This window comes from Cajanus cajan, chromosome 9, assembly GCF_000230855.2.
Source record: "Cajanus cajan strain Asha chromosome 9, NIPB_CcT2T_4, whole genome shotgun sequence".
Taxonomy (NCBI): Eukaryota; Viridiplantae; Streptophyta; class Magnoliopsida; order Fabales; family Fabaceae; genus Cajanus; species Cajanus cajan.
Genome location: NC_138525.1, coordinates 39,125,749 through 39,269,927, shown reverse-complemented (window position 1 = coordinate 39,269,927; position 144,179 = coordinate 39,125,749). Strand labels below are relative to the sequence as shown.

At 36.9% G+C, this 144,179-nt stretch overlaps 6 protein-coding genes across 6 annotated transcripts; 3 read left to right on the top strand and 3 right to left on the bottom strand.

Annotated features, from left to right (window-relative positions):
- The first annotated feature begins 8,964 nt into the window (after positions 1–8,964).
- On the top strand, positions 8,965–9,921 carry LOC145952103 (uncharacterized). The gene has a single exon (XM_083064328.1). It carries the CDS (start codon positions 8,965–8,967, stop codon positions 9,919–9,921), a length of 957 nt encoding a protein of 318 aa, XP_082920454.1.
- Positions 9,922–16,687: 6,766 nt separating this feature from the next.
- Positions 16,688–19,285, top strand: LOC145952102 (uncharacterized). Its single transcript, XM_083064327.1, has 5 exons — positions 16,688–17,034; positions 17,664–17,757; positions 17,870–18,710; positions 18,794–18,935; positions 19,057–19,285. The coding sequence occupies exons 1-5, from the start codon at positions 16,688–16,690 to the stop codon at positions 19,283–19,285; spliced, it is 1,653 nt and encodes a 550-aa protein (XP_082920453.1).
- An 18,648-nt stretch (positions 19,286–37,933) lies between these two features.
- On the bottom strand, positions 37,934–42,618 carry LOC145951734 (uncharacterized). The gene is made up of 2 exons (XM_083063658.1): positions 38,248–42,618; positions 37,934–38,168 (listed from the first exon to the last, which is right to left on the bottom strand). Exon 1 carries the CDS (start codon positions 42,195–42,197, stop codon positions 40,872–40,874), a length of 1,326 nt encoding a protein of 441 aa, XP_082919784.1. The 5' UTR covers positions 42,198–42,618; the 3' UTR covers positions 37,934–38,168; positions 38,248–40,871.
- A 26,776-nt stretch (positions 42,619–69,394) lies between these two features.
- LOC145952101 (uncharacterized) lies at positions 69,395–113,754 on the bottom strand. Its single transcript, XM_083064326.1, has 3 exons — positions 113,629–113,754; positions 69,744–70,171; positions 69,395–69,584 (listed from the first exon to the last, which is right to left on the bottom strand). The coding sequence occupies exons 1-3, from the start codon at positions 113,752–113,754 to the stop codon at positions 69,395–69,397; spliced, it is 744 nt and encodes a 247-aa protein (XP_082920452.1).
- Positions 113,755–119,627: 5,873 nt separating this feature from the next.
- LOC109813058 (protein IQ-DOMAIN 21) lies at positions 119,628–126,539 on the top strand. The gene is made up of 5 exons (XM_083063623.1): positions 119,628–119,880; positions 120,441–120,544; positions 122,546–122,839; positions 124,593–124,967; positions 125,754–126,539. Exons 2-5 carry the CDS (start codon positions 120,458–120,460, stop codon positions 126,351–126,353), a joined length of 1,356 nt encoding a protein of 451 aa, XP_082919749.1. The 5' UTR covers positions 119,628–119,880; positions 120,441–120,457; the 3' UTR covers positions 126,354–126,539.
- Positions 126,540–126,672: 133 nt separating this feature from the next.
- Positions 126,673–129,547, bottom strand: LOC109813042 (DNA topoisomerase 6 subunit B-like). The gene is made up of 4 exons (XM_083063624.1): positions 129,194–129,547; positions 128,968–129,019; positions 128,801–128,863; positions 126,673–128,652 (listed from the first exon to the last, which is right to left on the bottom strand). The coding sequence occupies exons 1-4, from the start codon at positions 129,296–129,298 to the stop codon at positions 128,636–128,638; spliced, it is 237 nt and encodes a 78-aa protein (XP_082919750.1). The 5' UTR covers positions 129,299–129,547; the 3' UTR covers positions 126,673–128,635.
- Between the last annotated feature and the right edge of the window lie 14,632 nt (positions 129,548–144,179).

Below are 144,179 nucleotides of genomic sequence, written 5' to 3'. Positions count from 1 at the left end.
ACTAAGTCAGGGACAACTCATGCATATTTATGTACACTTATGCATAGATTGTAATGAAATCTGTAATCTTATTAAAAAAAACAAATTATAAATATTTACTAACACATTTAAGTATTCTTAATAATCAACCATGTAGATGAAGGAAAATGATAGACAAGAATGCGACTACCACATTTGAAGCATTGTAAATAACTAACCATGAAGATAAAGAAAAAAAACAAGTGAAGATGTAGTTACTATAGTTATTATTTTCGAGATATTAATTTCGTACAAACTAGAAATGTAAAACGTTAGTGTAGTAAAAATGTAAAAAATATTGATAATTTGATTTTTTTTTGTATTTCAGTATTTATTAAATTATATTGTTAATAGTGTATTGAATGTCTATATTTTTTTTCAATATATTTATAACATATATAGAAAGGGATTGACCCATTTGATGTATATTTTTTTTAGACAATTTTAACCTTAAATTTTTAAATAATAAAAAATAATATTAAAATTAATCATTCTTATAAAAATAAAACTCAAACTTAAGACTCTTAGGTTTGAAGATCAAATACAACAATAATTAATTTACCAAATATTAATAATTTTTAAATATTTTTATTAAATCAAATATAAAGACATAAAGTGTCTTGACTTCATTAATCATAAATAAATAGACTAACTATTAGTCTAACTGATTTTCTTTTTTTATAATTTAAGCCTAAGTTTAGACTTTTTAAATAAATCATTTTGAAAATTTTTTTTTGATCATTTTATACAAATTTTAAATAAGTTGAACTATACATTATTATTTAATGTAAAAACAGTCTTTGGAAAACCCAAAAGCACAAAACGAGTATATTCATGGATTCAAATGCTTACAGCAATCTCATGATGAGGATGCACAACTAGTGTAGTATAGGTAAATTATGATATACTTATGACATTTAGAAGCAGTATAGGTAAACCATGATATACGAAAGACATTTAGAAGCTACCTTATAAGAAATAATCAAACATTCTGAGTCACATTCACATCAGGCTTTCCTCATGTTTTCCTTTCTTAAGAATAAGGTTCAAGGCAGATTATATTTTGAATATATAGGAGAAGTGTATTTTACAAAATTAAAGTTAAAATTTAGTCTACTATTTATTTTAATTTTTTTTTATAAATTTCATTTTTCCTTTTAAAAAATTGGATCTGACCTGTTAAATTATATATAAAAAAACATATTTTATAATTTGTCTATTTAAAATTTTATTTTGCATTAAAAATATTAAATAAATTAATAAATTTAATTGTAAATAAGTCAATTATATTTTTAAATATATGTACGTGTTTATATTTAATTTGTATGATAAGTCTTTTTAATTTGTATGATAAACAAATAGTTTACTTTGTTATTATTAATATTTAGAATTTAAAATAAAAAAACTAGTTCAAGAAATACGTTTAATATAATAGAAATGTAAAAATATTAATAATTTGATGATCTTCTTTTTAATGCAAAATTATCTAATTATTTATACTATTAATTATGTTATATATATATATATATATATATATATATATATAAATTGAGTTATCCAGGCTAATAATATTAAGTCTAAACTTTTTATAGTAAAAACTAATTGAGAGACAACTTATGTACACAGTTACACTAAAGTAAACCCAGATATAGGTTGTAATGAAGAAGATAATTTTATTAAAAAATTTTAAATATCTATTATATCACATTTAAAGCATTTTAAATAATCAACCATTAAGATGAAAACAAAAAACAAAAAAAAAACAAAACAAGTGACGATGTGGCTACTATAACTCTTTATTTTTTGACATCTTGATTTTGTAAGATTGTAAAACGTTGATATAGTGAAAATATACAAAATATTAATAATTTTATTTTTTATTACAAATTTATTTATTTAATTATTAATAATGTTATATATATATATATATATATATATATATATTATTTTCGTTATATCATAGATAAATAGACTAACTTACTAAACCTAACTAATTCTTTTATAAGCTTAAAATTGACCTTTTTATTGTAAAAACTAAGTCAGGAACAACTCATGCATATTTATGTACACTTATGCATAGATTGTAATAAAATCCGTAATTAAAAAAAACAAATTATAAATATTTACTATCACATTTAAGTATTCTTAATAATCAACCATGCAAATTGTAACACCCCAATTTTCAAAAAGGTTATTATTATTATTATTAGATAGTATTTGGTCATAATTATTTTAATAATTATAGAGGAATATTATTTTGTACGTTTTAAATAATTATTATTTTGGACAATTATTTTGTACGTATTAAATAAGTATTTTTATTAGCATTTTTAAATAAATATTTATATGTTTTAAGAGAAGGTTGATTTTATATGATATTTTGTTATTGAAATTATATTATTATATTTAGGGTCAGAAATATATTATTATTATAGAGAAAAAAATATTTTATAATATACATGTATTTATTTTATTTAATTATTTTGAGGAAAATTAGAAGTGGGTTAGAAGAGAAGGAAAATGGGTTGGGTTGACCCAGTCCAATGGATTAATTTTAAGAAAGGAGTCAGGTGGTGTTAACCCTATCTGCCTCATTTGCGTTATGAAGGGTTAGAGAAAAAAGAGGAGAAACAAAGAGCTCTAAGGAAGAGTACTCAGGAACGATCTTAGATCACACCAAGACCATTCATCTTCTGCTCATCCAGGTACGGGGGAGATGAGTTTCTTCATATGTGAATATAGGGGCGTTCGGGTAGTGAGGGCAATCCCTAAGTCCCTCTAGGAACTCTATTTAAAATTCTGAACGATTATCTGTGCAATCGATGTTCTAAATTCTTAATTCATTTGGAAGAACTTATTTCTTGAATTGTCTTTGAATTCCATTGGGGCTTTCTTGTTAATTCTTTATCCTTAAATTTGATGACTTGAATTTTATGTGTTAAGAAGAGTTTAGATTTTTTTTTGTAAAACCAATGGAAACCAATTTTTGAGGCTTGAGATGTGTATGAATTGATTTGGAACGTATGAAGAATATAAATTGAGTTAAACTGAACCAACGGGGTGTAGAAGTAGTGAAAATTGGTAAAAACCTTGTTGAAACTCGTAAAACGCAGGTTTAATTTCACAGAGGGGAGTCTGGGCAGAGATTTGGGCGCTCAGCGCCAGTTTTGGGCGTCGGGCGTCGGGACCCCGACATACGTTTGTAATTTTGCGATATCTTTCTGTGTAGTTATCCAAATCGAGTGCCGTTTGTTTTGTTAGAAACTAGACATATGGGGCTACCATTTAGACACAATAATCGTGTAAAAATATTAATATTTGATCAAGTTATGTGAGTTGCAATTTGAGCCTTCCAATCTGTGTGCGAACCACAACATCAATTTTTGTGAGCCCTGAATGGTAACCTAAACGACTTTATTAGGATTTGTATTCTTCATGAAAGTTGTAGATATTGATGTTAGGATTCTAATGGAGTTGGGATCACTTAGAAAGGATATGTATATCTCGAGTTATGGTTAAATTATTAACTGAATGTCATAGATATTGTGATGTGTGTGAAGAATTATGTGAAATTTGTGGTCTATGATGTTGATAACTTAATGATAGGTATCTAGCATGTGAGGATGATATTGCATGGATTGTTATTGACATGTGATGATGTTATATAATGGAGATGCATTAATTATGAGTTACGTGGGATGCATGAGTTGCATGAGACTTATGAGTTGCATGTGGTGCTTGAGAAGCCAGACGTGACTATATTGCATTGGACCCTGGGCCCAGAGAGGGGTTGAGAGAGGGGGGACCATGACGGGAGGCATTCCATGCGTGGGCCGTTGGGTGTTTAACTGCGCAGCTCACTGGCCACAGAGGGTTTAACGGTGGGTGGATTGCCTTTGCACGGGCCGCTGGGTGTTTAACCGTGCAACATACCGGCCCTAGGAGGGTGTGAGAACGGTATGCCCGCATTGGCAACAACTAAGGGAATTGACGAGGTATGCCTATTGTGCGGAGTGCCAAGTTGAGACTCTTAGGAGAGGAGATGTGTATGAGCATATAGTGAGCATGTGTATGAAAGCTTGTATGATTAAAAAAAAATGATGTTTGGTAATTATATGAGATGTATTTGTTGTTTATAGTTAATGATGATATTTTGGTGCACGGTGTGGGGTGGGAATTGGGTAGCTCTATGTTCATATATGATGTTATCTATCTCTCACCGTCCTGTTTTTATGTGGTTTTCTTTTAGGTGAAGATGAAGGCACTCATAGTGTTGAGTTCTAAAGGGAAAGGGTTCTGCTCTGATAGGATGTGACATTGGGGCATGAATTTAGGATGCTTTAGTTATGAATTGTTATTTGTCGTTTGAGGAGACTTATTTTTAGGAGTTTTATATTCACCTTATATTTGTAAATTCTGGATCCCTTTCATTTTTCTTTAGAGACCTTGATAATTTTCTTTTAAGAGTAAAACTTTATTATTATTATTATTATTATTTCTATTTATTTCAAGACTTGTGAACCTATGAGTTTTTATTAAAATATGTGGACACTTCTTGATGTTATATTTATTGAATTATTCTTATTGTTGTTACTTATCTATTATGGGGTAGAAGGGTGTCACACAAATGAAGGAAAATGATAGACGAGAATGCGACTACCACATTTGAAGCATTGTAAATAACTAACCATGAAGATAAATATAAAAAAAACAAGTGAAGATGTAGTTACTATAGTTATTATTTTTGAGATATTAATTTCGTACAAACAAGAATTGTAAAACGTTAGTGTAGTAAAAATGTAAAAAATATTGATAATTTGATTTTTTTTTGTATTTCAGTATTTATTAAATTATATTGTTAATAGTGTATTGAATGTGTATAATTTTTTTTCAATATATTTATAACATATATACAAAGGGATTGGCCCATTTGATGTATTTTTTTTTAGACAATTTTACCCTTAAAGTTTTAAATAATAAAAAATAATATTAAAATTAATCATTCTTATAAAAATAAAACTCAAACTTAAGACTCTTAAGTTTGAAGATCAAATACAACAATAATTGATTTACCAAATATTAGTAATTTTTAAATATTTTTATTAAATCAAATATAAAGACATAAAGTGTCTTGACTTCATTAATCATAAATAAATAGACTATTAGTCTAACTGATTTTTTTTTAATAATTTAAGCCTAAGTTTAGACTTTTTAAATAAATCATTTTGAAAAAAAAAATTTTAATTTGATCATTTTTTACAAATTTTAAATAAGTTGAACTATACATTCTTATTTAATGTCAAAACAGTCTTTGGAAAACCCAAAAGCACAAAACGTGTATATTCATGGATTCAAATGCTTACAGCAATCTCATGATGAGGATGCACAACTAGTATAGTATAGGTAAATTATGATATACTTATGACATTTAGAAGCAGTATAGGTAAACCATGATATACGAAAGACATTTAGAAGTTAAAGTTAAAATTTAGCCTATTATCTATTATAAATTTTTTTATAAATTTCATTTGTCTTTTTAAAAAATTGGATCTGACCTAATAAATTATATAAAAAAAAACATATTTTATAATTTCTCTATTTAAAATTTTATTTTGCATTAAAAATATTAAATAAGTTAATAAATTTAATTGTAAATAAGTCAATTATATTTTTAAATATATGTACGTGTCTATATTTAATTTGTATGATAAGTCTTTTTAATTTGTATGATAAACAAATAGTTTACTTTGTTATTATTAAGATTTAGAGTTTAAAATAAAAAACTAGTTAAAGAAATATAAAACGTTTTATATAATAGAAAAGTAAAATTATTAATAATTTGATGATCTTCTTTTTAATGCAAAATTATCTAATTATTTATATTATTAATTATGTTTTATATATATATATATATATATATATATATATATATATATATATATGATATAAAAATAAATTGACTTATCCAAGCTAATAATTTTAAGTCCAAACTTTTTATAGTAAAAACTAATTGAGAGACAACTTATGTACACAGTTACACTAAAGTACACCCAGATAAAGGTTGTAATGAAGAAGATAATTTTATTAAGAAAATTTAAATATAACATTTTAAATAATCAACCATTAAGATGGAAAAAAAAAAAAAAACAAGTGACGATGTGGCGACTATAACTTTTTATTCTTTGACATCTTGATTTTGCACAAATAAGGATTGTAAAACGTTGATGTAGTGAAAATATACAAAATATTAATAATTTTATTTTTTATTACAAATTTATTTATTTAATTATTAATAATGTTATATACATATATATATATATATATATATATATATATATTATTTTCATTATATCATAGATAAATAGACTAACTTATCAAACCTAACTAATTTTTTTATAAGCTTAAAATTGACCTTTTTATAGTAAAAACTAAGTCAGGGACAACTCATGCATATTTATGTACACTTATGCATAGATCGTAATGAAATCCGTAATCTTATTAAAAGAAAACAAATTATAAATATTTACTATCACATTTAAGTATTCTTAATAATCAACCATGCAGATGAAGGAAAATGATAGACGAGAATGCGATTACCACATTTGAAGCATTGTAAATAACTAACCATGAAGAGAAAGAAAAAAAACAAGTGAAGTTGTAATTACTATAGTTATTATTTTCTAGATATTAATTTCGTACAAACAAGAAATATAAAACGTTAGTGTAATAAAAATGTAAAAAATATTGATAATGTGATTTTTTTTTGTATTTCAGTATTTATTAAATTATATTGTTAATAGTGTATTGAATGTCTATAATTTTTTTAATATATTTATAACATATATACAAAGGGATTGGCCCATTTGATGTATATTTTTTTTTAGATAATTTTACCCTTAGACTTTTAAATAATAAAAAATAATATTAAAATTAATCATTCTTATAAAAATAAAACTCAAACTTAAGACTCTTAGATTTGAAGATCAAATACAACAATAATTGATTTACCAAATATTAATAATTTTTAAATATTTTTATTAAATCAAATATAAAGACATAAAGTGTCTTGACTTCATTAATCATAAAATTAATCATAAATAAATAGACTAACTATTACTCTAACTGATTCTTTTTATTTATAATTTAAGCCTAAGTTTAGACTTTTTAAATAAATCATTTTGAAAAAAGAATTAAATTTGATCATTTTATACAAATTTTAAATAACTTGAACTATACATTCTTATTTAATGTCAAAACAGTCTTTGGAAAACCCAAAAGCACAAAATTATATTCATGGATTCAAATGCTTACAGTTATCTCATGATGAGGATGCACAACTAGTGTAGTATAGGTAAATTATGATATACTTATGACATTTAGAAGCAGTATAGGTAAACCATGATATACGAAAGACATTTAGAAGCTACCTTATAAGAAATAATCAAACATTCTGAGTCACATTCACATCAGGCTTTCCTCATGATTTCCTTTCTTTAAGAATAAGGTTCAAGGCAGATTATATTTTGAATATATAGGAGAAGCGTATTTTACAAATTTAAAGTTAAAATTTAGCCTATTATCTATTATAATTTTTTTTTATAAATTTCATTTGTCCTTTTAAAAAATTGGATCTGACCTAATAAATTATATAAAAAAACGTATTTTATAATTTTTCTATTTAAAATTTTATTTTGCATTAAAAATATTAAATAAAGTACTATCCGTACTGCCTAGCCAAGCTCAAACTCGGCATCTCGAGCGTAAAGCAACCTCGGACACGCGCTAGATGACGTCAGCTCGACACTTAAGCAGATCACAACTGATCTCGGGCCCAAGGCCCAAAGTAACCCTAATTCACACCAAGGTACGTGCATTACTTATACGAGACTCATACTCCCACAAATCCTAACTTTAGCATCGAAGTCTCTTTTGCAGGTACCACCCCCATCTTGAAACATCAAGCGTACCAGTGAAGGAGGCTTACCGACCTTACCCAGCGGATCAACTCCACCTCAGATCCCTGGTAAGAACATTTGGCGCCCACCGTGGGCCGATCAAGACAGCTCTTATCGGCCATTCGTATGGTTTTCACCAGAAGCCATAGCAGACGCGCAACAGACAACCTAGATCACGCAACTAGCATGGACAATGAAGCAGCATTGAGAAGACTGATCGAGCAAGTTGAGTAGATGCGGCAGCAACACACCGCCGATCTGCAAAGTATGCGTGCCAAGCACGAAACTAACCTAGCTGCGATGCGTACCGCTAACGAGGCTGACCTAGCGGCACTGTGCGCCGAGAATGAGCGTATCCGCGCTCAACTCCCTCGGCGTCCCTCTGATCAACCCCCTCAACCGAGTAACCTGCATGAGGAGGAAGGCCATTGGTTTCTCAATCGCCAGCCGCGACTAGGGTACCAACTCCCAGACCTGCCACACATCAGTCTCACGTACCGACGAATAGGTCGGCACATGACGTCAGCAACGCTCCTGCCCATGGCACGGGAAATCAGGTGACCTTCCGCCGTCATCCTTTTGTGGACGACATCATGGAGACACCTCTCCCTTTCGGGTGGAAGCCTCTCCACATCGATCGTTACGACGGCACGACCGACCCAGATGAGCACATTGATCTGTATACCACACAGGTAAATCTTTACACTGATGAGGATGTTATCCTGTGTAAGTTTTTTTGACCTCGCTCAAAGGGGACGCACTCAACTGGTACACCCAGCTACCTGCCGAGTCAATCGATAGCTTCAACACCCTGGTCAGACGGTTCACAACACAGTATGCAATGAGCCGACCTCATCACATAACATCAACTGCCCTGGCCAACCTTCGATAGAGTGACGACAAACCACTCCAGACGTTCATGGAATGATTCGCCGCCATCTCGGTAAAAATCCAGAATCTGAATCCTGAGGTCGCTCTACACGTCATGCTCATGGCACTCAAGCCCGGACCGTTCGTCGACAGTCTATGTCGTGAAGCTCCTCGCGATATGGACAAGCTCCGTGCCCGTGCTGCTGGGTACATCCAAATGGAGGAACATTCTGCCTTCCGTGACCAGGTTCGCAAAAAATCACAAGCGAAACCTGACAGTGGCCACAAAGACAAGATGAAGGTCACCAACGAAAGCCAGTTCAAGAAAACTGCTCGGACAAACAAGAGGGGGAGATACGACTTCTACACTCCCCTGAATACGCCCCGACTTCACATCCTGGAGGAGGCAAGTAATAGTAATCTGCTCACCTTGCCACCACCAGCTCACACTCCCAAGCACTGCTGCTACCACCGCAACCACGATCATACCACTGAAGAGTGTCGCACGCTCCGAGACCGTATCGAAGAGCTCATCCAAGCAGGCCACCTCGGCCAATATGTCCAACGACAGCAGGGTTACAAAGGAGGCTACGACGGCCGAGGACGAGGCAGAGGTCGCGGCTCGGGAGCTCGCATGGACCAACCCTCTGGCTCTCAGCAAAACACCGGCGGTGCAGTACGGGCCGAGGTAAGCCAGGAAACAGGGTCGGCCCCCTTGCGGGACGTCATTAACACAATTGCAGGTGGCTTCGCAAGGCGAGGCTCTAGTAGCTCAGCGCAGAAACGACATTTGCACAACATCAACAACGTTCACTCTGCTACCTCGGCCTCGCATCAAAGCTCACCGCCGATCACCTTCACCAACGACGACTACGCTGGTGTCTGCCCCAACCAAGACGATTTAATGGTCATCACCGTGGACGTCGCCAATTGGGAGGTCCACAAAACAGTGATCGACCAAGGGAGCTCGGCTGACGTCTTCTATTGGCCGACATTCCTTAGGTTAGATACCCCTCACTCCCTTATCCAGCCTCACACAGAGCTGCTAGTTGGATTTGCAAGGAGGATTATGGTCTGATACCTCCTCTTCAAATACAAGGAGGATTATGGTCCGATACCTCCTCTTGGAAGCCAACACCTCCTATAATATAATCATTGGGAGGCCGACGTTGAATCAACTCAGAGTAGTGGTGTCCACCCCGCACCTCACCATGAAGTTCCCTGGGACTGATAGCAAGATTATCTTCGTCAAGGCAAATCAGAAGACAGCCTGACAATGCTACGCCGAAAGCCTCAAGGTCTCCTCTTCCGACGAGCGTTGCCAGAGTGCTCCCCCCACCGTGGCTCACATCACCCACGTGGATATCACTGACCTCGACCCAAGGTCCGACTCCCATGATGAACGACCAAGTCCTATCGATGAGCTCGATGACCTCCAGATCGGGAGTCTCCCTGGGCAGTGCACAAAAATCAACAGGCAGTTGATGGAAATACTTGGAGGAGAATGATGTTCCTTCAAGTTCTCCATGCAAGGACCTTGAACTCTTGAGGTAGAACTCCTTTGAAGTTGCGGAAGCATCTTGGAGGACTCTCCAATGGTGGAGAAGCACCTAAGAGAGGTTCGGTCACCTCTTGAAGAAGTGAAGAAGCTTGAGGAACCAAGCTTCTAGGAGAAGGAACCTTAAGAGAAAACTAGGAACTAGTTCTCACGAAATTGACTCTTGAAAAATGAGAGAGAATTATGAATTCTTATTCTCATAAATGTCCAAAAGTGATTACAAGAGAGGGTTTTACAAATATATAGGGGACGTAGCTTCTAGGAGAAGCTAACCTTAACCATGGTTCACTAGGAACCATGGTAAGGTGTAGCTAACCATCCATGGTTTCTAAAACTTGTAGGAGAAGCTATCCTTGACCATGGTTCACTTAAGAACCATGGTAAGGTCAGCCTAACCTATAATGGTTTAGAAACTTGGAGGAGAAGCTTCAAAAACTAGAAGGAAAACTAGTAATTTTCGGCCATGAACAAGAGAGAATGTTAGGCGGCCTTGGCTCCAAATTGCTCCAAGATTTATTTCAAAAATATTTGATTTGGTTTAGTTAGGTTCATCATATGATGATGAGACCTAGCTAAATCAAATCTATGAAAAATTAGGAGAAAAATGAGTCCAATATGCAAAATTTTGCCTAGGCCCAGTTCTGGCCCAATTACTAGTCACACCTTCAAGTATTGCTAAATGTCACCCCCTTTTCTCTACTGAAAAAATAAAAAATGAATGTATCAACTAGGGAGGTTAAATGGAGTTAAACTCTCCAAGTAGCCTACCTTAAAATCAATATACAAACACTAGAAAAAGCAAGTAAAGTGCCTCACAAATACAAAGGAAAAAATAAGCCTATACAAAAGAGCTACTTTATGTACAAACATATGAAAAAGGTCTTTAAGATCATCCCATTCCTCTTGGTTCTTTTAAGGTATCACCTCTTGGATTCCTTGGCCTGGGCCATAGTCTATCATCCCATCCCTCTTGAAAAGGATTTGACCTCAAATCTCGAGGGTCTTCATGATTATTGGTCACACCTACAAATATATAATAAAATTCATAAGAGGTGATATTTTCAACAAATAAATGTGAAAGGTATATCCTAGTAGGAATCCTTTCACGGAACCTAAAGAAATCTATGATACTAGACCTACTAATATAATGAATAGGATCCTCTCCTAAACATAGACTAGGTATATATCTAAATCCTAAAAATGTGCTAAAACTAAAACTATAGCACACTAAATACTTAATCCTAAAAACTAAAATATCTTGCTTAAAGTACCCTATGTGGTAACCTAGGCATTTCCTAGAAATTAATGAAAATACTACTAAGAAATTTCCTAAACAATTTTGGATTATATTATTTGTTGGATAGTTACGAAAAGAATTTGTCACAAGGAACCTTGAAGGTTCATATGTTATATCCAACAAATAATATATTTCATAAATTGGGTGCATTATTGACACAACTAAGGCAGGAAAAGTCCTACACAAAGGAAGGCTATTTACCTTGGGCACCACCAAGGAAGTAGCATGAGAAGTGGAACTAAGTGAAGTCCACTTCTCCTTCACCAAATCTTGAAGTTGAGACTCTTTTTCTTTAAAAATAATGGATTTATGAATCTCCTCTTCAAGACTAGTGGCAGAATGAGGGCAAGAGTTAAGATCTTTATGAATAAAGAGAATTTTTTTCATAGGAGTTTTAGTACTAAAACAATTCTCTTTAGTCACATATCCTTTAGAGGATATTTCTTCCTCTTTACTCTTCCCTGCACAAAGTTCTTTATTTTTTTCTATTTCTTCTTTTCTTTTGATTTTCATTTTTCTTCTTGTTTTGTGTTTTCTCATGTCTTCTTTCAATTTTTCTTCTTCTTGTTTAAGAATTCTCAACTTCTCATCTAGGATAGCAAGTTTGGCCTCTCTTTCAATTTTCTCCTTCTCTTTTTGAAAGGCCTCTTGCTTCTTCCATAGTTTAAGTGATTTTAGCTCTTTTGTTAAGTAAGAAATGTTTTTAGGAGAGCTATCACTTCCACTATAGTTGGATTGTTGAGACATTTTAAACAACAAGATTTTTCTCTTCACACAAAAATAGATTTTAAGAAAATAATATTTTTGGAAGTGCTAGACTTGGCACTTGGAGGTCTAAGAGTACAAATTTAACTTTGGAGGGAGGTGAGCTATTATCGAGCCACTCAATAACCAAGCCTCTTCAAGTAAAAATCTCTAAACCCCTTTGTACTTTGTCTTGCACAAAATGTTTTCACAAAGTTCTTTTCAAATGAAAAATAACAAGCAAGTGCCTAATGTGTACAATTAAGCAATGCAATCAAAACTTGAAAACATAAATTGCTCAAAACATAAATTGCATGAAAACTTAAAGACAAGAAAACATAAACTAGGCGTGGAAAGCAATTAGACCTATGTGAGAGCTTGAAAGGCACCAAAGACCTTCAAGGACCCTCTCACAAGTACTACACGGTTTTACTATTTAGAACACTTAAGGAGAGATGGAGTTACACCAAAGGCACTCTAAGACACTCCTTAATAAAGACCTTGTACAAAAAATTGAAAAATTAAAAGATTACAAGAAAAATTGAAATGCAAATTTACTTGAAATGAAATGCAAAGTCACACTCCAAATGAAATGTAAATTCACACCAAATGAAATGTAAATTCACAATCAAATGAAATTAGTAGCTGCACTTAATTTCAAAGAAAACAAATTAGCCACTAAGGAAAATAGGTTTAGTAACAAAAATTTCTGTCACTAAAATTGGTCTCTAAGGTTCACAAAAAGTTTCAAAATTTTGTTGCTCCTTATATTCCAATTCAGCCACCTAGCTTGCAGCCTCTCAATGTGTTTCACTCCTCTTTAGAAGCAACCTTGATGATGGTTACTCCTAGGTGTTTGAATTTCCAAGGAACCAATCCAATGAGAAACAAGCTCCTAGGTCACCGTCCTTCAATATTGGCTAACCTTGAGCTTGGCCTTCAACACCTTCCAAGAGGCACTCAACACACCTTAAGATGCTGGAATATTAGTTCAAAAACTGAAAAGGAACAATTAGGAACAGCTACACCAATTGGTGGAAGAAAATGAGACAAGAGTAGAAGGAATTTCACAAAAAATGACAAGCAACAATTAAGGCTAATTTGGAAAGCTAGCACACAAAAGATATCCTATCAAAGGAAATAGAATGGATTACAAAACAAAAGCTAAGATTAGAAACAAAATTAAGACTCAAAAGATTGTATATGTGGCTGGACAGAAAATTGAAGATAAGGCACACAAAATGTTACCAAACCGAGAGCACTATTTTGCTAAAATTTTCACTCCTTGGCTTTTTCTTGTGTTCTTTTCTTTTATTTTCTTTTGTGATTTATTTTTTTTTCTTTGTTAACACAGGAGTTTAATGCCTTTTAATCAAGTATTAATCTCGGATTTAAGCATAAAATTCTGCTGCAGAAATTTTCACACAAAACAAGAGGTGTTCACATGCAATGTTCAACTAGTGCTTCACAATTTTGTACTATTTTTTTGTCAAATTTTTTAAGCACTCTTTCTCTTGTTTTTCTAATGTTTTTAGAACACAAACACCTCTGTTTTGTCTCTGTTTTAAGTTCCTAAAAAGTGTTAAAAGTTTCAGCCACAACACAAGACTCAAAGAAACCTAATAGGAATCAGTGTTTAACAAATTTTCTTGACAAACTTTTAACAAGACATAAAGGAAACCTAACTCTAAGAAATTTGCTAGAACTAATAGCAAATCATGAACTCAAATATGTAAATCAAAAGCACATATAGGTAAGGTTCATATTTAATAAGAAAATACACAAAAAATTTCGGACACAAACAACACACAAAAAATTAGGTCAACAAGCTAGTCTAGGAATTTTCAACATGAAAAGGACTACACATGACTTCTATGACAAAACAAGTGATTCAAAAATAAAACTAATACAATATGAATGTTGTCCAATCACGGACACATGTTAAGGAATGGAGAGACTCAAACAAAAGCAAAATGCACAAGTATAGGAACCTAAAGCACAAGACAATTGATTCACGGATTAATAGGAACAAGCAAAAACATGAATCAATTTCTTCTTATGTGACATATAGGATCTATCAAAATTTTTTTAGAAAATTTATATCCATGCAGCAAACACATATTTAGACACAGGAGAAGGAAGAAACAACACAGATTCAACAAAAAAAAAAAATTAGAACACCAAACCTCAAGAGCACTAGGCTCTAGATACCAAAACTAATGGAAATACTTGGAGGAGAATGATGTTCCTTCAAGTTCTCCATGCAAGGACCTTGAAATCTTGAGGTAGAACTCCTTTGAAGTTGCGGAAGCACCTTGGAGGACTCTCCAATGGTGGAGAAGCACCTAAGAGAGGTTCGGTCACCTCTTGAAGAAGTGAAGAAGCTTGAGGAACCAAGCTTCTAGGAGAAGGAACCTTGAGAGAAAACTAGGAACTAGTTCTCACGAAATTGACTCTTGAAAAATGAGAGAGAGTTCTGAATTCTTATTCTCATAAATGTCCAAAAGTGATTACAAGAGAGAGTTTTACAAATATATAGGGGAGGTAGCTTCTAGGAGAAGCTAACCTTAACCATGGTTCACTAGGAACCATGGTAAGGTGTAGCTAACCATCCATGGTTTCTAAAACTTGTAGGAGAAGCTATCCTTGACGATGGTTCTCTTAAGAACCATGGTAAGGTCAGCCTAACCTACAATTGATGGCATCCTCACTTGCATGGACATGAGATGATAGACAAGGAAGATGATGCCTCACTCCAAGGATCAAGTTCTTCAAAGGTGGCACAAGGTTTTAGGGTGGATGATGATAGAATGGATGAAAATGGAGGTTGGGTAGAAGGTGTTTGAGGAAATGCTTGAGAAGGGTACTCTAGGGTTGGCTCGTACTCTAGGGTTGGCTCACTTCATGATGATGAAGGCCACTTCTAGGGTTGTTTCTCTCAAGGTGGAGATGGGAGGGAGGTGGCCGAATTAGCCAAGGGTGACTAAGGAAAGATATAAAGGCACAAAAGGCTCTCTTTATATTCAATATCCAAAGTATTTACAAGGTGTGGTGCATTGGGTATTTATAGGAGGGGAGGCATCTAGGATTGCATTTGGAGTAGGCAAATGCATTCCAAATGAAATGCAAATGAACCCTAGATGCAACTTGGTGGGCAAGGATGGAATCTTTGGGTTTAGATTGGCTATATCTAGGTGCATGATAAGACCATGCAACCTTTGCCCTCCACTTGGGCCTAAGCCTTTCTAACACCAAAAATAGACCCAATAGGCACCAAAAATATGTGTCACCCTCTAATTAACACCCTAGCCCAAAATTAAAAACCCTAATCATCAAGAGCACCCCATAATACAAGGGTAAAATGGGAAATACAAGTAAAATAAATTCTATGACTAAAATACCCCAAAGTACAAGGGTAATTTTGGAATCAAAGATAAGGGAAAAAATAGGAATAAAAATAAATGCTATGCTAATAAGAACTTAGGAGCTAAGGTCCAAAAGTGGCCTCACTCCTCCTATGGTTTTTTTTCAACACTAACCCATTCCTTTTGCTTCCTTCAATACATCACCTCTTGGACTTCTTGGCCTTAGTGTTATTCCATCAACAATGGTTTAGAAACTTGGAGGAGAAGCTTCAAAAACTAGAAGGAAAACTAGTAATTTTCGGCCATGAACAAGAGAGAATGCTAGGCGGCCTTGGCTCCAAATTGCTCCAAGATTTATTTCAAAAATATTTGATTTGGTTTAGTTAGGTTCATCATATGATGATGAGACCTAGCTAAATCAAATCTATGAAAAATTAGGAGGAAAATCAGTCCAATATGCAAATTTTGCCTAGGCCCAGTTCTGGCCCAATTACTAGTCACACCTTCAAGTATTGCTAAATGTCACCCCATTTCTCTACTAAAAAAATACAAAATGAATGTATCAACTAGGGAGGTTAAATGGAGTTAAACTCTCAAAGTAGCCTACCTTAAAATCAATATACAAACACTAGAAAAAGCAAGTAAAGTGCCTCACAAATACAAAGGCAAAAATAAGCCTATACAAAAGAGCTACTTTATGTACAAACATATGAAAAAGGTCTTTAAGATCATCCCATTCCTCTTGGTTCTTTTAAGGTATCACCTCTTGGATTCCTTGGCCTAGGCCATAGTCTATCAGCAGTTGAGCCCGAAGTTGCGGCAACAACTCGAAGCTGAAATCCTCAAGAACGCCGACCTCTTTGCATGGTCCAGTGCCAACATGCCAGGTATAGACGCTGACTTCATTTGTCACAGGTTGGCAATTCACAAGGAGGCGAAACCAGTGGCCCAGAGGAAGAGGAAAGTCGGCGGCGAGAGGCGGGAAGCCATCATCGCCGAGACACAAAAGCTACTAAATGCAGGCTTCATCCGCGAGGTCAGATACACCACGTGGCTGGCTAACGTGGTTCTGGTGAAGAAGAGTTCAGGGAAGTGGCGCATGTGCGTCGACTACACCGACCTAAACAAAGCATGTCCCAAGGACTCGTACCCTTTGCCGAGCATCGACAGGCTGGTTGATGGAGCATCCGGGCACCCCCTTCTCAGCTTTCTCGATGCCTATTCCGGGTATAACTAGATCATTATGTACCTGCCAGACCAGGTGCACACATCGTTCATCACCGACCACGCCAATTTTTGCTACCGGGTGATGCCATTCGGTCTCAAAAACGCAGGGGCTACTTACCAGCGGCTGATGGACAAGGTTTTCCACCAGTAGATCGGGAGAAACATGGAAGTCTACGTTGACGACATGGTGGTCAAAACCACCTCGGCCGAGGGTCATGCTGCCGACCTCGCCAAGGTCTTCAGCCAGATCAGGAGACACAACATGCCTCTCAACCTAGAAAAATGAGTCTTCGGTGTCCAGGGAGGTAAGTTCCTAGGTTTCATGATCACTAGCAAGGGGATCGAGGCCAACCCGGAAAAGTGCAAAGCCATCATTCAGATGCAGAGTCCCCAGACCGTGAAATATGTCCAGCGTCTGGCAGGCAGGTTGGTCTCCCTTTCCCGTTTTATCCCCAGGTTGGCGGACAAGGCAGGGCCCATCTTCACCTTGCTATGCAAGCCAAAGAACTTCGAGTGGACGAACCAATGCGAGGAGGCTTTCAAAAGCTTCAAAAATTTCCTCACTACTCCGCCAATCCTTTAGAGGCCGGATCACAAATCTAACCTTCTCCTCTACCTGGCGGTGGCAGAAAGTGCAATCAGCACGGTGATAGTGCAGGAGCACCAGAAAACACAGACGCCGATCTACTTTATCAGCCGAGTCCTCCAAGACACGGAGAAAAGGTATCAGACCATCGAAAAACTCGCATTGGCACTTGTCACGGCAGCCAGGCGTCTCCGACCTTACTTCTAGAGTCACTAAGTGGTCGTCAAAACCGACTACCCAATCAAGCAGATCTTGAGGAAGCCGGAGCTCGCCGAACGGATGATAGCCTGGTCGGTAGAATTATCCGAGTTCGGCATCCAGTACGAAAGTCACGGTGCCTTGAAATCTCAAAGCCTGGCCGATTTCGTAGCCGAACTCACACCTACCTCGCCCGAAGAACCACAGGTATGGACTTTACACGTTGACGGGTCCTCCAACTCTAAAGGTGGTGGTGTAGGTATCATCTTGGAAGGACCGAAACAAGTCACTTTGGAGAAATCCCTCAAGTTCAGCTTCAAGGTGACCAACAACCAGGCAAAGTACGAGGCGCTTCTCGCGGGGCTAAGGCTGGCTCATGACCTCGGGGCTCGGAGAGTGAGTTGCAACAGCGACTCAAAACTCATGGTGGAGCAGCTCAGCGGAACATACCAGGCCAAGGACGTTCTCCTACAACGATATTTCCATATAGCATCACAGCAGATCTCGTCCTTCGACGAGTTCACTATACAACATGTACCACGAGAACAAAATACTAGAGCCGACCTCCTATCAAAGCTCGCCAGCACCAAACGCCCTGGACAATATCAAACCATCATCCAGGAGACCTTGCACTCACCCAGCCTTGACAACAAGGTCGTCAATACCAGCAACAGCGAAGATCAGGGATGGATGACAGGCATCTGGGGCTACTTGAAGGAAGGAGTTTTGCCCGAAGATAGGGACGAAGCTCGGAAGATGAGGATGAGGTCGGCCAAGTTCGTAATTATCGGCGATGAATTGTTCAAGCGTGGCATCTCAACCCCACTGCTCAAGTGCTTAACTACGCCTCAGGCAGCCTATGTTATCGAGGAGATCCACATAGGCATATGTGGCATGCATTCCGGGGCACGCTCAATGGCGACCAGAGTACTCCGAGCAGGATACTACTGGCCCACTTTGAAGTCGGATTTCCAGGACTACGTACAAAGGTGCAAAGAATGCCAACAGTTCGGCAACTCACATCAGCAGCCACCCGAAACTCTTCACCAGATGATGTCGTCATGGCCTTTTTCCCAGTGGGGAATGGACATCCTCGGGCCATTCCCCCCCGCAAAAGGTCAACTCAAGTTCCTCCTAGTGGCGATCGACTACTTCACCAAGTGGATCGAGGCATGCCCACTCGCCAAAATCACCACCAAAAATGTACAGAGATTCACCTAGAGGAATATCGTTTGTAGATTCGGAATCTCTCACACCCTTGTCACCGACAACGGTAGGCAGTTCATCGCACAAGGCTTCGAGGACTTCTTCCGTGAGCTCGACATCAAGCATCTCCCAACCTCGGTGGAACACCCCCAGACCAATGGCCAGGCCAAAGCCGCCAACAAGGTCATCCTCCAAGAACTTAAGAAGCGACCGGGGAACGCTAAAGGACAATGGGCCGACGAGCTTCCCAGCATCCTCTAGGCGTATCATTGCACCCCCTAGTCAACAACGCGAGAAACGCCTTACAGGCTGTCTTACGGAGCTGACGCAATGATCCTAGTGGAGATCGGAGAAACATCTCACCGACGCCAAGTCTTCAACAGCGAGCAGAATGCTCAAGAGTTAGCAGCTGACCTCGACCTAGTCGACGAGATCAAAGACGAAGCTCAAATCCACGAAGAAGCCTGCAAGCTCCGAGATTCCAGAAGATACAACACGCGAGTGCGACCTCGCTCTTTCCAAGTTGGCGACCTGGTGTGGCGATTATTAGGCGAAGCACGGAAAGACACATCGGATGGAAAACTCGCACCCACATGGTGATGAGGTTCCACTTGGAAATCCTCAAGAATTCCCTCAATGCTCCTCAGTTCCTTGGAAGATTGACAAGGAATGGAGGCTCCAAGAAGCTCCAATGTGACTCTAGCTTGCGTCTAGCTAAGTCCGGAAGAAGGAATGCTTTCCTAACTCTACAAGGAGAGGATCTCAAGTAGGGTAGAGTTTAGGAGAGTGACTTTCGGATAGGCAATTTCTATGGTAAGAAATCTCATCAATATATCATCCAAAAGTATCCTACAATCCGGTCATACAAGTATTTATAATAGAAATTAGGTTAAGGGTTTAAGTTGGGTTCACCTAGAGTTAAGTAAAACCATGGTATGGTTAACTTAACTCTAGGCGCCAAAATTTGAATTCTAAAATTCAAATTTTGGTGCCAACCGGCCACCCCCCCATGTGCACTCATTTGGCATGTAATTAGGAAGCTATTTGAGTTGCATTTCGGATCACACCTTGTGCATGTGTAGCACATGGCCGAAATGCACTCCAAATGTGCTTCTAATTACATGCTAATGGAGATTCACATGTAACCTAATTAACCCTAAATTCACATGACCTCTAAATGACATTCCTACACTACTAGGCCGAAAATACAAGGCCCAAAAGAAATACATGGCACTAAGGCCCACTCCTATGCTAACCCTAATCTAATGGGCTTGAAACAAAGCCCAACAAAATAAAGTAGTGGGCTTTCCTTGGGCTTGGGCCCACTCTTCATGCATCTTCCTTGCCATGGCTCTAGTAGTTGGGCCCTTAGTCCATGGGCCTCCTCCATCATCCCCTCCCTCTTGAAGAGGATTTGTCCTCAAATCCAAAGCATCTTCCTCTTGTGTGGGTAGTCCTGTAAAAAGAGACAAATCAGCAACATTGAAACTAGAACTAACACCATACTCAGAAGGGAGATCTAGGACATAGGCATTATTATTGATTTTCTTAAGGATTTGGAAAGGACCATCCCCTCGAGGACTAAGTTTGGACTTTCGTTTGGAAGGAAACCGATCCTTCCTAAGGTGGAGCCAAACCCAGTCACCTTCCTTGAAGATAACCTCTTTCCTACCCTTATTATTATATTTTTGGTATTTTTCAGTTTGGGATTGAATATGAGTTCGAACCCTCTCATGTAATTTCTTGACAAACTCAGCCCTAGAGGTGCCTTCTTTATGAATAAAGGAAGCAACATCGGGTAGAGGTAATAAATCTAATGGAGTGAGAGGATTAAAATCATAAACAATCTCAAAAGGAGACATGTTAGTGGTCTTATGAACCACTCTATTATAGGCAAACTCCACATGAGGGAGATAATCATCCCATGACTTTTTATTGCCTTTGAGGATTGCCCTCAACATAGTCCCTAGAGACCTATTGACTACCTCAGTTTGCCCATCAGTTTGGGGATGACATGTGGTAGAAAATAGAAGTTTAGTTCCTAACCTAGCCCAAATAGTTTTCCAAAAGTGGCTTAGGAACTTAACATCTCTATCTGAAACTATAGTTTTAGGTAACCCATGAAGTCTCACAATTTCTTGAAAGAATAATTTAGCAATGTGACTTGCATCATCCACTTTGTGGCATGGAATAAAGTGTGCCATTTTGCTAAAACGGTCCACTACCACAAAGATGGAATCTTTCCCTCTTTGAGTTCTAGGCAATCCAAGGATAAATTCCATGGAAATGTCTACCTAAGGAGAAGAAGAGATGGGCAAGGGGGTGTATAATCCATGAGGTTTTGTGGTAGACTTTGCTTGTAAACAAGCAATGCAACTACTACAAAACCGTTGGACAGCACGTTTCATGTGAGGCCAAAAGAATTTCTTTTTCAAAAGTGAAAGAGTTTTCTCCATTCCAAAATGCCCCATGAGCCCACCCTCATGGCTCTCCTTAACCAAAAGTTTCCTAATAGATCCTTGGGGTATACAAAGTTTGTTTTCTTTAAAAAGAAACCCCTCAGAAATATAGTAACCTTGGTAAGGTTTTTGAATACATAAAGAATAAAAGTTAGCAAAATCAAGGTCTTTCTCATACAAATCCTTAATATCATCAAATCCTAGAATTTGAGAACCTAGGATATTTAATAACACATGGCGTCTAGACAAAGCATCAGCCATTACATTTGTAGAGCCTTTTTTATATTTGATGACATAAGGAAATTGTTCAAGGTACTCAACCCATTTTGCATGCCTTTTATTTAATTTATGCTGACCCTTCAAATATTTAAGTGATTCATGATCACTATGAATGACAAATTCCTTGGTCACAAGATAATGTTCCCAAGTGTGAAGGGCACGAACTAAAGCATATAACTCCTTGTCATAGGTAGGGTAGTTCAAGGTAGCCCCATGAAGTTTTTCACTGAAATAAGCTATGGGATGACCACCTTGTAACAACACAGCGCCTATGCCAAGTCCAGAAGCATCACATTCTAGCTCAAAAGTTTTAGAAAAATCAGGCAGAGCTAGAACAGGTGCTTGAGTAAGTTTATGCTTTAGATCTTGAAAAGCTAAGTTATGTTTTTCCGTCCATTCAAAGACCACATCCTTCTTCACCAACTCATTGAGAGGGGAAGCTAATGTAGAGAAGTTAGGAACAAATCTCCTATAAAAGCTTGCCAATCCATGGAAGCTCCTAACTTCACTTACATTAGTAGGAATAGGCCATTCTTGGATGGCTTTGATTTTCTCGGGGTCCACATGAACCCCATTTTTACTCACCACAAAACCTAGAAAAATAACATTATCTACACAAAAAGTGCACTTGTCGACATTGGCAAACAAGTGATTGTCTCTAAGGACAAGAAAAACTTGCCTTAGGTGATCTACATGATCACTTAGACTTTTGCTATAGATTAAAATATCATCAAAATAAACAACTACAAACTTCCCAATGCAATCCCTAAGGGCATGATTCATCAACCTCATGAATGTGCTAGGTGCATTAGTAAGCCCAAAAGGCATTACTAACCATTCATATAGTCCAAATTTAGTCTTAAAAGCGGTTTTCCACTCATCACCTTCTTTGATTCTAATTTGGTGATAGCCACTCTTAAGATCTACTTTGGAAAATATGGATGACCCATGCAATTCATCAAGCATGTCATCAAGCCTAGGAATTGGGTGCCTATATTTGATGGTGATGTTGTTGATAGCTCGACAGTCACAACACATCCTCCATTTTCCATCTTTTTTTGGCACCAAGATGACTGGTACAGCACAAGGGCTTAGACTCTTTTGAATCCAACCCTTCTCCAACAACTCTTGTACTTGCTTCTCTATCTCTTTGGTCTCTTGTGGATTTGTCCTATAAGCTGGTCTATTTGGAAGACTAGTCCCAGGCACAAGATCTATTTGATGCTCTATTCCCCTAAAAGGTGGAAGTCCCATTGGACCTTCCTTGGGAAATATATCATCAAATTGATTTAAAAGATTTTTCACCTCAAGAGGTAGAGAAGTGTTCAAAGAAGATGTGGCAGTGCAAGTTAATGTTCCTCTACACATGAGGATATGAGAAGATGGTTCAATAAAGAGAGAAGTTTTATTTAAAGGTTTTGATTGAAAACTCTCTTTTTGAACTATCTCTAGAGAGGGAACATTAATCTCTCTAGAATCCTCCTTTTCATCAATTTTTAGAAGTTTTTTTTTTTTCAACTTTTTTTGGTTTTCCTTTTTCTTGCTCACGTTTGGCTTTCATTTGTACTTGATCTTCTATCACTTGTGAAGGTGACAAAGGATGAAGTACAAACTTTTTACCCTTATGAGTGAAAGTTATTTTATTAGTTAGGCCATCATGATGAGTTTGTTTATCAAATTGCCATGGCCTACCCAATAAAATATGACAAGCCTCCATAGGAACTACATCACATTTAACTTTATCTTGATAGTTCCCTATAGAAAACTCTACTTCCACTTGTTGGTTGACCACCATATCCCCATCATCATTAAGCCAATGAAGTTGATAAGGTTTTGGGTGGGGTGTGGTAGTCAATCCCAACTTCTCAACCATCCTAGTGCTACAACAATTGCACCAAGATCCACTATCCACTATGAGAGAACAAGCCTTGTTTGAAATGTTACATCTTGTATGAAAGATGTTCTCTCTTTGGGATTGTGTATCACTAGGTTGGTTATTGAGGACCCTTCTCATCATAAGAAGTTCCCCATTATAAGGATAAGTAACCTCACATGACTCTTCTTCACTTGCTTCTTCTTCATCCTCACTTGAAGATGAAGAAGTAGTAGCTTCATCATGGCTACTATAAATGTCTTGGCCCCTTAGAATCATCACTTTTTTGTTAGGGCATTGAGAAGCAATGTGGCCTCTCCCAAGACACTTAAAGCATTTTATGTCACTAGACTTGGTGTTAGTGTATGAGGTGTTTGTTTTTTTATCTTTTTCTTTACCTTTATCTAGATTTTTGGAGGAAGAAGTATTTTTCTTGTCAAAATCATTTTTCTTACTTTCCCTCTTGTAGTTATCCTTAGAAAAAGAAGATGAATATGAGCTTACTTTAAAACCTTTTCGTAAATTTTGTTGTTCAACCTTTATGCAAAGTTGAACCAAATCATCCAAATCCCTATAAGGGAGAAGCTCAACCTTATCTCTTATTTCATAGGATAATCCACTCAAAAATCTAGCAATGGTAATATTTTCCTCTTCTCTAATGCCAGCCCTCATGATGTACAACTCCATTGTTTGTCTATATTCTTCCACAGTCATATTCTTTTGATGGAGTCTTTGGAGCTTGTTGATAAGCTCCCTAGTGTAATAAGAGGGTATATGCCTTCTCCTCAAGGCACTCCTTAATTCATTCCAATATTGAATTGGAGGTTCATTATGGAGACGCCTATCTCTCACAAGAGAGGTCCACCAATACATGGCATGACCTTGAAAACTCAAAGTGGCTAGGGAAACTTTTCTTTCTTCACTTACTTGGTGGCAAGTAAAGATTTGTTCCACTTTCATTTCCCAGTCTAGGTATCCCTCCACATCATCTTTTCCATGAAAATAAGGGAGATCTACCCTAGATTCCCTTGTTGTGGGGTTCCTATGGATTCTCCTAGGAGGTGGTTGATAATGATCTCCTAAGGCTAGGCTATTATACATTGACTCTCCTAGTGTGGAACTATGAGCATAGGAACTATGTTGACCATGGTGATGTTTTCTTTTATCTTTCTCCTTTAATAAACGAATTTCCTCCTCCATTAGAGCAAATTGAGCTTCTTTTTCAAGTTTTTGTTGTAATTCTTGCTCTTTCCATAGTTTTAGTGATCTTAATTCACGTGACAATTTAGTAAAACTTTTGTTGTCACTTGAATTAGTATCACTATGAGGAGTAGAAAATTCTTCCATTATAGGTGAAAGATTATTTTTTATGAATGAACTTTGAAAAGCAATTGTTTTTATGCAAGGTTAAGACTAAGTACTTAGAGGATTATGTATACAAATTGAACTTTGGAGGGAGGTGAGCTACTAAGAGCCACTTAAAAACCAAGCCTCTTCAAGTAAAAATTACTAATCCCCTTTGTAGTTAATCTTTACCAAATTCTTTTCAATGAAAATTATTTTGGATGTTTTTTTTATGAACTATGATAAGCTAGCCGTATAAAAGCAAGTAAAACAAGGATTAAGCAACAAAAATTAAACTACCTAAACGTGTCCTAAGGTGAGAGCTTGAGAGATACCAAAGATCAATCAAGGACCACTCCCACCAAGTACTAACGAAAATTCTATTCCTAAGGAGAGATGGTTGTGTACCAAAGACACTTCCAAGACACTCCTTGAAATGGCCAAATACAAAGTATAAACAACTAAGAACAAGTGGCTAAAATAAAGTATTAAAAACAGCCATAAAGAATTAGTGATGGATTAGTGACCAAATTTTGCAACAAAATTCAAATTAGTAAGGTAAAATCGGTCACTAAAATCCGTCACTAATGTTTATACAATTTTTTTTTTTAAAATTTAAGTACAATCTTCAATTGAATCTCCAAGAAGTCTTCATGGAATTGCTAGGCCAGCCACTTCAAATTTCCAGCCACAAGTGTTTGGTGTTTGATAGCCAAATCCGAAAGCCTCCTTTTCCCTTTCCTCCTCCTTTTCTTAGTCCTCTTTTGATGACCCTTGTAGAACTAGCTTCTAAGGAGATAAACTAGGTCAAGCAAAAGTCACATTTGAGTTCCATGATGAATTCAAACAAAGACAAGTATGGAAGAGTTATAGGAAAGAAGATTAGAATAGAAGAAGTGAATATAGATGACACAAGACAAGATTAAACTAGGTCAAGGAAGAACAAACCTAAGAAATGTTCTAGAGTAGATGCACAAAACCAAACACTCAAAAATAGGTGAGCTGAAAATTCCTTTTAATGACTCCAAAACAAGTAGAAACCGAGAAGAACAAATTGAGAAATTAAACTCCTTAATTTGGCTTTTACTTTTCAAATTAGGTTTAGCATATATTTTTTTTTTAAATTCACTTTTGATTTTGAACTTTTCTTTTTTTTCTTTTTTTTTTAAATCTTAGGAGTTTCCTTTTTCTTTAAAAGAACCTCACAAACTCTCGGTCACACCTTAAGTGAAACACCAAAACCGAATTCAAATTGAAATTCAAATGCCACACAAATTAGTTCAAAATGTAATGAACATGTGACATGCTTTTGTTGCTTGGTTGGTTTATGTAGCACATTCACGGTTTTGGCTCCAATTTTCAAATTCAAATTACAATCCTAACACAATTTTTCAGCACACACCAATGAGACAAGATCAAACACTCACGGATTGAAGAATTTTTGTGTAAGACATTTTTTTCAAAATTTTGGAAGCCTAAAATTCTAAGAAAACTACTAATGATCTAATAGTAGTTTATGAACTCAAAAATGAAACAAAAATTCATGAGCTTATACCAAAGAAAAGAAATGGATCTCGGCCAAATCCAGAAAATGGTTTCAAGGTGCAAATCAAAAATCAAGGATCAACAAGCATAGCTAAGATAGATGAACATAAAAGAACTACACAAACCTACTAGACATGGATTTAAAAAATAAAAGACTCAAGCATTTAAATGACCGAATAAGATGCAAAGATGACTCAAACAAATTCAAAGGCTATTAGGCAGAAAATTCCTAATTAAGCACAAGAGAATGGAGCATGATTCATGGAAGCAATTCAAAGTAAAATGCATATATGAATCACTCAAGCAAATCCAAAACTAGATCCATCAATTTTAAGACAAGAAAATAGATCTAGGAAAGAATCAACTCTAAAATGACATGAACTCAAACATTGAACAATAAGAACACAAGATGACAAGTTGAACCACGGATCAAAATTCAAGAAGATGACTTATCTCTTGAAGACCGAAGCTTTGATACCACTTGATGAGGTTCCACTTGGAAATCCTCAAGAATTCCCTCAATGCTCCTCGGTTCCTTGGAAGATTGACAAGGAATGGAGGCTCCAAGAAGCTCCAATGTGACTCTAGCTTGCGTCTAGCTAAGTCCGGAAGAAGGAATGCTTTCCTAACTCTACAAGGAGAGGATCTCAAGTAGGGTAGAGTTTAGGAGAGTGACTTTCGGATAGGCAATTTCTATGGTAAGAAATCTCATCAATATATCATCCAAAAGTATCCTACAATCCGGTCATACAAGTATTTATAATAGAAATTAGGTTAAGGGTTTAAGTTGGGTTCACCTAGAGTTAAGTAAAACCATGGTATGGTTAACTTAACTCTAGGCGCCAAAATTTGAATTCTAAAATTCAAATTTTGGTGCCAACCGGCCACCCCCCCATGTGCACTCATTTGGCATGTAATTAGGAAGCTATTTGAGTTGCATTTCGGATCACACCTTGTGCATGTGTAGCACATGGCCGAAATGCACTCCAAATGTGCTTCTAATTACATGCTAATGGGGATTCACATGTAACCTAATTAACCCTAAATTCACATGACCTCTAAATGACATTCCTACACTACTAGGCCGAAAATACAAGGCCCAAAAGAAATACATGGCACTAAGGCCCACTCCTATGCTAACCCTAATCTAATGGGCTTGAAACAAAGCCCAACAAAATAAAGTAGTGGGCTTTCCTTGGGCTTGGGCCCACTCTTCATGCATCTTCCTTGCCATGGCTCTAGTAGTTGGGCCCTTAGTCCATGGGCCTCCTCCATCACATGGGGTGGCCCATTCCGAGTTGTAGAAAAATTGGAGAACGGAGCATACTGGTTAGAAGAACTCAGCGAAAAGCCCATACCAGGAACTTAGAATGCCACGCATCTCAAGTTTTACTTCAGTTAATTTTGTACGAATGAGCTATGCACTCTTTTCCTGCCTCAGCCTTTTTCATATGATTTTACATATAGTAGTTTCTTTGCATAGGTTATTTTTGTCTTTGTATTTGTGAGGCACTTTACTTGCTTTTTCTAGTGTTTGTATATTGATTTTAAGGTAGGCTACTTGGAGAGTTTAACTCCATTTAACCTCCCTAGTTTATACATTCATTTTTTTTTTATTTTTTCAGTAGGAAAAAGGGGTGGCATTTAGCAATGCTTGAGGTGTGACTAGTAATTGGGCCAGGACTGCGCCTAGGCAAAATTAATTTTTCATAGATTTGATTTAGCTAGGTCTCATCATCATTTGATGGACCTAAGTAAACTAAATCAAATATTTTTGAATTAAATCAAGGAGCAAATTGAGTAATTGGCCGCCTAGCTTCATAAGTCTCTCTTTGGCCGAATTTCAAGTCTTGTTCTTCAAGCATAGTACTTCTCCTCCAAGTTTCTAAACCTTGGTAGGTTTGGCTGACCTTACCATGGTTCTTAAGTGAACCATGGTCAATGTTAGCTTCTCCTACAACTTTTAGAAACCATGGATGGTTAGCTACACCTTACCATGGTTCCTAGTGAACCATGGTTAAGGTTAGCTTCTCCTAGAAGCTACCTCTCCCTATATATTTGTAAATCCCTCTCTTGTAATCACTTTTGGACATTTATGAGAATTAGAAATCAGATTTCTTTCTCATTTTCAAGAGTCAAATTCGTGAGAAACCTTCTCCTAGGTTCTTTCTCAAAGTTCCTTCTCCTAGAAGCTTGGTTTCTCAAGCTTCTTCACTTCTTCAAGAGGTGGCCGAACCTCCCTAAGTGCTTCTCCTCCATTGGAGTTTGCTTCAAGGAGCTTCAAGTGTTGATTTGAAGGTTTACCTCAAGAGTAATCACGGTCCTTGCATGGAGTGCTTGAAGAACATCAATCTTCTCCAAGTGACTTCCATCATTTTTGGTATCTAGAGCCTAGTGCTCTTGAGGTTTTGGTGTTCTAATTTTTTTTGTATGAATCCGTGTTGTCTCTTCCTTCTCCTATGTCTAAATATGTGTTTTCTGCATGGATCTAAATTTTCTAAATTTTTTTGATAGATCCTATATGTCACATAAGAAGTAAGTTGATTCATGTTCTTGTTTGTTTCCTAATCCGTGAATCAATTGTGTTGTGCTTTAGGTTCTCTTGTTCTTGTGCATTTTTGTGTTTTGATTGAGTCTATCCATTCTATAACATGTATCCGTGATTGGAAAACATTCATTGAGCATTAGATTTTTTTTTGAATCAATTGTTTTGTCCTAGAAGTCATGTGTATTCCTTTTACATGTTGAAACTTCCTAGACTAGCTTGTTTGACCTAATTTTCAGTGTGTTGTTTGTGTCTGAAATTCTTTGTGTCTTTTGCTTATTAAATCTAAACCTTACTACATGTGCTTTTGCTTTACATGTTTGAGTTCTTAATTTGCTATTAGTCCTAGCAAATTTCCTAGAGTTAGGTTTCCTTTATGTCTTGTTAAAAAGTTTTGTCAAGAAAATGCTTCAAACACTCTCCTATTAGGTTCTCTTCAATTCTTTGGTGTGGCTGAAACTTTTAAAATTTTTGTACTCATTAAAACAGAGGCAAAATAGAGGTGTATGTGTTCTAAATGCATGAGAAAAACAAAAGAATGAGTGCTTAATTTGACCTAAAAACACTATAAATTTGTGAAGCACTAATAGAAACATGCTTGTGAACACCTCTTGTTTTGTGTGAAATTTTTTCTACAGTTTTTCTAGTCTAAGGCCGAGACCTATAAGTGTTCAAAAGGCATTTAAACTCCTGACTAATCAAAGAAAAAGAAGTGAAAAATATTTTGCAAAAAGAAAAGAAAGAAAATAGAAAAAGAAAAAGCCAAAAAGGAGTAAAAATTTTGTATCTCTAGCTATCGGTTTTGGTGTGTTCTTGCCTATAATATTTTCAGTCCAGCCACATAATTTGTGTCTTATTTTTTTTTTTCGAATCTTAGCTTTTATTTTGTAATCCATTCTAGTGCCTTTGATAGGATATCTTTTGTGTGCTAGCTTTCTAAATTTTCCTTAATTGTTGCTTGTCATTTTTGTGGAATTCCTTCTAGTTTGTCTCATCTTACTCTACCATTTGGTGTAGCCATTATAAATTGTTCCTTTTCAGTTTTTGTATTAATATTCCAGCATCTTAAGGTGTGTTGAATGCCTCTTGGAAGGTGTTGAAGGCCAAGCTCAAGAATAGCCAACATTGAAGGATTTTTGGTGGTGACCTTAGAGGTTGTTTCTCATTGGATTGGATTCTTGGAAATTCAAACACCTAGGAGTAACCATCATCAAGGTTGCTTCTAAAATAGGAGTGAAACACATTGTGAGGCTGCAATCTTGGTGGCTGAATTGGAGAAAGAAGGAGCAAGATTTTTTGAAAATTTTGTGAAAATTTAGAGACTAATTTTAGTGACGGAAATTTTTGTTTCTAAAACCTATTTTTCCTTACAAAATCCGTCTCTAAAATTTATCTCTAATTAGTGGCTAATTTGTTTTCTATGAAATTAAGTGCAGCCACTAATTTCATTTGATTGTGAATTTGCATTTCATTTGGAGTGTGAATTTGTATTTCATTTGAAGAAAATTTGCATTTCATTTTTTCTTGTAATCTTTTAATTTCCAATTTTTTTGTACAAGGCCTTTATTAAGGAGTGTCTTGGAGTGCCTTTGGTGTATCTCCATCTCTCCTTAAGTGTTCTCATAGTAATTTCTTTTAGTACTTGTGAGAGGGTCCTTGAAGGTCTTTGGTGCCTTTCAAGCTCTCACCTAGCTTTAATTGCTTTCCACGTCTAGTTTATGTTTTCTTCTCTTTAAGTTTTCAAGCAATTTATGTTTTAAGCAATTTATGTTTTCAGCAATTTAAGTTTTCAAGCAATCTATGTTTTCTTGCCATTTATGTTTTCAAGTATTTGATTAATTGTACACTTTAGGCACTTGCTTGTTATTTTTCTTTGAAAAATACCTTGTGAAAATTGTTTTGTGCAAGGCAAACATACAAGGGGGTTTAGAGATTTTTACTTGAAGAGGCTTGGTTATTAAGTGGCTCTTTAGTAGCTCACCTCCCTCCAAAGTTCAATTTGTACTCTTAGACCTCCAAGTGCCAAGTCTAAGCACTCTCCAAAAATACTATTTTCTTAAAAACTATTTTTGTGTGAAAAATATTTTTGTCTTAAAATGTCTCAAGATTCCTCCCCTAGTGAAAGTGATGGCTCTCCAAAAAGTCTTTCATACATCACAAAAGAGCTCAAATCACTTAAACTATGGAAAAAGCAAGAGTCTCTTCAAAGAGAAAGAGATAAAATTGAAAGGGAAGGACAACTTGCTTACATTGAGGAAGAATTGAGAATTCTAAGAATAGAAGAAGAAAAATTAAAAGAAGATATGAAAAAACAGAAAAAAAAAAAAAAAAAAAAGTAGGAGCTCACACTCCCAATACACATCTCCTAATGAAAGCCTTAATGTGGGTAACCATTATCAACCTTCCCCTAGAAGAACTATTAAACCTAGGGAATCCAAGGTGGATCTCCCTCAATTTTTTGGGAAGAATGATGTGGAGGCCTACCTTGATTGGGAGATGAAGGTAGAACAACTCTTTCCTTGCCATAGGGTAAGTGAAGAAAGGAAAGTTCTACTTGCAACCCTTAGCTTTCAAGGGCATGCAATGTATTGGTGGACCTCTTTGGAAAGAGAAAGGCGTCTCCACAATGATCCTCCTATCCAATATTGGAATGATCTTAGGAGTGCATTGATGAGGAGACACATTCCCTCTTACTATGCCAGGGAGCTTATGAATAAGCTCCAAAGGCTCCAACAAAAAGATATGACTGTTGAACAATATAGGCAACAAATGAAGCTATACATGATGAGGGCATGCATTAGAGAAGAGGAAGCCACTACAGTAACCAGATTCATGAGTGGTCTTAACTTAGAGATTAGAGACCAAGTGGAGCTACTACCCTACAGGGACCTAAATGACTTGGTCCAACTTTGTGTAAAGGTAGAACAACAAATGTTGAGAAAATCTTCTAAAAGAGAAAGCTCCCACTCTAGATCTCTTAAGAAAGACTACATGGAGGAGGAAAAACCTTTTGAAAAGAAAATTATTTCAGAACCCTCCAAAGAATTGGCTAAGAGGAAAGAGAAAAATAAAGATAAGGATAAAGATCTCATCACTCCACACACTAGCACAAAGTCTAGTGTTATTAAATGTTTCAAGTGTCTAAGGAGAGGTGATGGAGGTGAGTAGAAGAAGTGAAACACAAACTCCTTCTAAGCTCCTCCTAGGCTCGGATCTTCTTCAATGGAGATTAAGACACACTTGATGAACACGTAGAGATGAAGAACTCTTGCGGAAATGGAAGAAGGAAGCATCCAAGCTCAAATTCTCAAGGGATTGCACACTTCAAAGTGTAGGAATCTAGGTTTTCCTAATGGTTTTGAAGGCACTCTCTTAAGGTTTTCTCTCTTGGAAACTTCGGTGACTCTTGAGGGAATTAGCTGAAGATTGAATTCAAAAATTCTCATATATTCAAAAGTGCATTACAAGGTGAGTAATGATACATTTATAGGAGGGAAAATTAGGTTAACTTGGGCGGCACCTAGGTAAACCTAGTTGGCGCCAAGTTTGAATTTCAAATTTGAATTTGAAATTCAAACTTTGGCCAACTCATATGCTCACACGGATGCTACCCTCATCTAAGTGACATTTAGGAGTGATTTGAAGTGAATTTGGAGCTCACATGGCCGGAACCACTCCATGCCATCCATGTGACTCAAATTCAAATCAAATTACTTCTAAATGATGCATAAATGAAACCTATTTCTCCTATTAATGTATTCTATCGATAAACCTAATCTATTGACCGAAATACATTGGTCTAATGAATACAATGAATAGGAAAAATTACAAGAAGAAGAATGAGCCTAATATTAGGTATCAAAAGCCCAAAGCCCAAGAAGCCCAAAATTAAGCCCAAGACACCTAAACCCTAATCTATGGTCAAAATACAAGACCAACATCAAAGTAAATTCCTATACTAAGAAAATACAATTAAACATGGTGTTCAATCAATCAAAGCCCAAGTGAGAAGCACCCTAGGCCCACCAAGCCCATTGGGCCCACTAAGCTCTGAAGCAGTCAAATCTTCAAGTAACCTCCTGGCCATAGCTCTAGTGGTTGGGCCTTTAGCCCATGCTCTTCCATCAAGAGGCCACATTGCTTCCCAATGCCCTACAAAAAAAATCATGATCTTAAGGGGGCATGACACTTATAGTAGTCAAGAAGAGACTACTACCTCCTCTTCTAGTGAGAGTGAGGTTGAAACAAAGCTTCAAAGGTCCAAAGTGGAGCCAGTTTATCCTTATGAAGGAGAGCTCCTAATGCTTAGGAGAATCCTTCATAATCAACCTAGTGGTAGCAACTGTTGTAGCACTAGGTTGGTTAAAAAGTTGAGTTTAATTACTATGCCACATCCTCAACCTTATCATTTGCAATGGCTTAATAAGGATGGCGACATAGTAGTTGACCAACAAGTGAAGGTTAAGTTTTCCATTGGGAAGTATAAGGACCAAGCTTTATGTGATATAGTACCAATGGAAGCTTGTCATATTTTGTTAGGAAGACCATGGCAATTTGAAAAGAAAACTATACATAATGGTCTTACTAATGAAATTACCTTCACTCATAAGGAAAAGAAATTTGTGCTTTATCCTCTCTCACCTCAACAAGTGGCTGAGGATCAAGCGCAATTGAAAAAAAAAATGAGAAAATAGGGAAGAGTAAAGAGGAAGGAAAATCCTTTAAGGAAGTTATGACTAAAGAGAATTGCCTTATTACTAGAAAACCTGTGAAAAATATTCTCTTTATTCATAAAAACCTTAACTCTTACCCTCATGCTGCCACTAGTCTTGAAGAAGAGATTCATAAATCCATTATTTTTAAAGAAAAAGAATCTCAACTTCAAGATTTTGTGAAGGAGAAATGGACTTCATTTAGTTCTACTTCTCATGCTACTTCCTTGGTGGTGCCCAAGGTAGATAGCCTTCCTTTGTGTAGGACTTTTCCTACTTTAGTTGTGTCAGTAATGACACAATTTAAGGAATATATTATTTGTTGGATATAAAATATGAACCTTCAAGGTTCCTTGTGACAAATTCTTTTCATAACTATCCAACAAATAATATATTCCAAAATTGTTTAGGAAATTTCTTAGTAGTATTTTCCTTATTTTCTAGGAAATGCCTAGGTTACCACATAGGGTACTTTAGGCAAGATGTTTTAGTTTTTAGGATTAAGTCTTTAGTGTGCTATAGTTTTAGTTTTAGCACATTTTTTAGGATTTAGTAATATACCTAGTCTATGTTTAGGAGAGGATCCTATTCATTATATTAGAAGGTCTAGTATCATAGATTTCTTTAGGTTCCATGAAAGGATTCCCTCTAGGATATACCTTTCACCTTTATTTGTTGAGAATATCACCTCTCATGAATTTTATTATATATTTGTAGGTTTGGCCAAAAATCATGAAGACCCTCGAGATTTGAGGTCAAATCCTTTTCAAGAGGGAGGGGATGATAGACTATGGCCAAGGCCAAGGATTCCAAGAGGTGATATCTTAAAAGAACCAAGAGGAATGAGATGATCTTAAAGACCTTTTTCATATGTTTGTACATATAGTAGTTTCTTTGTATAGGTTATTTTTGCCTTTGTATTTGTGAGACACTTTACTTGCTTTTTCTAGTGTTTGTATATTGATTTTAAGGTAGGCTACTTGGAGAGTTTAACTCCATTTAACCTCCCTAGTTGATACATTCATTTTTTATTTTTTCATTAGGGAAAAAGGGGTGGCATTTAGCAATGCTTGAGGGTGTGACTAGTAATTGGGCCAGGACTGGGCCTAGGCAAAATTTTACATATTGGACTCATTTTGCTCCTATTTTTTCATAGATTTGATTTAGCTAGGTCTCATCATCATTTGATGGACCTAACTAAACCAAATCAAATATTTTTGAATTCAATCAAGGAGCAAATTGAGTACTTGGCCGCCTAGCTTCATAAGTCTCTCTTTGGCCGAATTTCAAGTCTTCTTCTTCAAGCTTAGTACTTCTCCTCCTAGTTTCTAAACCTTGGTAGGTTTGGCTGACCTTACCATGGTTCTTAAGTGAACCATGGTCAATGTTAGCTTCTCCTACAGGTTTTAGAAACCATGGATGGTTAGCTACACCTTACCATGGTTCCTAGTGAACCATGGTTAAGGTTAGCTTCTCCTAGAAGCTACCTCTCCCTATATATTTGTAAATCCCTCTCTTGTAATCACTTTTGGACATTTATGATAATTAGAAATCAGATTTCTCTCTCATTTTCAAGAGTCAAATTCGTGAGAAACCTTCTCCTAGGTTCTTTCTCAAAGTTCCTTCTCCTAGAAGCTTGGTTTCTCAAGCTTCTTCACTTCTTCAAGAGGTGGCCGAACCTCCCTAAGTGCTTCTCCTCCATTGGAGTTTGCTTCAACAAGCTTCAAGTGTTGATTTGAAGGTTTACCTCAAGAGTAATCACGGTCCTTGCATGGAGTGCTTGAAGAACATCAATGTTCTCCAAGTGACTTCCATCACTTAATATAATCCACTCAAGGTCGAATTCGAACCTTGGCATAATCCACTCAAGGTCGAGTTCGAACCTAGGCATAATCCACTCAAGGTCGAGATCGAACCTTGGCGTAATCCACTCAAGGTCGAGTTCAAACCTTGGCATAATCAATTCAAGGTCGAATTCGAACCTTGGTATAATCCATTCGAGGCCAAGTTTGAACCTCACGACAAAACATCTCAATTTCGCCCAAGGTCGGATTTGAACCTTGGAACAAATCACTTCGCTCTAAATCCGGTCTAAGTGCCACAAATTCCAGAAATACACAGCAAATGCTGAATGTGCTTTTAAATCGCGCAAACAAGAAAAAATCAAACCTAGACGCGAGGTCAAAGAAAAGCGCAACAGTAAATAAGCAAAAAATATATATACACAACAATGTTTGTAGAGTTCAGCACATGAATTCAAAGGAGAAAATCAAACAAATAAAAATAAGCTAGGCTATTACTAGGCCGAGGCGTTTTCTCTGGAGCTATCCTCGAGGTCGTCCTTCTTCACTAGCTTCCCAAAACGGACCTCCTTCTCCACGTGCATGGCGGAGAAGTCGAACCCCGGTGCGAGAAGCCTAGCTTGACAAGCTGCCTTGAGGAACCCCCTCTTGTGCTCGAACACGACGACCCTCTCAGTCTCCTCGAGTTTCCTTTCCAGCCCCGCCTTTGCCTCCTCCAGCCTCGTAAGGTCCACCTTCAGGGCAACATTCTCCTTTGCTTGGCCGCCGAGAAGCACTTCGTCACAAAGACGTTTCTCGGCCGCCGCAAAAATCAGCCTTCATTGACGTCACCTCATCTTCCAGGGAGCGCACCCGACTCCGGGAAGAGGCAACGAGCTCCTGTAGCGCGCCCACTTGGGAGGCATAGGCCTCATTAGACCGTAAGGCGATCTCCAGAGACTTCTGAACCCTGGCAAGATCTCCTCTTGTAGCTCGAAGCCCGGCCTCATTCTGCCTTTTGGCCTCGCCAAGGGCGGCCACCAAAGCCATGTTCTCCTCCTCCAGCAGCTGAACCCGGCCCCTCATCTTCTCAAGATCCTTCTGCTGCTTGGCCCACTTAAATTTCCAATGGTCCACAATGGCCATCGCCCTCTGTAGAAAGACCTCAGCAGAATCAAGGCCTTCCACTGGCCCGATCGTCTCCACCATAGCCCGATCAGCCGAGCTCAGCGAACTGTTGGCGAATAACTTCTCCGCAGTCACTCCCATGCTCCACAACGATTCGATGTCCTCTGACGCGCTCACGTGGTCCAGCCGCGTTAGAGTTCGATCTTTCCCGAAGCGGCTAGCGAGGTACTGACTCTTGGAGGCTCCCTTTGACGAGCCAGATGGCGGCGTTGACGCCGCAGGAGTGGACGTCGAAACCTCGGAGCTCGGCCCCTTACCGCGATCCTCAGCAGTAGCAGTGGTGGCAGGCGTCCCCTGCTCAACAATGGGAGCGCCTACCCCCGGCGCCCCCGAGCTTGGAGCCACTTGGTCCTCGACAGCGTTCACCGCCTGTAGAGAATGACAACACGTCAGAAAACCAAGACAGGGACAACATAGAAGAAAAACCACAAGTGATGAAGGCACCAACCTCGACAACCTGAGCAGTAGGCTCGGCAGCCTCAGTTGCCACCCCGGCAGCCGTAGCAGACTCCTCAGTAGCTCGGGTAGCTCCCTCAGGTGGCGAACTCCCCGTAAGGTCGACTGCCTCGGCATCGGCAGCCTTGGAGGTCACCTCCTCGGCATCCACTAGTACACAAAGGGTCTTTTACATCGCGTATTTTGAGCCTTTTACGTTGGAAAAGGTTCCGACATTAATACGGGAGATGTAAATTTACGTCGCCTCTGAAAGATGACGTAAATTTACGTCGGGGATTCTCTCAGACCGACATAAAAAGGGACAAAAAACATACCACAATTTTACGTCGGACATGGCGTTGTCCGACGTAAATTTACGTCGGCCATTGCAAGGCCCAACGTAAATTTACGTCGGACAACGCCATGTCCAACGTAAATTGTGGGAGTTTTTTTTAAAACGTTTATAAATTTTTTATATACCCAACACCTGCATATAAATATAGTCTAGAATACCAAATCTAAACCAGGCAGTCCAGAATAGAAATTCAAATTATATTTCAAAATTGAATGACAAAAATAAAATAATATATAAATCTTAAAAAACATAAATTATGACAATGTAAATCCTATTATCCTAAAAAAGCTATAAAACATATGTTTGTCAATGCTAACTAACTAAACTAACTAACTATCAAACTATAAACATAATATCTAACTAACTAAACTTAGAAAAAAAGTTGCTCATTGTTCTCTTATCTTGAGCAACTCATCTTCGGGCAATGGAGATGGATCTTGAAAGACCTGAAACATTAATTTAAGTGTCATTAATATGCAATGTTAATTATCCTAAAGGTAAATATAGTTAAATAAATTTTGATATGAATTACCTGCGCCCAAGAATCAATAATACCCGCAGAAACTATGGCTCTCATCCAATACATGATGTAATAGCCACATTCAAACGAGTCTTGTTGCTTATTACACTAAAATGAGAAACAAATAACTATTATTTCCAAAGTCAATAATTTAAATATTATTGACTGTATGAATTAATTTGCTAACCTTAGGGTATATGAAATGCAATGACTTTGATGATCTGGCTCTTCCACTTAAAATATTAGCTCCAGACACGATTCTAATTAATTGAAATAAAAACAAATGTTAGCCAATATATATAATTATAGTTTTAAAACATAATGAAAAAATTTAGTTACCCTTGTAATTGGCATTTAATTTCGTGGCTTGGTTTTCGATGTAGTGAACAAAACCACACCACGGTGTATTCTTTAGGAATGATTACCATTAACTGCCAATGGGACCTACATTGTATGACAAACAAATTAGTTATAAAATTACCATGATTAAAAAACCAATTAAAAAACTAACCCGTCAATGTATGGAGCCATGTATATATCTCTTCTTGAGTCACTCATCCATGTTTGCATATATTGTTGGATCTGGACCTGAGTGTTTCCTGATTTTTGGATTGATTGAGGCTCAATAAATCCATATACTTCTGCTTGTGCTTGCTCCACACTCAATTTGTCCATGTACCTATCACAAATAATTATTATAAGTTAAATGTAATTATTGTAAATTTAGACTCATAAAAGAAAATATGACTTACATGGCCCACAGCTGTATGATAGATATATTTAACATGGAGTTTCCCCCAACAATCTCTAATGCATCAGGCAGAGATATGTATAGTGGAACATCAGAGCTATCAACTCCAAAAACTCTAATGTCCCACTGCAATTGAATTGGCTTCTTCTTTAATCGTGGTAATATGATTAGAAGCTTAGATATGGGATCACCCTCAGCTTCTGCGATATTAGCATCATCAACATGAGGTTCTCTCATGACCTCCTTACCACGATTGATAAAATCCTAAAGAAATAATCAAAATTAGATAAAACAATAATAGAATTATAAGAATATAAAAGAGCAATAATATAATTACCTTTGCCCGTGCTGAAAGCGGCATGACCAAACATTTTGGCCAAGCTAAGAATGTCCCGGTTGCCTGCCCCACTAGTTGAACCTCTGTATTGGGCAAAGGCACTGGAGCAGCAGCATCTTGAACTTGGTCAACCACAACCCGTGTCCAGTCTGGCTGTAGAGGGACACCATGGATGGTTGAGCCACCCTCAAATACTCGGCCAATAGCCACTAACCGTGGGGGGTCATCCTCAACATATAACTCACACTAGTTTGGTACATCAGTGTGAGTCTGATCCGGTGAGGGATTTGGAGCAGCACAACTCCCTTTAGTGCTGACTCGAACACCATCATGAGCAACTGCAGTCTGTTGCTGAGAACGAGCCAAAATTTCAAACTTCTGTTCAAACTCTTTTTGAATATTCTTCAATCTCTCTTCAAACTGACTCTCCAATCTCTGCTCCATTCTCTGCATAACCTCTTGACTGCAAGAGTCAACAGTGCTCCTCGATGATCGGGCACCAAAGAAATCTCGGCAGCTCCAAGAACCACTAACACCATGCACACGGCCTCCGTGCTCTGGCCTTCCTATGGCCAAAGTAAGGATATCATTCTGACCATCGGAAACAAATGAGCCCTGGGTGCTCTGCTCAACTAAACCCTCCTACAACATATTAACAATAAGTATACCCTAAACTACACTTATGAATTAAATGAGTTGAAATGAAGAGTCTTAGTTTGTATATTTTTACTTACTATTTTATCTGCAACGACCCTTGCAAACTCAGAAGTAATTTGCCCATCTGATTTTGTCTGGGCTGCTATCCACATCTCATGGCGGGGAGGTGACTCCACACGGTCATTAGACTCAACCCCTGCTGCCTCTGCCCTAGCCTTCTTCATTTCCTTTTTTTTTTCTTTCATATCCCCCTCTTGACAATAGATGGGGTGCATCATTCTTGGCTTGTCGTTCTTGGGCAGCTATTCTTTTAGCCTGCAATAATACAAAAAAGAAAATGAGATTAATTAAAATATACCTTAAGTATTTGTGTCAATGTAAGAGTTAGCAATAACTAACCTGCCACGAAGGGTCCAATCGAGTGGCACGAAATTGCATCCACTCATCATTAGTGATATGGTACTTTAGACAGGGAGTCTCATTTTTTCGCTCTCCAAATACATACTCCCATGTCAAGAAAGTCTTGAAGTCTCTCCACCTGGTGGCCAGGGAAGATAACATCTTCCTCCTCATGACCTCAGTGTTGGGAATGACAAAATTTTGCTATGAAAATAACAACAATTAATAAATAATGTATTTAAGTTATATAATATTCAAGGGATGTGAAAGTATATACCTGAATATCCTGCCACATGAGGTTCTTGTCAACCTCCTGAACGTCATCCATGATGGAATGATAATAGAAACATGTCGTCGAGCTAGGACTCCCAAATAGCTCTTAAACTTGGCAGCATTTGGGCCTGATGCCTTGCCAGAACGAGGATCCACCTCAACCAGTGTCCTCTCCTTGGCAATGCGCCCAGCTGTCAACCCAGACAATCGGGTGACAGATCTACCTTCCCTCCTTCCACTGCCAGACCCAGAATCCTCCATAATCCTGAAAAAATTAAACTCTCATTATTAAAACAATGAATTAACTGAATAGACAAATAAAGTAAAAAACATAATAACAATATAGCAACATAATAACTAATAAAAAAATAAATATTACACAAACAGAAACCTATTAGGTTGGAATGTTTTCCCATATTCCTTCATCATGATCACTTCGAATAGCATGTATTTCGTCCACTTCATGGTCCGCAATAGGACCAAATGATCTGCTTGAGAAAGACGGTGTCTCATGCATATCTAGAGACTCATCTTCGTGAGTTCCATGCATGGTTCTAACTTCGAGGACCTCTGACCATTTCTCATTACATGGATCCCTGACATAAAAAACTTGTCTTGCTTGATATGCCATAATAAAAGGTTCATCCTTATAGCCGACCTTATTCAAATCAACCAAAGTAAATCCTAAATCATCTGTCTGCACACCGGTATTGCCATCAACCCATTTACACTTGAACATAGGCACTCTAAACGTAACATAATCAATTTCCCATATGTCTTCTATGACTTCGAAATAACTCATGGATGTTGTAATGGGATTTTTATCTTTTGAACTAGCAAAGTGCACAGCCTCAGCCTGAATTGTAACCCCACTATTTTGTACTCTACTTTTGTCATCTTCTGTCTTTGTATAGAAACAATATTTGTTAATGTCATACCCACCAAATGTAATGACATCGTTGTTAGGCCCACGCGCGAGTCTCAAAAGTGTATCAGAAGCATTAACCTCACCATAAACCTTTTTCTTAAACCAAGCTAAGAAACTCTTGTTATGTTCACTCAATACCCATTTCTCATTCATCCGGGGGTGTGCTATCTTGATTTCATCTATGTGTTCAGATATGTAAGGATTTACTTCATCAGTGTTGTTCAATATGTACAAATGTGCTTGGTCAACTTCTGTTCGACTCACAGTTCTAATCTTTAAACTTCGAGTACCCTTACCAAATTGTTTCCCATCATGTCGAGTCTTGGGAATTCCTATTGGTTCTGATTTCGACATGTACCTTGAACAAAACTCAATGGCTTCTTCTGCAATGTACCTCTCCACAATAGAGGCTTCTGGGCGGTATTGATTCTTGACATATCCTTTTAAGATCTTCATGTATCTCTCAACAAGGTACATCCATCTAAGATAAACCGGGCCACACAATCGAATCTCTCTAACCAAATGAACTATCAAATGCACCATGATATCAAAAAATGAAGATGGAAAATACATTTCCAATTGACACAAGATTGTGATTGCTTCATTTTCTAACTCATCTAACTTTACAGGGTTAATTACTTTGTTGCAAATGGCATTGAAGAATAAACAAAATCGAGTAATAGCAACTCTAACAGAAGATGGTAAAATGTTACGAATAGCCACATGAAAAAGTTGTTGCATTAACACATGACAATCGTGAGACTTTAAACCAATCAACTTCAATTCTTGCATAGACACCAGACTCTTAACATTTGAGGAGTACCCTTGTGGAACTTTCACACTGCTTAAGCACTCACAAAAGCTTTTTTTTTTCTTTCTTTGATAGAGTATGACAAGCTGGAGGCAAGTAAGTGCGTCTTCCAATAGACAGAGGATGTAACTCAGAACGTATACCCATGTCCACCAAATCTTGTCGTGCTTTCAATCCATCTTTAGTCTTTCCTTTGATGTTTAGCAATGTCCCAATTACACTATCACAAACATTTTTCTCCACATGCATCACATTTATGCAATGTCTAACATCTAGCTTGCACCAATAAGGAAGATTAAAGAATATTGATCGTTTCTTCCAGATATTTCTCTCAGTTGACTTCTTTTGTGTCTTTCCGAACACAATGTTAATGTTCTTCACCCGTTGATATACTTCTTCACCATTGCGCGGTGTCGAGGAAATTTCATCCTCCTGACATCCATTGAATGCTTTCTTCAATCTACGGTATGGATGACTATGAACAAGAAACTTACGATGCCTAGTGTACGCAATCTTTTGCCCATGTTTCAATTGGGTATAACTTGTGTTTTCTTCACATATAAGACATGCTAATGACCCTTCACACTATACCCACTCAAGTTACCATATGCTGGAAAATCATTTATTGTGCAAAATAACATTGCACGCATGTTAAATTTTTCTTCACGATATGCATCAAAGACCTCCACTCCTGTGTCCCACAACATTTTCAAGTCATCAATCAATGGACTAAGATACACATCTATGTCATTTCCTGGTTGTCGGGGACCTGATATCATCATAGACAACATAATATATTTTCTCTTCATGCATAGCCAAGGAGGCAAATTGTAAATGACCAACAAAACTGGCCATGAACTGTGTTTACTACTTAAGTTCCCATAAGGATTCATGTCATCTGTAGCTAGACCAATTCTCAAGTTTCTTGACTCTGCACCAAATTCTGGAAATGTTTCATCAATCCTCTTCCATTGCGGAGAATCAGCTGGATGTCGAAGAAAATTGTCACATTTTCTACCATTTTCATGCCATGTAAGGTTTTTTTGCATCCTCTTTAATGGCAAATAAACTTTTAAACCTAGGTATTATTGGCAAATACCATAAGACCTTAGCAGGGGGACCCTCTATTTCTTCCTCACCACTACTTCCATCAGTTTTCTTTTTGAACCGCGACAATCCACATGTGGGACACACTTTTAGTGTAGCAAAATCATTTGTATACAATATGCAATCATTAGGGCACGCGTGTATCTTCTTATACTCCAAACCCATTGGACATAGTATCTTCTTTGCCTCATAGTTGCGATTAGGTAACGTGTTATCTTCTGGAAGCATCTCCTTCAATAACTCCAACAATTCTGTGAAACTTTTATCAGTCCAGCCATTTCTTGCTTTTAAACTAAACAATCTTAAAGTTACTGATAATCTTGTAAACATACTGCATCTTGTGTACAATGGTTGCTCAAAATCATACTTTAAGGTATCATACACATGTGCTCTTTCAAAATTTTCTTCACCAACATCACGTATCATCTCTTCTAAGTTATCTTCCATCCCTTCAAAATTTTCAGTTGTTGACACTATTGGAATGTCTAATATTTCTTTGTGCCATGTCCATACTGTATAACTCTTCACAATACCATATATAAACAGGTGATCACGTATTTCTCCAACTTCTTGACGTATCTGATTCAAACATCGAACACATGGACAATAATATGCCCCTTTGATGGGTTTCCCATTTTCTCTTGCAAATTGTAAGAACTCTTCAACTCCATTTCTGTACTCTTGACTAATGCGACTTGCATTCATCCATCTTCGATTCATTATCTATATATTAACACAAATTAACTATTGACTCAGTTATTCATAATTTTTCTAACCTAAGCTACAAACCTAAAAGATTGATAGTAATTTCGGATAAAATCCATAAATATTTCTACTAATACGATGGTAAACTAAAGGTCAATGCCTAAAAAAGTCAATATTTAATGCATCTAGAACAGCCCGTACTGAAATCAGAACAGGCCGTTCCAGATCAACAATTTACAAACCCAACAATTTAAGCAGAACGGCCTGTTCTGCAAGGAGAACGACCCGTACTGCAAGGAGAACGGCCCGTTTTGCAAGGAGAACGGCCCGTTCTGCAAGGAGAACGGTCCGTTCTGCAAGCAGAACGGCCCGTTCCAGATGAAAAAATAGCAAAAAAAACATAGAAAAATTGCGTGGACAAGAAACTAACCTCAAACGAGCAACGTGCAGACACTTAGAGACTTGGAAACGTTCAATGCACAAATAAACGCAGTGGGAGACTTAGAAAATCAGAGAAAAGCTAATAGATTTCGTATACACTGTGAGCGCGGGAATGGAAAATGAGAGGTTGGCCAATATAGTCGAACATTTACGTCGGATGGGGTATCTCAGACGTAAATTTACGTCGGACTAGGGGGGTCTGACGTAAATTTACGTCGGTCTATGGGGTTCCGACGTAAACTTACGTCGGTCAGTATCACTTCCGATGTTAATTCCCTAATTTACGTCGGACCCTTTGTTGTCCGACGTAAATTAGTCTCCACATATTTACGAAATTGCCACCGCATTTTTACAATGTCGGGGTTTCTCATTTCCGACGTAAATTGGGTGACGTAATAGCCCTTTTTTGCACTAGTGATCGTGAGGGGCAGAGGTCCCCCCGACCTCTCTTTCTCCCCTCTTTCTTTTTCTTCGGGTCTCCAGGGGAGCCACCTCCTCCTCCTGAGGCTCGGGGACCTTGATTTCGGCAACATTGTAGCAGTGCTTTAGCTCACGCCACTTGTTTCTGCCCATGATGCCTACAAACACAAGAAATCAATTACATCAGCAAAAGAAGCTTTTACAAATCCTAACAATCTAAGAAAGACGGGATACTCACTCTCTAAGCCCCTCTCCTTGTACGCCGAGTTCGCAAGCGATAGGACGAGCTTGCAATCCAGCAGGCGAGGAAGGGCTTCAAGGTTCTTAATGGCGGCCGACTCTGAAGCCGTCAATTTCAACTCCCCCACTCCGTGGAACCTAGCCGGGACTGGCCGCCAGTAAAAGGGGAACTTCGGCAACCCACCGAAGTAGAAGGCCCCATCCTCTAACGGGTCAATGTCTACAAGCGCCAGCCGAAAAAACTTTTGTTTAAAATTTTTATATGACTGGGAGTATAGGGAAAATAGACCCCCATCCTGATAGATCATGGGCCAAGGGCCTAGTCCCTAGAGCTATGGCTAGAAGAATTCAAGAAGAGTTGGACCTCTTAAAGATTAGTGGGCTTTTCAAGCCCAAGGTATTCTTCACTTGGACCACTCAATCATAAAGAGAAGGCCTAGTTCTACTTGTGTATATTGTATAGTTTATACATAGTCTCTTGTATAGGTTATTTTTGCCTTTGTATTTGTGAGGCACTTTTCTTGCTTTTTCTAGTGTTTGTATATTGATTTTAGGGTAGGCTACTTGGAGAGTTTAACTCCATTTAACATCCCTAGTTGATACATTCATTTTGTATTTTTTCAGTAGGGAAAAAGGGGTGGCATTTAGCAATGCTTGAGGGTGTGACTAGTAATTGGGTCAGGACTGGGCCTAGGCAAAATTTTACATATTGGACTCATTTTGCTCCTAATTTTTCATAGATTTGATTTAGCTAGGTCTCATCATCATATGATGAACCTAACTAAACCAAATCAAACATTTTTGAATTAAATCATGGAGCAATTTGAGCACTTGGCCGCCTAGCTCTCCAAGTTCCTCTTTGGCCGAAAATTTCAAGTCATTCCTTCAAGCTTAGTAGCTTCTCTTCCAAGTTTCTAAACTTAGGTAGGTTGAGCTGACTGATGGAGGACCATCCTTGGTACTTCACTTCATGTGAGACCCATCACATGGTTCATGGCTATGGCCAATTTGAGTAGTATAGAATTTATTGCTTTATTCCAATTTTACCCTTGTATTTTGGGGTATTTTAGTCATAGGATTTATTTTCTTTGTATTTTCCATTTTACCCTTGTATTATGGGGTGCTTTAGATGATTAGGTTTTTAATTTGGGCTAGGGTATTTCATTAGAGGGTGACGCATATTTTTTTGGTGTCATTGGATCTATTTTTGGTGTTAGAAAGGCTTAGGCCCAAGTGGAGGGAAAAGGTTGCATGGTCTTATCATGCACCTAGAGATAGCCAATCTAAACCCATAGATTCCATCCTTAGGCACCAAGTTGCATCTAGGGTTTATTTGCATTTCATTTGGAGTGCATTAGCCATATGAATTTCGGCCAAGCACATCCGAAATGAAACCCTAGATGCCTCCCCTCCTATAAATACTCAACACCCCACCACTTATAAATACTTTGGATTATATGATATTGAGTGAGCCTTTTGTGCCTCAAAATCCATCCTTAGTCACTAGTTAGTTTCGGCTAACCTCCTCCTATCTCCACCCTTGGAGAATAGGAAACCTAGAGTGGCCTCCACCTACACTTGGAGTGAGCCAACTTGAGCAACCATACACCAACCATTCTAAAACCCTTCCGCCACCCTAAAACACCTTCACGCCTATCTCCCCTTTTTCCACCCTAAATCTTCCTTTGTGTCTTCCCTTTTGGTGAACAAGATCAAGGGCAAGGTCTTCCCCTTCATACTCTACGTCATCCATGGAAGGAGGAAGCCATCAAGTGGTATCAAGAGCCATGTTCATCAAGGGTAAAATCTAGTCCTTCTTGTCTTCTTGTTGTCTTTTTCTATTCGGTCATTTCTTGCCTCCTTGTTTCTTTTGTGTGGCCGAATAGTTTTGGGTTCACACCTTGTTCCTTGTGAGCCTTCCTTGCCATTTTTTTTAGGTTCCATTGTTAGGGTTACCATGCTTTTCTATTTTTAGGTTGAGTATCATATGAAAATGCCATGAACATGCTTTTTGATTTTTGAATCCACCTAAGTTTTGTCATCTTATGTTTCCTATATTTTGTCTACATAATTTCCATGTATGTGCCAAACACCTTGCATGAAACACATGATCAAATACCATGATGCATCATTCTAAGTGGGCGTGACATATAGGAGCCATCTAGGAGTCATTCATGCATGCTACCTAGTCCTTAGCATGTTCTATGTGATTTTGTGATTTCCATGTGTAAACAATTTCTTGCACATGCATAACCGCCCACTCTCCCTTGCATTCTCACTTGATTTGGTCAATTTTCTATGCCTAAAGAAACCCTAAAAGAATCTAAGTGGTGTGCTGAAATTTTTGTGCAAAACAACTTGTACTAGTTAGTACAAAACATTTTCCACTCAAAAGATACCCTAATCACCTCTAAAATTACGCCACTTGTCCTCCTCTCTTTCTCCTAAAATTTGACCTAATTTTCACCACCCACAAGTGTAAAACCTAAGCAACAATGGGCTGAATATTAAAGAAAAGAACTTGGACCCAAGGAACATCAAAATTTGGACGTGAAAATAGAACAAAAAAAAAATAGTATAAAAAAAAAATTGACCAAAAAGGACTTGTTGCTAGACTTGTGGACTTGGACCATTACCTTTGCTATTGGAGTTGGACTTGTGACATTTTTGAACCAATTGTGAGACCATAGAAGTGGCTGGACCGAATCACTAAAAGACTTAATCAAGTGAGCTTAAACAATAATCTATTCTAGTGTCTTTCTAGGTTTAATCTTTTGTGTGCTTCCTTCTTTTGATTGAGTCTTAATTTTAGTTTGTCTTTCTTTGGCCTCTTTTGTTTGTCTCCATCAATTCTCTGAGTTTAGCCTTCCTAATTGTACCTTTTCAGTTTTATCTTTTTGGACTCTTGCTCTTGGGTTGGTTTCATTTTACTTGTAGGTGAAGAACTTCTCCTAGCAAACTAGCACACCTTTGGTGGATTTGAGTGGAGGAGTGAACCGAATCCAAACCTAGCCTTTGGAGGGATTTCACTACACTAAAAGGAGTGATCAAACACTTGGAGAGGACTAACAAGTTTTCTCTTTGTGAAGGAACCCAAGTGGAGGAGTTTGAAGACCTAAATTTTTTTGTTCTTCATAAATTTCACTTATTTTTCTTTGTTTTCGGCCTAGTGTGTTTTTGGGCCTTGGTTTCATTCTTTTGGTTTGTAATTTGGCCATTTCTAAACCTTTTCAAGTTGATTTTAATTTCGTGTAGTTTGAAGGTGATTTGAAAGCCTTCACCTAGGACCTCGACTAGAATATGTTTTAAGTGCTTTTCTTTTGCATGCTTTATAGCTTTTGGTAGTATAATTGTTTAGGCTTTTATCTTTGTCTCCAAATCCGTTTAGAAGGCTTGCTTTTGCCTACTAGGGGTAACGTGCACACACACACTTTATTGTTGTGCCAAATTGTTTTGTAAGAAAAGTAGAAAAGGCTTAGTGATTTTTACTTGATAGGGCTTGGTTATTAAGTGATTCTTTGTAGTCCACCTCCCCTTGAAAGTTCACTTTGTACACTTAGGCCTTTTCCTACCTATCTTGCACTTTGAAAACCTTTTGTGAAAACCATTTTTATCACTCACTCTTTGTGAAAACTTTTCCAACCCCTTTGAAAACAATTTGTGAAAACCTTTTCTTGATCAAAGATGAGTGATCATTCTAGTGTCCATGGTCATAATTCTCGTAGTACTAGGTCTAGTGTTAGGGATGAACTTAGGGAATTGAAAGAGTACCTAAGAAAAAAAGAAGAAGAAAATATAAAAAGAGAGGAAGAATTGAGAAGAAAAGAAAAAGAGTTTGAAAGAAATAATGAAGAAATAAAAAGATTGCTTGAAAGACTAGTTGTGGGAGGAGAGGCTAGTGGTTCAAAACCAAGAGTCACTTCTCCTCAACCCTCAAGAGGAAAGGGGCATATGTATGCAAGTGTTCATGAGGAGGAAGGGCATCACACCCAACCTCTAAGTGATACCTTCATTAGTAGCCATCACAATGATGGTTACTATCAAAGACCCCCAAGGCATCATAGACATAGGGAGTCTTCCAATAGGGAACCTAACATCACTCTTCCCCCATTTCATGGCAAAGATAATGTTGAAAGTTATTTAGATTGGGAAATGAAAGTTGAACAACTTTTCTCTTGCCATGGAATAAGTGAAGATAGGAAGGTTTCTTTAGCAACCCTTAGCTTCCAAGGGCATGCTATGTATTGGTGGACCTCCTTAGAAAAAGAAAGGAGAATAAATCATGAGCCCCCAATCCAATATTGGAATGAGCTCCGTAGTGCCTTAAGAAGGAGGCATATTCCTCCATACTATGACCGAGAGCTTATGGACAAGCTACAAAGATTGAAACAAGGGTCCTCTAGTGTGGAAGAATATAGGCAATCTATGGAGTTGCTAATGATGAGGGCTGGGATTAGGGAGGAAGAGAGGACCACAATCTCTAGATTTCAAAGTGGTCTTAATCTTGAGATAAGAGACAAAGTTGAACTTCTACCTTATAAGGATTTGAATGAACTTGTTCAACTTTGCTCAAGAGTGAAGCATCAACTTACAAGAAAACCTTTTCGAAAAGACTCCATTCCCTCTTATTCCAAGAGTTTTAAGAAGGAGGGCCACTCTTCCCTACCTTATCCCAAAGAAGAAAAAGAAAAAGAAAAAGAAAAAGAAAATTCATCTTTTAAAGCACCTTCCAAAGAGTCTAAGTCAAGTGAAATCAAGTGCTTTAAGTGTCTTGGAAGAGGACATATTGCTTCAATGTCCTACAAAGAAAACCATGGTTTTAAAAGCCCAAGATCACTATAGTAGCCTTGATGTAGCTACTTCATCTTCCTCTAGTAGTGAAGAAGAAGCCATAGACTCCGAGGAAGAAATTTTACCTTGTGAAGGAGACTTACTATTGGTTAGAAGGCTTCTTAACAATCAACCTAGTGACATTGAACAATCTCAAAGAGAGAACTTGTTTCAAACAAAATGCAAAATTCTAGAAAATACTTGTTCTCTCATTGTAGATAGTGGGTCAACTTCAAATTGTTGTAGTACTAGATTGGTTGATAAGTTAGCCTTGACTACAAAACCTCATCCTAAACCTTATAGAATGCAATGGATCAATGAAGAGAGAGGTGTTGTAGTTAACCAACAAGTAAGCATACCAATCTCTATTGGCAACTATAAAGAAGATGTTTTGTGTGACATAGTGCCATTAGAGGTTAGTCATGTCTTGCTTGGGAGGCCATGGCAATTTGACAAGCACATAATCCATGATGGCCTCACCAATAAAATAACTTTCCAACACTTAGGTAAGAAGTTTGTGTGGTGTCCTCTATCACCCTCTCAAGTGAATGAGGACCAACTCAAACTAAAGGCTAAGAAAAATGATGAAGAGAAAAGCAAAAACAAAAACAAAAAGAAAAGAAAAGAAAAAAAGAATTTTTCCTTTGAAGACAAAGGGCTAGGTTCAAAAGAACCTTAACCCTTGTGCCATCCTCCTTCTTTCGGTGCCAAAGAAAGATGGCAATGGAGGATGAGCACCTTTTTAAAAGCCATCATTGCATAAAAGGCACCAAATCCCTAAGATAGATGATTTGGTGAATGAATTGCATGGGGCCAATAATTTAAATGGTGATGCCTCTTTGGCTCTCTCCTTTCCCTAGCACTTTCATTCAACAAATTGTGTACTTAAGGATTGCATCGCTAAAGTTTTAGTAATTTTTTTTTTTTACTTCCCTAATTGTGGTTTCACATTTTTTTGAAGGATCAATGGAATGGAAGAGCTTAAAGATTTGAGGTCAAATCCTTCTCAAGAAGGAGGGTATGATGGAGGACCATCCTTGGTACTTCACTTCATGTGAGACCCATCACATGGTTCATGGCTATGGCCAATTTGAGTAGTATAGAATTTATTGCTTTATTCCAATTTTACCCTTGTATTTTGGGGTATTTTAGTCATAGGATTTATTTTCTTTGTATTTCCCATTTTACCCTTGTATTATGGGGTGCTTTAGATGATTAGGTTTTTAATTTGGGCTAGGGTATTTCATTAGAGGGTGACGCATATTTTTTTGGTGTCATTGGATCTATTTTTGGTGTTAGAAAGGCTTAGGCCCAAGTGGAGGGCAAAGGTTGCATGGTCTTATCATGCACCTAGAGATAGCCAATCTAAACCCATAGATTCCATACTTGGGCACCAAGTTGCATCCAGGGTTTATTTGCATTTCATTTGAAGTGCATTAGCCATATGAATTTCGGCCAAGCACATCCCAAATGAAACCCTAGATGCCTCCCCTCCTATAAATACTCAACACCCCACCACTTGTAAATACTTTGGATTATATGATATTGAGTGAGCCTTTTGTACCTCAAAATCCATCCTTAGTCACTAGTTAGTTTCGGCTAACCTCCTCCTATCTCCACCCTTGGAGAATAGGAAACCTAGAGTGGCCTCCACCTACACTTGGAGTGAGCCAACTTGAGCAACCATACACCAACCATTCTAAAACCCTTCCGCCACTGTAGACCCCTAAAATTGTCCGGGTCGGAAATAAAGCTTGAAGACTCTCGAAGACTGAAGGAAGATCAGCCAGAAGGACTCCTGGAAGGCCCTAGGAGGGTTCTCTGTAGGTCTAGAGGTCTTAGAATAGCTTAAAATAAGGAAGTGGAGGGAATGAAGCCCAATACGGCCGTACTAAACTTAATACGGCCGTATTGAAGCTTCAATATGGCCGCAGTGAACTCAATACGGCGTATTGGAGTTTCTGAAACTTCAATACGGCCGTACTGAAATCAATACGGCCGTATTGAAGCTTCAATACAGCCGCAGTGAACTCAATACGGGCGCATTGAAATTTCTGAATTTCAATACGGCCGTATTGAACTTCAATACGACCGTATTGAAGTTCAAAAATTTCAATACGGCCGTATTGATTCTGTAGCCCGTATTGCGCCTCATCCCTATAAATATGACGTCAATTGGACGTCATTCCACACTTTTTGAGATAGTTTCAACCCTCTCCTTGAGTATTCTGGGGTTTTTGAGCAGTGTTCTGCCCTAGAAATCACTCGGAGAGTTGATCCGACAAAGTTCTTGAGCCCCGAGCCATTTTGCTTGAGGATCGAACCTAGTCGAAGGGAAATCCTCCGGATTTCCATAGTTAAAAGTTTTTAGGAAGGAGCGAGCGAGCTTGTAGAGCGAGGGAACGCCAAAAAGCTTCCCAGTTTTACTCAATATATAAAAGCACGCTTCAAGAGGTTTCTTCTTAAATCCTTCCTTTTACTGCTTTCTGTGTGCATATTTAAACTGTCATCATGTAGATAGTTAATTTATAATTGCTTAGAATAAATAGGGGTAATTTAGTAATTTTTGCGCTATTATTTTAGAAATAATCTGTCATAGGGAACCCAAAAGGGGCGCTGTGGGGTGCTAACACCTTCCCCACGCGTAACCGACTCCCTTACCCAACTCTGGTTGTAATGGCCGAAGTTGATTTATAAAATCAATTGCCTTATCCCTTTTTCCAATGTTTTGAGTAAAACATTGGTGGCGACTCCATGAACCCCTCCTTTTGCGAAAACCACTAATCCATGGAGGGTCCCGCTTGGGATTAATATGGATTGGTGAATCATTTTAATAAAATTGCTCGTTTGACGAGGTCTCAGTTTGAGAATAAGTCATTCTAGCAATCCATATTTTTAAAACAAATAAAAGAGTCTAACCATCCTTCGCGAATGCCGAAAGCCCGTTTCGGGCCGGTGGCGACAGATGGCGACTCCACTGGGGAAGCTTCGAGAGTCAGTCCCATTTAGTGACAGATTATTTTAACAAATAATAGTTAAAATTACTTCATTACCCCTTGCTTGTATTATAATATGTTTTATTATATGGCTTTAAATAACTGTTGTATGTTTAAAATTCCGCAATTGTTTGAAATAAAAACTGCACACAAACCTTTGCACACAACAGTTCCCTCTATACCCGGGGGCATGAGTGATTAACCATAGGGAGTGGATGTTAGTACGGCCGGTTGTCGAATGGGTCTATAGGTGCCCGTAGACCGTTGTCGGAAAACATCACTCAAGGTGATAACCATGAACTCGAGTCCGACGGTGCGTTGGAGCTTTCCATCGACCTACGATGAGAGGAATTGGGTCCCTATAATGGGGGCACCTTGGGGGCCTTGGACTGGTGAGAACAGTTAGAACCACTTTGAATATGCACCATTTCTGCAGGATACCCCTACCTCGTGATTCGCTCGTGACTGTTCGTGGATGAGTGAATTGTTTGTGTAAATGCTTATGTGCAATTGTTTGTGCATTAATAAAAAACCTCGTGATAAGGTCTAAGAATAATACCCATGCATGAAAATACCATGACATGAGAGGAAAAACCATGTGTGAAAATATAATAAAAGTAAGGAGCATAGGCATCATTATCAATAATACCTCATGCATCCTCATCATTATTTATAGGTTCACTAATACCCTCTCGATGTGAGTGAAAGAGACCCGTGACTATTGAGATTCTCCGTTGTGGAGAAATCATAGGCTAGGGAGGGTGATAAACTTTCATCTTAAAAAGGCAGCGCCTTAAAGATGAAAGATTATCAAGCTCACATCGAGAGTGTATTCATATCATAAATAAATTAATTAGATTAAAAAATTCATTTTAGAAAGTGGCTGGTCATCTCTCTGTCCTCACACGCGCAAAGAAGATCAAGAAAATGGAAGCATTGGAGGAGCAAAACAAAAAGCTCACAACCGAGCTTTCACAACTTAAAGATCAAATGGCGCAAATGATGGAACTCATGCGTCATCACAACATCCATGGATCTCATCACAGTGATCATGGGTCCCATCATGAGGGAGAGGAGGAAGAGCATGAAAAAGATCCTCCACACGCTGTACCCCTTGGGGCTGGAATTATGATTAAAGAGCCCGAAGTATCAAAGGAACAATTCCACGCCCTCGAGGATCGGCTAAGGGCTATGGAGGGGCATGATTTTGACATCAAGGATGCCGCCGACATGTGTTTAGTGAGGGACATCCAATTCCCTCCTAAATTTAAAGTGCCGGATTTCCCAAAGTACGTGGGATCGACTTGCCCCAAAAGTCATCTCACCATGTACTGTCGCAAGATGGCCGCATATGCCACAAATGAAAAGCTCTTGATCCACTGCTTTCAAGAGAGCTTAGCTGAAACTGCACTCAACTGGTATATGCAGCTAGATGGAAATCTAGTACATACATGGAGGCAGTTGGCCGACGCCTTTCTCAAGCGCTATAAATACAACATCGACCTAACACCCGATAGGTCTGATCTTCAAGCCTTGAGTAAAAAGAACGATGAATCCTTCAAGGCGTACGCCCAACGTTGGAGGGAGTTGGCGGCACAGATAGAGCCCCCGCTGTCGGATAAGGAGACGGTGTCCTTATTCATCAACTCGTTGACTGGTCCCTATTACGATAAAATGATAGGGAACACAACGACACTCTTCTCGGACATCATCACCATTGGAGAAAGGGTGGAACAAGGACTTAAAAGTGGGAAGCTGGCTAAGCCTCCCCAACCATATGAAGCTAAGAAGGCCTTCGGGAAGAAGAAAGAAGGAGGAGTCAACGCTGTAACCATTTCTCCATCTTCTTCCGCTTCGAAGTCAGGCAAATCGCAATACAACTCTGTGAAGAAGTTTGACAAACTTCCGACCACTTATAGCGATTTCCTGCCGAAGCTAGTAGAAGCCCAACTTCTAGCCTATATTCCACCAAGAAAGATCGACCCACCTTACCCCGATTGGTACAAGCCTCAAGACAAATGTCTATACCATTCGGGAGCACCAGGGCATTCAACAGAGAACTGTCTAGCTCTCAAACACAAGGTCCAAGGCCTTATTGATGCTGGGTGGGTCACTTTCGATTCGACAGCGCCCGACGTGAGCAAGAACCCTCTGCCGAAGCAGGAGTAGAGAGAAGGGCAAGCCACAATAGGGCCTCTCCTTAATTTTCTTAATTTTCTTTTAGGGACTCATGATCAGTACCCGAGATCATGAGGACCTTTCATGTAAATAAGGGTTTTGTACATATATCAATAAAGAGGCATTTTTCATACATTATTCTCTCATTTTGTTCTATTCTCTCTCTCATTAATATTAATAAACTCTAAACCTAAACAGAACCAATAAATAATTATGTCTGTGACTGCTCGCTCTGACCGGAATCCGAAAGCCGAGGATGAATGGGTTGAGTTGGACAGTGATGAGGAGACCATCTCTCCGGATCTGCAAAGGCTGCTAGATCAAGAAACTTGTCTACTCCAACCGTATCAAGAAGAATTGGAGACCGTGAATTTGGGGCAGGGTCAAGAATTGAAAGAGGTCAACATTGGGACCCATATCAGTGATGGAATAAGAACACAGTTGATCCAATTATTAAGGGAATACAAGGACGTATTTGCATGGTCGTACCGTGATATGCCCGGATTGGACTCTAACATCGTCGAGCATAAGTTGCCATTAAAAGAAGGGTTTCGACCCGTTAAGCAAAAGCTTCGACGAATCAAGCCCGAATGGTCTTTAAAGATCAAGGAGGAGGTAGAAAAACAATTAGATGCGGGATTCTTGGTCGTATCCCAATATCCTGAATGGCTGGCTAACATTGTGTCAGTCATCAAAAAGAATGGGAAGGTTAGAGTGTGTGTTGATTATAGGGATTTGAATCGTGCCAGTCCAGAGGACGATTTTCCTTTGCCACACATCGATACACTTGTGGATCATACTGCCACAAACACACTCTATTCCTTTATGGATGGATACTCGGGGTATAATCAAATCAAGATGAATATAGAAGATCGTGAGAAAACTTCTTTCATCACACCCTGGGGCACTTTCTGCTACAGGGTGATGCCTTTTGGACTTAAAAATGCGGGTGCCACCTACCAACGAGCGATGGTGACGCTATTCCACGATATGATCCACAAAGAAATTGAAGTATACGTGGATGACATGATCGCAAAGTCAAAAGACGAGATGGACCACATCCAATATTTGAGAAAATTATTCAATCGGCTTCGTAAGTATCAGCTTAAGCTAAACCCGGCTAAGTGTACTTTCGGAGTTCGGTCGGGTAAGCTTCTCGGGTTCATCGTCAGTGAAAAAGGCATAGAGGTGGACCCCGATAAAGTAAAGGCAATAATGGAAATGCCTCCTCCTAAAACTGAGAAAGAAATTAGAGGATTCCTCGGCAGGGTGAACTACGTCGCAAGGTTCATCGCACAGTTGACTGACACGTGCAAACCAATATTCAAGCTGTTGCGCAAGAATCATTCCGAAGTTTGGGATGAGAATTGTCAACAAGCTTTCGATAAGATCAAACAGTGCTTGGCCAATCCACCAGTGTTGGTGCCACCTGTCGAGGGAAGACCATTAATCCTCTATCTAACGGTGCTTGATGAGTCCATGGGAGCTGTGCTAGGACAACAAGATGAAACAAAGAAGAAAGAACAAGCCATCTACTACCTGAGCAAAAAGTTCCTTGATTATGAAACCCGCTACACGCCACTAGAAAAGACGTGCTGTGCGTTAGCATGGGCAACACAACGGCTCAGGCAGTATATGATTAGGCATACTACTTGGTTGGTTTCCAAAATGGACCCAATTAAGTACGTGTTCGACAAACCGATAATCACTGGGAAGATTGCCCGATGGCAAGTGCAATTATCAGAATTTGACATCATACATGTCACACAAAAGGCCATCAAGGGTAGTACCCTAGCTGATTACCTAGCACACGGGCCGACCAATGACTATCAATCCCTTCAGGATGATTTCCCCGATGAGGATATAATGCATTTACAACATGAAGATCCTAAGGATGATACGTGGACCATGTATTTCGATGGAGCCTCCAACATGCTTGGACAGGGGATTGGAACAGTATTAATCTCCCCACAAGGAAAGCATATCCCCTTAACGGCAAGACTCAATTTCGACTGTACAAATAACATGGCCGAATACGAGGCTTGCGCGTTAGGAATCCAAGCAGCAATCAACAATGGTATCCTAAAGCTCAAAGTATTTGGAGATTCGGCTTTAGTCATCCACCAATTGCGAGGTGAATGGGAAGTCCGAAATCCTAAGCTGATACCATATGTTGAGCATATCAAAGACCTGATACAATTCTTTCAAAATGTCGTCTTTGAATATATCCCAAGGGAGGAAAATCAGTTCGCTGACGCCCTTGCCACACTATCATCGATGTTCGCCTTGGATAAGGAGCATGAAATGCCCATCATCAATATCCGGCGGCACGATAAGCAAGCGTTCTGCCTACTGATAGATGAAGCTGTTGACGATCATCCATGGTTCCATGACATCAAACAATATCTGTCAAAAGGGGAATATCCTAATATGGCTAGCGATAATGATAAAAAGCATATCCGAAGAAGGGCCATGGGATTTCTGTTGATTGGAGAAACCCTCTACAAAAAGAATTATGACTCGGTCTTGTTGAGGTGCATAGACCAAGTCGAAGCTCAAAATGTAATCAAAGAAATACATGAGGGGGTTTTCGGTACCCATATCCCCGGGCCTGCAATGGCTAAGAAAATCCTCAGAGCAGGATATTATTGGTCGACCATTGAAAGGGATTGTTACCAATACGTCCGGAAATGCCACAAGTGTCAAGCATACGCCGACAACATTCATGTCCCACCAACGCCACTCAATGTGTTGGCTTCACCATGGCCATTCGCAATGTGGGGCATGGATGTTATTGGACCCATCGAGCCAAAGGCATCCAATGGACATAGGTTCATCCTTGTGGCCATTGACTATTTCACCAAATGGGTAGAAGCGGCATCGTATGCTCATGTGACCCGAAAGGTGGTAACATCCTTCATCAGAAAGAATATCATATGCAGATACGGTATCCCCGACAAAATCATCACTGATAATGGATCCAATTTGAACAATAAGATGGTGGAAGAACTGTGCAAAGAGTTCAAAATTCAGCACCACAATTCTTCCCCATATCGACCAAAGATGAATGGGGCAGTCGAGGCAGCCAATAAGAATATCAAGAAGATAGTACAAAAGATGGTTGTCTCATTCAAAGACTGGCATGAGATGCTACCCTTCGCTCTCCATGGTTATAGGACTTCAGTACGTACATCCACAGGAGCTACTCCATTCTCCCTTGTTTATGGAATGGAGGCAGTTCTGCCGGTTGAAGTCGAGATACCTTCTCTGAGAGTAATCATGGAAGCAAAACTCTCCGAGGCAGAATGGGTTCAAAGTCGATACGACCAATTGAACCTTATCGAAGAAAAACGACTGAACGCCATATGCCATGGTCAAGCCTACCAAAGGAAGATCAAAAAGGCTTTTGACAAGAAAGTCCATCCTCGAATCTACCATGAGGGAGAGCTGGTGATGAAGAAATTGCTACCAGCTCAAAAGGACAAAATCGGAAAGTGGGCCCCAAATTACGAAGGACCATACGTAGTGAAGCGAGCCTTCTCCGGAGGAGCATTGATTCTCACAAACATGGACGGAGAAGAACTTCGATACCCAGTCAACGCTGACGTGGTAAAGAAGTATTATGCTTGAAGACGTTGCTTGCAGCAGCCCGCTAGGATGAAAACCCAAAAAGGGCATCCTAGGCAAAAGTTAGGGCAAAACGAAAAGCCCGCCAGTACAAGGGTACTAGGCAAAACAAAGGCAAAATTATCCCCGCTAGGACATGTCCTAGGCAAAAATTAGGGGCAAAAGAATAAGATGCAAAAAGTAAAGCAAGCAACGATCACTTGAATCGAAAACCTAAGGGCGGTTCAAGTGATAATCTTCTAGAAGCAAGCGTCTTGCAGCATCTACACTCCTGGCTCAGGCATCTCACCCGAAGCAACTAGGGAACGGGAAGGGCAGCAATCACAGATGTAATTGTTTAAGCCAAAAATGTACAGCCTACCCTGGCCAGCCATTCTTCAGAAAATCCCTTTGTAAATCTTTCTGTATAAACATTTGAATATCAATAAAATATCCATTTGTTTCTTTTCTTTCTTGACCATGTGATTATGCCTCTGAATTGGTTTTTCATAAAAATTGTACGAAATTCCATTAATAATCGGTCAATAAAAGAAAATTGGAGGGGTTCCTGTAAAATCCATAATCTCCTGCATAAAGGCTCACAAAATACTCCCTCGCGTCAATGACAGAAAGTCCTCCAAGAAGAAGAGGATAGGGAGAGCCACTCACTTTTCCAAATAAATGAACAAAAATAAAAAATTTGTATTGCATTCGTGCATCACACACACATTAGTTGCACATTCAAAGACCTTATCATGAGGCAACCGCATAAAATAGAAAAATAGAAAATTGCTTGTGTATGACAGCAGCAAGCAAAATGCAAAGATTCAGAAAATCAACAGCATCATACAGAATAACTGAGCCTGGAGAGGCTTGCCGAAAGAATACTCTCAGAATAACTGAGCCTGGAGAGGCTTGCCGAAACAATACTCCCACAGAATAACTGAGCCTGGAGAGGCTTGTCGAAATAATACTCTCTCAAAATAACTGAGCCTGGAGAGGCTTGCCGAAATAATACTCTTTCAGAATAACTGAGCCTGGAGAGGCTCGCCGAAATAATACTCTCAGAATAACTGAGCCTGGAGAGGCTCGCCGAAATAATACTCTCAGAATAACTGAGCCTGGAGAGGCTCGCCGAAATAATACTCTCTCATAATAACTGAGACATTTCTGTACAGAAAAAGCCGAAAAACAACAGAAAAGGCAAAAATACAGAAAAAGTCAAAAGTCGACAAAAAAAAGACAAAGATTTCACATCTTTCAGAATAACTGAGCCTGGAGAGGCTCGCCGAAATAATACTCTCAGAATAATTGAGCCTGGAGAGGCTTGCTGAAATAATACTCTTTCAGAATAATTGAGCCTGGAGAGGCTTGCAGAAATAATACTTCCTCAGAATAATTGAGCCTAGAGAGGCTCGCAGAAATAATACTCCCCAGAGGGAACCTCAGCTCAAGCTCACGGAAAAATCCCCAGCGAGAGCTATCAAAGCAAAATCGACGCAATCCCCAATGGAAGTGCGATCATCCAAACAGTATATACAAGTCAAAGGACTTAACACTTCCTCAGTGGAAGATAGCTCTCCGACTCAAAGTGCTGAGCGAGGCTAAGCCTGTAGAGGCTTCCTAAATAATACTCTGGGATACATAAGATCCCTCATTCCCCAGTCGCCTACTCAGAGGCATCCCTACAAAAGGAGAAAGATCAAAAATATCAATAAGTCTTCCCCAAGCGGAATCTGGCACTCAGCCGAACACTGAACTAATCCCCAGTCGCCTACTCAAGAGGCATCCCTACAAAAGGAGAAAAAATAAAAAAAAAAAATCTCAATAAATATTCCCCAAGCGGAATGCGGCATCCAGCCAAGCATCAAACATCAAGATTATTTGCCTAACAGAAGAGGCCAGTCAAGAAATGAATGACAAAATCCCTAGTGGATAAACAGCCTACACAGAGGCTACAAAATCAGAAAATTGAAAAGAGTCACCCAAATAAGGACAACCGGGATACTCCACCAACGTCAAAGGACGTCAGCCAAACAAAAGGCATCGCTCAACTCAAAGAGAGAGCATCTGTGTCCACACCCCAAGGATTCAAAAATTCCCCATGGGTACCAACAATGCAATGCAAGTTGGGGCACAGAAACCTATGAATGACTGCACATCCCCTAGACGGATCCCTGCGTTATCCAGCCCTCAGCGGCACAAAATCAGAAAAAACTGTCAAAGCAGCATAGTGGACTGTGGAGACAAAAATTATCTCAAATCCCTGGAGAGGGTAAACTCGCATTGCCGAAGTGATCAGAAGACACGGACGCAGTCCCTGGAGAGGGTAAACTCAGCTGCCGATGTTAAGACGCAGTCCCTGGAGAGGGTAAACTCAGCTGCCGATGTTAAGACGCAGTCCCTGGAGAGGGTAAACTCAGCTGCCGATGTTAAGACGCAGTCCCTGGAGAGGGTAAACTCAGCTGCCGATGTTAAGATGCAGTCCCTGGAGAGGGTAAACTCAGCTGCCGATGTTAAGACTCAGTCCCTGGAGAGGGTAAACTCGCATTGCCGAAGTGATCAGAAGACACGGACGCAGTCCCTGGAGAGGGCAAACTCAGCTGCCGATGTTAAGACGCAGTCCCTGGAGAGGGCAAACTCAGCTGCCGATGTTAAGACGCAGTCCCTGGAGAGGGTAAACTCAGCTGCCGATGTTAAGACGCAGTCCCTGGAGAGGGTAAACTCAGCTGCCGATGTTAAGACGCAGTCCCTGGAGAGGGTAAACTCAGCTGCCGATGTTAAGACGCAGTCCCTGGAGAGGGTAAACTCACCTGCCGATGTTAAGACGCAGACCCTGGAGAGGGCAAACTCAACTGCCAAATGTTAAGCGGCAGAGCCTGGAGAGGCGGTACTCAATCATCAGGGTGATGTTAACACACTGGTGTCTAGCTTCCGGCTCGGGCGTCGAGTGAGGCTAGGTCTGGAGAGACGGTACTCAACCATCAGCGTCATCAGAGGTGCGTTGATGTCCAACTTCCGGCTCGGGCGTCGAGTGAAGTTGACCCTGGAGAGGGTAAACTCAGCTACCGAGGATGTCAGAAGCGCCGAGGTATGCACCCACCTGGAGAGGCTACTCAACAATTTTCCACCGGAAGACATTACAAGTCAGAAGGTCGGCACATCACCCGGACAATTGGGTCAACTCCTTTACTTGTCAGCCGGTACACCAAAAGGCCGTCCGACTAAGTAAAGGGGGGGCAGCTGTAGACCCCTAAAATTGTCCGGGTCGGAAATAAAGCTTGAAGACTCTCGAAGACTGAAGGAAGATCAGCCAGAAGGACTCCTGGAAGGCCCTAGGAGGGTTCTCTGTAGGTCTAGAGGTCTTAGAATAGCTTAAAATAAGGAAGTGGAGGGAATGAAGCCCAATACGGCCGTACTAAACTTAATACGGCCGTATTGAAGCTTCAATATGGCCGCAGTGAACTCAATACGGCGTATTGGAGTTTCTGAAACTTCAATACGGCCGTACTGAAATCAATACGGCCGTATTGAAGCTTCAATACAGCCGCAGTGAACTCAATACGGGCGCATTGAAATTTCTGAATTTCAATACGGCCGTATTGAACTTCAATACGACCGTATTGAAGTTCAAAAATTTCAATACGGCCGTATTGATTCTGTAGCCCGTATTGCGCCTCATCCCTATAAATATGACGTCAATTGGACGTCATTCCACACTTTTTGAGATAGTTTCAACCCTCTCCTTGAGTATTCTGGGGTTTTTGAGCAGTGTTCTGCCCTAGAAATCACTCGGAGAGTTGATCCGACAAAGTTCTTGAGCCCCGAGCCATTTTGCTTGAGGATCGAACCTAGTCGAAGGGAAATCCTCCGGATTTCCATAGTTAAAAGTTTTTAGGAAGGAGCGAGCGAGCTTGTAGAGCGAGGGAACGCCAAAAAGCTTCCCAGTTTTACTCAATATATAAAAGCACGCTTCAAGAGGTTTCTTCTTAAATCCTTCCTTTTACTGCTTTCTGTGTGCATATTTAAACTGTCATCATGTAGATAGTTAATTTATAATTGCTTAGAATAAATAGGGGTAATTTAGTAATTTTTGCGCTATTATTTTAGAAATAATCTGTCATAGGGAACCCGAAAGGGGCGCTGTGGGGTGCTAACACCTTCCCCACGCGTAACCGACTCCCTTACCCAACTCTGGTTGTAATGGCCGAAGTTGATTTATAAAATCAATTGCCTTATCCCTTTTTCCAATGTTTTGAGTAAAACATTGGTGGCGACTCCATGAACCCCTCCTTTTGCGAAAACCACTAATCCATGGAGGGTCCCGCTTGGGATTAATATGGATTGGTGAATCATTTTAATAAAATTGCTCGTTTGACGAGGTCTCAGTTTGAGAATAAGTCATTCTAGCAATCCATATTTTTAAAACAAATAAAAGAGTCTAACCATCCTTCGCGAATGCCGAAAGCCCGTTTCGGGCCGGTGGCGACAGCCACCCTAAAACACCTTCACGCCTATCTCCCCTTTTTCCACCCTAAATCTTCCTTTGTGTCTTCCCTTTTGGTGAACAAGATCAAGGGCAAGGTCTTCCCCTTCATACTCTACGTCATCCATGGAAGGAGGAAGCCATCACTGACCTTACCATGGTTCTTAAGTGAACCATGGTCAAGGTAGTTTCTCCTACAAGTTTTCTAAACCATGGAAGGTTAGCTACACCTTACCATGGTTCCTAGTGAACCATGGTTAAGGTTAGCTTCTCCTAGAAGCTACCTCTCCCTATATATTTGTAAATACCTCTCATGTAATCACTTTTGAGTATTTTGAGGAATAAACTTCAGATTTCTCTCCAAAAGTCTATCCTCAAAACCGTAGAGAACTATCTCTCTTAGGTTTCTCACCAAAGGTTTTCAACCTTTGCTTGGTTCCTCAAGCTTCCTACATAAGCTAAGGAGAACCGAATCTCTTCAAGACTTCTACTCCATAAAGAACACTTCATGGAGCTTCAAGTGTCATTGAAGGTGACCTCAAGAGAACTCACGGTCCTTGCATGGAATACTTGAAGAATATCAACCTTCTCCAAGTAGTTCCATCACATCCTTACTCCCATTCAGAGACAGTAAGCCATAAGGAGGAACCCCTATTTTCAATTGGTAAAAATGGAGAAAAATAGGAAGAGACACCTCTATCCCTAGGACTGAACATAGGACCTGAAAAGCCCGCAAAAAACCCCAACTATTTGGGTGCAACTGGCAAGGAGCCGAGTTGATAAAGTTTAGAAAATCGCACTGAAATTGAGTGAAGGGGAGGCAGACACCTAAACCCCTAAAAAGACACTGATATACATAGAAATGGGGAGGGTCAAAATAACTCCCCATATACACACGTTCATCGGGCCGACACGGCTCGAGAGGGATAAACTTGAGGATAGAAGACTCACAGATCCTATGCGTTCTTCGAACCGCATTGACCTCCAGGAACGACTTAAACACGCTCTGGAACTACCCCACGTCGCGGCTAACCCAGTCATAGCCAGGAATGTCAGGGATGAGATCCTTGGGCGGGTTCTCCGCCCTCTTCTTTTTGGCGGCGGCCGTTTCGGCGGCCACCGCCTTGCCGCGCGCCTTGCCCTTGGCCTTGGCAGGCGCGAAAGATCCGGCACCACTCTCTCTAGTCATCAAAAATGAAAGAAGATTTGAGAAGAAGGAGAAAGAAGACAGCAGAAAGGAAGTACCTGGTACTCTTCCTCAGAAAATGACCCTAATAACAATTGGGTTACCGGAAACGACGATGGAGACAGAGAAAATGAAGATGGAGAATGAACGGAGGCGCAGGAAGCAGCGTGTAGGAGAAGTCAAGAAGGAAGACAAAGCGAAAGAGAGTAAAGTGAATGGGAAGAGGCGCGAGGAAAAGAAAAGGTTTTTCCCCAAAATTCAAACGGCCACAACACGTGTCGCCCAAGGGTCACACCTGACGACACATTAAATGAAGCCCATTATGAGGGGCGCGGCCATCATTACAAAAACCGTCAAGGCTCATTAGCACGCCGCCCACACGTTTCCAAGAACGAGGCGACAGTTATGACACGTGGCATCTTGACAGACAGGCATACGTGAAAGGCCACTACCCCTTGGCAAGCTCGGACTTAACTCCTCGACCTACGGTCTTCGGAGCTCGGGGGGCTAGTGTACTATCCCTATTGCCTAGCCGAGCTCAAACTTGGCATCTCGAGCATAAAGCAAGGACACGCACTAGATGACGTCAGTTTGACACTTAAGCAGATCACAACTGATCTCGGGCCCAAGGCCCAACGTAACCCTAATTCACACCAAGGTACGTGCATTACTTATACGAGACTCATACTCCCACAAACCCTAACTTTAGCATCGGAGTCTCTTTTGCAGGTACCACCCCCATCTTGGAACATCAAGCGTACTAGTGAAGGAGGCTCACCGACCTTACCCAGCGGATCAACTCCACCTCAGATCCCCGGTAAGAACAAATAAATTAATAAATTTAATTGTAAATATGTCAATTATATTTTTAAATATATGTACGTGTCTATATTTAATTTGTATGATAAGTCTTTTTAATTTGTATGATAAACTAATAGTTTACTTTGTTATTATTAAGATTTAGAGTTTAAAATAAAAAAACTAGTTAAAGAAATATAAAATGTTTAATATAATAAAAATGTAAAATTATTAATAATTTGATGATCTTCTTTTTAATGCAAAATTATCTAATTATTTATATTATTAATTATGTTTTATATATATATATATATGATATAAAAATAAATTGACTTATCCAGGCTAATGTGATCCTGAGCTAACTCCACACAGAGATTCAAATCTCTGAACTTCTCCACCAGTTCCAGCTCCCTCACCATCATACCAGACATGTGGATGGATTTTCTACTCAGCGTATCTGTCACAACATTGGCCTTGCCAGGATGATACATCAACTGGAAATCATAATCCTTCAGAAACTCCATCCACCGCCTCTACCTCATGTTCAGCTCCTTCTGATCAAACAAGTACTTCAGACTCTTGTGATCACTGAAGACACTGAACCGAGCACCATACAAGTAATGCCTCCAAATCTTCAAGGCAAACACCACAGCTGCCAACTCCAAGTCATGAGTGGGATAATTCCTCTCATGGTTCTTCAGTTGCCTTGAAGCATAGGCCACTACTTTCCTGTTTTGCATCAGCACGGACCCCAAACCCTGGTGAGAAGCATCACAATACACATCAAAGGGTTCACCAGAATCTGGTAACACCAGCATAGGAGAAGTAGTCAACCTCCTCTTCAACTCATCAAAGCTCCGCTCACAGGCATCTGTCCAAATGAACGGCTGCTCCTTCCTCGTCAGCTGGGTCAGAGGCGCTACTATCTTAGAGAATCTTTCAATGAACCTTCAATAACCCGCTAAACCCACAAAGCTCCGAATATCAGTGACAGTCCTTGGACGTTCCCACTGCAACACTGACTCCACCTTAGCCGGATCAACAACAATCCCCTCAGTTGAAATCACATGGCCCAAGAACTTCACTTCATCCAACCAGAACTCACATTTTGAAAGCTTAGCGTACAGTTGCTTCGCCTTCTAAATCTCCAGCACCAACCTCAAGTGCTCACCATGCTCTTCCGGGGTCCTTGAATAGATCAAGATGTCATCAATAAACACCACAACAAACTTATCCAAGAATGGCCGAAAGATCCTGTTCATGTAATCCATGAACACTGCAGGGGTGTTAGTCACACCAAATGACATCACAACATATTCATAGTGACCATACCTAGTGATGGCATCCTTACTTGCATGAACTTGAGATGATGAGCAAGGAGGAGGACGCCTTCTCCAAGGATCAAGTTCTTCAAAGGTGGACCAAGGTTTTAGGGTGGATGATGATGGAATGGACGAAAATGAAGGTTGGGTAGAAGGTGTTTGAGGAAATGCTTGAGAATGGTACTCTAGGGTTGGCTCACTTCATGATGATGAAGGCCACTTCTAGGGTTGTTTCTCTCAAGGTGGAGATGGTAGCGTTTGGCCGAAAATAGCCAAGGGTGACTAAGGAAAGATATAAAGGCACTAAAGGCTCTCTTTATATTCAATATCCAAAGTATTTACAACGTGTGGGGTGTTGGGTATTTATAGGACGGGAGGCATCTAGGGTTACATTTGGAGTAGGCAAATGCATTCCAAATGAAATGCAAATGAACCCTAGATGCAACTTGGTGGCCAAGAATGGAATCTTTGGGTTTAGATTGGCTATATCTAGGTGCATGATAAGACCATGCAACCTTTGCCCTCCACTTGGGCCTAAGCCTTTCTAACACCAAAAATAGATCCAATGAACACCAAAAAAATGTGTCACCCTTCTAGTTAACACCCTAGCCCAAAATTAAAAACCCTAATCATCTAGAGCACCCCATAATACAAGGGTAAAAAGGGAAATACAAGGGAAAATAAATTCTAAGTCCTAAACACCCCAAAATACAAGGGTAAAATTGGAAATACAAGTAAAATAAATTCTATGATTAAAAAGAACTTAGGAGCTAAGGTCCAAAAGTGGCCTCACTAACCCATTCCTCTTGCCTCCTTTAATATATCACCTCTTGGTCTTCTCGGCCTTAGTGTTATTCCATCATTCCCTCCCTCTTGAAAAGGATTTGACCTCAAATCAAGAGGTTCCTCATGGTGGGCATCATGACCAACAAAAACATAAAAATAAGCATTAGAGGTAATAGTATATGATAGAAATGGAAAGTGTATCCTAAGAGGAGTTCTACTAAAAATGCTAAAGAGATTGTCTAAATTAAAAGGACTAGACTTTCTAATGTTAAGGATAGGATCCTCCCCACGGTGAAGTCTAGGTGTATAACTAAAACCTAAAAAGGTAAAAAGACTAAAACTATTGCACACTAATGTATTAGTCCTAAAAACTAAAATATCTTGTTGGAAGTGCCCAATGTAATGACCTAGGTATGTATTGGAAAATAAAGAAAACTTAACTAAAAAATTACCTAAACAACTTTGTATTGCATAATTTGTTAGATACATATGAGAAAAAGGTGTTAAGAGGAGTCTAGGAAACTCATATAATCTAAGTTTGTCTTGTAGGAAAGTATTCAAGTTAAGTTCAAATAAGTTTGAACTTCCTTCAAGATCAAAAATAGAAGATACAACACCATGAGATGTATCCAACAAACCATACAAACCAAAAGTTGGGTGCTTTATGAAGAAAACTAAAGTAGAAAGAGTCTTAAAGAAAGAAGGTTTATCTTCCTTGGACACCACCAAGGAAGTAGCACAAGAAGTGGGACTAAGTGAAGTCCACTTCTTCTTCACTAAATCTTGAAGTTGAGATTCTTTTTCTTTAAAAAGGACTTGTTTTTGAATCTCCACTTCATGACTAGTGGCAATGTGAGAGAAAGAGTTAAGGTCTTGATGAATGAAGAAAGTCTTTTTAAAATCATTTTCAATGGGAAAGTGACTCTCTTCAAGCATAAGCCCTTTGAAAGAAACATTATCCTCCTTACTCTTCTCTAAGAGTGTTGGTTGTTGTTTTTCATTTTCTAGCCACTCTTTAACTTTCTCTATACTTTTCTTTATTTTTTCTTCTACTTATTTCTTTCTTGTTAATCTTTATTCTCCTGAAAGCAGTCTTCGGTATGTCACCCTCCTTCACCCTAATCTAGTGATAGCCTGTCCTCAAGTCAATCTTGGAAAACACATATGTTCCCCTCAGTTGATCCATCAAGTCATCTATCCGGGGAAGTGGATATTTGTTCTTAATGGTCAACTTGTTCAACTACCGGTAATCAACACACAGTCAACTACCTCCGTCCTTCTTCTTTACCAACAACACCGGAGCACCCCACGGTGAAACACTCAGCCGCACCAACTACTTTTCCAACAGATCCTCCAACTGACCCTTCAGCTCAACAAATTCAGTAGGAGCCATCCTATAGAGAGCCACCGACACTGGCCCCGCACCTGGGACCAGGTCAATACTGAACTCTATCTCCCTAACAGGAGGCAACCCAAGCACCTCATCAGGGAACACCTCAGCAAAGTCTCTCACCACATCAATATCAGCTAAGACCCTCTCGGTCTCCACACTCATAGAAGCAAGCAGAAGATAGCACTCTACTCCGTCTCTCAACAATGACTCAGCTTGGCCAGCTGAAATCAACAGCTCATCCTCCACCTGAGGAAAAACCAACCTCCTATCGGCACAATCTATAAGGATACGATTGGCAGACAACCAATCCATCCCTAAGATTATGTCAATATCCACCAAAGGTAAACAAATCAAGTTCACCTTGTATTTCTTCCCATTCACCACAATTAGACAACCAGCACACAGCTCAGAAGCAACTACCGAAGTAGAAGCGGGCGTCGACACTAGCAGTCTCAACCCTAAATCACACACAGACACACCCAGCATAGCAGCACATGCATATGATATAAATGAATGAGAAGCACTAGAGTCGAAAAGAATCATCACATCCTTACCAGAAGCTTTGCCCTTCCCCTTCACAAGATCAGAAGAAGTCAAAGCCTCAGCACCCGTCAAGGCGAACACCCTACCAGCTGTAGTGGGTCTGTCACCCCTCTGAGTATCGCCTCTCTGGGCACCACCCATCTAAGCATTACTCATCTTTGGTCTGTTCCTAGCAGGACAATTGGCTGACTCGTGACCCATCTGATGGCATCTGAAACAACGGATCTCCGTGTGTGGACAATCCCTGACAAAATGGGGCCCAGCACACCTGTAACATCTCAGAGTGGCACCTCCACCCTGTCTACCTCCACCAGCAGCACCAGAAGGTTGCCTAATGATAGGACCCCCTTATTGTGGTTGGGGCCTATCATATGGCTTCCTCTGATTCCCACCTCTCCTGGACCCAGCTAGTCCCTCAGCAGTCTTCACAACACGGTTACCACCTTCCAACCGCTAAATGACCTTTGCCTTCTCCACTAAGGTCGAAAACTCAGTGATGGTCATAGGCACCACCACCATCCTCAGCTCATATTTCAGACCCTCAGCAAACTTCCTACATTTCCAGGCCTCAGCTATACCTTGCGAATAGAAACGAGCCAGGTGCTCGAATCTCATCGCATACTCAGAAACTGTCATCCCTCCTTGGTGCAACCGCATGAATTCAGCCTCCTTGGCGTGCCTCACGCTCTCAGGGAAATACTTCTCCAAGAACATCTTCCTGAAGCACTCCCAATCCACAACCACTCCTCTAGTGGTCAGCATATGATGGGTACCCCTCCACCAATGCTCAGCCTCCCCTACCAGCATGTACACAGCATATGCCAGCCTCCTCTCTTGAGAGCATCCCAGCACCGTAAAGATTTTCTCTAGCTCACAAATCCAGTGGTCATCTACCTCTGGATCTGCATCACCCTTGAACTACGGAGGATGGCATTTCTGGAACTTAGCTAGATCCCGGCTCTCCTATGACCCCACGGGTCTTGCTGCACCAGCTGCAGCTCTATCAACCTCCATCCTAGCAAAATAAGCATTTTGCTGTTGCATAGCCATAGCCATCATCTCCATGGCACGGGCTATCTGCTCATTGGTTCTAGTCATTGTCTACAAAAGTAACAACATCTTCAATACACAATAACTAAACCAAAAGACAAACAACAACACAGCAAAACATCACAGCAAACAACACAACAAGACAGCACAACACAGAGTTCAGCATAATAAAAGCCTAAAGGAACCACCCCCAAAGAGTGTCCACTAGACTCGAACTGCTCTGATACCACTAAAGTGTAACGACCCAGCTGGTCACTACACACTGCACACTGCACAGTACACTAGAAACACCACACAGAAAGGAACAGGTGTATACATATAGGGTCTAGAATATATACATATACATGGTCCAAGTCTGGATAGAGTTAAAGTGTACAAAAAAATACATCAAATGCTACTACGCCAAGTAGCTAAAACAACAAAAGATCCTAAGAGATCAGCTCTGCCTGCCAGCTGAAGACTCATCACCAGCCACCAACCTATCCCTACTCTGCTCCCATACATAGTATGATCATCACAGTCCAACATCATGGAGACAACAAAGGGTAAGCTAGTGAAAGAAATCAACATACATATGTAACAATATGATATTAAACAACTATAGCTATCAGCACACCATCATAGCTTATACTACACCACAACATTCAACAATATCAGCACCGCAAAGCGGTAATATCAGCACTGCGTAGTAGCAATAGCAGCATCACTCAAGTGGTTATAACAGCACCGCATAGCGGCAATAACAGCACCGACTTAGGGGCTAGAACAACACCACAATAGTGGCTAATAACAGCACTGACATAGCGACTAGAATAGCACCACAATAGTGGCTAATGATCACATACAGCTTAGCTAACATAGCTCACAACACAGCACAGCAAACCAGCATACAACACAGCCAAGTAGTATTCAACACAGCTTACTACTCACAACTCAACTCAACATCCTATAGTACAACAATACTACAATTTAGCATTTAAAATCATCAATTACAGCTCAGCTCAGCACAGCAAAACACATCTATTACAGCTTAACAGCATGTTTCAGCACTATCATCTAGTCAGCACAGCATATTCATCAATTTTAGCAAAATTTAACAGCTATCAGCATATAAGTCAACATCATCATGCGCGCCCGGCGCACTCATGGTCGCGCCTAGCGTGGCTCAACCAGAGAGCACCAGGGGCCAGCGCGCCCGGCGTAAGAGTACTCGCACCCAGCGTGACCCAGCCAGAGAGCCCAAGGCTCTCACGCACCTGGCGCAATTTTGTATTGCGCCCAGCGCATGCCCAGGCAGAGACTCTAAGGAGTCTCGCACGCCTGGCATGCCTAAGCCTACGCCCAGCGTAGGGAAGGCAGAGACCTCCCAAGGTCTCGCGCCCAAGCGCAATTCGAATTGCACCCAGCACCCCCGTGGAAAACACTCCCAAGGAGCCTTCGCGCCCAGCGCGGCAATGGTTGCGCTCAGCGCAGAACCAAAACCCCAAAACATGCCATAGCTAGTATCGCGCCCGGCGTAGTCCAAGCCACGCTCGGCGCGGGCTATCCAGAGGCTCTCATCTTCAAACACGCCCGATGCACACATCTTTGCGCCCGGCGGGCTTGCCTAAATGAAGCCTCCAGGTGGCCACGCGCCCGGCGCGAAGAACAGCGCCCAACGCGAAGCTCAGCTGCAACATTCCATTTTAAAAAAACTTCATCAAATCCTGCAAAAACAGCTAGAAAACCAACATGCAAACGGTTCAAAGTACCAAATTTTCATCCAATAGCTCAAAAATACCATCTTTTTGTACATGCAACAACAAATCAAGAATTCTTCAAAATTTCTCAAAAACCCTGAAAAACCCCAAACGCAAATCTTAGAAATTCACAGCCAAAAATAATCAATCCTCAGCATGCAAATGAGTTTCTAGACTCATCTTCAGCCAAACCACAGCAAAATGTAACTTCCCTTACCTCGGTTCAAGAACTCCGAGCTCCGGGAAGAAGAAAAACGAAAGAGAAGAAGAGGAAGAGAACTCCGCACATGGTTAGCTCCGAACAGATTCAAGCTTGCAAGGAAGGGTCTCCAAGGTCACTCATGACTTCAGCTAGAGAGAAAAGAATTTGAACAAGGTTAAGGCTTGAGAGGAAGAAGGATCAGCAACCAAAGTGCAAAAGAGAGTGCAAGTGAAAGTGAGTGAGAGTGAAGGAAGAGAAAAGAGGGAGAGGGTCTCACAACTATCACATTTAAGTATTCTTAATAATCAACCATGCTGATGAAGGAAAATGATAGACGAGAATGCGACTACCACATTTGAAGCATTGTAAATAACTAACCATGAAGATAAAGAAAAAAAACAAGTGAAGATGTAGTTACTATAGTTATTATTTTCGAGATATTAATTTCGTACAAACAAGAAATGTAAAACGTTAGTGTAGTAAAAATGTAAAAAATATTGATAATTTGATTTTTTTTTTGTATTATTTCAGTATTTATTAAATTATATTGTTAATAGTGTATTGAATGTCTATGTTTTTTTTCAATATATTTATAACATAAATAGAAAGGGATTGGCCTATTTGATGTATATTTTTTTTAGACAATTTTACCCTTAAATTTTTAAATAATAAAAAATAATATTAAAATTAATAATTTTTATAAAAATAAAACTCAAACTTAAGACTCTTAGGTTTGAAGATCAAATACAACAATAATTTATTTATCAAATATTAGTAATTTTTAAATATTTTTATTAAATCAAATATAAAGACATAAAGTGTCTCTTGACTTCATTAATCATAAATAAATAGACTAACTATTAGTCTAACTGATTTTTTTTTTATAATTTAAGCCTAAGTTTAGACTTTTTAAATAAATCATTTTGAATAAAAAATTAAATTTGATCATTTTATACAAATTTTAAATAAGTTGAACTATACATTCTTATTTAATGTCAAAACAGTCTTTGGAAAACCCAAAAGCACAAAACGAGTATATTCATGGATTCAAATGCTTACAGCAATCTCATGATGAGGATGCACAACTAGTGTAGTATAGGTAAATTATGATATACTTATGACATTTAGAAGCAGTATAGGTAAACCATGATATACGAAAGACATTTAGAAGCTACCTTATAAGAAATAATCAAACATTCTGAGTCACATTCACATCAGGCTTTCCTCATGTTTTCCTTTCTTAAGAATAAGGTTCAAGGCAGATTATATTTTGAATATATAGGAGAAGCGTATTTTACAAAATTAAAGTTAAAATTTAGCCTATTATCTATTATAATTTTTTTTTTATAAATTTCATTTGTCTTTTAAAAAATTGGATCTAACCTATTAAATTATATATAAAAAAACATATTTTATAATTTGTCTATTTAAAATTTTATTTTGCATTAAAAATATTAAATAAGTTAATAAATTTAATTGTAAATAAGTCAATTAAATTTTTAAATATATGTACGTGTCTATATTTAATTTGTATGATAAGTCTTTTCAATTTGTATGATAAACAAATAGTTTACTTTGTTATTATTAAGATTTAGAGTTTATTAAAATAAAAAACTAGTTAAAGAAATATAAAACGTTTAATATAATAGAAATGTAAAAATATTAATAATTTGATGATCTTCTTTTTAATGCAAAATTATCTAATTATTTATATTAATATGTTGTATATATATATATATATATATATATATATATATGATATAAAAATAAATTGACTTATCCAAGCTAATAATATTAAGTCCAAACTTTTTATAGTAAAAACTAATTGAGAGACAACTTATGTATATGGTTACACTAAAATACACCGATATAGGTTGTAATGAATAAAGATAATTTTATTAAAAAAATTTAAATATCTATTATATCACATCGAAGCATTTTAAATAATCAACCATTAAGACGGAAGAAAAAAAAAAACAAGTGACGATGTAACTACTATAACTTTTTATTCTTTGACATCTTGATTTTGTACGAATAAGGATCGTAAAACATTGATGTAGTGAAAATATACAAAATATTAATAATTTTATTTTTTATTACAAATTTATTTATTTAATTATTATAATGTTATATATATATATATGTATTATTTTCATTATATCATAGATAAATAGACTAACTTATCAAACCTAACTAATTTTTTTATAAGCTTAAAATTGACCTTTTTAAAGTAAAAACTAAGTCAAAGACAACTCATGCATATTTATGTACACTTACGCACATATTAAAATGAAGACGGTAATCTTATTAAAAAAAGAAATTATAAATATTTAGTATTCTTAATAATCAATTATGAAGATGAAAGAAAATTATAGACGAGGATGAGACTACCACATTTGAAGTATTGTAAATAACTAACCATGATAAAGCTAGAAAACAAAAAGTAATTGAAGAAATATTTACTATAGTTATTATTTTCGATATCTCAATTTCGTACAAACAAGAAATAGAAAATGTTAGCGTAGTAAAAATGTAAAAAATATTGATAATTTAATATTTTTTTTGTATTTCAATATTTATTAAATTATATTGTTAATAATTTATTATATGTTGTCGCAACCCGAAAATTTTCGATATCGCGACAAATGGTTTAGACATCCTTTTAAAAGTCTTATCAATTAAGGAATGCCCGGACACCAGACTATTCCTTAATTAATGGTTTTGAAAAATGAGTTCATGGAGTCGCCACCAATGTTTTACTCAAAACATTGGAAAAAGAAAAGGTTTTTTAAAAAAATCCAATAATGGCCTTGATAACCAGAATTGGGTTCGGGGGTCGGTTACGTGTAGGGAAGGTATTAAGCACCCCTACAACGCCCTTAATTGGTACCTTATGGTGAAGATAGCATTATAAATGATAATAATATAAATATTAAATCCCCTTTTATTAATAATTATTTACATGCTTGAAATTTAAATTATACAATTCATCCTAAAATGTCTACATGATTATTTTTATTATAACAATATTTATTATAGAGAAGAAATAAATAAAAAAGGAGAAAGAGATTAACTGAAATACCTCTTGAATGAGCTCTATTAAATCTTCAAAACAGGAAGATTTTAGGTGCTTTGTGGCAACCTTTCACACTACAATGCCTCACAAAATCTCAAGAAATACAAAGGAGAGAAGGAGAGAGAAAAAGAGAGAAATTTCGAGCTCTAAGGATTCTGGACGAAATTTTGGAGTTTTGAGAAATGAGCCCAAGCAGTCTATTTATAGACTTTAGAAAGGGTCTAAAACGGTCCGTTCCAAAATCGGAACGACCCCTTCTGGATATGGCCGTTACGTGTAAATTTTGTAACTGAAATGGCCCGTTCTGAAATTGGAACGGCCCGTTCTAGAGATAAGATTAACACGTCATTTGGTATACTGGAACGGGCGTTCCAAACAAGGATCTTTAGGCTCTTTTTATAACTTGGAACAGCCCGTTCCAGTTTAGGAAGGGCCTGTTCCAGTTAAAGCTTTAGCCCTCTTTTGAAGAGTTTGGAATGGCCCGTTCCAATCTTGGAACGACCCGTTCCAATTTAGGAACGGCCCATTCCAAATTGGGGTTATTGGCTCTTTTAGGAACTTGGAACGACCCGTTCCAAATTGGGAACGGCCCGTTCCAAATTGGGAACGGCCCGTTCCATTTTTGGAACAGCCCGTTCCAGTCTTCTAAAATCAGCTTATTTGGGCTTTTGGGCCTTCTAAAGTCCTATCTTGTTGTTTGCATGCTTCGGGAGCTCCTTCCCTTCATAACAGAGGTCCATTCCCTTGTTTGAATTCCCCTGGACGAAATTGGGTGTCTACAGCTGCCCCTCTTTACTTGTCCTTTGGAATAGTAATGTGTTGCTTTTCCAAAGGCAAGAAAAGACATAGACATTTCGTCCGGGTCTTCTCTTCGTCTCTTTGGTGCTTCTGCGTAGTTTCCCTTGTGATAATGTGTTCCTTTATTTGTAGCTTCTTTCACTCTGAGGTTAGGTAACCTTCTTCAATCTTGTACTAGTTTTGGGGATCTAGCAACCCTTTCACTAAGGTCAGGTAAGCCACTTTGTACTAGTTTTGGGGATCTAGCAACCCTTTCACTAAGGTCAGGTAACCCACTTTGTACTAGTTTTGGGGATCTAGCAACCCTTTCACTGAGGTCAAGTAACCCACTTTTTCGTTGAGGTAGTTTCGTAGCTCAGCCTCTCCAGGCTGGACTGATATTTTAAGGCTTCAGTCGGCCTCCTCTAAGGTCATGTAACCCACTTTGTCATTGAAGTAGTTTTGTAGCTCAGCCTCTCCAAGTTGGACTGATATTTTAAGGCTTCAGCCGACCTCCTCTAAGGTCAGGTAACCCACTTTGTTGTTGAAGTAGTTTCGTAGCTCAGTCTCTCCAAGCTGGACTGATATTTTATGGCTTCAGCCGGCCTACTCTAAGGTCAGGTAACCCACTTTGTTGTTGAAGTAGTTTCGTAGCTCAGCCTCTCCAAGCTGGACTGATATTTTAAGGCTTCAGCCAGCCTCCTCTAAGGTCAGGTAACCCACTTTTTTGTTGAAGTAGTTTCGTAGCTCAGCCTCTCTAAGCTAGACTGATATTTCCTCTAAGGTCAGGTAATCCACTTTGTTGTTGAAGTAGTTTCATAGCTCAGCCTCTCCAAGCTGGACTGATATTTTAAGGCTTTAGCCGGCCTCCTCTATGGTCAGGTAACCCACTTTGTTCTTGTACTATTTTTAGGGATCTAGCAACCCTTTCTGTGCTTGTACTTGATGTCTTCTTGTTGGTGTTGTGGGATGAAAGACTTCCCCCAGGTGGATGCGCAGGAGATGTTTGATGTGCCCCTGTGTTGGTGGGCAGAGAACTGGATGACTGGCAGGAATTCCAATGTTTGCCCTGTCGCTTGAGTATTGTGATGCCTCTCCAGGCGCCTTCATTATGGGATGGTTGGTAAGAGTTTGGTGTTGTTCTTGTCAAGGTGAGTATTGTGATGCCTCTCCAGGCGCTTGGTTGTGATAGATTTTTTTTTTTAATTTTATTTTAGCTTCGGCTCTTGTGTTGTCATCATTGGTGGAGGGATCCCATCCCATGATGATGTTATTTGCTGAATCTTTATTAATGAGTATTATTTCTGAAGCCACTCCTGGCTTTGGTGAGGAAACCATTCCTAGTTTGGCATTCTCTTGGATCATCTTTCATTTGGTGAAGAAGTAAGGCATGGTGGCCTCTTCATGCTTATAGACTTGCTTATTTGGTCGATTCTATTCTATTCCACTGTTGATATGTCTTTGCTTAGTGGGCACATAGAATTACTCGGGGTTGTCATTTGACACCGCTTTGGCTCGTGCTCGGCTATTTTGCTTTTACGAGTGCTTTGTCCTGATGACTCCCTTTGACCCATAACAAGTAGAATGCATGGATGCATGGATGCAATGAAAATGCAAGACAAGAATGATTCTTTTATTTATTCCATTTTTTTGTGTAACGCCCTTCCATATGCCCCTACCTCATATGCATGCGATGTAGTTTATACTCATGTGTTTAGTCCTAAACATGCAATTTTATTTTATTTTTTTTAATGTCAGGAAATTAACCTGTGCGCATTAAGGTTAATGATGACGATTCCTTTTTATCCATGTCATTTTTTATTATTGTCGAGATGTGTTTCTTTGAACCCAAGCTTTTAGTGGCTCATTGATTATCCAGTCGATGTGTAATCAAGCGTCTCCCAGCTCTGTTCGGGGACATCTCGATCTTTCCTCTATGAGTATTCACTGTGCATTTTCCGTGTATCTTTTCAGTACCATTTTAATGCAATAAGGGTCAAGAGAAAAGAAGGAAGGAATTTTATTATTATTATTTTGTTTTTTTTTTCAAAAGGGTTGTTAGAAGGGATTTTTCAAAAAGGGTTTTTTAGAAGAAGGGCTGGCCAAGGTAGTGTCGCAATTTGAAAATTTCCGATCTCGCGACCTATGGTTTAGACATCCTTTTAAAGATCTCATTAATCAAGGAATGCTTGAACACCAGACTAATCCTTAATTAATGGTTTTGAAAATAGGTTCATGGAGTCGCCACCAATATTTAACTCAAAACATTGGAAAAAGAAAAGGTTTTTAAAAGTCCAATAATGGCCTTGATAATCAAAATTGGGTTCGGGGGTCGGTTACGTGTAGGGAAGGTATTAAGCACCCTTACAACGCCCTTAATCGGTACCCTATGACGAAGTTAACATTATAAATAATAATAATATAAATATTAAATCCCCTTTTATTGATGACTATTTACATGCTTGAAATTTAAATTAAATAATTGACTCTAAAATATCTTCATAATTGTTTATTATAAAAATAAATATCAAAAGTAAGAAATAAAAGAGAGAGAAAGAGAGAGAAAAAGGTTAATTGAAATACCTCGTAGCAAGCTTTGTTAAATCTTCCGATATGGAAATTCTAGGTGCTTTGTGGCAACCCTTCACACTACAATACCTCACAAAATCTCAAGAAATACAAATTATAGAGGGCGAGAGAAAAAGAGAGAAATTTCGTGCTCTAAGGAGTATGGACAAAATTTTGGAGTCTTGAGAAATGAGCCCAAGCAGTCTATTTATAGACTTCAGACAGGGTCCAAAACGGCCCGTTCCAAAATCGAAACGGCCCGTTCTGGATATGGTCGTTACGTGCAAATTTTGTAACTGGAACGACCTATTCCGAAATTGGAACGGCCCGTTCCAGAGACAAGATTAACACTTCTATAGGTACACTGGAACAGCCCGTTCCACATTAAGAATTCAAGCCCTTTTTGTTATTTGGAACGGCCCGTTCCAATTTGGGAACGGCCCGTTCCAAATGTAGGTTTTAGCCTTATTTAAAGAGCCTGGAACGGCCCGTTCCAATTTAGGGTTTTAGGCCCTTTTTGTAAATTGGAATGGCCCGTTCCGGGCTCCTAAAACCAGCTTATGTGGGCTTTTAACCTTCTGATGTCATGTCCTGTTATTTACATGATTGGGAGCTCATTTCCTTGATAATAGACGTCTATTTCTTCGTTTGTATGCCCCCCGGACGAAATTGGGTGTCTACAGCTGCCCCTCTTTACTTTTCCTTTGGAATAGCTATGTGTTGTTTTTCCAAAGGCAAGTAAAGATATAGAAATTTCGTCCGGGTCTTCTCTTTATCTCTTTGTGTGACGCTTCTACATTGCTTCCCTTGGATAGGTGTATTTGCTCGTATCCTTACCTTTTAGAGCAGCTGAGTGTTGAGTTGCATACTCTATGGGGTAATAAGGGTGACAAACTATACACCTGATCTTTAGTCTTCGAGTAGAAGCTCCATTGTTTCTCTTGTGATAGTGAGGTGAAAACTCAGATCTTCACTCTTGCTTTGACAATAGATACCTTCACGTTGTTTCCTTCGGGTAGACGGTGTTCCCTATATCCTTGCCCCTTGGAGCAACTGAGTGTTAGGTTGTATGCTCTGTTGGATGTCAAGGATGGTAAACCGAAACATCTAGGCTTCAAGATCCATGTGAATGCCCCATGTCGCTTTCTGTGTCTGAATCTTCTCTTTTACTTCAGCAGTGTAGATGCTCCCACACCATTTCTTTAGGGTAGATGGTGTTTACCTGTATCCTTGTCCCTAAGAGCAATTGAGTGTTGGTTTATATGCTCCATCGGGTGATAAGGATGGTAAACTGAAACATGTATGCTTCTGGTCTTGATATAGATGCTTCCTACTGCTTTTGCTTGTCTCATGGTAGTGTGTTTCTTTATTTATAGCTTGTTAAAGAAGGAGTATATTCTGAGCTAAGCCTCTCCAAGCTGGACTGATATTTAGGGCTTCAGCCGGCCCCTGGTAGGAGCTTGACGACGATCCTGGTTGTGACTTCGAGGAACTCAACGGTGCTCTCGCTGTAATTCTTGATCTGAGAGGCTCGACGGCAGCTCTTCAATCAAGATGGACTGATTTCAAGGCTTTAGTCTGCCTATGGTGGGAGCTCGACGGTAGTCCCAACTTTAACTTCGAGGAACTCGACGGTACCCTCACTGTCATTCTTCATCTGAGAGGCTCGACGGCGGCTCTTCAATCAAGATGGACTGATTTTAAGGCTTTAGCCAGCCTATGGTGGGAGCTCGACAGCGGTCCCAATTTTGACTTTGATGAACTCGGCAGTACCCTCACTGTCTTTCATTGATTTGAGAGGCTCGATGGCGGCTCTTAATCAAGCTTGGTTGATTTTAAGGCTTCAACCGACCTACGGTGGGAGCTCGGCGGCATCCCAGTTTTGACTTCGAGGAACTCGACGGTACCCTCGTTGTCGTTTACTAATTTGAGAGGCTCGACGGCGGCTCTCGATCAAGCTTGGCTGATTTTAAGGCTTCAACCGACCTACGATGGGAGCTCGACGGCATCCCGGTTTCAACTTTGAGGAACTCAGCGGTACCCTCGTTGTCATTCATTGATTTGAGCGGCTCGATGGCGGCTCTTAATCAAGCTTGGTTGATTTTAAGGCTTCAACCGACCTACGGTGGGAGCTCAGCGGCATCCCGATTTCGTCTTCGAGGAACTTGGCGATACCCTCGTTGTCATTCATTGATTTGAGCGGCTCGATGGCGGCTCTTGATCAAGCTTGGCTGATTTTAAGGCTTCAACCGACCTATGGTGGGAGCTCGGCGACAATCCCGATTTTGATTTCAAGGAACTTGGCGGTACCCTCGTTGTCATTCATTGATTTGGGCAGCTCGATGGTGGCTCTCGACTTGGATGGTTGTTGATATCCTTTGAAGAAGGACCTTTGAAATCTTGGGTGGATACTTGATGGTGATTCCTTTTCGATTTGAGGTACTCGACGATACCCTCGTTGTTGACTTGTGATGGAAAATGCCCCAAGGAAGATGGGCAAGATGTACTTGATGTGCCCCTGTGTTGATGGGCGATAGATGGGTGATAGGGATTATGGTGTTTCCCCTGCCATGTGAGTATTGTGATGCCTCTCCAAGCGTTTGCTTGTGGTACGTTTTTTTTTTGAATTTTATATTTGTTTAGCTTCGAATTTTTCATGTTTGAAGCTTGCCTTTTTTCTGCTATTTTTCTAAATGCTTCGGCTTTTTCAACATGTATGAAGCTTGCCTTTTTCTGTTTTATCTTTTGTTATCATCATTGGTGGAGGGATCCCATCCCATGATGATGTTATTTGCTTAATATTTATTGATGAGTATTATTTTGGAAGCCACTTCTGGCTTTGGTAAGGAAACCATTCCTAGTCATGACATTCTCTTGAATCATCCTTCATTCAATTGAGGAGTAAGGCGTGATGGCCTCTTCATGCTTGTGGACTTGATTATTCTTCCTCGTCCGGTTCTATCCCGTCTTGCTGTTGACATGTCTTTTGTTTCTTGGTGGCTATATGAAACCACTTGTATGGAATGCCCTTGTTGGGGCTATGCTTTTTGACATGATCTTGGCTTTAAGGCATTGTCTATTTGTTGATCTTTTTTACGAGTGCTTCGGCCTCTTGATTCCTTCGACAAGGGATGGATAGACACACACAAAGAATGCAAGAATGCAAAAGAAAATGCAAAGCAGGAATGGATTGAATTTTTTCAAATTTTTTTGAACTTATACCCTTTTGTGCACACTTGTGCCCTATGCATACTTTGCAATGATGCCTCTATGGTAATGCTTAAATACAGATTGATTTTACTTTCAAGAAATTAATCTATGCACATTAATCAATGACATGGATTGTTAGCCTTTAGCTGTGTCGAATTCATTCCAAGTGTTGCTTCCTGAACCTGAGGCTCAGTGCTGCTTCTTGAGATATATATATTTGTAAAAGTTTTGGTAGAAAGGATTTTTTTCAAAAATAGTTTATAGAAGAATGGCTGGCCGAGGTAGGCTAGTGGTTTAGGCTGATGAACAAGCACATTCAAAGTGAGGAAATCATTTTTTGCTTATTATTTCCTTCAGAGTTAAGCGATGATTTGGAATTTCATATTGATTAAATGATCTTCTCGAGCCGCCTTTCGGTTTTCAGCTCGAGATGTTGCTTTGTCCTAACTTTTGCCTAGGTTACTTGAGATGTGTTCCCTAGCGGACATTTTCTTTTGATCCTTACTTTTGCTTAGGTTACCCTTTTTAATTGTGAGTTGCCTAGCAAATCTTGCCCTAACTTTTGCGCAGCCCCCTTAGTGGGTTTCCTGCCGGGCCTTTGTCTTTGCAGCATTTGTGATCATTTTTCATTCCTTCATTAAAAGGGGATGCCCCTTGAACTGATTTGGTTTGGGCTTTTATCCACAAGTCATGCCAAGTTTGATTGATCTTTATGTGTTTTTTTTATGGTGTATAAAGCCATTGTTTCTAATGACATCCTTATTTCAAATGTACTTGTTCATTTAAGGTTTGTTGACGAGGCTTAGAGTAGATAAAAGGGAGAAGAGAAATGAAGTAGAAAAGTGTATGGCATTAAAATAGAATTTTCAATTTACACGTGCCCATTTAATGTAGCTCGAGGGCCCGGGCATGCCCCGAGTTCGTGATTCGTACACAAAGAAAAAGAAGGAGGTTGCCCCTTAGAGAGGCCTAGGTCATCTAACTGTAGAGCTAGTCCTCCACTTGCTTGGAAGTGGCGCTTTAGAAGATCTCGTGTAGAGGGAGGGCCTTTGGCTTCTTTTCTCACGAAGGTGTTCTCAACCCATATCTTTCTTGAGATGTAGGAATGGGTAGAAGCCATGATAGAGTTTTCTATGGAGTATTGCTTCTCAAAAGGAACATTCAAGTTGTCTCTCAATTTTCAGCTCAAACAAACATTGCTTTTTTTTTTTTTTGCCTAGTATGCTCTTTGCGGGTTTTCATTCTAGGAGCTTCTTAACAAGCAATGCTTCTCTCTTGTTGAAATCATCTTTCAAGAAAACTTTATTCACTTTGCCTTAGCGTTTGAAGGATTCATCCTCCTCCAGTTCTCTTTATAAGCTTGCAACTCGTTAAGAGTGTGGATCCATCCATTCCCATTCCCTTTGGATTTCACGGTTTCACGACACGACTTTATCCTCTCAGGGTAAGAGTTGGCGACTTAATGATTGTGGAGTTCTTTACCCTCAACTCTTTTTATGCATGGCTTGTTTCCATTACTTCCGATTAACGCACATAGGTTAATTTCCCTTTTTATTCTTATTTATTCTTTTACTAGGAGAGATATGTTTCTAAATGAATGCAATGCAGAATGTAGAGAAAGTTGAGAAAAATAAATATCAGTCTCATTGATTTGTTTATTTGTGAATGCTCAAATAGATTTCAATAGTATTAAGTGAGAATCTATATTAGATTCTAAGAAGACTTACTTCAACAAACATATCAAAGCAAGAGCCCAACCATAGTATTTTTTTTTAAATTGATTTGGGCTTTTTCTTTATAGCGCAGATACTGTTATATATTAGAGCATTCACTTTTCTTAACTTTCTACACATACGACAACCTAATCCTCCTTAGCTAATAAAATAAAATGAATGAAATTAATGAGCTAATCTAGAATGCATGTCATTTTTTTTGCCTAATCTTTATCATGTTTCCATTATCTAAAGAGGAATGATGCATGGTAAAGATGAGACTACCTATATTGATTTTTATTGATTTTTTTTTTACAAAGAGGAAACTACCTATATGATGTTAATGGAATGCTGACCTAAGAATGTACAAAGGGGTATATAATTTTATTATTATTTTTTTATTATTATCATCTTTATTGTTTGCTTATTATAAAATTCCAATCCATCTTATTAGAATAAAATAATACAAACAAATGCACACACATATGCTCAATCAACGTACACCCACTGATGGAATCATGCTAAGGAAGGCAAGAAGTGACAACTTAAAAGATCCAAGAGGAGTGGGTTAGACATGGAGGTTTGGGCCAGTCAAATCCCAATGGGCCCGATGGGCCTGGGAAGGCCCAAGTTAAACTTTTCATGGGTCATATTTTGTTATAGCTATTTTCATATGTTTTGTATACATCATGTTAGTATAGGTATCATATATTTTGGTCTTGTATTTTGGACCACATAGAGTAGCATTTTAGGTTTTAGGCTTGTTGGGCCTAGTTTTGGGCTTCATGGGCCTTTGGGCTTTTGGTACCCAATATTGGGCTCATTTTCATTCTTGTAATTTTTCCTTTCCATTGTAATTGTTGTACCAATTTATTTAGGTCATTAGAATAGGAAAATACAAGGAATACTAAAGTAGGCTAATTAGGTTAAACTAGGTTTAATTTGGAAGCCATTTAAGTTACATTTGAGTCACATGTTTTGCACCATTGGTGGCTGAACATGTGACACTCAAATTAACCCTAAATGACTCTCAAATCATACCTAGATGCACATTAGGTACCTAAAATTTCGGATTAGCACATGGGAGCCAAAATTTGAATTCAAATTTCAAATTTGAATTCAAATTTTGGGCGCCACTTGTGAGCTTTGACTTAGGCGCCCAAATGTTTGCAAAACCGGATGCTACTTAAGTGTTTCTTCTACTCTTTGTATTCACTTTTGAGAATAATGAAATTTGAGAGCTTATTCAGCCAAATTTCGTTCAAGAGTCACCATTAGAGAGAGCTACACTTTTAGGAACCCTATTAGGTTTCCTCCTCTTTGAAGTGAGCTTTCCCTTACACCTTAAGCTTGGATGCTTCCATCCAAGGATTAAGCCTCTTCCATCCGTGATACTTCCTCCTTCCTTGGTTCATCATTTCGTGATTAATCTCCTTTGAAGAAGATCCGAGTTTAAGGAGTAGCTAAGGAGAAGTCAACTATCACTCCTCCTCACCTTCTCCATCATTTTTGGTATCAAGAGCAAGGTCTTCAAGGAGATAAGTTGTCTCAACTTTTGTGTCCGTTTCTTCTTGTGTTCTTGTGTGTTTTTGTGTCTTAATTGAGTTTAATTTTCGGATCTATATTGTTTTGATGTTCTTGTGTTCGTAGATCCATTATTGATTGTTTTTTATTTTTTTCCACAATCAATGTTTAGGACTTATTTGCTTGTGCTTATTTTTGCTTTTATTTGAGTCTCTCCATTCCTTGTATGTGTCCGTGATTGGACTCCATGCATTGCATTAGATTTTGGTTTTTAATCCATGTTTTGTATTAGGATGTTTGTTTAGTCCTTAAATGTTCAAAAATTCCTTGAATAGCATGTTTAACCTAGTTTTATGTTGAATTTTGTCTCATATTTTGGTCTCGGATTGTATTCATTGTTGCCTACCTATATGTGCTTTTTCTTTTACCTTATTGTGTTCATAATTTGCTATTAGTTCTAGCAAATTTCTTTAGAGTTAGGTTTCTTTTATGTACGTAAGTTTTCAAATCACTTTCCATTGAAAAATCTTAAAGAAAAATTTGTGTTACTTAAATTTTCAAGTGCTTAACCTACTTCTAGTGCACTATTTCTTGTGGATTCAAATTTAAAAAAAAAAAAAAGAGTATTAAGGCTGGAAAACAGAGTGAGATACAGAGCCTAAAGTGTTTCAAAAGATCAAAGAAAAGTGTACAAAAGAATCCAAAACAAAACCTAAAAACTAGTGCACTAGTTTCCTTGTTTTCACTTGAATTTTGACCTAAATTTGTAGTCACGGTTTCTATAGCTTGGAATCATAAAAAAATTTGAAACAAAAGGCAAATACCTTCTCTGGAATCTCAATTTGAATATAGAAAAAGAAAGAATTAAAAAAAATAGAGAAAGCATTTTAAAGTGAAAAAGCCGAGAGGTGTTCATTGATAAAAATTCACTTGATTCCTTGTTATTGTTTTGACTACTATTTGTTCTATACTTATCCAATTTCTTTCAAAATTTTTTTGTTTTGTTCATCTACTCTAGTACCTATCTAGGAACCTTCCTAACTGTGTGCTAGCTTTATATGGAGTCCTAATTTTTAGTTTTACTTGTTGTACTTCTTTGAGTCTTGTCATATACACCTATTACTTTTCATTTTTGGTATAAGCTTTTCAAATTGTGCTTTGTTGCTTGTCTTGTTTTCTTTCCTTAAATTCCCTGTGCTGGAAGTGGCCTCAAATCCTTGCTTAAGGATCAAGCATTGACTCAACAAAGAGTAGGAAAGTTTTGGACACTAATACCACAAAATTTGACCTAATTTAGTGACCAAACTTTTCCTAAACTTCCTTCACTTGAGTGATCCTTCCTTTCACCTTGTGAGCAGCCTTCTTTAACTATTTTGTTGTGTTCATTGTGCAGGTCCAGGAGCAACCTAAATCAAGGGTTAGTGGCGGATTAAAACACTTGAACAAGTGTTAGAAAAGTTGGACAACAAATCCGTCACTAATTGGTCACCAAAGCCGCCATTTAATTGCTTTCTAGGCTAGTTTAAATTTTGCAATTTCTTTGTATTTTTAAACCAATTTGTAAATCTTGGAGGGAGTATTAAGAAGCTGGTCAGGTATATCTAACTCCTTAATAGCCTACTCACGTGTAGTACTAGTGGAAGTGGCTTGGAAATTTCATATGTTTCAAGCTTCCACTTAGGGTTATCCGACTAGCTACTTATCCTTGCTTCCTTTAAGTTTCTTGTCTTTAAATTTGTGTTTACTTTGCTGCTTTGAAACGTCTAGTATTGTGTAGTTTTAAATTGTTCACGTTTAGATAAGTTTCAAAAACAAATTGTGAAAAGCATTCAACATAAAAATCTTTGTGAAAATTTTTGTGGAATTGAAATATCACAAAGGAGTTTAGTGATTTCCACTTGAAAAGGCTTGGTTATTAAGTGGCTCTTAGTAGCTCACCTCCCTTGACAGTGCAACTTGTACACTTAGACTTCCAAGTGCTATTTTTTGTTCCTAGAAAAACCCAAAAATATTTTCTCTTTGCATTGCATTTTAAAAATTCTTGAAACTTAACTAGTTTGCTTAACATTTTCTCTTGTTTTTAAGCTTTTAAATTCAATGTGTTTAATTGTCAAGTTTGCTATATGCTTGCTTGTGGACGTTTAAGGGAAACAATCTCTAAGTTTCAAAGCCCAATGGGCCCGATGGGCCTGGGAAGGCCCAAGTTAAACTTTTCATGGGCCATATTTTGTTATAGCTATTTTCATATGTTTTGTATACATCATGTTAGTATAGGTATCATATATTTTGGTCTTGTATTTTGGACCACATAGAGTAGCATTTTAGGTTTTAGGCTTGTTGGGCCTAGTTTTGGGCTTCATAGGCCTTTGGGCTTTTGGTATCCAATATTGGGCTCATTTTCATTCTTGTAATTTTTCCTTTCCATTGTAATTGTTGGACCAATGTATTTAGGTCATTAGAATAGGAAAATACAAGGAATACTAAAGTAGGCTAGTTAGGTTAAACTAGGTTTAATTTGGAAGCCATTTAAGTTACATTTGAGTCACATGTTTTGCACCATTGGTGGATGAACATGTGACACTCAAGTTAACCCTAAATGACTCTCAAATCAGACCTAGATGCACATTAGGTACCTAAAATTTCGAAGTAACACATGGGAGCCAAAATTTGAATTCAAATTTCAAATTTGAATTCAAATTTTGGGCGCCACATGTCATCTTTGAGTTAGGCGCCCAAAAATGTGCAAAATGGGTTGCTACTTAAGCTATTCCTTCACCTATTGTATTCACTTTTGAGAATAATGAAATTTGAGAGCTTATTCAGCCAAATCTCGTTCAAGAGTCACCATTAGAGAGAGCTACACTTTTAGGAACCCTATTAGGTTTCCTCCTCTTTGAAGTGAGCTTTCCCTTGCACCTTAAGCTTGGATGCTTCCATCCAAGGCTTAAGCCTCTTCCATCCGTGATACTTCCTCCTTCTTTGGTTCATCATTTCGTGATTAATCTCCTTTGAAGAAGATCCGAGTTTAAGGAGTAGCTAAGGAGAAGTCAACTATCACTCCTCCTCACCTTCTCCATCACCCACGAACGATCAATTATCAAATCCTTGGTCTGTGGTCCCTGTCAAGAAAAGTGTGTTGTATGGGACGGTTCTAATCTCACTGGTCTTTAAGGCTCCCAAGGTGCCCCCATTATAGTGACCCAGTATCTCTGTCGCCGTCACCTGGCAAACTCTAAGGTCTGTCGCAGTATTTTGGGCTAGAGTAACCGGTTATCACCTTGAGTGTGATTTCCGACAAGGCTCGCAGGCTCCATGGCCAAACTTGGGCCGGTCGTACGTCAATCACTCCCTATGTTAAATACCCTCATGCCCCTGGGTGTAGGGGGAACAGTTGTGTGCAAAGGTTTGTGTACAATTTTATTTCAAACAAGTGCGCAATTTAAATAAGCAAACAAACAGATATTAAAGCCAAAAAAATAAAATAAACAAAGTACATGGGAAAAATATTTAACTTATTATTTTTAATTTATTAACTTCGTCAATTAAATGGGCCTGACCCTCTTTAAATTTCCCCAGTGGAGTCGCCATCTATCGCAACCCGAAAATTTCCGATCTTGCGACCTATGGTTTAGACATCCTTTTAAAGATCTCATTAATCAAGGAATGCCCGGACACCAGACTAATCCTTAATTAATGGTTTTGAAAATAGGTTCATGGAGTCGCCACCAATATTTTACTCAAAACATTGGAAAAAGAAAAGGTTTTTAAAAGTCCAAGAATAGCCTTGATAATCATAATTGGGTTCGGGGTCGGTTACGTGTAGGGAAGGTATTAAGCACCCCTACAACGTCCTTAATCAGTACCCTATGAAGAAGTTAACATTATAAATAATAATAATATAAATATTAAATCCCCTTTTATTGATGACTATTTACATGCTTGAAATTTAAATTAAACAATTAACTCTAAAATATCTACATAATTGTTTTTATTATAAAAATAAATATCAAAAGTAAGAAATAAAAGAGAGAGAAAGAGAGAGAAAAAGGTTAATTAAAATACCTCATAGCAAGCTTTGTTAAATCTTCCGATATGGAAATTCTAGGTGCTTTGTGGCAACCCTTCACACTACAATGCCTCACAAAATCTCAAGAAATACAAATTATAGAGGGAGAGAGAAAAAAAGAGAAATTTCGTGCTCTAAGGAGTATGGACGAAATTTTGGAGTCTTGAGAAATGAGCCCAAGCAGTCTATTGATAGACTTCAGACAGGGTCCAGAACGGCCCGTTCCAAAATCGAAACGGCCCGTTCTGGATATGGCCGTTACGTGCAAATTTTGTAACTGGAACGGCCTGTTCCAAAATTGGAACGGCCCGTTCCAGAGACAAGATTAACACTTCTATAGGTACACTAGAACGGCCTGTTCCACATAAAGAATTCAAGCCCTTTTTGTTATTTGGAACGGCCTGTTCCAATTTGGGAACGGCCCGTTCCAAATGTAGGTTTTAGCCTTATTTAAAGAGCCTAGAACGGCTCATTCCAATTTAGGGTTTTAGGCCCTTTTTGTAAATTGGAACGGCCCGTTCCAGTTTTGGAACAGCCCGATCCAGGCTCCTAAAACCATCTTATGTGGGCTTTTAACCTTCTGATGTCATGTCCTGTTATTTCCATGATTGGGAGCTCATTTCCTTGATAATAAACGTCTATTTCTTCGTTTGTATGCCCCTCGGACGAAATTGGGTGTCTACAGGTAGGCTTTGGTTTTTAGGGTTATTAAACAAAACGTATTTGCTGCAAGGAAGCTATCATTGTGTTTTAGCCTTTTTGGAAAGTGGAGTGATGACTTGGGGTTGTGCTTTGTTTAGATGATCCCCTGAGCCGCCTTTCGGTTTTCAACTCAGGTCGCTACTTTGACGTCCTAACTTTTGCCTTGGTTACTTGAGATGTGTTCCCTAGCAGACATTTTCTTTTGATCCTTACTTTTGCCTAGGTTACCCTTTTTGATTGTGGGTTGCCTAGCAGATCTTGCCCTAACTTTTGCGTAGCCCCCTTGGCGAGTTTCCTGCCGGGCTTTCATTTTTGCAGCGTTTGTGTGGGACGCTCTATTTTTATTAAACCCTAGTCATGTTTGAATTCCTGATTGTTCCTTTATTATCCCTTCCATGCTATTATTGAGTAACATCTTTGTCGCAAATACATTTTGTTTGCTAAGGGTTGATGGATGAGGCCTAGAATGAATATTTAAAGGGAGAAGAGAAACGAAAGAGTGTTATGGCATTTAAAACAGTACTTTCAATTTACACGTGCTCCTTTAGCAAAGCTCGAAGGCCCGAGCATGCCCCGAATTCGTGATTCATACACAGAGAGATAGACAGAGGTTGCCCCCTAGAGAGTCATGGATGATTTGATCATTTCAAAAAATCCGTTCCACTTACTTAAATGTCGGTGTTTTGAATTTGGAGTGAAAACTTTATGAATTCTTACTTTCGAAGGGAATACTCGAGCCACCTTTCAATTCCAACTGAGATAGACATTTCTTATTTTTATATGTCCCTAACTTTTGCATAGGACGTATCCTATCGGGATTTTGATTCATTTTTTCTTCACCCTAATTTTTGCCTAGGATGCCCTTTACAGATTTTCATCCTAGCGGGTTTTTGTCATGCAATGTCTTTATTCTTCAATTGAATTTTGTTGTAATTCCCTAGAAGCAAGGACTCATTCATTCTTGATCATTCCTCCTATCCCAACAGTTGTCATTTCCGCATGGGGAACTCTCGGTGTTTGAATCATCAATTTGGGCATGTTATGCCTCCCAGTCTTCTTGCGCAATTATTGGTTTTTAAGTGCTTCCAATTTGATGTATCGAGTTTGCACTTGATTACTAGTGATCTCATTATTTGATTAACACGCACAAGTTAGGTTTCCCTTTTTATTCTTACTTATTATTTACAAAGAAGACATATTATCTATATGAAGTGCAAAATGGGATGCAAAGGTGATTGAGAAATTCAACAAATATCATTCTCATTGATTTGTTTGTTTAGAGAACATTCTTTGTACAAATCTTTCGGTGCACTTTGACGATGTTGTAACAGACTACATAAGCTAATGCTTGCCCCTATAGACATGCTTGCTCGTTCGTTGATTTGCAATTAGTTCTTGTTTCTTCTTAGATTCTCTTCTTGCTATTCCCATTAGAAGTAACCGTCAATAGGATCTTCGGGTTCACCACTATTTCGGTGATTGCCAAAATTTTCATCTTTATTGACGAGGTTGATGAGTCAAAGAAGAAAGAGGCAGTTTGGAGTGATTTGATAACGAATTGGAGGTGTAAGGGAACTTATCATCAATTTTTTTTTAAACTCCCTAGGTTCAGGATTTCTCGTTCACCAGGGGAGTTTTCTTTAGCTTCCCAAACTATGTTCTTTTGAAGCAAATTCTTTTTCTCTTTTATTTTGCTTCAATTTCCTTTTTTGTGTGCCTCCTTTTCGAAATTCCAAATAATCTCCTATTTGAATTGAGGAATGACATCTTTCTAGATTGGAAGAAGTTTGAGAAGATGTAGACTTTGCCTTCTGTTGAAAGGATGACGAGAGTCCAAAGTCTAGTAGGCCTCCTTAGTATAAGGGCACATGATTCTTGTACTTTAGAATGTTCTCCTTTCTAAAAAATCTTTGCATACTATGTGCCTTCCATTTTCTAATGAATGCTAAATTAAAATATGCATGATATTTTTTTTGCCTAAATTTTATCATTTTTTTCTAAAGGGGAATGATGCATGATCTTTGCTATATATTTATTTGTTTTAGTTTTAATTTTTGTTTTTTTTTAAATAAACTACCCTATATGATTCTTTGAGATTTGGGTATATAGAAGGGAGTTAAATTTTTTATCAATTTTTTTTTATTAATATCTATTTGTTTATAATTCTTATCTATTTGAAATAAATAAACACAAACAAATGCAACACTCATATGCTCAAACAAATGTACACCCACGAACAGTCACGTTTAAATCCTTGGTCTGTGGTCCCTGCAAGAAAAGTGCATTGTATAGGGCGGTTCTAATTATCCTTACTTTGGTCTAAAGGCCCCCAAGGTACCTCCATTATAGGGACCTAGTATCTCTGTCGTCGTCACCTGGCAAACTCTAAGGTTTGTCGTAGTATTTCAGGCTAGAGTAACTGGTTATCACCTTGAGTGTGATTTACGACAAGGCTCGCAGGCTCCAAGGCCAAACTTGGGCCGGTCGTACGTCAACCACTCCCTATGTTTAATACCCTCATGCCCCCGGGTGTAGGGGGAACTGTTGTGTGCAAAGGTTCGTTTGCAATTTATTTCAAATATATGCAGAATCTAAACAAGCAAACAAATATTAAAGCCAAACAAATAAAGAAAACAAAGTAAAGGGGAAAAATATTTAAATTAATATTTTTTTTATTAGCTTCATCAATTAAATGGGCCTCACCCTCTTTAAACTTCCCCAGTGGAGTCGCCATCTGTCGCAACCCGAAAATTTCTGATCTCGCGACTAATGGTTTAAACATCCTTTTAAAAGTCTCATCAATTAAGGAATGCACGGACACCAGACTAATCCTTAATTAATGGTTTTGATAAATGAGTTCATGGAGTCGCCACCAATGCTTTACTCAAAACATTGGAAAAAGAAAAGGTTTTTTTAAAAAAAATCCAATAACTTGATAACCATAATTGGGTTCAGGGGTCGGTTACGTGTAAGGAAGGTATTAAGCACCCCTACAACGTCCTTAATTGGTACCCTATGGTGAAGTTAGCATTATAAATGATAATAATATAAATATTAAATCCCCTTTTATTAATAACTATTTAGATGCTTGAAATTTAAATTATACAATTAATCCTAAAATGTCTACATGATTATTTTTATTATAACAATATTTATTATAGAGGAAATAAATAAAAAAGGAGAAAGAGATTAACTGAAATACCTCTTGAATGAGCTCTATTAAATCTTCAAAACAGGAAGATTTTAGGTGCTTTGTGGCAACCTTTCACACTACAATGCCTCACAAAATCTCAAGAAATACAAAAGAGAGAGGGAGAGAGAAAAAGAGAGAAATTTTGAGCTCTAAGGAGTCTTAACGAAATTTTGGAGTCCTGAGAAATCAGTCCAAGCTGTCTATTTATAGACTTTAGAAAGGGTCCAGAATGGCCCGTTCCAAAATCGGAACGACCCGTTCTGGATATGGTCGTTACGTGTAAATTTTGTAACTGAAACGGCCTGTTCTGAAATTGGAACGGCCCGTTCCAGAGATAAGATTAACACGTCTTTTGGTATACTGGAACAGGCGTTCCAAACAAGGATCTTTAGGCTCTTTTTATAACTTGGAACGGCCCGTTCCAGTTTAGGAACGGCCCGTTCCAGTTAAAGCTTTAGCCCTCTTTTGAAGAGTTTAGAACGGCCTGTTCCAATCTTGGAACGGCCCGTTCCAAATTAGGGTTATTGGCTCTTTTAGGAACTTGGAACAGCCCGTTCCAAATTTGGAACGACCCGTTCCGTTTTTGGAACAGCCCGTTCCAATCTTCTAAAATTAGCTTATTTGGGCTTTTGGGCCTTTTAAAGTCCTATCTTGTTGTTTGCATGCTTCGGGAGCTCCTTCCCTTCATAACAAATGTCCATTCCCTTGTTTGTATGCCCCTGGACGAAATTGAGTGTTTACATATGTCTATATTATTTTTTTCATTATTTATAGCATATATTAAAAGGAATTGGCCCATTTGATGTAAATACAATTTTACTCTTAAATTTTTAAATAATAAAAAATAATATTAAAATTAATCATTCTTATGAAAATAAAACTTAAACTAAAAACTTTTACGTTTGAAGATCAAATACAATAGTAATTAATTTACCAAATATTAGTAATTTTTAAATATTTTTATTAATAAAATATAAAAATACAAAGTGCCTTGACCTTATAAGTCATAAATAAATAGATTAATTTATTAGGTCTAACTGATTTTTTTAAATATAAGCCTAAATTTAGACTTTTAAAATAAATATTTTTTAATAAAATTTAAATTTGATCTTTTTATACAAATTTTAATAAGTTAGACTATACATTCTTATTTAATGTCAAAACAATCTTTAAACAACCCAAAGGCACAAAATCAGTATATTCATGGATTTAAATGCTTACAAGAATCTCATGATGAGGATGCACAACTAGTGCAGTATAGGTAACCCATGATATACGAATGACATTTAGAAGCAATATAGGTAAACCATGATATACGTATGACATTTAGAAGCTACCTTATAAGAAGTAATTAGACATTCTGAGTCACATTAGATTTTCTTTATGTTTTTCTCTCTTAAGAGGAAGTATATTTTACAAAATTAAAATTAAAATTTAGCTTATTATTTATTATAATTTTTTTTATATAAATTAATTTGTTCTTTTTTAAAAATTGGCTATAATCTATTAACTTATTTAAAAGCATATTTTATATTTAGTATATTTAAAATTTTATTTTACATTAATAATGTTAAATAAGTTAATAAAATTAACCCTTCAAAAAAATAGTTAATAAATTTAATTTTAAATAAGTCGATTATATTTTTAAATATATATACGTGTCTTTATTTAATTTGTATGATAAGTCTTTTCAATTTATATGATAAACAAATAGTTTACTCTGTTATTATTAAGATTTAGAGTTTAAAATAAAAAATTATTTAAGAAAATATAAAACCTTTAAGTATAGTTAAAATGTGAAAATATTAATAATTTAATTTTTTTATTACAAGATTATTTATTTAATTATATTATTAATTATGCTATATGTATATCATATAAAAAAAATTGGCTTATCAAGCTTAATAATGTTAAGTCCAAACTTTTTATTGTAAAAACTAATTGAGAGACAACTTATGTATACAAAAGTACACCCACATATAGTTTATAACAAAGAAGATAATTTTATTAAAAAAATTCTGAATATATATATATATATATATATATATATATATTATTTTTTTTTGTTATATCATAGATAAATAAGTTAGTCTATAAGTCCTATCAAACTTTTTATAAATCTAAGTTCAACCTTTTTTTAAATAAATAGGTTTTCTTAAAAGTCTAAGTTTTTTTTTATAAAATAAATCAAGTTAGACCAAACTTTAAACACACTAGATCATAGACTCTCATTTATAGTTTTACTTATTCTCATCCTTACCTATGAGCAAGTTTAAACTAATAAATGTGTGGTCAGCGAAGTCACTTCCTGTAAGTATAGATTAGTCCTTACACTACAAAAAAATTATAATTTATTGATGATTTATTTATGGCGGTTTTCAATAAGCTGCCATAAATCATTATAATTGTAACAAATATTTTAACGGAAACAAAAAGTTACAATGTTTGTTGATTTAAACCGCTAGAATTTACATATACATGTGTCACTAACTTTATCAATTAACAAATTTATTTATTTTATTTAATGAAAAAATCAATATCCTAAAAAAATAAAATAATATATATATGTATTAAAATTAAAAGATAAATACATCCATAAAAAAACGGACACTCATTTCATTGTGCAAAACCAAAATTGAGAATGAGCAATCCATTATGTGTTTGATTCACACTTAAAGAATTTGCAAAGGGTAATGTGGGCTAAACGACCATTGTAAGGCACTTTTGGAAACTATATACGAAATTGGGGTTGTTTTGAAACATTTTACGCCTTTAGGGCTGTATTCATGTGTGTCGCTATGGGCCATAGCGACACACATGACATGTGGCAATCCTGGGCCTGAAGATAAGCCATGAAAGCCATATCAGAAGTGTCGCTGTAGCTGGTGGAGAACTTGAACAAGTCGCTATAGGCTATAGCGCCTCTATTGGACTAAAAATGAAGTCGCTATAGCCTAAAACAGAACATTGATATAAATAAAAAGTATATATATTATTATAAATTTAAAAATATTAAAAAAAATGTGAAGAAAAAACGAATAAATATAACAGTAATGTAAGAAAAATAAAAAATAAATTTTGATAACAAATAGTAATTAAAGTAATAATAAATAAAATTAAAAGTAATAATTAAACGTGATTAAAAAATTATAAAAAATATAAATTTTAAAAAAGAAATAATATAATGCAATAAAAAATTAAAAACGAAAAAAAAAATAAAAAAGGTGGGGCGCTATGGTCCAGAGCGCCTGTTAGGCGCCATGGCCCATAGCGCCTGTAATAAATCATTTTAAAATTTGTTTTTAAATATTATACATGATTAAAAAATTATAAAAAAATTAGTTGGTAAAAGGGAAAAATAGAACTATAATTTATAAAAATATAAATTTAAAAAAATATATAATATAATGCAATAAAAAATTAAAAACGAAAAAAAAAAAAAAGTGGGGCGCTATGGCCCAGAGCGCCTGTTAGGCGTCATGGCCCATAGCGCCTGTAGCGCTTCTAATTTTCACCTTTTGCTGGGACATTAATAATGATTTGAAGTGTTGAACAAAAGTGGTGGGACAGTTGGATGCTCATAATTTGTTGAGATATATTTATAATTTTATGAAAATTGTAATAGAGAACATTAAAAATCATATTTTACTCTTCGTCAATTTTGATACCACTTTTTTTTTTTACCTTTTACACGTCTTGTAACTTTGAAGTTTTTAACTAGTGTATATATATGTATATTCCATGTATAATTTATTCTAAATTTTTTATTAAAAATTACGGCAACAATCAATTAACAGTATTAAATATTGGAGTTGATAAACAAAATTTTGTAATTATAGTATTTAAAAAATGTAAAAATTGGAGCGCTGTGGCTGCTAGCGCATACTGAGCGCTATGACAGACAGCGCCTTTCGTAAATTATTTTTAATTTTTTAAATATAAAAACTGATAAATGAATTAAAAAAAAAAATTTCCAAAAAAAGCGGAAAAAAGAATTGAAATAAGAAAATATGTAAATTTTTAAAAATAAGTAATATAATGTAAAAAAATATTTTAAAAACGAAAAAAAAATATAAATACTGGGGCGCTATGGCCCATAGTTCCACTCAGGCGCTATGGCCCATAGCGCCAGTTATAAAAATATATCTAATATTTTTAAAATATAAATTTTTTTACAAATTTATAAAAAAATAACGGGTAAAAGGGAAAAAAAGATTGAAATAAGAAAAAATGTTAATTTTAAAAAATAAGTAATAAAATGTAAAAAATAATTTAAAAACGAAAAAAAAAATTTAAATTGGGGCGCTATGGCCCATAGCTCCACTCAGGCGCTATGGGCCACAGTGACTGTGTTAAAAAAATACATTTTATTTATTTTAAAATTATGTTTTTTTAAAACTTAATTTTCTTTTTATAATTATATAATAAATAGTTCACTTTATTATATTCATTTTACATTATTATTATTTTCCTTTTTTTATTTTTTTCTTTACCCAGTGTCGCTATGGGCTACATAATTTTTTTAAGCCCATCAGCTGTGGTGGGCCAGCTGATAGCGACACTGGTCCAGCCCAACCAAGCAAAAAAAAAACAAAAAAGCCACGTGTCATGGGAGTCGCTATGGGTCATAGCGACACCCAATAAAATAGCCCCAAAGGTGTAATATGTTTCAAAACAACCCCATTTTGGTATATTGTTTGTAAAACTGCACCACAATGGTCGTTTAGCCGGTAATGTGAGACTCTCGTGAATTATTACTCGTTAATCGCTATCCCAAACCCAATCGTGAACGTGAAACCCTAATCTCAATTTTGCTTCTTCAAATCAAATCTCTAGTTGTGTTTAGGGATGACAAATATACCCATACGCGTAGGTAATACCAGAACCCGTCCCGACTTTGACGGAGAATACCCAGTTTGACCGAGTACGGGTACGGGTACGAGTAAAACCTGATATATTAAATTGGGTACGGGTACAGGTACAGGTATGTACTTACCCGCCTCGTACTCGTACCCGTCCCTGTTTCCATTTTTAATTTAATACCCACTTCCAATTTTTTTTTGGTAAAGATAGGAAACATTACAAAGATGGTTGCAATGAGAATTGAACCTAAGTCCTCATGTTTCTAACTGTTAGAAAAATTAAATAGAACACAAGAAAATAAATATTTAGATTTATCAATAAAACCAATATCAACAACGCACACTACTAGAAAAATTAAAATTAGAGAGGGAAAAAATCCGTCACTAAACTTCATAAAATCTGTCACAAATAAGTTAGTGACGGAATTTGTGACGGAAATGATTTCGTCACAAAATTTGGCGTCACAAAATATTTAGTGACGGATTATTTTCTCCGTCACAATTAGTGACGGAATTAAGGCGTCACAAACAATATAATTTCCGTCACTAATTTGTAACAATAAATGTTTAGAAATTAATAAAAATCCGTCGCAATTTGTGAGGGGATTAAATCCCTCGCAATTTGTGAGGGATTAAATCCCTCGCAATTTGAGAGGGATTGAGAGGTATGTGAGTTCGTCACAAATTGTGATGACACAAAATCCCTCACAAATTGTGATGAAAGAATCCCTCGCTATTTGAGAGGGATTAAATCCCTCGCTATTTGAGAGGGACTGAGAGGTATGTGAGTCCGTCACAAATTGTGATGACACAAAATCCCTCACAAATTGTGATGACACAAAATCCGTCACAAACTGTGATGCCTATAATTGACTAGAATCTGTCACAATTTGCGACGGATTTTATCCGTCACTAACTGAGATGAATCCCTCGCTAACTGTTTGATGACTAAATTTGAGGAAACTATTGTTTATAATATTATTCATAAATTAATATCAACAATATTATTAGTATATTTATACATAAACTAATAATTTGATAAATATAACTTATTATATATTAATATACTTTTACAAAAATACAAATATACATATCTTATCTACTATATTTATATTTTTGTAAAAGTATATTAATATATACTAAGTTATATTTATCAAATTATCAATTTATCTATAAATATACTAAAAATATTATTGATATTAATTTATTAGCAATATTAAATTATTAATAATATATAAATTTTATTTATTTAGTAATAATAAATATATATCATTTGTTACATTAATAAAAATTATAGTATATGTTAACTTAAATAAGCAAATAATGTATAATTTTAAATTATTATTATTATATATATATATTAAAATTTTAAAATTATTAAATTTTTAATTGGAGAGATTCAAATTGCACAATTATGATTTTTGAGGGACTATAATTGTTCAATTAAAAATTAAACGACTAATTGCACAATTACAATCATTTAGGGACTAAAATTATCCAATTAAAATCTTAGGGATCAAAATTGCACAATTACAATACTTGAGGGATCAAAAATGTAATTAAGCCAAAATTAAATTAATTTTTTTTTTAATTTCACAAGTTTTTTTTTAAATATTTTTAATGAATGTCTTAGTTTCTTATGTTCAAAATTGACAATTTTTTATTTAATTAAATGAATTTCATAATTTTTTCAGTCCTTAATGAAATAAAATATTTTTAATTTTATTATTTTTAAAAAAAAAATTTAACATATTTTCTTTAATTATGCATAATTCTTAAATATAAAATTTTCATAAATAAAATTTAATATTATGAGAGGGAACAATTTGTCACAAAATATTTTAACCTATTTGTGACGGAATTTTGAGAGGGAACAATCCATCACTAAATTTTTTCATTTTAGTGACGAAATTTGTGACGGATTTTTTAGAGACGAAGTTCATTCCGTCACAAAATCCGTCACAAACATTTTTTTTTATTTAGCAATGAAATTTGTGACAGATTTTTAGAGACGAAAATATTTCCATCACAAAATCCGTCACAAATTTTTTTTTTTTGATTCAGTGACGAAATTTGTGACGGATTTTTAGAGACGGAATATATTCCGTCACAAAATCCGTCACAAAAGTCAATAAATTCTAGTCCGTCACAAAACTTAAAATTCCCTCACAAAATGCGTCACTATTAGCGATGCTATTTTTTCCGTCACAAATATTAATTTTTCTAGTAGTGGCAATGAATATTATAAAATTAAAACAGAGCAATTAGTAACAACTAATTAAACACAATGAGCAAATTAAAATATTGAATAATAGGTTTAGGGTAGCTTGGGTTGAAGCACGCAGAGCGCTATCCTTAGAGAGAAAAACGCCCCCAATGCACTGGTAATTTTGAGTCTTATAATGCGCTCCTCTCCCAAGATACGTCAACCCGTTAGACCGTTCGAATGCAGTGAAAGATCCCCGAATTAAAGAACACCGCTCCAAATATATATTTTAGTAGTAGAAATAATTTTGAGGGAGAAAATAGATGAACTTTTGTGTTTTTTCCTATCGCTTTTTCTCACCTACTGATGTATATATATATAGGCACTATTGGATTCCCTTTTTCAGCTTCAACAGTACGTGCAACAGTTTTGAAAATTTGTTTTGCAAACATTTCGGAAACAAGTGCATGTACTGTGCTAACTAATAGGAAAAACCGTGAGGCTTGGTCAAAGGTGCACAGTCCGAAAACTATTTTTGGTTTTGGAACGTTATAAAAAAAAGGATTAATTATATTAAATATTTAATTTAAATTTTAAATTATAATATAATTTTTCAACACTAACTACCCACTTTGAATTTAATTATATTAAAGAATTTTAATATTTTTTTATGTGTGATTATTTATTATAATATGAGATAGAGAAATAACCTAATTATAATTATAATATAATAAATAAATTATTTAAAAATATCATATTTTTTTTATAAAAAATAAAAAATAAAAAAATTCACAGATACGGGTACGGGTACGGGTATACCTAATACTCGACGGAGACGAGGATGAGGATGAAAATCATATACTCAACGGGTACGGGTACGAGGACGAGGACGAGGATGGGTTTAAGTCACAAGGACAGGGATGGGTATCATAAAATCCGTACCCGATCCGTCCCGTTACCATCCCTAATTGTGTTTCATGATTTTTCTAATGCATTTTTAATTTAAGAATTGTCCAAGATTGTCATGCATACCACAATTTGTTTTGTTTCATGGGATTCATGTTTTTTTTTTTTTTTGTGAAGCTCATTATAAATTGGTTTTAATGAATAAGGTTTTGTTGGCGTGAAAGACGCAGAGCATCAACTAAGCGATTATTTAACTTTCACACTAGATAAATTACTTGTTGACCGTATTAAACTGAAAATTAAACTCAGTCGCAAGTATGAGAATCTAGCTCAACAAAAGATAACATATCAATAAGAAGTTGATGCAATTTTTAAAATGAATTCCATAATCAAAGAGTATGTTTATCCCTCGATAAATGTTAGTTTTTGAGACTCCAAATTTCTTTAACATGTTTTGTTCCAAAGGAGACAAGTTGAAGGAACTGCATGGAAAGAAAACTCTATCAGAATCTCAACTTCAAAGTTGTGATACTAGGAAACAAGAATTAAAAATTTGAATGAAATCAAAATCAACTTAAATAGAAATATTGAGGACAACTTAAATTATAGGAAAACAAAGGCTGAAGTAGATGAGCTAATACATGAAATTGAAAAACTGGAAGAAAATATATCAAAGGCTGGTGGGGTTTCCCCAATTGAAACTGAACACTATAAACTAAAATAGGAGACAAAGAGACTTCTTTAAGAGGTATTTTCAAATCCCTTAATCATACATTTATGCTGGCAAGCTTGAGTAATTCAGCCAAGTACCAATTCTATATTCACATCTTCATCCATTATACATTATTTCTTCCAGTGTAGAATTAAAACACCTTATTTCTCTCTTTTTGGATATATATCCATACCTAGGTGATAGTTGAACAGGTTCCATGGAACAATGTCTATTTACCAAAGCAATATTTCCAAAATTAAGGTTGATCTTAAGAAGGCTTAATACAAGGACATAGATAAGCAATACTTTGACTTGTTTATCCAGCTTAAGGTGTAATCATGTGTGATACCATAGTTGAATGCTTTCTTCTTTGATTTTTTGTTTTATATTATTCACAAGTGAACTTTTCTTTTCAAACAACTGAAATGGCCAACAAGGATCTAGACAGATACTACAATGCACATGATGAGTGAGCTTCTTAAAATTGAGTGATGTTCATTACTTGTTAAGATTGTATTCTTTGGTTTCATGTCACTCATGTATAACCTATTCATCTTTCAGAGTATTGATGCACTTTCACACAATGAAAATGGAAGAAATCAACAAAATTATAAGGGAGTTGTGGCAGCAAAGTTAAACGACAAGATATAGACTACATTAGTATTCATTCACACTCCAAAAGAAATCAACTAAATATTTTTCATGTAGTTTATTTATTTCAAGATTATCCCAAGATCATAATGATTATTTTAGGTTGCGGATGGTTCCCTCTGCCAAGACTAAGTATCTATAATGTAATTATGTAAACTTTTGATATATATTCATTTCCAAACTTGTAAAGATATATACTACATATAAGCCACCATGCCATTAATTAATTACATTTTATTTATGTTAGATTATTTATTTTTGTCATTATTTCCTACCGGAGAAATCAACATGTTCTTACCGGAGATCGGTCGTGGGGGACGATCTACTGGGTAAGATCGGCGAGCCTCCTTCACTGGTCCGCTTGTTGCTCCAAGATGGGGGTGGTACCTGCAAAAGAGACTCCGATGCTAAAGTTAGTGTTTGTGGGAGTATGAGTCTCGTATAAGTGATGCACGTACCTTTGTGTGGATTAGGTTTTTGTTGGGCCTTGGGCCTGAGATCAGTTATGACCTATTTAGGTAGCGGACCTCGTCTTGGCTGAGGTCGCCCAGCGCGTGTCCGAGGTCATCCTGCGCTGTGATGCCGAGCTGGTCCTAGTTTCGCGGTATGGATAGTAAACTAGTCCCCCGAGCTCTTAAGACCGTGGGTCAAAGAGTTAATGCCAAGCTCAGAGAGGAGCCGTGACTCTTCGTGTACGCTTGTCTGTCAAGATGCCATGTGTCATATCCATTGCCTCGTTCTTGAAAACGTGCAGGCGGCGTGTTAATAGGGGTGACGGTTATGCAATGATGGTTTTGCCTCATCATAATGAGCTTCATTAAATGTGTCGTCAGGTGCGCTCTCTCTCCGACACGTGTCGTGGCCGTTTGAATTTCGGGAAGCCCTTTTCTCTCTCTCGCGCCTCTTCCCCTTTTCACTTTACTCTTTTTCACTCTGTGGCTTCTTGCGCACACTGCTTTCTTCGCTTCTATTCATTTGTTGAACTTATAAACATTGTTGTGTATATACACATTTATTTGTTGAGAATATTACCTCTAATGAATTTTATTATATATTTGTAGGTATGGTCAATAATCATGAAGACCCTCGAGATTTGAGGTCAAATCCTTTTCAAGAGAGGGGATGATAGACTATGGCCAAGGCCAAGGAATCCAAGAGGTGATATCTTAAAAGAACCAAGAGGAATGGGATGACCTTAAAGACCTTTTTCATATGTTTGTACATATAGTAGTTTCTTTGTATAGGCTTATTTTTGCCTTTGTATTTGTGAGGCACTTTACTTGCTTTTATTAGTGTTTGTATATTGATTTTAAGGTAGGTTACTTGGAGAGTCTAACTCCATTTAACCTCCCTAGTTGATACATTCATTTTATATTTTTTCAGTAGGGAAAAAGGGGTGGCATTTAGCAATGCTTGAGGGTGTGACTAGTAATTGGGCCAGAACTGGGCCTAGGCAAAATTTTACATATTAAACTTATTTTGCTCCTAATTTTCATAGATTTGATTTAGCTAGGTCTCATCATCATATGATGAACCTATCTAAACCAAATCAAATAATTTCAAAATAAATCATGGAGCATTTTGGAGCCTTGGCCGCCTAACCTTCACTTTTGTTCTTGGCCAAAATTTGCTAGCTTCTCCTTCAAGCTTTGAAGCTTGCCTTCCAAGTCTCTAAACCTTGGTAGGGTAGGCTGACCTTACCATGGTTCTTAAGTGAACCATGGTCAAGGTTAGCTTCTCCTACAAGTTTTAGAAACCATGGATGGTTAGCTACACCTTAGCATGGTTCCTAGTGAACCATGGTTAAGGTTAGCTTACACTACAAGCTACCTCTCCCTATATATTTGTATTTTCTACTCTTTTATTCACTTTTGAACATTTTGAGAAATAGAAATCATATTTATTTCTCATTCAAGAGTCTTATAAACCGTAGAGAACTCTCTCTCTCTAAGGTTTCTATCAAAGTTTCTTCAAACTTTGCCTTGGTTCCTCAAGCTTTCTTCACAAGCTAGGAAGTAACCGAACCTACTCCATTGCTTCTCCACCATTGGAGAATCCTCCAAGGTGATTCCGCCACCTCAAGGAGTTCAACCTCAAGAACATTTTGGTCCTTGCATGGAGAACTTGGAAGAACAATAATCTTCTCCAAGTAGTTCCATCAATGGGCCAAGGGTCCAATCACTAAAGCTATGGCTAGAAGAATCCAAAAAGAGTTGGACCTATTGAAGACTAGTGGGCTTTCCAAGCCCAAGGTATTCTTCACTTGGACTACTCAATCATAAAGAGAAGGCCTAGTTCTACTTGTGTATATTGTATAGTTTTTACATAGTCTCTTGTATAGGTCATTTTTTCCTTTGTATTTGTGAAGCACTTTACTTGCTTTTTCTAGTGTTTGTATATTGATTTTAAGGTGGGATAATTGGAGTGTTTAACTCCATTTAACCTCTCTAGTTGGTACATTCATGTTGTATTTTTTCAGTAGAGAAAAGGGGGTGACATTTAGCAATACTTGAGGGTGTGACTAGTAATTGGGCCAGAACTGGGCCTAGGCAAAATTTTGCATATTGGACTCATTTTGCTTCTAATTTTTCATAGATTTGATTTAGCTAGGTCTCATTATCATATGATGAACCTAACTAAATCAAATCAAATATTTTTGAATTAATTCATGGAGTAATTTTGAGCCAAGGCCGCCTAGCCTTTCTTCCTTGTTCATGGCCGAAATGCACTTAGTCTTCCTTCTAGTTTTGAAGCTTCTCCTCCAAGTTTCTAAACCTTGGTAGGTTAGGTTGACCTTATCATGGTTCTTAAGTGAATCATGGTCAAGGTTAGCTTCTCCTACAAGTTTTAGAAACCATGGATGGTTAGCTACACCTTACCATGGTTCCTAGTGAACCATGGTTAAGGTTAGCTTCTCCTAGAAGCTACCTCTCCCTATATATTTGTTTTCTCTACACTTGTTCTCACTTTTGAAAAATTTGAGAAATAAACTTCAGATTTCTCTCTCACTCAAGAGTCTCCAAAACCGAAGAGAAATCTCTCTCTAAGGTTTCTCTCAAAGGTTCTTCTACCTTTGACTTGGTTCCTTAAGCTTCATATGCAAGCTAAGGAAAACCGAACCACTTCAAGGCCTCTTCTCCATTGAAGAACACTTCGTGGAACTTCAAAGAGTCTTTGGAAGACTTACCTCAAGAGTAATCACGATCCTAAGCATGGAACACTTGAAGAACATCAACCTTCTCCAAGTGACTTCCATCATTTTTGGTATCTAGAGCCTAGTGCTCTTGAGGTTTTTGTTTCTAACTTTTACAACTTGAATCCGTGTTGTCTAATCTTCCTTTTCTTTGTCTTAAACTTGTGTTTGCTGCATGGATCTAGTTCTAATACAATGTTTGATGGATCCTATATGTCAAGTATGAATTAATTGATTCATTTTTGCTTGTTCCTATTCTTGTGAATCAATTTCGGTTTTGTGCTTCTAGGACTCTTGAACTTGTGCGTTTTTTTTTTGCTTGAGTCTTCTCCATTCATTCACATGTGTCCGTGGTTGGACAACATTCATTGAGCATAGATTTTGTTTTTGAATCACTTGTTTTGTCTTAGAAAGTCATGTGTAGTCCTTTTACATGTTGAAACTTCCTAGACTAGCTTGTTTGACCTAATTTTTTACTTTGTGTTGTTGTGTCCAAAATTTTTGTGTCTTTTGCTTATTGAATCTGTACCTTACTATATGTGCTTTTTCTTTACATGTTTGAGTTCTTAATTTGCTATTAGTTCTAGCAAATTTCCTAGAGTTAGGTTTCTATTATGTCTTGATAAAAGTTTTGTCAAAAAAATTCATAAACACTAATTCCTATTAGGTTTTTCCTTGAGTCTTTTTGTGGATGAAACCTATTACAATTTTATAAACATTAAAATAGAGAAAAAACAGAGGTGTAAGTGTTCTAAATGCATGAGAAAAACAAAAGAATGAGTGCTTAAAAATTTGACCTAAAAACACTACAAAATTGTGAAGCACTAGTTACAAAATGCATGTGAACACCTCTTGTTTGTGTGAAATTTTTGCTGCAATTTTTCTAACCTAAAACCGAGACTTATAAGTGATCAAAAGGCATTTAAACTCCTGATTACTCCAAGAAAAAAGAAGTGAAAAATATTTTGCAAAAAGAAAAAAATAGCAAAACAAAAAGCCAAAAGGAGTGAAAAATCTAGTGAAACTAGCTCTCAGTTTTGGTGTGTGTTTGCTTACATATTTTCAGTCCAGCCACATAAATTGTGTCTTATTTTTGTTTCTAATCTTAGCTTTTGTTTTGTAATCCATTCTAGTGCCTTTGATAGGATATCTCTTGTGTGCTAGCCTTCCAAATTAGCCTTAATTGTTGCTTGTCATTTTTTTTGTGAAACTCCTTCTAGTTTGTCTCAATTCATTCTACCATTTGGTGTAGCCATTCTAAATTATACATTTTCAGTTTTTACACTAATATTCCAGTCTTGAAGGTGGTTGAGTGCTTCTTAAAAGGTGTAGGAGGCCAAGTCAAAGGAAATCAACTTGAAGGCTTTGGTGGTTGCTTAGGGAGCTTGTTCTCTCTTGGTGGCAAGACTCTTGAAAACACCTAGAAGTGACCAAAGTCAAGGTTGCTTCTACAAGAGGAGTGAAACACCTTGTGAGGCTGCAGTTTGGTGGCTGGATTAGAAACTAATTTTAGTGACAGAATTTTTTAGTTTCTAAAACTTGTTTTCCTTACAAAATCCGTCTCTAAAATTTGTCTCTAATTAGTGGCTAATTTTTTTTTCTTTGAAATTAAGTGCAGCCACTCATTTCATTTGAATGTGAATTTACATTTCATGTGGAGTGTGAATTTTCATTTCATTTGAAGAAAATTTGAATTTCAATTTTTCTTGTAATTTTTTATTTCCAAATTTTTGTACAAGGCCTTTATTAAGGAGTGTCTTGGAGTAACCTTGGTGTATCTCCATCTCTCCTTAAGAGTTCTCATAGTAATTTCGTTAGTACTTGTGAGAGGGTCCTTGAAGGTCTTTGGTGCCTTTCAAGCTCTCACCTAGGTTTAATTGCTTTCAACGCCTAGTTTATGTTTTCTTGTCTTTAAGTTTTCAAGCCATTTATGTTTTAAGCAATTTATGTTTTCAGCAATTTATGTTTTCTTGCCTTTATGTTTTCAAGCATCATATAATTGTACACTTAGGCACTTGTTTGTTATTTTTCTTTGAGAAAAGATCTTTGTGAAATTGCTATGTGCAAGACAAAAGTACAAGGGGGTTTAGAGATTTTTACTTGAAGAGGCTTGGTTATTAAGTGGCTCTTTAGTAGCTCACCTCCCTCCAAAGTTCAATTTGTACTCTTAGACCTCCAAGTGCCAAGTCTAAAGCACTTCCCAAAAATCTTATTTTCATAAAAAATATTTTTTTGTGGAAAAAGCTTCTTGAATTAAAATGTCTCAAAATTCCTCCAATAGTGAAAGTGATGGCTCTCCAAAAAGTCTTTCATATATCACTAAAGAGCTCAAATCACTTAAGCTATGGAAAAAGCAAGAGTCCATTCAAAGAGAAAAAGAAAAGTTTGAAAGAGAAGGACAATTTGCTTACCTTGAGGAAGAATTGATAATTTTAAGACAAGAGGAAGAAAAGTTGAAAGAAGACATGAGAAAACATAGAAAAAAGAGTAGGAGCTCACATTCCCAATATACATCCCCTAATGAAAGCATGAATCAAGGGGATCACTACCAACACACTCCTAGAAGGTCCATAAGACCTAGGGAAGTCAAAGTTGACCTCCCACATTTCTTTGGTAAAGACGATGTGGAAGTATACTTAGATTGGGAGATGAAAGTTGAGCAACTCTTTGCCTGCCACAAGGTAAGTGAAGAGAGAAAAGTCCCTCTGGCTACCCTTAGCTTCCAAGGGCATGCCATGTATTGGTGGACAGCTTTAGAGAGAGACGCCTCCACAATGATCCTCCAATTCAATATTGGAATGATCTTAAAAGTGCTATGAGAAGGAGGCACATTCCCACCTACTATGGGAGGGAGCTTATGAATAAGCTCCAAAGGCTCCAACAAAGGGATATGTCTGTAGAACACTACAGGCAGCAAATGGAGCTTTTAATGATGAGGGCATGCATAAGGGAAGAGGAAGCTACAACTGTAGCTAGATTCTTAAGTGGTCTTAATTTAGAAATAAGAGACCAAGTGGAGCTACTACCCTACAGGGACCTAAATGACTTGGTCCAACTTTGTGTAAGGGTAGAACAACAAAAAATGAGAAAATATTATAAAAAAAGATAGCTCCCACTCTTCATTTCTAAAGAAAGATTCCAAGAAGGAGGGAAAAACTTTTGAGAAAAAGAAAACTTTTGAACCCTCCAAGAATCTAGCAACAGAAAAAGATAAGGGAAAGGGGAAGGACACTACACACACTAGTTCTAGGACTAGTGATATTAAATGCTTTAAATGTTTAGGGAGAGGCCACATTGCCTCCCAATGCCCCACAAAGAAGGTCATGATCATGAGGGGGCATGACATTTATAGTAGCCAAGATGAGGCTACTACTTCCTCTAGTAATAGTGAGGAAGAAGCAAGTGAGCAAGAGGAAGGTGTAGAGTCTACTTTTCCTTATGAAGGGGAGCTCTTAATGCTTAGGAGACTCCTCAACAACCAACCTAGTGATACTCTATCACAAAGGGAGAACATTTTTCATACTAGATGCAAAGTTTTAAACAGTGCATGTTCTCTCATTTATGATAGTGGCTCATGGTGCAATTGTTGTAGCACTAGGCTGGTTGAGAAGTTGGGCTTAACTACTAGTCCCCATCCTAAACCTTATCAACTCCATTGAATTAATGAGGATGGTGACTTAGCAGTTGACCAACAGGTAAAGGTCAAGCTTTCCATTGGGATTTATGAAGATGAGGTGTTATGTGATGTAGTACCAATGGAAGCTTGTCATATCTTATTAGGAAGGCCATGGCAATTTGATAAGAAAACCATGCATAATGGCCTTACTAACGAGATTACCTTTACCCATAAAGAAAAGAAATTTGTGCTTCATCCTCTTTCTCCTCAACAGGTGGTTGAGGATCAAGCACAAATGAAACTCAAAAGAGAGAGTGAGAAAAGATTTCAAAAAAAAGAGGAAAAAAGAGAAAAAAAAAATGTCCATGAAAACTAAGGATAGAGAGGAATCTAGGGAGAAAGGAGTTCCCTCCCTAGAGGTTGTTACTCAAGAGAATGTAATTTCCAAACAAACCCTCTTGATTCAACAACCCTCTTATATCCTTCTCTGTAAAGGAACTCTTTCTTGCACTGCCACATCTAGTGGACATGAGACTTTACCTAAGGGGGTCAAAGTTCTTTTAAAAGAGTTTGATGATCTATTTTCTCCCGAGGGTCCAATGGGCCTTCCTCCTTCAAGAGGAATAGAATATCAAATTGATTTGGTGCCTGGGACTAGCCTACCTAATAGGCCTGCCTATAGGACCAACCCCCAAGAAACAAAAGAAATAGAGTCTCAGGTCCAAGAGTTTTTGGAGAAGGGCTGGGTTCGAAAGAGCTTAAGTCCTTGTGTTGTTCCAGAGTTGTTGGTTCCTAAGAAGGATGGCAAGTGGAGAATGTGTTGTGATAGTAGGGCCATCAACAACATCATTGTGAAGTATAGACATCCTATCCCTAGACTTGATGACATGTTAGATGAGCTTCATGGAGCCATCATATTTTCTAAAGTTGATCTTAAAAGTGGTTATAATCAAATAAGAATTAAAGAGGGTGATGAATGGAAAACCACTTTCAAGACCAATTGTATGAATGGTTGGTGATGCCTTTTGGACTCACCAATGCTCCTAGTACCTTTATGCGTCTCATGAATCATGTTCTAAGGGATTGTATGGGTAAATTTGTTGTAGTTTATTTTGATGATATTCTCATATATAGTAGGTGCCTAAGTGATCACATAGGACACTTAAGGCAAGTTTTTAATATTCTTAGGAAAAATCAACTTTTTGGTAATCTAGAGAAATGTACATTTTGTGTAGACAGTGTTGTATTTCTAGGTTTTATCATTAGCAAAAAAAGGGTTCATGTGGACCCCGAGAAAATCAAGGCCATCCAAGAATGGCCCATTCCTAAGAGTGTTGGAGATATTAGGAGCTTCCATGGGTTGGCAAGCTTCTATAGGAGGTTTGTTCCTAATTTTTCCACACTAGCCTCCCCATTAAATGAGTTAGTCAAGAAAAATGTGGAGTTTATATGGGGAGAGAAACAAGAAAATGCCTTCATAGCCTTAAAGGATAAGCTCACCCATGCACCTCTTCTAGCTCTACCCGATTTTTCAAGAACTTTTGAGCTAGAATGTGATACCTCTGGGGTTGGCATAGGAGCGGTTTTGTTACAGGGTGGGCACCTTATTGCTTATTTCAGTGAAAAACTTAAGGGTGCCTCTCTTAACTACCCTACCTATGACAAAGAGCTCTATGTTTTGGTTAGGGCCCTTCAAACTTGGGAACACTATCTTATTCCCAAGGAGTTTGTCATTCATAGTGACCATGAGTCACTTAAGTATTTGAGGGGTCAAGGAAAACTCAACAAAAGGCATGCTAAGTGGGTAGATTTTTTCGAACAATTCCCATATGTGATCAAGTACAAGAAAGGGAAAAATAATATTGTGGCTGATGCCCTTTCTAGGAGACACACTTTGTTGATCTCCCTTGGATCTCAAATATTGGGATTTGATCACATTAAGGAATTATATTCCAATGACTCAGAGTTTAGTGAAAATTATACCCAATGCTTGGTTAAGCCTCAAGGAGGTTTCTATATTTCTGAGGGGTACTTATATAAAGAACGACGAATTTGTATACCCCAAGGGTCTATTAGAAAACTCCTTGTAAGAGAAAGTCATAAGGGTGGTCTCATGGGGCACTTTGGAGTTGAAAAGACTCTAAGCTTTCTAAAAGAAAAATTCTTTTGGCCCCATATGAGAAGGGATGTTGAGAGGTTTTGCTCTAGATGTATAGCTTGTTTACAAGCAAAGTCTAAAGTAATGCCTCATGGCACCTATACACCCTTGCCTGTTGCTAACTCTCCATGGGTTGATATCAGTATGGACTTTATTTTGGGCTTACCCAAAACCCAGAGGCATGGATTCGATTTTTGTGGTAGTGGACAGATTTAGTAAAATGGCCCACTTTATACCCTGCCACAAAATAGATGATGCAAGCAACATAGCAAGACTCTTCTTCAAGGAAGTGGTTAGACTTCATGGTCTACCCAAAACCATTGTTTCAGATAGGGATAGCAAGTTCCTTAGCCATTTCTGGAAAACTCTTTGGAGTAGGCTAGGAACTAAACTACTTTTCTCTACTACTTGTCACCCACAAACTGGTGGACAAACAGAAGTAGTTAATAGATCCCTATCTACAATGTTAAGGGCAGTCCTTAAGGGTAACCATAAGTCTTGGGATGAGTACTTGCCCCATATTGAATTTGCTTATAACAGGGTAGTCCATAAGACTACCAAAATCTCACCTTTGAGGTTGTGTATGGTTTTAACCCTCTTACTCCTTTAGACCTAATACCCCTACCAGATTCTTCTCATTATTTTCATAAAGAAGGGGCGGGGTATCTAGGGCTGAATTTGTTAAGAAATTACATGAGAAGGTTAAAACTCATATACAACAGCAAAATGAGAGAACTGCTTTATAGAGAAGCAAAGGAAAGAAAAACCTCATTTTTGAGGAAGGGGATTAGGTTTGGCTTCATTTGAGAAATGAAAGGTTTCCTTCACAAAGGAAGTCTAAACTCAACCCTAGAGGTGATGGTCCCTTCCAAGTCCTCCAAAGAATCAATGATAATGCCTACAGGTTAGATCTTCCCAGTGATTATGGAGTAAGCAACACTTTTAATATGAGTGATCTTATTCCCTTTGCAGGTTATGATGAGGAAGAAGAGCCTACAGATTTGAGGGCAAATCCTTCTCAAGAAGGAGGGGATGATAGATCATGGGCCAAGGGCCCAGTCACTAGAGTTATGGCTAGAAGAATCCAAGAAGAGTTGGACCTATTGAAGACTAGTGGGCTTTCCAAGCCCAAGGTATTCTTCACTTGGACTACTCAATCATAAAGAAAAGGCCTAGTTCTACTTGTGTATATTGTATAGTTTTTACATAGTCTCTTGTATAGGTCATTTTTACCTTTGTATTTGTGAGGCACTTTACTTGCTTTTTCTAGTGTTTGTATATTAATTTTAAGGTGGGCTACTTGGAGAGTTTAACTCCATTTAACCTCCCTAGTTGATACATTCATGTTGTATTTTTTCAGTAGAGAAAAAGGGGTGACATTTAGCAATACTTGAGGGTGTGACTAGTAATTGGGCCAGAACTGGGCCTAGGCAAAATTTTGCATATTGGACTCATTTTGCTCCTAATTTTTCATAGATTTGATTTAGCTAGGTCTCATCATCATATGATGAACCTAACTAAACCAAATCAAATATTTTTGAATTAATTCATGGAGTAATTTTGAGCCAAGGCCGCCTAGCCTTTCTTCCTTGTTCATGGCCGAAATTCACTTAGTCTTCCTTCTAGTTTTGAAGTTTCTCCTCCAAGTTTCTAAACCTTGGTTGGTTAGGTTGACCTTACCATGGTTCTTAAGTGAACCATGGTCAAGGTTAGCTTCTCCTACAACTACACCTTACCATGGTTCCTAGTGAACCATAGTTAAGGTTAGCTTCTCCTAGAAGCTACCTCTCCCTATATATTTGTTATCTCTACACTTGTACTCACTTTTGACAAATTTGAGAAATAAACTTCAGATTTCTCTCTCACTCAAGAGTCTCCAAAACTGAAGAGAAATCTCTCTCTAAGGTTTCTCTCAAAGGTTCTTCTACCTTTGACTTGGTTCCTTAAGCTTCCTATGCAAGCTAAGGAAAACCGAACCACTTCAAGGCCTCTTCTCCATTGAAGAACACTTCGTGGAACTTCAAAGAGTCTTTGGAAGATTTACCTCAAGAGTAATCACGGTCCTAAGCATGGAACACTTGAAGAACATCAACCTTCTCCAAGTGACTTCCATCATATTCTGCTTGGTTGTTGGTCACCTTGAAGCCAAACTTGAGCGATTGCTCCAAAGTGACTTGATTCGGTCCTTCCAAGATGATACCTGCACCACCACCCTTAGAGTTGGAGGACCCGTCATCATGTAAAGTCCATACCTGTGGTTCATCGACTGAGGTTGGCGTGAGTTCGGCCACGAAGTTGGCCAGGCATTGAGCTTTCAGGGCGCCGCAACTTTCGTACTGGATGCCAAACTTGGACAATTCTACCGACCATGCTATCATCCGCCCGGCGAGCTCCGACTTTCTCAGGATTTGCTTGATTGGGTAGTCAGTCTTGACGACCACCTAGTGACTGTGGTGCATTGGGTATTTATAGGAGGGGAGGCATCTAGGGTTGCATTTCATAAGGCAAATGCACTCCAAATGAAATGCAAATGAACCCTAGATGCAACTTGGTGGCCAAGGATGGAATATTTGGGTTTAGATTGGCTATATCTAGGTGCATGATAAGACCATGCAACTTTTGCCCTCCACTTGGGCCTAAGTCTTTCTAACACCAAAAATAGATCCAAGAGCACCAAAAATGCATCACCCTTCTAATTTAACACCCTAGCCCAAAATTAAAACCCTAATCATCTAGAGCACCCCATAATACAAGGGTAAAATGGGAAATACAAAAGAAAATAAATTCTAAGTCCTAAACACCCCAAAATACAAGGGTAAAATTGGCAAATAAAATAAACCATATATTAATGAAGCTTAGGAGAGAACTAATACTCTATGATCATGAGGAGAGTGTCCCTTGGTGGGTGAGCTCCCTCCTCCTCTTCAACTCTCCTAGCCATGGACCTAGTGATGGGGCCCACATGTGTCTTCAAGGATGGTCCTCCATCAGTGACCATGGTCTGGCTTTGCCTGTGACTTGTCGCGAACCTGGTCACGAAAAGCGGAGTGCTCTTCCATCTGGATGTATCCGGCAGCGCGGGCACGGAGCTCGTCCATGTCACGAGGAGCTTCGCGACACAGGCTGTCTATGAAAGGTTCGGGCTTGAGAGCGATGAGCATGGCATGCATGGCGACTTCGGGATTCAAATTCCAAATCTTGATCGAGATGCCGGCGAAGCGCTCCATGAACGTCCTTAGCGACTCATCGTCGCCCTGCCTGAGACTGGCCAAGGCGGCCGATGTGACATGGTGAGGCCGACTCATGGCATATTGAGCCGTGAATTACTTTACCAGAGTGTGGAAGTTGTCGATTGACTCAGCCGGTAATTGGGTGTACCAATTGAGTGCAGGCCCCTTGAGCGAGTTCGAAAAAACCTTACACAGAATAGCATCCTCATTAGTGTAAAGGTTTACCAGTGTAGTGTATAGGTCGATGTGCTCGTCCGGATCCGTCGTGTCGTCGTAGCGGTTGATGTGGAGAGGCTTCCAACTGAAAGGGAGAGGCGTCTCCATGATACCGTCCACAAAAGGATGGCGACGAAAGCTCGTCAGATTTCTAGGAACCCGAGCAGGAGTGATGCTGACCTCGTGGGCCGACCTGTTCGTCGGTGCGTGTGACCAATGTGTGGCAGGCCTGGGAGTCGGTGCCCTAGGTGCTGTCGGCGGTTGGGAAACCGAGTGCCCCTCTTCCTCGTGTAGGTTACTCGGTTGAGGGGATTGATCAGAGGGGCGTCGAGGGAGCTGAGCGCGAATATGCTCATTCTCGGCGCGCAGCGCCGCTAGGTCAGCTTCGTTAGCAGTACGCATCGCCGCTAGGTCAGTTTCGTGCTTGGCACGCATGTTTTGCAGATCGGCAGTATGTTGCTTCCGCATCTACTTGACCTGTTCGATCAGTCTCCTCAATGCTGCTTCGTTGTCCATGTTAGTTGTGTGATCTAGGTCGTCTGTTGCGCGTCTGCTATGGCTTCTGGTGAAAACCATAAGCGTGGCCGATAAGAGCTGTCTTGATCAATCCCACGGTGGGCGCCAAATGTTCTTACCAGAGATCGGTCGTGGGGGACGATCTACTGGGTAAGATCAGCGAGCCTCCTTCACTGGTACGCTTGTTGCTCCAAGATGGGGGTGGTACCTGCAAAAGAGACTCCGATGCTAAAGTTAGTGTTTGTGGGAGTATGAGTCTCGTATAAGTAATGCACGTACCTTTGTGTGGATTAGGGTTTTGTTGGGCCTTGGGCCTGAGATTAGTTATGACCTATTTAGGTAGCGGACCTCGTCTTAGCCGAGGTTGCGCAGCGCGTGTCCGAAGTCATCCTGCGCTGTGATGCCGAGCTGGAGCTCGGTTTCGCAGTACAGATAGTACACAACATATGTAGTTGATCTAGTTTAAAATTTAGAAATTGTCTAATTCTAATATTTTTTTTTATATAAAATTAACTTACAAATTAAAAACATAATATAATATTATTGAAATATCTTTACATAACTTTCATAACTTTATACGGATTTATGTTGAGGTCCAATGGTTTTTCTTATGTTTTAAGTTTATTAGATTTTGTATTGAGTATCAAGTGATGAAATGTTCCATTGGATTCAATAAAAAAATTCTGCATCCGATAGTTAGGAGTTCCAAATAATTATGACTTCTTGAACAGGAACTCAAGTAACTATTGTAGAAAAAATTAAACATACATATGGTGGAACTATTGCCCTGGGTCGACCTCTTAGTTGTAGTGAGACTTGCATTCTGGTAACCCTTGCAGGTGTATGTTCAATTCATATTATAATACATAATAGCATACTGATATTTGTTTTTTGGACATCAATACTCTTAGTGTCCATTTTTCAAGTGTAATTTAGTATGTAAATTTAAGGATTTATTATTATTATTATTATTATTATTATTATTATTATTATTATTATTATTATTTTGTGTGGCTTAAAGAGTCATTAATAGCCAAAAATACTAGTTAATAATAGATTGAGAATGCATTTTATAATGACTTAAAATTGCAAAAAAAAAAAAGTTAATTTAAGACAAATTGATATGACATATTCTAGTGATTTATATTCGCCAATAAATACTAAATTGAAATGGATTGACAATATGTTTTGTGGTTTCAAACCACCAATATATGTTACAACATTCCTAACAACTATACCAATGATATGCTAAATTCTGTAAAAAAAAATGTGAGAATTATATTAAACACAAAAAATGTAATTTATAATAATTTTTAGGTTAAAACCCTTATTTGTTCCCTTATAATATTTTTTATTTCAATTTAATCCCACTTTAATTTTTTGTTTCAATTTAGTCCCCAATAATTTAAATTATTGCAATTTGGGACTTTCGTCCAAATGATTTAAACGGAGTTAACTGTTGGCCACGTGGATGCCAGGTGGATGCCACGTAGATGATGCCAAATTTCTTGAATACACCTGGAACCAGAATAGCCTGTTCTGAAACCAGAATGGCCTGTTCTGCTGGTTGCACTGTTGGTGTGTTAATTTTGTACCTGGAACGGGCCGTTCCAGGTGCAAAATTAACACACCAATAGTGTAACCAGAACGGGCCGTTCTGGTTTCAGAGCGGGCCGTTCTGGTTCCAGAATGGTCAATAATTATAGTTCACAGTTGTAAATCATGCACGGAAAAAGATCCAAGGTACAAAGCATTTCAAACACTAGATTTGGTAATATTGTCAATGGGGATTGATAACTTCAATTGTTTAACATTTGGGCTATACAATATATCATTAAGGACGATGCAGTGTTTAATATTGTCAATGGTTATTTATTTATTTATTTATTTATTTGGCCTAATGTCTTTTTATGTCTAATCAAGCTCCTGACCTCTTATAAATCTCTCCTCTCGTTCTCTTGGTTGGAAAAATATTGATATGGGAGTATGTTGTCCATTAATATAGATGGAGCTTATAACACTTATGCCTTAGTGTGAATGTTTACATGAGTTCATATTTAATTATCTCGTTTATAGTTATTTTTTAAAAAAATGAGTATCACTTGATAATATTAAAAATTAAAATGAGATTTATTCATTAATTTTAAAATTATTAATAATATTTAAACCAAACACATTTTTATGTTTTTATTTTCAAAAATTTAGAAAATGAAAAATCAAATTAAACATACTTTCTAAATTTTAAAATAAAATTATTTTTAAAATTATAAATGAAAACAAAAAGAAAAACTAAAAAATGTTTTATGAAACCAAACAGTTCCATAATATATTTTTTCAAACTACGAAAACTTTCATTTGTGTAAATTACTGCCATATCCTGGACAGAAAAAGTGTATTTCTTTTTCATTTTCTTTAATTGGAATGGAATAAACGATGGATTGAAAAGAATAAATGAAGCAATCTTTGAAATATTATATCGTTGTTTAATCATTGCTGAAAGAAGCATTTCAATATCCCCATCCTTGTTACACTGATATGAATTGTTTAACTACCACTTTCCAGTAATCTTCAAGCCTAAACTTAACCTAACATTAAACAATCATTGCACTTCCCATTTTCTCCTAACAGCAATTAAAAATTAAATGTTTATTACACATGCCATAAGTATATGTGTTTATGTAGATCCTCGTTTATTACCGTACATATATACTACATACTTATCCAACTTTTTTTTTTAAGTAAAAATGGGACTGAATTGATAATAAAAAAAATTAAAAATTTGAATCCTTGCTATTATAATTTTTCACATGTCTCTCCGTTGTTAATATGGAAGATTACATTAAAAAGATTAGTGCGGGATTGATTACTCATAAAGTAAAGCACTTATGTGTTTATTTGGCAGAAAAAATAAGAAGAGCCACGAGTGTTGAGGTGATAATCAACTTCGTCAATAATCTATAATTATAACTCATTTATAATCTGATATATATCTATAATAATTATAATATACGAGATAGACATTTGTTGTATTGTATGTATATTATTTATATTTAATTTTACTCATTAACTATTTTTTATATAGGTGTAAAAAATAAAATTACTCTTTCATAAATTGTTATTTTTATTTTTATTTTTTATGTAAATTTCATATCACAATCAACCCATCACAAAAATATTGTAATTATTCAATTGTACAGTAAATTAACTTTCTTACAAATGAGATTATTTCATGATTTTTTAGGCACGCACTTAATATTTTTTTATTTTAAAAAACAGTAGTTAACTATCTTAAATGAGGCTGTTTTTATAAACAGACATCATAAAAGTTCATTTTTTTCCTAATTAACTCTTAAACTTCGTCCTATATATTTAGAATTAGACACCATAATTTTTTTTAATTAATTCTTATATATATATATATATATATCTATATATATATATATATATATTTACAAATAGACACTCTTAATTTTAATTGATATTGACATTGACAATTTATTATATTTTCAAAAAACATTACTATCAATTTAGAGTTAAATTATTTATCTTAAATATCAATCATTTATTAATTTTTTTCTTCTTTTTTTACAATTATTTTTTAAATAAAATAAAAAATGAGTTTATAAAGAAATTAAAAAGAAGAAAATTATAAAATAAAAAAAAAGTATTTATTTAATTTTTATAATTCTAAATTATATTATATTTTAATATATTGGAATAAAACTCATATATGTAAAAATAATAATAATAATAATAAATAAGTATGATTTAAAATATATAAATGATTGAAACCAGAACGAGACGTTTTGAAACTAGAACGGTCCGTTCTGATTCACTCGTTGTGTGTTACATTTTCATTTGGAACGGACGTTTCAGTTACAAAATTAACACACAAAGAGTGATATTAGAACGATCCGTTTTGGTTTCAGAACGGGTCGTTCTAGGTTCATTAAAGAAGGACTATGGAAATTATCTATGTGATCCACGTCATCTACATTTGACACCGTTTGTAAAATTTATACGGAAAGTTCCACATTAACATTTTTTAAATTATTGGAGACTAAATTGAAACAAAAAATTATAGAGGGACAAAATTCAAAACTATTAATTATTATAAGAGATCAACTAAGGAATTTTGCCAAAAAAAAATTAAGAGAATTAAATATTTTTTTCTGTTTTATTTCTTTTTGATAAATTTATTTCTTTTCTATTTCTAGAGGGAAGGGGATTTTTTATTTTTTATTTTTTGTGTATGAAATCAAAATAAGATCTCCTCCCTTCTAGTAAGAATATGGAAAATGGTATGTTAGTTTGCTAATGTTACGGGTCCAACACATCCGTGATTTTGATAAATACCAACGACGGTTCCGCGGGCTCACAGTTACTAATCTCACACATACACACACTCTCTCTCTCTCGGTGTCCTCATCCTTTCTCTCTCTAAATTCTGCACCCAACCAAAAACGTTTCTTTGCTCTGATTCTAAAACATTCCAGGCACGATATGTGAAGTGATGCAAAACGGCACCACTTGTTTCACCAGGTTTGTTTCATGCCTCACTCCGAAACTAAGTACACTTTGATTTATGTCTCGGTGTGTTGGTCACTAGCTAACTTGTATTACAAAGTTTTTTTGTTGTAGTCGTAATAGTAAATTATTATAAGGTTTTTAGATGGATAAATTTGTTATATATATATATATATATATATATATATATAAGATTAGGACTATGAGATTTCGATTCTCTTATGTATTTAGAGAGTAAAATGTATTTAGGGAGTAAAATGGTTGGGATAATTATTTAGCGAAATTGGATTTTTTTGGTAGACTGCTATTCTTTCTTATATAGAAAGTATCTTTTTATTCTAGAAAAAAATGTGGTTTTTCACATTTTAATTCTCATAAGATTAGTTATGGACATCTTTTGTATTTGTTTTTTTTATATATGTTTAGCGTTATATAATCTTTTGGATATGTTTCAAATGATTACTGTGGGATGAAATCTTAACTTAATTAGGATTTTTTTTTTTAATATTGTGATACTTTAATACATCTATCTTTTTATATATATATATGATAATGATGTTGGTTATGAGAAACAGATCTTTTTTCGTCATTGATGGGGAAAAAAGGAGGCAGCTGGTTCTCATCGGTAAAGAAAGTTTTCAAGTCGTCGTCTAAAGACTCACCCCTGCCTGAGAAGAAGGTTATCCATATTCTCCTTATTCTTATGTTCTTTTAAAATGTTTTGTAGGGCACTCTTGTTATAATTGTTGAGTTTTTTTCTTCTTAAAAATGGAAGCATTTTTGGAGACTAAAATCACCATTAATCCTAGTATAAGTGGACATGGCTATAGAGACCGCAACTAGCATTTTGTATTCCAATTTTCCCCCCTGTTTATTATGTTCTAATTCGGTGGACACCTACAATTTATTTTATGCGAGCCTAGAACATTTAAGTGTGTAATTTATCCATTCCAATCTCAGAGTAGAAGTATTTATAATTGATTATTTATGAGTTTATAAGTCTCAAGAGTTTTAAAATTCAATAAAATAATTTAAATATTTATTAAAGATAAGATTTGGTCCATATTTTTTATATGAAAATAATATCTCAGATAACTTATCCCATGTTGATAGACTCATCTGAACATGTTCACCTTAGATTATATGTGAGATGGTACAAATAACAATATAATCACTAATCACCGATGTGTTATTTTAGTATTAGGAAACTGTTATTACACTTTGGGGGTAATCACTAATCCGCAATTTGTTATTTTAGTACATACTTTTAAATCATAATCATGACCAAAACGGTCAATCAGTTATTATGCATTGATCAAACTTATTGAACTAGTCATGGACTTCTCCTCAACCCCAAACCCAAAATGAAAAAGAAAATGAATTATATATCTATTTGCATTATAAGGAATGGCATGATCTTAATCAAGTTTTGCCTCTCGCATTAATGGCTAAAAACCTTCTGCGTAAGGTAAGTGAACAGCAAGTTAGTTGCTTGCGGTAATGTAGTTTTTGTGTTTTATGAGCTCTTCACAATAATGATGAGATGCCTGCGAATTTCTCAGCTTTGTGGACCATCAACCTGATACATGTAATTATGTATGTGGGTGCATGGTCCCCTACGAAGTCAACATGTATTAATTGTATAGTATATATGTGTCCCATAGTAAACCACGAAACCCATCACACCAATATTCATTTAGTGTGCATCCTAAGTAATATCCTCTTCACCATCTCAAACATACCAAATATCAATGATACTTTTCATTATGTCATTTTCACAAGCGATTGCTTATCAGGAAAACCTATTCGGTCTACTTGTAACATTTTTTTTCTTTCAATTTGGTTCTCTATGTCTAAAAACTTATTTTGTTCTTCAAATTTTAAAATTTTCACTTTAGTAGCTTAAGCTATCTTTATCATTTGAAATTGATAGTGTTTATTTGATAAGATGGTCAAATTTCCTTATATATATATATATAAAGGGATACATAATTATAATCGTTTTCTAATTTCTATAATTTTTTTTAGATGATTTTATCTTTATATTTTTTAAATAATATTAAAAATTAAAACCCAAAATTCAAATTTAAGATTGTAGAATTTAAAAACTAACTACAATATCAATTAAACCAAAAATCATGTGTAATTCTTAAATATTTTTATTTTAAAAACATAAAAATATGAAATGTCAAACACTTTAAGAAACTAAAGTGAAATCTTTAATTTTAAATTGTGAGAATTAAACTTAAGTTAAATTTCTTTTTGATACTTAAACTAAAACTAAATTAAAATAATGAATAAAATTCTAATTTAATATGATTTTTTATATATTAATAAAAACTTGAGAAGAGAAACCGTTAAACCAAGGGTGGTAACTAACAATGTAGTAGGTAGATAGGTATTTGTGTTGTGTAAAATATTTGTAGAAAGTAGGCCGGTTACCGGATGTAGTATAACCTTTTAGTTTTAGAAAAAAGAAAAGAGAGATCAGGAAAAATATTGAAAAAAGATTTAAAAAAAAAATTTCTAGATAAATAATGTGAACGATATTTGGAGTTGAAGTAAGGTGAATGTACTTGTGTAATTCATGTAGTTGATCCAAGCAAGTAAGACTGACGAGGGTTAGCTTTTGGTGTTGTTTTAATCAAAATCAAGTTGATTGTATGTATTTGATTTTCAGAAGGAGAAGGCACAGAAATCGGAGCATGTAGTGGTAGAGGTGGTGTCTTTTGAACAGTTTTTATCAACAAGTTCTCCAAAAAATGTGAGCAATGAAGAGAGTAGGACATCAACGCCGGGGAGTGAAGATAGAAGCCATATCATTGCCGTCGCGGCAGCAACCGCCGCAGCTGCTGAAGCTGCTGTGGCGGCTGCCGAAGCTGCGGCAAGAGTTGTAAGATTGGCAGGTTATGGACGCCACACCAAAGAAGAAAGAGCTGCCACACTCATTCAATCATACTATAGAGGATACCTAGTAACACTATTTCTATTTTGCTTTTCTATTGTTTTCGACTATTTTCTTCTTTTAATTAATTTTCAAATATGATGAATACATTTTGAGTTTTTACAAGCCAACAAAACATAAGAAGTGGTATTATTTTTTTAATTTAAATTAAAATATTATTTCTTTTAGTAATTTGTACTTATATTTAATAAAATTATTTATTACACATATTATTGATTTAAAACTTAACTTCAATTCTAATCAAAGAATAACAAGTTGTTGTACCTAAAATTTGTCCCTTTTTAACACACTTTCTGTATTAAAATTTATTAAATTTTGTTAATCACTTCTTAATTATTTAATAAATTTTACTCTGGATTTTATAATGATAAACAATAAGAAAAAGTGTTATAAAAGTATGTTAGAAAAATAAATATGTATATTAATTTTATTAGTTCACTCTTATTTCTTATTCTCTCTAAAGTTATATATAAGTAAAATGTTTAAATTTTTAGATTAAAATGTAAATAAATTTTATTAATGTTAATTTTATTTAATGTTCTTAATTTAAAAATATTCATACAATAATAAATGGAAGTATTGTCTATCATAAATGTAATTAATAATATTTTAAGAAATGTAATGTATATTTTATATAAAATCATAAAAATTAAGTACATTTAATAAATTTTCTTAATTTATGTGAAATTAGTTTTATTTGCTCATAGTTAACCCAAGGGGTAGGTCAACAAAATTTTTGCTTAAGACTCCCTTAAAAAAATTATTTAATATTAATATTTATAAAACTTTTTCAAAGTTTTATAACTTCAAATTTGTTTTTTACACTTTTGAAAATTCCATTTAAAAGATTTATTTTTAAAAAATAAGAAAGTATAATTATTTTATTCAAGTCCACTTTCTCTTTTTATTAAAAAATATTATTATTAATTTTAAAAATTTTTACTTTAAAATTTTCTTTACATAATATGTTAAGTTAGTCCTGTATTTCCTTATATAAGATTGGGAGAGAATATTGGATTATATATTGCTTGAGTCTTAATGATCACAAACCAAAATAAGAAGTTAATAAGAAGTTACTCGTTCGGTACGTGTCATAAATATGTCACCTATTTCCGTTAGTGGAATTTAGTGCATGTCTTCATAAGGAATGATTTTTTTTTTTGGTAACATCTTGTTTATTTTTGGTAACGTTCTCCATAAGGAATGTGTAACATATTTTAAACTCTTATTATATATATATATATATATATATATATATATATATATATTATATTTGAATTTTTTTCCTTTTGTTTTCTTAGTTAGAATATAACAGTTGTCATGTCTTAATAATAAAAAATTACTATAAAATATAATAAATTTTAGTACTTCTCATCTTTTGTTAGACCCGACTAATATTATAGAGAATTTTTTTTCTCCACATTTTATAATTTTTAAAATTGCATTTTCACATTTATATTAAATAATTAATATAGTATAAGAAAATAATTGAAATATAAAGATAAAAATCATATAAATATGAAATATGTAACTTAATGATTGAAACAGCTATATGAAAACACTTTGATTTATGAGAGTACTATTTTAGTCTGTCTAAAGGAAAGTATAGGGCTCGAACAATTAAGTTGTCTTCTGGAAGTACAGTACCATAGAATTGTGTGAAATCTTTTTCTTCTTTTTCTTGAATCTACATATGAGTGATATTGATTATTATTGGGCATTGACATTAGGTGTTGAATCAAATGAATTAATTATTGTGTAGGCTCGTCGAGCACTGCGAGCATTGAAGGGATTAGTGAGGCTGCAAGCATTGGTGAGGGGACATAATGTGCGAAAGCAAGCACAGATGACAATGCGTTGCATGCAAGCCCTAGTGAGGGTGCAGGCACGAGTAAGGGCTCGTCGACTCCAATTGAGCCACGTGGAAGAAAAACAACAATTTGAGAAAAAGAAGGAAAAGCCCGAGCTCGAACCCGAGCCCATGCCCATGCCCATGAGCCCCATGAGAAGAACAAAAATTAATGATTGGGACAGTAGGCGTCAAAGCAGCCACAAAATTAAAGAAAACGAATTGAGGAAACATGAAGCGGTAATGAAGAGGGGGAGAGCTCTTTCATATGCTTTCGACTACCAACAGGTTACCCATTTCCATTTGGAACTCTTGTGTTTTACGTACATCATTTTGTTATTGTGCTTGTTTCATAACTAGGTTAACCAAGTTGTTGGTCTATATTTTTTCAAAATTTTAATTTTGCCCTTAATCAAAAGTTTGACTGGTCAATGTTTCTATATTTTTTTTATCAAGATTTTTAGCTTATAAAAAAAATGTTTGAACTCCATTACTTATATTCTTTTAATGAATTTTCAGGGTAAAACCGAGATTTTATAAAAAAAGTTAGAGACTTTAACCGATCAAACTTTTATTTAGAGAGAAAAAATTTGAATTAAAAAAGTTAAAAGATCTTATCTTCTTAGAATAGTGGATTTAAGCTTAATTCATTCTTACAAAACTTATTTATAAAATGAAAATTGTTCTAAACTTATATAGTTTTTAAGAGATTTATCTCTAGTTGATGTGTTACTTAAATTTTTCCGAATATACTTTTTCACGTCAACCATCTATTAGATTTGTTATGTGGATAAATGATGGGTAACCCTTTGAATGATCCAGAACTCTAATATCATCTAAGAATAATATATTTGCGCCTAATTCAACTTTACAAAATTAACTTATAAAGTAAAAATTGTTTTACACTTAAATAATCTTTAAGAGTTTTATCTCTAGTTGATGGAAACTTGGATTTTTCTGAATATACCAGTCAAATTTATGTTGAAGGACTAAAATCTAAATTTCAAAAAAGTTGAAAACATAATTACCCCAAAGAGAAACTCTTAAAATAGTTTATTTTTGTTTGCGTTGCAGCAACAACAGAAGCAATTTTTGCTGGCAGACAATGATCTAGGAGCAACCTATGAATATGATCGTGAAAAGGCCCAATGGGGTTGGAACTGGTTGGAGAATTGGATGTCATCGCAACCATGCAGTGTTAAGAACGTGGGGTTGCATGAGACCTCTTACAGGACTCTTACTTCTACAACATCAACTACAACAGATAACATGTCTGAGAAGACTATGGAAATGGACATGCTTGCAACTGTAGGACCAACCAACATCAGCCCCATCAACCAAGACTTTATAGATTCAAGCCCAGTTTTCAACAGGCACCATCAGATACCTCCCAGCCCAAATAGACCTAGCTATATGGCCCCTACTCAGTCTACAAAGGCCAAGGTTCGGGCCCAAGGGCCATCCAAGATGCGGGCTTCACCTGAGCCTCAGTGGAACTTCTCAACCAAGGAAGCCTCCACCTGTGACTCATCTAGTTCAGGTGGAGGAATTGCCGGTTACCAATTTCCAAGGAGCCCAGGCCCAAAAATGAATGCCACTCGTTCTCAGTCTAGAAGGATTGTGGATAAAAGTGAGGATTGGGCCCTTCCACTTGGAGCCCATGGTTGGATATAGTTTGATTGATCTGTCTTTTTCTAAAACAAAAACTCAAAATCCAATCAATAATTATTATAATCGGATATATGGTTTGGTCTGCGATTCATCATATGGCATGAAATTGTATTTATGGACAGCAACGTTGTTGGTGATGTCAAGAACCGCAATTTTGAGATTGTGATATCGTAAGCACATTTTCTTTAAGGCTATTCCTTGTATGTTATAGATAGCATGTTATGCGATTGAATAACTAAGGATGGGGTTGGAAGTATGATTCGGAAGTTTTGTGGGATTTGATTAATTTTGAAAATTTTGGTATGAACATGTTTCAATATTTATATAATTTGTTTCTGTGTAATTAATCAAATAAAGTTTTGTTTATTGGATTGAAAAGTATATATTTAAATTTTAGACTCAAGAATTATATATATATAATATATTAGTTTTATCATCTAAGTGAAAGAAAAAGGTCTTATTTACAAACTATTTTTCTTTCACACTTCTACTAGAAAAATTACATCTCAAGTTGAAATAAAGTTACTATTGGGTTATCAACCTTTGTACTTTCACCAAACTAGGAAACTCATGTTGTTATAGATGGTTCTATAGTAGCCTTGAAAGGTAACTGAACTGGCAACTGCATCAACATTTCAATTTGTGTCAAAGAATATGGTCGAGATAATTGTAGTAAAAGGACCGAGAATTGCGGGAAGATTCATCTATTTTACATCATATTTAATTTAATATTTGCAACAAGAAAAATAAGGAGGAAGAACAGTTATCCAATAAATACAAATAAATAAATAAAATATACAAAATTATCTGCAACATGTATTAATTATATATTATAGATTTTTATGTCATAGTGAAATTTGAATTATTTTTGTATTAACTAGTTATGATATATAAATGAGCATTATCATAATATCAAATAACGCAAGAATATTTCACCTTAAGTTTTTACTCATTAAATTCTCAAGATTAAACATCTAACTACAAATTAATTCAAACCTTTATTTTTCTTATGACCATAAATTAACATTTATCTTTATAAAAAATGTTGGTATAATAATAAGATGAGCTTAGGAAGATTATAATTAGAAATAATATAAAAATAACTAAACTAAATTAATTCAAACCTTTATTTTTATATTATTTATAACTATAGTCTAGTTTATAAACTAGATTATAGTTAGACATAATATAAAAATAATTAAACTAGACAATTTAGAATATTTTTAATTATTTAGAATTTAGTATAACATAGTTTACAAAAATGAGAGGTGGTTAATAATATTAAACTAGTTAAAAAACAATAATAAATATCATAAAATAATTAAATAAAATAAGTTAGAAACACCTCATTGACTATTTAGAGTTAAAAATATCATAGATTAAACAAATAAATGACACTACAAAAAAATGTGTGATTTGTAAGAGTTATTTTGGTAGTTTCTAGCGATTAAAAATCGCCACAAATGGTATTACCAGCGTCATTAATAACTGTCAGATTTACAGTCGCCAAAACCAGTTTGCGGCGTATATTTTGTAAATGTTGATTTTGGGTGCCAGAAAAGTCAATAACTTTGTGGCGGTTTAAAACCGCCACAAAATGCATTTTAATGTTACTTATTTTCCAGTTTCTGACAGTTTAAAACTGCCACAAAAAGCATACTTGTTTTATAGTTTATGACAGTTCAGACCGCCACAAAATTCATCTAAGATTCTTCAAACATTTTCTGGTGGTTTTAAACCACAAAAACATGGAAAAAGAACAATAAAAAAAGGTATCTCTCTGACTCCAATCCTTTTGCATATCTAACAAAAGGTTTTCTTTCTATGGTATATTTTTCTCCATGTTTGTTACAACATTTATAGTATTTTACTCTACCTCTAACTATTTTTTTCAGATAAGATGATATTTTTAACACACGAATTTCAAACTGGTTATCAAACATAAACATTGTTGGAAAACGAAACTTAACTTGCTTGACATCTTTTCCACCTACACTGACTCCAGCTTCCACAATGAATGGGTGACCCTCAAAAACTTGAGCACTGTGCAGCAATGGCAGAAGAAATTAACTCATTTTAGACCATATTAATTGAAAATGTACATGAGGAATATTCCTGAAAATTGAAAATTTTGTTTATTCGGAAGGATCAAAGGAATTTAAATATTAATTCATTTACAATGCTTAAAACCATACTTATGAATGTCTATATCCAGCCTGCAGAATGAAATATAATTTTGGTTCTTCATTGATGAAGAGATCTCAATAGGAAGCCCAGTACTCATTTTAGACCATATTAATGCCTGCATACACGAAAATACCAATTAATAAGGCCACGTTAAACAAGTATGTAATACGACTTCAACCGAAAAGTTGCCAACTGTTATAAATTAATTATCAGAGTAAATAAAAACAAAAACAAAGAGGGAAATGCATGTTGTTAATCAATACCATCTTCGCACCAAACATATTTTCCCCGCGTCTGTTTTAAACCATATTTTGTCCCGGATAGAACTGCATGAATTGATAAGCTTACAGTATGTGAGATTTCTAATTACTGCTGAAATGTCTAAACATGTTGATTCAGGGATAACTGAAGCAGCAAGTAACTGACTGACCTCGGCCAAACATATTTGGGATGTCATCATGTGGCATTCCTTTTCCATTATCCTACAATTAGTAACAAGAGTGAGACTGATAACCACAAAAACTAGAAAATACTTTCAAATTGGATTTCAAAATCTGATCGAACAGTTTTTTTCTGACTGGATCAAAGTTAACACAAAGACAATGCACATCAACACAGTATCACAAAGGAAGGCCTGAGGCAGAAACCATGCGCACCTTGCATGTAACTCTGTAAAAGGAAGCCTCACCTCGGCCCTTGATAACCTTTGTAGCTGAAGTTTCTTTCACTTTCTTTCCAAGGGCAGCATTCTTTGCTTGCATTTCTTGAGCACGAGCCTCTTTTGCTAATCGTTTCTGCAAGGGAAGGTACTACATGAAACAGAACACTACCTAGAGAGACTTTCACATTTAGGGTCTATTTGGATAAAGTTGTGAGTTGTTCAAAAATACTTCTAGGAGAAGAGAATAAATATGGAAAAAAAAATAATAAACTTCTCCAAAAGTTAAAATTATACTTAAACTAATTTGTAGAAGATTTCTCATACTAACTTATGCGAAATATATTTTTATATATAAGCTAATTTTCTTCTTATTTTCCTATCTTATAAGTGTCTATAAAAACATTTGTCCTACCAGACCCTTACTCTACTCAATTGCTCAAGTTGTTTGTAGGAATGAACCAAGATGATAATTTGAAATTTGTTACCATAACAACTTAACAATATATACTACCCAAACCCAACCATTTTAATCCAGACCGGTATATCTTAGTACAACAACCAACTTTACAAGATAAAACTAAACACACCTCACGAACCTTCTCAGTTTCATAATCATCATACAACGCGGCATCGACTCGTTCCCGGTCAACAAGACCAATCATGGAATTAAATTTGCTCTTCCCTATCTCCTCACTACAACAAAACATCACAAAACAAATCATTCACAAATATAATTAAAAATTTGTCGTTCACATATGATGTGCTTCCACTTGGAATGCACATGGATGCTTCAAGTCTTCACGGATGACCTTGGAAGAAACTTCAAGGATGGAGGTTCCACGAAGACTCAATGTGGCCTTAAGCTTGCTTACAAGCTAAGTTCAAAGAAGAATAGGGTTCCTAGCTCTACAAAGAGAAGCACTCAAGGAGGGTAGAGATAGGAAACAAGTGACTTCGGAGGGTTCAATTCTAGAGAGAATAAAACTCATCAATATCATCCAGTGTTACAATACTCGGCCATAGAAGGATTTATAGGGGAAATTAGGTTAAGGGTTTAAGTTGGGTTCACCTAGAGTTAAGTAGAACCATGGTATGGTTTACTTAACTCTAGGCGCCAAAATTTGAATTCTAAAATTCAAATTTTGGTGCCAACCGGCCACCCCTTCCATGTGCACTCATTTGGATGTGATTTCGTATGCATTTGAGTTGCATTTAGGTCACACCATGTGCATGTGTGCACATGGCCGAAATGCACCTTCAAATGACATACTAATGACATTCAAATGAAAGTGTACATGTTAACCTAAATTAATCCTAAATCTAAATGGCCATGAAATGAAATTCCTATGCTAATGGCCGGAAATACAAGGCCCAAAGAAATACAAGGCATTAAAGCCCAATCCTATACTAACCCTAGTTTACTTGGGCTTGAGTCAAAGCCCAACAAAACAAAGTAATGGGCTTCCCTTGGGCTTGGGCCCACTCTTCATGTATCCTTCTTGCCATAGCCCTAGTAGTTGGGCCCTTGGCCCATGGTCTTCCTCCATCACTCCCCTCCTTCTTGAAGAGGATTTGTCCTCAAATCCAAGGAGTCCTCCTCTTGGGTAGCCAGTCTTGTAAAGAGAGACAAATCAGAAACATTAAAGTTAGGACTAACACCATACTCAGAAGGGAGATCTAGAACATAGGCATTATTATTGATTTTCTTAAGGACTTGAAAGGGTCCATCTCCTCTAGGACTAAGTTTTGACTTTCTTTTGGAAGGAAACCTATCCTTCCTAAGGTGGAGCCAAACCCAGTCACCTTCCTTGAAGACAACTTCCTTTCTACCCTTATTATTGTATTTTTGGTATTTTTCTATTTGGGATTGAATATGATCTCTAACCCTCTCATGTAATTTCTTAACAAACTGAGCCCTAAATGTGCCTTCTTTATGAATAAAGGTAGCAACATCGGGTAAGGGTAGTAAATCCAAAGGGGTAAGAGGATTGAAACCATAGACAATCTCAAAAGGAGACATGTTAGTGGTTTTGTGAACCACTTTATTATAGGCAAACTCTACATGAGGGAGATAGTCATCCCATGACTTTTTATTGCCTTTGAGGATTGCCCTCAACATAGTCCCTAGAGACCTATTCACTACTTCAGTTTTCCCATCAGTTTGGGGATGACATGTAGTAGAGAATAGAAGTTTAGTTCCTAGCCTTGCCCAAAGAGTTTTCCAAAAATGGCTAAGGAACTTAACATCTCTATCGGAGACTATAGTTTTGGGTAACCCATGTAGTCTCACAATTTCTTGAAAGAATAACTTAGCAATGTGACTTGCATCATCCACTTTGTGGCATGGAATAAAGTGTGACATTTTGCTAAAACGGTCCACCACCACAAAAATGGAATCCCTTCCTCTTTGGGTCTTAGGCAAACCAAGGATAAAATCCATAGAAATGTCTACCCAAGGAGAAATGGATATTGGCAAGGGGGTGTATAGTCCATGAGGTTTAGTGGTAGACTTTGCTTGTAAACAAGCAATGCAACTACTACAAAACCTTTGAACATCTCTTTTCATATGAGGCCAAAAGAATTTCTCTCTCAAAAGTGAAAGAGTTTTCTCAATTCCAAAATGCCCCATGAGCCCACCCTCATGGCTCTCCTTGACCAAGAGTTTCCTAATAGATCCTTGAGGTATACAAAGTTTATTTTCTTTAAAAAGATACCCCTCAGAAATATAGTACCCTTGATAAGGTTTTTGAATACATAAAGAATAAAAGTTAGCAAAATCAAGGTCTTTCTCATACAACTCCTTGATGTCATCAAACCCTAGTATTTGAGAACCTAGGATATTCAATAAAATATGTCTTCTAGACAAAGCATCAGCCACTACATTTGTAGAGCCCTTTTTATATTTGATGACATAAGGAAATTGTTCAAGGTACTCAACCCATTTTGCATGCCTCTTATTTAATTTATGTTAACCCTTCAAGTATTTAAGTGATTCATGATCACTATGGATAACAAATTCCTTGGTCACAAGGTAATGTTCCCAAGTTTGAAGGGCACGAACTAAAGCATATAACTCCTTGTCATAGGTAGGGTAGTTCAAGGCAGTCCCATGAAGTTTTTCACTAAAATAAGCTATGGGGTGACCACCTTGTAACAACACAACTCCTATGCCAAGCCCTGAAGCATCACATTCTAGCTCAAAAGTTTTAGAAAAATCAGGCAAAGCTAGAACAGGTGCTTGAGTAAGTTTATGCTTAAGTTCTTGAAAAGCTAAATTATGTTTTTCTTGCCACTCAAAGACCACATCCTTCTTTACCAACTCATTGAGAGGTGAAGCTAATGTAGAGAAATTAGGAACAAATCTTCTATAAAAGCTTGCCAAACCATGGAAGCTCCTAACTTCACTAACATTAGTAGGAATAGGCCATTCTTGGATGGCTTTGATTTTTGCAGGATCCACATGAACCCCATTTTTTCTTACCACAAACCCTAGGAAAATAACATTATCCACACAAAAAGTGCACTTGTCTACATTGGCAAACAAGTGATTGTCTCTAAGAACAAGTAAAACTTGTCTTAGGTGATCCACATGATCACTTAGACTCTTGCTATATATTAAAATATCATCAAAATAAACAACTACAAACCTACCAATGCAATTCCTAAGGGTATGATTCATTAGCCTCATGAATGTGCTAGGTGCATTAGTAAGCCCAAAAGGCATTACCAACCATTCATATAGACCAAACTTAGTCTTAAAAGCAGTTTTCCACTCATCACCCTCCTTAATTCTAATTTGGTGATATCCACTTTTAAGATCTATTTTGGAAAATATGGAAGACCCATGTAATTCATCAAGCATGTCATCAAGCCTAGGGATTGGGTGCCTATATTTTATGGTGATGTTGTTGATGGCTCTACAGTCACAACACATCCTCCATTTTCCATCTTTTTTTGGCACCAAAATTACTGGTACAACACAAGGACTTAGACTCTTTTGAATCCAACCCTTCTCCAACAACTCTTGTACTTGCTTCTCTATCTCTTTGGTTTCTTGTGGGTTAGTCCTATAGGCTGGTCTATTTGGAAGACTAGCCCCAGGCACAAGATCTATTTGATGCTCTATTCCCCTAAAAGGTGGAAGTCCACTTGGTCCTTCACTAGGAAATACATCACCAAATTCTTTTAAATGATTTGTCACCTCAAGAGGTAGAGAAGTTTCCAAAGAAGATGTGGCAGTGCAAGTTAGTGTTCCTCGACACATGAGGATATGAGAAGATGGTTCAAGAAAGAGAGAAGTTTTGTGTAAAGGTTTTGAATCAAAAATCTTTTCTTGAACTATCTCTAGAGAGGGAACACTAGTCTCTCTAGAATCCTCTTTTTCATCAATTTTTAGAAGTTTTTTTTTTCAACTTTTTTTTGTTTTCCTTTTTCTTGCTCACGTTTGGCCTTCATTTGTACTTGATCCTCCATCACTTGTGAAGGTGATTAAGGATGAAGCACAAACTTTTTACCTTTATGTGTGAAAGTTATTTTATTAGTTAGGCCATCATGATGAGTTTGTTTATCAAATTGCCATGGCCTCCCTAATAAAATATGACAAGCTTCCATGGGAACTACATCACATTTAACTTTGTCTTGGTAGTTCCCAATAGAAAACTCAACTTCCACTTGTTGGTTGACCACCATATCCCCATCATCATTAAGCCAATGAAGTTGATAAGGTTTTGGATGGGGTGTGGTAGTCAAGCCCAACTTCTCAACCATTCTAGTGCTACAACAATTGCACCAAGATCCACTATCCACTATGAGAGAACAAGCCTTGTTTGAAATGTTACATCTTGTATGAAAGATGTTCTCTCTTTGGGATTGTGTATCACTAGGTTGGTTGTTGAGGACCCTTCTCATCATAAGAAGTTCCCCATTGTAAAGGTAAGTGACCTCACATGACTCTCCCTCACTTGCTTCTTCTTCATCCTCACTTGAAGATGAAGAAGTAGTAGCTTCATCATGGCAACTATAAATGTCTTGGCCCCTTAAAATCATCACTTTCTTGTTAGGGCATTGAGAAGCAATGTGGCCTCTCCCAAGACACTTAAAGCACTTAATATCACTAGACTTAGTGCTAGTGTGTGAGGTGTTTGTTTTTTTGTCCTTTTCTTTTTCTTTACCCTTGTCTAGATTTTTGGAGGGAAAAGTATTTTTCTTTTCAAAATCATTTTGCTTACCCTCCCTCTTGTAGTCAAACTTAGAGAAAGAAGATGAGTATGAGCTTGTTTTAAAACCTTTTCTCAAATTTTATTGTTCAACCTTTATGCAAAGTTGAACCAAATCATTCAAATCCTTATAAGGGAGAAGCTCAACCTTATCTCTTATCTCAAATGTTAAACCACTCAAAAACCTAGCAATGGTAATATTTTCTTCTTCCCTAATACCAGCCCTCATTAAATATAACTCCATCGTTTGTCTATACTCTTCCACAGTCATATTTTTTTGATGGAGTCTTTGGAGCTTATTGATAAGCTCCCTAATGTAGTAAGAGGGAATATGCCTCCTCCTCAAGGCACTCCTTAAATCATTCCAATATTGAATTGGAGGATCATTATGGAGACGCCTATCTCAGACAAGAGAAGTCCACCAATACATGGCGTGACCTTGGAAGCTTAGAGTGGCTAAAGGGACTTTTCTTTCTTCACTCACTTGGTGGCAAGTGAAGATTTGTTCCACCTTCATTTCCCAATCTAGGTACCCCTCCACATCATCCTTACCATGAAAATAAGGGAGATCTACCCTAGATTCCCTTGGCTTGGGGGTCCTATGAACCCTTCTAGGGGGTTGTTGATAATGATCTCCTAAAGCTAGGCTATCATCATGCATTGATTCCCCTAGGGTTGAGCTATGTTGGGAGCTATGTCTACTACGGTGCTTGTGGTGTAATTTTTCTTCTTTCTTTTTTAATATCCGAATTTCCTCCTCTAAAAGAGCAAGTTGAGCCTCCCTTTCAAGTTTTTCTTTGAGTCTTTGTTTGGACTCTTGCTCTTTCCAAAGTTTAAGTGATCTTAATTCATGTGTTACTTTTGACATGTCATTGTAATCACTTGAATTACTATCACTTTGTGGAGTAGAAAATTCTTCCATTATAGGAGAAAGGTTCTTTTTGATGAATGAAATTTGAAAATCAATTTTTTATGCAAGGTTAAGACTAAGTACTTGGAGGATTATGTATACAAATTGAACTTTGGAGGGAGGTGAGCTACTAAGAGCCACTTAAAAACCAAGTCTCTTCAAGTAAAAATTACTAATCCCCTTCGTAGTTAATCTCTACCAAATTCTTTTCAATGAAAATTATTTTTGATGTTTTGGTGAACTATGATATACTAGACATATGAAAACAAGTAAAGACAAGTATTAAGCAAGAATTTAAACTACCTAAACGTGTCCTAGGGTGAGAGCTTGAGAGATACCAAAAATCAATCAAGGACCACTCCCACCAAGTACTAACTAAAGTTGTAAACCTAAGGAGAGATGGTTGTGTACCAAAGAAACTCCCAAGACACTCCTTTAAATGGCCAAATACAAGGTATGAACAAAGCTAAACAGCAAAGAACAAGTGGATTAAAAGAATTAAGAAAAATTGGTCTCTAAAATCCGTCACTAATACTTATATTTTTTTTAAAATCAATTAAAAACTCAAATTGAATCTCCAATATGCTTCACGTTTGATCCAGTCCAGCCACCACAATTTTCAGCCAAGAGTGTTTATGGTGTTTGTGTTTGAAGTAGCCAAATCCGAGAGCCACCTATATCCTTTCCTCCTCCTTTCCTTAGGCTTCTTTTGATGACCCTTGTAGAACTAGCTTCTAGGAAGATAAGCTAGGTCAAACTTAGGCCACACTTGAGTTTAGTCAAACATAAGAACAGCAAAGATAATTGAAGAAGAAAAGAATATAAGAGTAGAATTGGAGATGACAATTTTAGATGACTCCAACAAGTAGATGACTAGAACAAGAAGGAAATAACCTAAGATTAGTTCTAGAATGGATGCACAAAACCAAAACACTCAAAAATATGAGCTGAAAAAAAAAATATGAGTCAAGAACAAATACAAACCGAGAAGACACAATTGAGAATTCAAACTCCTTAATTGGCTTTTGCTTTTCAAATTTAGGTTTAGCACTTTTTTTTATACTCAATTTGTTTTGAATTTTCTTTTGATCTTTCTTCTAATTTTTTTTTAAAAAAAAAATTAGGAGTTGCCTTTTACTGTCCAAAATTTATGTAGCATCAAAGTCTCGGTCACTCTTAGGTAGCACCAAAACCGGATTTCAAAAGAAAATGCCAAATGACAAGACAAATTAGGTCAAATTCAAGACAAATGTAACATGCTTTTCATGCTTGTAAATTTGAATGGCACATGCTCACGGTTTTAGGCTCCAAAAATAAAATTCAAAATTGAATTACTAACACAAATTTTCAGCACACACAACTAATACAAGATCAAACACTCATGGATAGGAAATTTTTTTTTTAAGACATTTTCAAGATTTAGGAAACCTACAAAATTTTTCTATGAAAACTACTAATGATCTAATAGTAGTTCATGAACTCAATCAAAAAAAAAATTATGAGCTTATACCAAATGTTTATGGATCTCGGCCAAATCCATAACATGATTTAAGTTCACTCCAAAAAAAATTCAAAAGGATCAACAAGCAATGCTAAGAATGATGAACATACAAAGAGCTACACAAACCTACTAGACATGGATTCAAAAATAAAACAACAAGACTCAAAAAATTAATGACCGAAAAAGATTTCAAGTATGACTCAAAGAAATTAAAAAGTTCATAGGCAGAAAATTCCTAACAAGGCACAAGAAGAGAGCATGATTCACGGAAGCATAATATCACAAAAGCATAATGAATCATTCAAGCATAAGAACTAGATCCATCAAATTTGGAGACGAAGTTAGATCTAGGAAGGAAGCAACTCTCATGTGACAAGAACTCAAAGACAAGATAAACAAAATTGAAAACAATGAACCACGGATCACACAACAAAAGATAAAATCAAGAACTTATCTCTTGAAGAAACCGGATGCTCTTGATACCACTTGATGTGCTTCCACTTGGAATGCACATGGATGCTTCAAGTCTTCACGGATGACCTTGGAAGAAACTTCAAGGATGGAGGTTCCATGAAGACTCAATGTGACCTTAAGCTTGCTTACAAGCTAAGTTCAAAGAAGAATAAGGTTCCTAGCTCTACAAAGAGAAGCACTCAAGGAGGGTAGAGATAGGAAACAAGTGACTTCGGAGGGTTCAATTCTAGAGAGAATAAAACTCATCAATATCATCCAAAGTGTTACAATACTCGGCCATAGAAGGATTTATAGGGGAAATTAGGTTAAGGGTTTAAGTTGGGTTCACCTAGAGTTAAGTAGAACCATGGTATGGTTTACTTAACTCTAGGCGCCAAAATTTGAATTCTAAAATCCAAATTTTGGTGCCAACCGGCCACCCCCTCCATGTGCACTCATTTGGATGTGATTTAGTATGCATTTGAGTTGCATTTAGGTCACACCATGTGCATGTGTGCACATGGCCGAAATGCACCTTCAAATGACATACTAATGACATTCAAATGAAAGTGTACATGTTAACCTAAATTAATCCTAAATCTAAATGGCCATGAAATGAAATTCCTATGCTAATGGCCGGAAATACAAGGCCCAAAGAAATACAAGGCACTAAAGCCCAATCCTGTACTAACCCTAGTCTACTTGGGCTTGAGTCAAAGCCCAACAAAACAAAGTAATGGGCTTCCCTTGGGCTTGGGCCCACTCTTCATGTATCCTTCTTGCCATAGCCCTAGTAGTTGGGCCCTTGGCCCATGGGCTTCCTCCATGAACATAAGCTCATTTACTCGTTCATCATTCATCATACTTGTACGTGCACACTTACATGGTAATTTCAACCACCGGAAGCTCAGATATAGACTCCGCCAAGTCAAGTGAATTCTCCACAAGCTCTCTAACACTAGTATAAAGAGATTTTCCAGGCTGCAGTTAAACAGAGAAAGCATACATATATATTAAAAAATCACAAAAATGGATACACGTTCCAAATCAAACACATCATTGTACAATTACACTTACGTTATCAAATCCTACAATGTTCTTGTTTTCCGCAAAGAACTCAGCCGGAGATTCTACAAATTTAAATAAATAAATAATCAGTTGAAAACAAGAAATAGGGCTAAAGAAACCATTGAGAATGGACAAAACAAAAGAAGAGTAGATGAAGAAAAAAATATTTTTTGATATAAGTTAATGACTGTCAGCTTATCTATCTTTTGATAGTGCTTAACCGGCACTAAATGCTAGTTATGTAACAATGATGATGCAGGTTCACTCGTGACTATAGAGTGATTTTCCCTATGCAAGACCAAGGAAAACTGAGTAACAAATAAGACAAATGCATATATATGCAGTGATGTTTACATTTCTCTGTTTCAACTTTTTCTCATATTTCTTATTCTCTAACTCAAACATCATTTTCATATTTCAGGACATTGGCAAATAAAATTACAGTAAAAACAATGCTAAAATTAAATTATAATCTAAAAAAGATAGTCAATTATAAAAACTAATTTAAGAATAAGTATGTCATTTCATAGCAGACATAGTATCCAACAAAAATGCAAAGTACCAGGAAAGGTGCGAGTATGATGCTATATATTAATTCAAACACATATTGTGTCAATAACAATATCGTGCTCTGTTAGGAGTGTCATCAACAAAGTAAAACATTTTTTGTTTACCTCATTAAATTAGTGTCATTAACAAAGTAACAAAATTAGTTCTAGACACAAAGGAAAAACGTTTTTTTTTTGTCCTTTTACTCAGTTAAACATGGTCAAGGTCCTTGTACTGTCACATTCACGAATTTGGTCCTCAAACTTTAAATAAACACTTAAATTTAAGAATTCATTATGTTTTGTAAAGTTTAAAGATCAAACTCATCTTTTACCAAAAAAAAAGGATCATTTACTATGTATAACACATAATAAAATGGGGAAAATATATTAAATTCCTACATGAACAGGACAGAACAGAATGCCTTCCTTCACCAACAAGGGACTAATTTCAAACAATCCAACAACCCTATCCCTTAGGCCTAGATCAGAAAAGTTATGCACTCAAAAAATTAACACCCAGGGACAGCATAAAGCTGTAAAAACAACAACCAACCAACCTCAACGCGATGGCACTATGTGGATCAAACAACACTATCAGGGCAGCATAGAGACATAAAACGCAGTAGTAAAATAGTTTTACAACCTATTCATTTAATTAGTATATACCAAATCCGCATGATTAAGAAAATTACAAAGCGAGCATTACAAAACACAATCTAACCTGATAGCCAGGAAAAAGAATGATTAAAAAAATCCTCGAAACGGAAGCTTCAGACCAATCTACGAGCTCAGGATCGCATCGAATAAGAATCCTAAATTCAACAAAGAGAAAAATGAACAATCACTTTTCACACAGTGACTTCAGTACGATTGATTCCCTTGCAGATTTATGCCTGGGTTTTGCATTTCTCTTTAAAATGAAATTAATGAAAATAGAGTAAACTCGATGCAATTAGATTGTTAGAAAATTTCTTAGAACTAGGTATCGTAACAATTTGAAGAACAAGAATGAATAGGGATACCTATATGAGAAAGGAATCCGAGTATGATTATTGATCGAGAAGATACAGAAAGATTACAGTACAAGAATATGTGAAATTTATCTATCCGGCTGCTATTTAAACTCTAACTTCCTCTCCAAAACAGTTACTTGCTGACTCAACAAGGATACAAGACACAAATATTATTCTAAAAATTTCTTCATAACATAGATATTTCAAAACTCACCTGCAATGGATTTCTGAACAAATGCACAAATGAATATTGAAAACGGAATGACTAGAAGCTATGTGTGTGAATTTTACGAATGGGATTCAAACATTTTTCATTGTGTCTCGCTAGCGGATTCACGATTGAATCTCAAATCGATTTTCATTTTGCTTATGTGAACAGAGTCTAATGGGTTTTGTGTAAAAGGAATGGGTGGGTTTCGTGTAAAAGGAATGCGTGCAGATCATAAACATTTCAATTTCGTTTTAGGGTTCATATTTTTTTAACAAAGGAAATTGTTTTTATATTATTTTATTTAAATTATTTTTATTAGTTCTCTTTTAATTTTTAATTTAATATAAGAAACACATTAGTCACATACTGTGATACGACTAGCCAATAAAAGGAAAGGCGCAAATAAGAAGAATTGAACATTTTGGCGGTTTGAAAGTGCTAGAAAATGTCGTCACTTCTAGCAATTATTTTTTCTCCCACAAAATTAACATTTTTTGGGAGTTAATTAAAACCGCCAGAAAAAAATGCCAATAATTACCTAATTTTTTGTAGTGTATGTACCGTTATATGTACATATGATGTATTCATAACCTTATTATATGTACATTAGTGCATGAAAAATTTCTTTTATTTATTTTATGTTGAATTTTGGCATATCTATACATTTTACTTTTATATAATTATGAAATCAAACATACCAAATTATAAATGTTAATTTTATAATTGAATTAATAACCTATAATAAAGATGTTATTTTATCATTAAGTTAAGAATTATAACAGGCATTACAGAAGGCCCTGGCTCTTATTAAACTTTGGGTTATGTTAGTAGCTTACTTTCTCTTTTTTGTGTATATTTTCCTTGTAAATATTTCTTTTATTTTTGATCTTGTATTTTGAGTCAAGTAGTATAGGATTTTTGTCTTTGTATTGATTTTTTATTGAGGGTGTAATTAGTTTTTTAAGAGAGGTGTAACTAGGTAACGTTATGTTTGATTTTTTGGACTTGGATGGGTCAAGATCCATTTTAGTTATGGTCTTGGAAGTCTATTTTCTTATTTGAACATCCAACACTATGCCCATTTGTCCATCCAAGTACCCAACTTGTCACATGGTTCTTGATAGTGACATTTCAACAACTTGTAGATTAATAATCATTAGTTAATTAGGTGTAATGATTAGGTTTAGTAGTTGGAGTTAAGTTAATCTAACCTAGGTTATTTTTAATCTAGGATTAGATTGGCTTACACTACAAGCATCAAAACATATAACTATACTTGGTTAGCTTAAGAACAAGACAACTAACCTTGATTACATTTAACCAAGGTTAGTATAGCTTGCAACATATGTAACGACCCGCCTATTGGACTGTCACACTGGTGAGACACATACATATATACAAAGAAAATCACATACAACTATAGACCCCTAAAATTGTCCGGGTCGGAAATAAAGCTTGAAGACTCTTGAAGACTGAAGGAAAGTCAGCCAGAAGGACTCATGGAAGGCCCTAGGAGGATTCTCTATAGGTCTAGAGGTCTTATAATAGCTCAAAATAAGAAAGCGGAGGGAATGAAGCCCAATACGGCCTCCCAAAAGTTCAGTACGGCCGTATTGAACATTTTAAACTACAATACGGCCGCACTGAACTCAATACGGCCGTATTGAAGTTTCTGAACTTCAATACGGCTGCACTGAACTCAATACGGCTGCACTAAACTTCAATACGGCTGCACTGAACTCAATACGGCCGTATTGAGGTTTTTTGAACTTCAATACGGCCGTATTGAATTCAATACGGCCGTATTGTAGTTCAAAACTTCAATACGGACCGTATTGACCCCCAGAGGCCGTATTGCGCCTCATCCCTATAAATATGACGTCAATTGGACGTCATTCGAGACTTTCACACTGAGTTTTAACCCTCTTCTTGAGTATTCTGGGTTTTTTTTTAGCAGTGCTCTGCCTAGAAATCACTCGGAGAGTTGATCCGACAAAGTTCTCGAGTTCTGAGCTTTTTGCTTGAGTCTCGAACTGAGTCGAAGGGAAATCCTCCGAATTTCCATAGTTAAAATTTTCTGAGCTTTTTCTTTTTGGGACTCATGATCAGTACCCGAGATCATGAGGACCTTTCATATAAATAAGGGTTTTGTACATTTTACGTATATCAATAAAGAGGCATTTTTCACACATTATTCTCTCATTTTGTTCTTTTCTCTCTTTCCTCATTAACATTAATAAATTCTAAACCTAAACAGAACCAATAAAATAATTATGTCTGTAATTGTTCGCTCTGACCGGGATCCAAAAGTTGAGGATGAATGGGTTGAGTTGGACAGTGATGAGGAGACCATCTCTCCGGATCTGCAAAGACTGCTAGATCAAGAAACTCGTCTACTCCAACCGTGTCAAGAGAAATTGGAGACCGTGAATTTGGGGCATGGCCGAGAGATATAAGAGATCAACATTAGGACCCATATCAGTGATGAAATAAGGACACATGTTTCCACTATGATTATAATAAAATCATTCTTCATTGCTTCTTTTCTTGCTTATAATAAAATTCTAAACCACATCATTTTTAACCCTGTTTGAATAAACATGAATGAGGTTAAAATCATCTTAATAATAATAAACCCACATCATTTTCATGTGGAGGTGTGTGTGACAACTTGGAGCACCTTCCCTTGGCCTTGACAAGTGCCATCATGGGTAAAAAGAAATCTTTCAAAATAAAAGAAGCTCGGCAGGAAACTCAAAAAGGGGACTGCGCAAAAATAAGAGCAAAAGACCCGCTAGGAATCCCACGAAAGGGTAACCTAGGCAAAAGTTAGGGTTACAAAAATAAACAAAAACAAAGGTCCGCTAAAACGCCACAAAAGGGTGTTTTAGGCAAAAATAAGGACAATCAAAAAACAAAAATAAATCCATGATGGTACCATGAACCGAATTCAAAAAGAAAGGTTCAAGGGAAGCTATCCAAGTTGTCGAATCACAACACGACTTTTTAACTTCATAAGTGTTTAATCAAACAAGCCTAAACACATAAGCCTACCTTGGCCGTCCATTCTTACAAAAACCATTTTTGAAAAATAAATCCCCTCTAAAACACAAACTTCAGAACAAAAATATCTTTCTTTTCTTTTCTCTCTTGTCCCAAAAGATTTTAGGATAATCTAGTGGAAGCACGGAGAAATAAATCATCACTGATAATGGATCTAATCTGAACAACAAAATGGTGGAAGAACTGTGCCAAGAATTCAAGATCCAACACCATAACTCTTCCCCATATCGGCCAAAGATGAATGGGGCAGTCGAGGCAACCAATAAGAACATCAAGAAAATAGTGCAAAAGATGGTTGTCTCATTTAAAGACTGGCACGAGATGTTACCCTTCGCTTTCCATGGTTATAGGACTTCTGTACGCACATCTACAAGAGCTACTCCATTCTCCCTCGTCTATGGGATGGAGGCAGTGCTACCCGTCGAAGTCGAAATACCTTCCCTAAGGGTAATCATGGAAGCAAAACTTTCCGAAGCAGAATGGGTTCAAAGCCGGTATGACCAGTTGAACCTCATTGAAGAAAAACGGCTGAACGCCATATGCCATGGTTAAGCCTATCAGAGGAAGATCAAAAAGGCTTTTGACAAGAAAGTCCACCCTCGAGTCTACCATGAGGGAGAGTTGGTAATGAAGAAATTGCTACCAACTCAAAAGGACAAAATCGGAAAGTGTGCCCCAAATCACGGAGGACCATACGTGGTAAAACGAGCCTTCTCAGGAGGAGCACTGATCCTCACAGACATGGATGGAAAAGAACTTCGATACCCAGTCAACGCTGACGTGGTAAAGAAGTACTATACTTGAAGACGTTGCTTGCATAGGCCCGATAGGATGAAAATCCGAAAAAGGGCATCCTAGGCAAAAGTTAGGGCAAAACAAAAAGCCCGCCAGTACAAGGGTACTAGGCAAAACAAAGGCAAAATTATCCCCGCTAGGATACGTCCTAGGCAAAAGTTAGGGGCAAAAGAATAAGATGTAAAAGCAAAGCAAGCAAC

What these genes read in the sequence shown, in the direction of transcription:
- LOC109813058 (XM_083063623.1), top strand. Translation starts at nt 120,458, where the DNA reads ATGGGGAAAAAAGGAGGCAGCTGGTTCTCATCGGTAAAGAAAGTTTTC. An exon ending in CACCCCTGCCTGAGAAGAAG is followed by an intron (nt 120,545 to 122,545) that starts GTTATCCATATT and finishes TTTGATTTTCAG; the next exon opens with AAGGAGAAGGCACAGAAATC. An exon ending in ATGCTTTCGACTACCAACAG is followed by an intron (nt 124,968 to 125,753) that starts GTTACCCATTTC and finishes TTTGCGTTGCAG; the next exon opens with CAACAACAGAAGCAATTTTT.
- LOC145952102 (XM_083064327.1), top strand. Translation starts at nt 16,688, where the DNA reads ATGCCAGGTATAGACGCTGACTTCATTTGTCACAGGTTGGCAATTCAC. An exon ending in GATCCACATAGGCATATGTG is followed by an intron (nt 18,711 to 18,793) that starts GCATGCATTCCG and finishes TCGGATTTCCAG; the next exon opens with GACTACGTACAAAGGTGCAA. An exon ending in GCCATTCCCCCCCGCAAAAG is followed by an intron (nt 18,936 to 19,056) that starts GTCAACTCAAGT and finishes TATCGTTTGTAG; the next exon opens with ATTCGGAATCTCTCACACCC.
- LOC145952103 (XM_083064328.1), top strand. Translation starts at nt 8,965, where the DNA reads ATGGCACTCAAGCCCGGACCGTTCGTCGACAGTCTATGTCGTGAAGCT.
- LOC145952101 (XM_083064326.1), bottom strand. Translation starts at nt 113,754, where the DNA reads ATGATAGCATGGTCGGTAGAATTGTCCAAGTTTGGCATCCAGTACGAA. An exon ending in CCTCAGTCGATGAACCACAG is followed by an intron (nt 70,172 to 113,628) that starts GTATGGACTTTA and finishes CATCCTCCGTAG; the next exon opens with TTCAAGGGTGATGCAGATCC. An exon ending in GTGCCTATGACCATCACTGA is followed by an intron (nt 69,585 to 69,743) that starts GTTTTCGACCTT and finishes TCCTATCATTAG; the next exon opens with GCAACCTTCTGGTGCTGCTG.
- LOC109813042 (XM_083063624.1), bottom strand. Translation starts at nt 129,298, where the DNA reads ATGCAAGCAAAGAATGCTGCCCTTGGAAAGAAAGTGAAAGAAACTTCA. An exon ending in TTTACAGAGTTACATGCAAG is followed by an intron (nt 129,020 to 129,193) that starts GTGCGCATGGTT and finishes TACTAATTGTAG; the next exon opens with GATAATGGAAAAGGAATGCC. An exon ending in CCCAAATATGTTTGGCCGAG is followed by an intron (nt 128,864 to 128,967) that starts GTCAGTCAGTTA and finishes CAATTCATGCAG; the next exon opens with TTCTATCCGGGACAAAATAT.
- LOC145951734 (XM_083063658.1), bottom strand. Translation starts at nt 42,197, where the DNA reads ATGCAAGAATTGAAGTTGATTGGTTTAAAGTCTCACGATTGTCATGTG.